This window comes from Lutzomyia longipalpis, chromosome 4 (assembly GCF_024334085.1).
Source record: "Lutzomyia longipalpis isolate SR_M1_2022 chromosome 4, ASM2433408v1".
Lineage (NCBI taxonomy): Eukaryota > Metazoa > Arthropoda > Insecta > Diptera > Psychodidae > Lutzomyia > Lutzomyia longipalpis.
Genome location: NC_074710.1, coordinates 5,561,790 through 5,664,371, shown reverse-complemented (window position 1 = coordinate 5,664,371; position 102,582 = coordinate 5,561,790). Strand labels below are relative to the sequence as shown.

The 102,582-nt window shown below is 33.9% G+C and overlaps 8 protein-coding genes across 15 annotated transcripts; 4 read left to right on the top strand and 4 right to left on the bottom strand.

The window, feature by feature from the left end:
• Positions 1-32,939: 32,939 nt before the first annotated feature.
• LOC129795879 (epoxide hydrolase 4-like) lies at positions 32,940-36,239 on the bottom strand. Of its 2 annotated transcripts, none has more exons than XM_055837401.1 (6): positions 35,796-36,239; positions 34,281-34,379; positions 33,879-34,202; positions 33,538-33,817; positions 33,306-33,458; positions 32,940-33,218 (listed from the first exon to the last, which is right to left on the bottom strand). In XM_055837401.1, exons 1-6 carry the CDS (start codon positions 36,048-36,050, stop codon positions 33,079-33,081), a joined length of 1,251 nt encoding a protein of 416 aa, XP_055693376.1. In that variant the 5' UTR covers positions 36,051-36,239; the 3' UTR covers positions 32,940-33,078. The 2 variants fall into 2 exon arrangements, with proteins under 2 accessions (XP_055693376.1, XP_055693377.1); XM_055837402.1 differs by having other exon boundaries at positions 35,405-36,208.
• LOC129795866 (pickpocket protein 28-like) lies at positions 36,185-45,388 on the top strand. Its single transcript, XM_055837382.1, has 6 exons — positions 36,185-36,496; positions 38,020-38,365; positions 38,431-38,672; positions 43,395-43,997; positions 44,139-44,504; positions 44,686-45,388. The coding sequence occupies exons 2-6, from the start codon at positions 38,111-38,113 to the stop codon at positions 44,945-44,947; spliced, it is 1,728 nt and encodes a 575-aa protein (XP_055693357.1). The 5' UTR covers positions 36,185-36,496; positions 38,020-38,110; the 3' UTR covers positions 44,948-45,388.
• Positions 45,389-46,143: 755 nt separating this feature from the next.
• LOC129794472 (cytochrome P450 6A1-like) lies at positions 46,144-47,350 on the bottom strand. Its single transcript, XM_055835224.1, has 2 exons — positions 46,510-47,350; positions 46,144-46,442 (listed from the first exon to the last, which is right to left on the bottom strand). Exons 1-2 carry the CDS (start codon positions 47,348-47,350, stop codon positions 46,144-46,146), a joined length of 1,140 nt encoding a protein of 379 aa, XP_055691199.1.
• Positions 47,351-48,127: 777 nt separating this feature from the next.
• Positions 48,128-48,580, top strand: LOC129795912 (uncharacterized). The gene has a single exon (XM_055837462.1). The coding sequence runs from the start codon at positions 48,159-48,161 to the stop codon at positions 48,471-48,473; it is 315 nt and encodes a 104-aa protein (XP_055693437.1). The 5' UTR covers positions 48,128-48,158; the 3' UTR covers positions 48,474-48,580.
• A 24-nt stretch (positions 48,581-48,604) lies between these two features.
• LOC129795863 (katanin p60 ATPase-containing subunit A1) lies at positions 48,605-59,574 on the top strand. Of its 2 annotated transcripts, none has more exons than XM_055837380.1 (6): positions 48,605-48,798; positions 54,201-54,490; positions 57,103-57,520; positions 57,774-57,945; positions 58,028-58,186; positions 58,257-59,574. In XM_055837380.1, the coding sequence occupies exons 1-6, from the start codon at positions 48,704-48,706 to the stop codon at positions 58,833-58,835; spliced, it is 1,713 nt and encodes a 570-aa protein (XP_055693355.1). In that variant the 5' UTR covers positions 48,605-48,703; the 3' UTR covers positions 58,836-59,574. The 2 variants fall into 2 exon arrangements, with proteins under 2 accessions (XP_055693355.1, XP_055693354.1); XM_055837379.1 differs by lacking the exon at positions 48,605-48,798 and adding an exon at positions 51,918-52,731.
• On the bottom strand, positions 49,036-51,881 carry LOC129795847 (cell surface glycoprotein 1-like). The gene has a single exon (XM_055837359.1). The coding sequence runs from the start codon at positions 51,879-51,881 to the stop codon at positions 49,182-49,184; it is 2,700 nt and encodes an 899-aa protein (XP_055693334.1). The 3' UTR covers positions 49,036-49,181.
• A 149-nt stretch (positions 59,575-59,723) lies between the features above and the next one.
• LOC129795908 (protein jagunal) lies at positions 59,724-61,972 on the bottom strand. Its single transcript, XM_055837457.1, has 3 exons — positions 61,735-61,972; positions 61,268-61,646; positions 59,724-61,049 (listed from the first exon to the last, which is right to left on the bottom strand). The coding sequence occupies exons 1-3, from the start codon at positions 61,821-61,823 to the stop codon at positions 60,918-60,920; spliced, it is 600 nt and encodes a 199-aa protein (XP_055693432.1). The 5' UTR covers positions 61,824-61,972; the 3' UTR covers positions 59,724-60,917.
• Positions 61,973-71,087: 9,115 nt separating this feature from the next.
• LOC129795883 (uncharacterized protein ZK1073.1) lies at positions 71,088-102,346 on the top strand. 6 transcript variants are annotated; one of them, XM_055837409.1, is made up of 9 exons: positions 71,093-71,736; positions 91,605-91,655; positions 93,800-93,863; positions 93,943-94,271; positions 96,090-96,161; positions 96,938-96,955; positions 97,414-97,526; positions 97,619-97,781; positions 99,797-102,346. In XM_055837409.1, exons 1-9 carry the CDS (start codon positions 71,674-71,676, stop codon positions 100,049-100,051), a joined length of 1,128 nt encoding a protein of 375 aa, XP_055693384.1. In that variant the 5' UTR covers positions 71,093-71,673; the 3' UTR covers positions 100,052-102,346. The 6 variants fall into 6 exon arrangements, with proteins under 6 accessions (XP_055693386.1, XP_055693384.1, XP_055693383.1 ...); XM_055837407.1 differs by having other exon boundaries at positions 71,098-71,763; XM_055837410.1 differs by lacking the exon at positions 71,093-71,736 and adding an exon at positions 82,213-82,694.
• The last annotated feature ends 236 nt before the right edge of the window (positions 102,347-102,582 follow it).

Sequence of the window (102,582 nt, the reverse complement as noted above, 5' to 3'; positions counted from 1 at the left end):
TTTTGTGAAGCGAAAGTAATAAGTTTCTAATAGAAAAAAATTAAAATAACACGAATGAGAGTGAAGAGAAATGAATCCCTCAGTCTTTTAATTAATTGTATGTTAATTAAATTAATATATATATATTGAAGAATGAAAATTAATGATGTAAGAGAAGTGGATATTGCTGAAATGAGCATAAGAGTAATAAAAAAAATGTATAAATAAAAAAGGAAATCACTGAAATTCACAACAACATCACCTTGTTTTATCTCATTGAAAGTATTCTTGCTTTCAATTAACATCAAAGAGGGGAGATTTCTGAAAAATTCATCTAGATTTACAGGTAATCTAGGAATACGACGGAAGTTATTAAATTGGCAAAAAGGGATGTTAATCCAAGATAAACGGAAACGTACAAGGCGATTCAGGATCTAGGTGATCTATGAGACTTTCTTCATATTTCCATATAATTTTTTTTAGACTGATTGCTTTAAATCTCAGAGATATTGATAAATAATTTAACAAAAATCTTCGGCTACAAAAGTCAAACGAATTATAAAAAAGAAACGTTTAACAAATTTAAAAATTTCTGGAAAAAAATCAAATAACTTTTATGGACAGGTCTGTTATTATTTAATTCATTTCCTTTTCTTGGAAATTCCCTAAGCTCAAGTGGAATGTAAATTTCCTGTGTATCACATTTCATTGTGGTTTTGTCCTCTCTAAAAATTTATGAGGAATTCTCCTTTTTTTTCCTTCAAACTTTCAGAGTTTCTCGTGAAGATGCGAAAAATGATCCTAGTCCTGTCTCAATGGCAAATTTCACGTGAAAAGATCTCGTGTTTATTTGTGAGATTTTGATCTCTTTCTTCAGACCCAACATTCAACTAATACCATCAGGTATTAGTTTCAGGAGAAATCAAAGTTTACTGAAAGGCTTTTCCAGGGACCTTAATGTCTAAATCCCATTTTGGTGACGATCAATGTCCTTTGAGTGAGATTTTATGCAGTTTTTCATGCAGATTAATTGTTGTGTGTGGGTTCTTTTCATAGGGATTTTGCCAGATCATTCCAAAAATCCCAATGACTGCACGAGGGAGGAGGATCTCACCTATTTCTTCTCCTCGGTGTGTCCTCATATTTAGTTTGAAAGCTTTATGGAGAAAAATGTGTTACATTTCAGGGTATTGAAGGTGATAATCTCGAACAGATTACTTCTGGCACCTTTTCATTGTCACATGACTCTTAATAGACTCCCTTTCGTGTCTTCTGCATCACATACAGCTCAACAAATAAATTCAACACTCACTATACCTGGATCTTTGGGTACTATGTGAGTTGGAATTTCATGGGGTAGCCCACAAAATCATCCCACATGAAGGCTCTGCATACAATTTTTTCGCAGGATTTCTTTCGGATCCTTGCCTTTCGCACGTGTGTCCCAAATGGACCTTCATCGGATGGGTTTTTTTCCTTTGCTCTTACCCACAGTGTTTTGGGCAAGAATTGCTTTCAATCTCCCTAATCTGCGAGGATTTTGGCAAAACTTAACTCCCCAGATTAGAGGAGAGATAATCATTATTGTTGTCTCAAAACATTCTCTTTCTTTTCCTTCCCCTCTTCGGGGTTTCTTTTTCAAACTCTGTATTTTTTTAAACAGTTTTGTTGTGTTTTGTGCATATGAAGAGATTTGTGGGTCATTTTGAGGTATTTTCTCCCATTTCCTTCAACAAAACAACACCCATAAGATATCCCCCGCGGCTAAAAAAGCCTCCTAATTGCCCATGGAAGACTATAGAGGAAATGTGTTTGGGTTTAATGGCTAAAGCTGAAAAGAGTTGAATTTCTGTTCTTTTCACTGTTAAAGATTTTTGCTTTGAATTTCCTCTTTTAGGTATATTAGGTATTTAAAGAAAGGCCTAAAGAACACGGTAATTAGGGAAAAGAGGCAAAGAAAAGTAGTAAGAAATACACGGTAATCCAATTGATGTGTTAATTTTAAATCCTCTGCCTTAGAATTGCATTGAAGGCATTTTTTAATGCATTAAATTTGGGTGTTTTCATGCAGTTTTTAGGATTTTCCATTTTCTGAATTTTTCCTTAAAAAAAAGTTTAAAAAAAAAGAAAGGAAAAATCTTAAATTCGTTAAACCAAATAGCTTATAACTACCCCTATATAACGTATATAACACTTAATCAAAATAAAATTTTCTTTATACATATCTCACGTATGTATGTTCGTACATACCTATATATAAATAAATTCTACACCTTCTCACTAACTTTTTCACGTGTCAGTTTGAAAGAGAAACTCTTAATTAGCGAATGAACTTCTCATCCCTCCTAGTTTGGGTGTTACTCTACAATTTTCCGTGTCTTTCATCCATTTGCGAACAATGTGACAGACACTTTTCCACTTTTCCACCTGAGACTTCATTTTAATCATTGCGCGAGGTGAATGCTGCACAGCATGAGGGACATTTTCCACCCACACAAAACATCCCTCATGGGGTGGACTAATCAACATTTGCCGCCATCAACCCCACACCTCGCCTAAATGTGCTGACCTCGCGACCCCCTGAAGCAATCATTATGAGATAATACCAAAGTAATTATATAGGTGCTCGCTCGACAATATCGCACCTATTGATCGAACTAAAAACAAGGTGGATGCCAGACGTGTGTGCAAAATTAACAAATTGCCTCCCAAAAGTCAACCCCCTTGTGTTCCGGAAGCTACCAAACAACATGGAAAAACTACCGTGTCACAGTTGGTTAATAATTCAAATATATACCAATGGGAAAATAGAGAGAAAGAAAAAAAATATTAGTGTCACTGAAGATTAATTATAATTTGTTTGCTCTTTTTATCATAATTTCCCATGTGATTGTGTTTTTGTATCATTAATTTTTCTATGTACATAGGTATTCCGTATTTATTCAGCATTTTTCCGATAATCTACAAAAAAGAACAAAAAAAAGGTTTCCTTGATTATTATTTAAATAAAAAAAATATGATGAGAATAATATTATGGATAGTTCATTATCTAAAGAATCACAGCTAAAAGAAAAAAGAAGAAGAAGAAACATATCTGCCTAATAGAGAAGAAAGACTTGAACATAGAGGTTTCTCACCTATCGTGAAGCCTTCGACTTGGCCAATTGATTCATCCGGTCTTTGGTGAGAATAAAGGAGTTGTCTGATATAGAGCATGATTGACACAATGTTGGTTTCTTCATACCCCCTTCATTCCGTCCAAGAGATATTTGAATCTCAATAAGAATGAGTCCAATAAAATAATTTTAAATAAATAAACAGATCAGGCGCACAATTCATTCTATTGTGGCGTTCTTTTCTCGTGTTGAAAAATTGTACATAGAAGAGGGTCGATTACTTCTGTGGTCAGAAACCTGCCAAACATGCCACTCATCGTCATCATTAGGAAAAAGAAAACTCCGTGAGATTTCTCGGTTGCATTGTTAAATGGCATTGCTGCTTTATTCTGTGTGTGTGGAGTTTCGTAGAATCACCCTGACCCTCTGAATTCCATGCCAAGTGTTAACGAATTTTCCACCAATTATTTTTCCATTGCACAAAAGACATTTTTCAACACCAACATGACTGTATGTAGCATAAAGAGTTGGTTTTATGCGCCTCTTTTTTTACGATTTCTCCAGACACAAACGGTTGATTTGCCAGGAGATTTACAGACGAAGGAGATACAGTGAGAAAAGGAAGAATTCCAAGGAAATGTATTTCCTTTTGGCGCCGGTAATTTTTCAGTTTAAAACACCTTAAAAAATAAACTCTCAGACACCTACAAAAGTCTTTCGTTGCAGAAATGACCAATTAATCAATAAATTGATTTATGTAGAGATTTTATGGTGCTGAGAGTAAACTGACAAAGTTTCAATTACATGATCCAAGGAAATTCCTGCGGTTTCAACATTACCTTTCGAAGTTTTTGCATCAACGCATTGAAAGTACATAAATCTGTTTAATTTATTTAGACTTTATTTTATGACCTCATGAGTTGATGGATTAATCAGGTAGGATTTCTAATATTTCGCCCGTATTAAAGATTTTTATTTCTTTTATAGAATATTTTCAAATCAATCGCGGATTATATGAGTTTAAAGAAAGCTAAGTGCTAAAGTAGACATATTTTGTATTACCAAAAGTTATTTTTTATTATTTCCACTAAAAGCATAAGAAAATCTTACAACTTCTTATGAACAAAATATTTAGGTTTCAATAGAAAAATTTTGATAGAATAAATCATACTGATAATATTTATATGTAACCTTATTTAAAACAACCCTATCAAACACCCAAATACATCCACATTGTAAATGTTTATGAGTAAAATCAACAAACTTTCGAGGGATGCTTCCATCTGCGAAATTTTCAAATGATAAACACATTAAATTAACACGCTGTGGTGTACCCTGTGGCTTGTAGATTTTCACCCTGCGAGTGATTTTATTTCCACGAAGGGATTACATTGAAGGGGTTGCATGAGAGCAAAGTTAATCCATGAATTAATTTATACGAAACTCTGAGAATTTTTTTCTGTAGTATCTAAACTAGTTTTTGCCAAGGAGACAAGCTCTTTTTTTAGAGACTTTGTGTTTGTCAAAATTTTCTATCTCTCCGAGAGAATCTCTGAGTGATGAGGGTGGTAGCAATGGGGATGGTAGTAAAGCCCCAACCCCTTTTTGAACCACAGAAACATGGTTGATTGCTCCGTTTAACGACGCGCGAGGGTGAATATATTTGCATTTATTCATTTTATTCTCATGCTAACCAATTTCCCCAGTATCCCATCCCTAAGCTGGGATCCAGGGGATGCGTAGGATGAGTGAGAGATCCCTCCGTGTACAATCAACAAACAGATGGAGCCAAAGTGATTATTGTTGTGTATTCACGTCGCCCGAGCATAATCTCTGATTGCCAAATATTGCTCAAGACGTGTTAAGAATTTCCATATATCCCTACTATTGACTCCTTCAGCACAATTTTCCCTCTTTTTCTTCCAAGAACTTTTTGAATATTTTTTGATTTATTTATTTTTTTTTGTGGGGAAATAAAAAGATCATGGATAGCATCAGTCCGCCATATAAGAAAGAGGCTCAACGGTAAAATTCAGGTAAGTGAAGACAATTCATAAATAAATCGTGATTATTGAAGTAACAATGAGTGTGGAATAACCATCACTCCGCCACGGAATCAACGTTGAAATTCTTCATGATATAGCGCCGTGGCACCTTCAGCATCATTCACCTCCACTCTCGCACTGGCAAATGATCCATTAGAGAAATTGTAGGATTTTTAAATTAATGCTATTTATTTTGTTCGTTTTTCATCCCATCCTTCCTCTGTTGTTGATTGAAATCAATCAGGTGTCTGGCATATTAATTTCTCAATCATCAACATGAAGACTCCAAAAAAAACTCTTTGGGGGTTTTCACGAGAATCATGAATTGTGCGTCTCACTCAATCCAGCTCATGGCAATGTGCTGATCTCATGATACTCGCCCTGTGCTATATACATCACTATATTGTACATATTTTCCACGCCATGAGGCAAAAGAATGGACGCGATGAGGAGGAAAGTTACACAATAAAACATTTCAATTAATTGTCCATCGCTGATTCCGATCGCAAGAATGCGAGAAGAGTGTAAAACACTGGGCATTCATCCAAGATATTGCCCAACGGGTTGGCCCCCTGCAAGAGGAGGAGGCGCGTGTCTCACTCCCCGCAGGATTATTGATACAAGCGTCTTGTTAATACATGAAATTCATCGATTAGAAAATTATTTCTTATACGTGTATTGGGATTCACGTCTCACTTTTGATGGCTTCATTTCCAACAACCATCTTGCATTTCTCGCAAGTCATGCGAGACGTTAAAAATCTACATAAACTCCCCCTCCCCCCCCCTGCACCTCGGTCCCAACCATGACAGACACCAAAATCACGCTCTTGACCATTCCCTCAAACCCCAAGCCTATATGCACCGATTTACTTTGTTTAAGATACTAGGCTAGGATTCTAAGCAAAATTAGTAATTTTCTTAAGGATTTTCCGAAAGAATTTTTCTTTGTAATTTGGGGTGAAAAGGATTAAATTTAAATAAAAAAAATTAAATAAAAAAAATCTTTCGTACATTTCCTAACGTTTTTCCGGGAAATTACCACATTTATCTTGAATATTTGAAGCCTAACTTGAGTTAGGTTCACATTGGTCATAAAGAAAGGAATTTTTTTTTGATCGATTACCTATACTTTATTTTCCATAAAATGTCGCTTTTCTCCATGGCCAGAAAATTTAAATAGAAAATTTAGTTAGAAAAATACTAAATTCCAGTTTCAAGTTAGAAATTTAAATTACCCAAATCAAGAGCTTAAAAGTTTTATGATGTAACAAGAAACTCGTCAAGAAACACTTGTCAGTCAAATACTTTGCAGCATATGCTTTGCGTAGGGTACGCTGAAGGTTTGGTTAGTAATACGCGGAGATGAGTAAAAATTTATTTATTTGAATCCCAAAAAACTTTTTGTTCAATAACTTTCAGTGACGTTAAATAAGTCAAAACCGTAAAAATATATTAATCAAATAATTAGCCTAACTCGAGTTAGGTTAATAATACATGGATATGGATCCTACAAGATAAAATTTTAAGGTAAATTAAGATCTTACTCCTCATTTGAATATTGTAACTAAATTTCAGCTTAAGTTAATTCTTAAATTCATTTTCTTCTGCAAAACCCCGTTTTGAATTTTCTCAGCAAGAGCACAAAGGCATTTTTTTTCTTTTGGTCGTGAAAAATATCAGTCTTCAAACTAATTTTACATACACGATATCAATATATGAAAAACGCCAAGTCACCGCCACCGAGACTCAATGAGGTACACTGTGGGGGCACACGGAGGTGATCAAGGGGGGTAACAAAGGGTTGGGAGAGGTAAAAGAGCTGAGAGAGAGGAGTAGCTGTGAGTGTTAAGAGAAAAAAAGAAGAAGACAAAAGTAAAAAGCATAGTGAGGCAAAAATGATTATAACTCTATAGAGCGATGATGGTAGGGTTTCAGATGGAGGCAAAAAGAGGAGTTTGGATCAACTTAAAGCTTCTGGTCTTTATTAATGTTGTAACATATTAATGCTATGTGGCTGGATGGATACGATATGGGATGGAGTGCTTGTCTAACTCAAAGATGATCTTCTCACTCCCATCCCCCAGAAGAAATTGCACATTTACCTTCATACATTTATAAGAGATTCGTTGCGCTGAACGTGATGTGTCTGTTTTTCTCTCTACATCCCGAAAAATGGAGCCCAATTTGGCGCCACAGAAGCTCCAATGAAGGACATTGAATAACCCCCTCACATCCTTTTGGACAATCGCATCTCAATCATGCTAAATCGTTTCGCTGGAACTTCCAATTCAAATGACGCCAAGTGGAGGAAAAATCTTCCAGAGTCATCGTCTCACCGCACAATTCCCATCTCACATGCCATGATTAATCTGGTGAGCGTTTCTTTTTTTCCCTGGGTGAGAGAGCAATTGCTGGGATGAAGAGCTGAAAAACTCCCTGTGTGTACATAGCCCCAGTGTGTTCAAAGCTTTGCCATGAGTGCAGAATTTCCGGTAATTTAATCTTCAATATTCATGTGAGTTGATTGTGCAAATTAAGTAATAAAAATTCGCACACCGGAAATTATTAAATATATATTTGAAGTTCCTTATAATAAATATTTAGTCCCATATCCCATGTTAATTGTCTTCCCTTTTGAATTCCTTCCTTTTTTGTTCACTCATTCAAAACTACGTATCCTATGTAATTAGTGAAAACATTCCACATCCAACAAACCACCCCCATGGGGGGTTTAAAGAATTAATTTAATAAACATAGCTCAATGAAGTGATTATTTTTTTGCGCACCCGCGTGGCACGTCAGGTCTTACCCCAGACCCAGAGATCGTCTTTTTGTGCAGTTTGAATTTCATGTGGCAGGATAATGAATGCTGAATGAGAAAGTAATACACGGATTGGATTACAAATACAGCTCAAATGGGCATTTTTGGCATTAAGGGATACGACGTGATGAAGGAATCCGATCATATTTCAGGCTCATTCACGAATTAGGTTGCTGAAGCTATTTATATTACCAAATAATTCACAACAATTTGTCCTCATCACTTTCATGAAGATAATACTGAGAAAAAAAAGAAGAAGAATTGAGAGCAAACCACAGAGAAATGATGCTAAAAACGTATATTTCCTTTTTGCTTAACACCTGCTGCGCGAAGGTTTGTTTAAGGGAATTTTTAGAGCCGCGAACAAATTGATTAAGGGGGAAGTGAAAATAAAATGTCAGACTCTTTAAAAAAAATAAATATATGAATTTAATTATGCGTTCAGAGGGGATCTCACCCTGCTCAAGTGTTAAATGCGTGAGTCCACAAAATTTCAAGAATATTCTGCGAAATTTATCCGTTAAACGTTACATTAGTGGAAGATATTTAAAATTTGAATTTTTGTGATTAGATTAAGTTAATAGAAAATTCATTCAAAAATTCAAAGAGTTAATAATGACTGCAATGCCTCCAATGCAAAATAAATTGAAAGATTTATATCTTCATATACCAACTCTTAATTTTCGTTAAGACATTCTTAATCATTTTAATTCAGAAAATCATCCCACAATCATTTAATATCCTTTAAGTTTGATCCCTTTACCTAATAAACTGTTTAAAAAAAACTCAAATTACTGATCCTTCCCTGATATCTCAAGCACGATATAAAGGACATAAGAAAATTTCCTAAGAAAAAAAGAATAGTGATGATCATCAAAGATCTCAATGTCTGTTGGTAAGGAAGTGAGAAGAATTCCATTAATTATCTCTTCAGAGCACTGACACTTCTATAAATAGTTACGATCGTCTTTTGAGGATACGTGGCAGGAAGTGATGAGGTGAGTTTCTGAAGGAGCCCACTGCACTTGACCAGATGTCTCAATTTAGCGCCTTAGAAGCCACAACCATTTCTCCCATCATCGCACAGTTCCTTGTGGCGGGGGCGCAGGTGAGTCCCGCGCTAGGGCAAGCCAGGTAATCATAGCGCTATTTGGGTGCGTCCCGCGGGATGATGTGCGAACAAAAGATATGTGAATCAATATCATATCACTAACCAATTCATCGACAGCGATAATAATAATCAATCAATCGACACAATGAGGCTCTCGTAACTGGCCAAGGGGAGACACACCCATCATTAACTTCACTCACAACAAGCGCACAATTTGTGCCCAAGCACTGAGAGATGATCGCGTACAAGAGATCTTCATATGGGAAATTTTCTTCTTAAACAAGACTCGCGCACAGATGATCTATCAAAATCATCAATTCACATGATTCTTCAAAAGTCTCGCATTTTTTCTGACCATCCACACACCAATACTCTGCTTGTGGCGGATGGACTGGGATCCTCGCACGATGACTGTGGAAGATTAGTTTTTAGTACAATTTTAACAATCATCGTGTCATTTGCTGACTTCTCATCTTTGACGCCAATATACCCATGTCGTGGCTTTTCAGTAAATACATATGTGGAAAATCCAGCGTGGATATTAAAATTTTAGCTTACTTCTTGCAGAATATACATAGAAATGATAGGTAATAACACTTGTTGTAAAGAGAACATCGATCATGATCAATTTTCACGGTGATTTTTGGGAATTTCAATCGCGATCGCCCCAAGAGATTGATCGCTTCAGAGGAGCAATAAAAACTTACGATATACTTAAAGCTAATAAAGAGGTTGATTGATCCCCAAATTGATCCAACTAGAGATGGAAACTTCATGGAAATTAGACAATACAGTTTTTTTATCTTAAATTGTTGTTATAAATTTTTGGGAAAATGAATTCTGTTTTGCATTTTTCTGTTGAGTAGGTATAATTAATAAAAGGAGAGAACATCTTAGAAAAATTAAGTTTTTCCACATTTTCCGAGGAAATTGGGAAATAATTCGCATATGAAAGTTAGAGAATATAATTCAAGGATCAATTTTGGACCAAAATCCGATTATTGAATTCATTAGTAAACGCGAAAGATCGCGATTTTCCACGCCCGTAAAATAATTTTTAGAACACATTTTCACGTTTTTCCATCTGTCTGATCTGTCTGAATTTTTTTTCGAATTATATTAGGTTCTTCTGCACTCTTTTAACAGAAGAAAAAATGAATTAAATCCTCTTTTTATATATATATTTTTTTGATAAATAGGGGAGACCGGGGTAAAAATAGTCATTTTGGAATTTTCAAATGCCAATTTCTCCCAAAATATAAATCGGAAAAATCGGAAAAAATTAGGGTGCAAAGCCCTACCAACCTATAATTTTTGACAGTAATTTGGAGGTTATCCGATCAGTACTTTAGGAGTTAAAAATGAAAATAGATTTTTGGCCCATTTCCCAAACTTTTGCGTATTGAGAAAAACGCGTTTTCAGAACATTTCCTTCAGCAGTTTTCCCATCTGATAATTTTTCTCACTAGCTGGATTAGTGCAAAAAATGTTGCCAAGGTGTATTCTTCAATAACTTTTAATGATTTTTCTCTACAATTTTTTGAATCAAAACATACCCCTTGGGGTAGATCTAGTCATCCCATGTAAATCATATGGGAGATCGAAATTTTTGGCATATTTTCTATTCATTTGTTGCAAAATGGCGTGTTTGAGAAAATCGCAAAATTCTCTGTTTTAGTGCGTATAAAAGTGAAATTCCTTGTCGCGAATCAAAAGGTGAGAAGTTTAGCTATCAACTACTATCAATCTCTCAGTTGGAAAATCATTGGAAATGTCGGAAAATTCGACCGACTTTATTTAGCCAACTGGTGACTATATTTACCCGCCGCGTTTAAAAATAGTCAGAAGCGGAAGGGTTCAGAAAAAGCTCGAAAGCTCATATTTCCCGTGGGGATAGAGAAAAGTGGTCTGAGACAAAGTTGTAGGCCAGGAAATTTCCTATAAGAATGACCTATCGAGGAAATTTTCTTGTCCTTGGGGAATCCTGCAGATAAGGATTTATGCAAATTGACTTTTTTTACCCCGGTCTCCCCTATAATGTTAAATAATATAAAAAGAATATTGCTAAATCGATGCAAATTCTCATCGCCATATAGAATAAAAATCTCTTGGAACAATGAATTTATTTTTCTCATCGTCTGGGAGCACCTTTCATCGACTTGTTGAGTATCTTTTGAGATGCTGGATGGCATGTTTGAGAAGAAAAAAAAAGTGAAGATTGGAATCCGTTTAACACGATTAATTTACAATAACTGAGAAATGGACTCTCGTTCATCGCGGACAAGGTGGTGGGAAGACGTGCGGAATGGTGGATGAGGCGAAAGATCTTCAACAGCATGATGTTTCTTTTAAAATGGGGATCGATGACTGCTCTTTTGTTTCGATGATCGATGATTTATGTACAATTTTGTGATCTCATACCCAAAAGTCTCATCACGGAACGCTCGCGGGAAGGACGCCGTGTTATTCATTGCTGATAAAATGAATTTATGTTTCACACACAAGATATCGCGTCTTCAATTGCTGACAAATTGGAAGAAGAAAGAGTTGGAGAAGTTACTTCTTTTTTTTTTCTTTTAAATTTATTTTTATTGTTATACTAATTCATCTTTCAGTGTTGACTTTTATTGTTGCACAGAGAACTTAATCATTTATTTTTGGAGGTGTCTTGAGCATTTGCAATGCGCACGCCTCATTTATTTTATGAGCCATGACATGACAATAATGCCCATGTTTTTCTTTTATCCTACATTTCCGTTTAAACCATCCCAAATGGTACACACCGGTGTACCGGAGAAACCCACAAAAATAATTTACGCATTAGCGGATCAATTATGTGTAACACCTTTTACGCATACTCCACACACTCTACTAAAGGTATTTTCCTCTCCACTGAGCAAGGAGTTTTAAAGCAAAAAAAATAGATACCTTCATTGAGGGCTTTTCCCAAATTCCCTATTTCCTACGCGATCTCTCACAAACTTTACTCTACGAATGGGATTTGAAATGTGATTAATTTGTCAAAATTGCATGAGCTTAAATGCAATTTGATCGACTTAAAAGACTCCACAAAATAAAAGAAAAAGCAAAGAAGAAGCAAAAAAAAAACGAAAGGAGTCAATAGTGGTAGCTTTTGCCAGATCATCTGCGGCTTTTTTGCAACAAAGATCCTCAATGTTGAGTGTTGTGCTCAAAAATGCAAAGAAAATCGATGATATCGCCATACATTAATTGAATCCAGCGCACAACACACCGACAAAAGAAGCTCGAGGATCACTTCAGGGAGATCCAGTAGTTGTATGTACTTCACTTTTTAGAAGAAATAAACTTGAAAGCCCTTCGATGAACTGCCCAAGAGTGCTGGGAAGATTTACACAGCATCTGAATTTATGAGTAGAGTTTTATTCATTGCGCAGCGCAATGAGCAAATTCCAGTCACTTCCGATCGTCGGGAAGAGATCTATGATCTATGTGATGGAGGAGGAGTTATATAGGAGAAACATTTTAAGGAACAATCAAAGACAAATAGAGCTGCAGATCTTCTGGAAGACACATTTTCAAGGGGGGTAATCAAAGATTTTTTTAAGTCCATAAAGTCCAAATTTGAGATTTTTATGTTAACGAATTTGATGATTTTGACGAATTTTTTTTTAGCAATTCTTAAGCTTGATTTTCTTCTTTAACGTTTGACGTTTATTAAAAAGATTAAAGTTTTTTTTAAACTGTATGGCTCCTTTTAAACATTTTATTATTTCTTTTAAACGTTTAACTGTCCTTTATAACATTTGACGTTTCTTTAAACCATTAATTGTTCTTCTACGTGCTTGACATTCATTTTATCGTTTGACATTTTCATTATAATGTTTGACGGTTCTTAGCATTTGACATTTCTTTTAAACGTTAAAATTCTTTTGATGATTATTGGTTTTTTAGCGTTTAACAGTTCTTTGCGTTTGACGTTTCTTTTTAAAGTTTATCGGTTTTTTTTTAGCGTTTGATATTTCTTTGCGTTTGGCGTTTTTTTTTTTTAAAGTTTGTCGGTTATTTTTAACGTTTTACATCTCTTTTTTTAACATTTAACGGTTCTTAGCGTTTGTCGTTTCTATTTTATGTTGAACTTTCTCAACGTTTGGTGGCACTATGATCTAGGCAGAGATCAGTTTGCCGATATCCCATCTCTATACATTTGTCATATACATCATCTTCTCAACGTTTAATGGATTCTTTCAGCGTTTGACAGTTCTTCTTTACGTTAGACGTTTTTTGTTTAGCATTTGAAATTTATTTTTAACGTATAACATTTATTTTGACATTTGACGACTTCTAACGCTTGAATTTTTAATATAACATTTTAAAATAAATTTAACTCTGAAAAATTTTGTCTTGGAATAATTTCTTTAAATTGAAAATATTGATTTTATGATTTCATGATATGAGAAATATGTACAAGGTATCAAGACTGTTAATCTGCATGGCCCCTCGAAATGAACCAGAATTCTTTTGATTTTTAACGCACATATAGCAGCACAAAATCATTCAAGCATCCACTCGTAAAATCACACGTCGCGGCCACTTTGAGAGTGTCAAGAAGAAGATGAAAAAGGGGTTGGTGGGTTTTGCTTCCATAAAATCCTGATAAATTACCCCCTTTGTCTTCAGAAGCAATCTCGCAGTCAGTGCTGGCACTTTCTAGGCAGCAGTTATCATAACTCACTGCAACACCATCCTTCTTGGTAAATGCTAAAGAATGTCACAAAGTTGCAGAATGAATGGCAAAAAGGATGATGCATCCATATGTAGGTGGAGGTGGGATTTTCTCCATTTCAAATTCAATCAAATCGAATTTCCCTTAGAAGGTTTTCTTTTTTCAATGGGAAAATGTCTATCCTGTGAGGACGCATGCAGAAATTCAATATTATCACATTATATTAAATCATATACATATATCTGGCTCAAGAGGTGCCTGACATGTCTTCAAGTGTACCGTGCATGAAGACAAATCAATCGATGGACACAGCAAAAGGAGAAAATTCTCAATCACATGGGGTGCAAATAATATGAAAACTGCTTCCTGTATCCTGGATATGGAGAGAGAAAGCGAGAAAAAAGAAGGGGAGGGTTATTGCAAATGGTGATGACATTCAATGTAAACTGTCCACTCGATTGAGTTTACTTCAACAGCTCAAGGATTTCCCTCCTAATTTCTCTCCCTATTCATCGTCTTTTTATTCAATTGCTTTCTCGTTTCTTTCCCTCACAATTTCCTCATTCCCATACCGCCACATTCATTGACCCTCGCATGTGAGGCAATCCCACACGATATTTTGATCTTTCGCGCCATCCTTCGAGGCATTTCGGGATGCTAAATCACTGTGCGAAGGTATGAAGAAAAAAAGGTGGCAGATATTTGAAGATGGTGAACTTCGGAAACGCCGTTGTGCAAATTGTATAAGGAAAATTATCCACCAAAGGGGTATTCATTTATTTTGTGGAGTACAAAAGAACATATATTCAATTTTAGTTGTTTTGTGACATTGTTTTTTCTTCTTAAATCATTCGCTTATTCTTTCTGATTCCACTAAACACAAGAAACCAGAAAAAATTGCCTTACTTAAAAAAAAAGTCTAGAAATACTTTCATGGAACATGAGAAACCATTAATACGATAAATCAGGAGAAAATTATACAGAACGACACACAGAAGCATATTTTCATGACAAAAACATTTTGTCTTCTTATAGATTGTTTCGTTACGCACAGAATTATTTTCGATATTTTCACGACCTTTTTGTTTCTTATGTTCCATGGAACTAATTTAAAAATGTTATATTTCGCAGTATTTTTGCAGGTTTCTTGTGTTCCATGGAACTATAGCTTAGAATTATTCTTGCTCATATAATGCTGTTTTAATTCATATTCTTTGGGTTTCGTGGAGTTTGTATTACAATTTTGGAACATTTTTTTTTTGTTTTATGAAACTCTCTATGTTTCAACACGCAGAGAATCGATTTTATTAGAAAAAAATATTTTTCCTGATCAAAAAGTAATGTTACTGATCAAATTGAAATATTCTTAATCTTAAGAAGCAATTTATAAAATGTACTGGTAAGCTGACCAAGCTTACGAGAGCTGTGTTTCTTTCAGTGTACCAATTTTGTGAGAGCAAACTAGAACGCGAATTAATTTAAATACGCGTAAAGTCGGGAAAAGTAGAAAAGTCATACCCTAAGAAATCTTTATAAGGCTATATCTCGAGAACGGATCCATAGATTTTCATAAATTTTTTTTGTTTGAAAGGTCTTGAAGTCAGCTATAACATATCGAAAAATGAAAAAAATTTATGTCGCCATTTTCGAAAAATTCGAGTTCGAAATTTTCGAAAACTTTGTTTTCGATTTTAGCGCCTCTTGCGGTCATTTCTCGAAGTTGCAATGTTCTAGACATTTGAAGGGTTTCGCGAAACCTTTCATTTGCGCTTGAGTTGATCAAGATCGGACTTGTAGAACCCGAGATATGACATGCTAACTTTGGAAGGCTATATCTCGAGAACGGATCCATAGATTTTCTTCATTTTTGGCATGAAGCTAGATAATATGGTCAGCTACAACATATCAAAAAATGAAAAAAAATTATGTCGCCGTTTTCGAGATATTCATCGAAAACTCATCGAAAATTTTGTTTTTGATTTTTGGCCCCCTAGCGGCCACTTTTGAAACTTCGGATGTTCTAGAGAGTTGTAGGGTTTGTTGAGATCTTTCATTTGAGCCCGGATTGATCAAAATCGGTCAAGCCGTTTTCGAGTTATGGTCGATTTTCGATGAAAAATTGTAGCGGCCATATTGACTAAACGGCTTGACCGATTTTCGAAAATGAGGCATCGTTGGAAAGCTCTTGATGGCCCCTACAACATATCAAAATTTCAGATTTTTAGCTATAATAGCGGCTGAGATATAGCGAAAACAAAATTTTGAGGTTATTCAAAATGGCGGACGCGGGGGTGGGGGGTAAAATTTGACGTCATAATCTGACGTCTTCCAGTCGATATTTAAACTTTGCCGTTTACCGCAAGTCTCTATCTATTACCGTTCTCTCGCAATTTAGCGTTGTACTACGGACGGACGGACGGCCGGACGGACGGCCGGAAAAAAAATTTTTTGGCGCATACGTTTTTTGGAATGTGGGGACCCTAATTCGTGCTCATACCAAGTTTGAGCCCGATCTGACGACTTTCGATTTTGCTCGGTACACAAAAGCTGTGTCTGAAAGAAACACAGCTAAAAAAGAATTTCAGTACCAAGTGAATTTAACAGGGACTTAAAAACTTCTGCTGATCACCCTTTTTTCTCGCAGTGTATTGGTAGATAATCCCTCTCACTGTGGCAGGTAAGTCGGGTGGATGATGCAGAATTTTAACATCTTGATGATGATCGCAGAAACAGCATTTAAGAAGTCAGTGAGTGCGTAAAAAGACACAAAAGCCCCATCCACGGCTTCTTCGTGCCTTCGCGAGCCAAGTCAATAAATCAAATGGGCGAAAGGGGCGTTGATTTTAGCTTGCAAATTATCTCAACATTTGCCACTATTAGGGCTTCAATATCTCAACTTTTTTTCCCTCCATTCTCAGCTCCAAATGAAAAATGCTCTCTGTGCCAAGCACATGAGAAGATCGAGTTGAGTTGAAGAAAGGTTATATTCCTACAATGAAGCTGACGCGAGTTTGGTTTTCCAGGCGCGCGGTGGTTTTATTTAGAGAGAGACACTCTGAGGGAGGCTCGAAGTATTTACGTAGTAATTTGGTGAGACCGCCCAAGGGTCTTCCTTTTGGACAGCTCCATGTGAGGAGAATTTAAGTATCTCTTACCCTTTAATTACAGTGAAAGGCGTTAATTCTGGGCTATAAAGTAACAAGAAATAATCTCGGCAATGCGAACATCGTGGATGATGAAAAAGTGTCGCGCTGAGGAGATTTAAAAAAAAATTATGACGAATAGGTCAAATTTTCTGAAGGGATGGTAAAGAGCGCATCGCAGAATTTCCTCTTTTTTTGTGACAACTTGGAGAAAAAAAAAGGATTCCTTTATCCCCATTTCCATTCACCCTCTCACCCCCTATTCGGGATGATGCTCTTAGGCGAGCATTTCTCTAGCAATAACATGAAAACTTTCCGCCGCACAGTGTCGCACTCATTTAGGGATTTCGCGAGGAAATCTTTTCTCGAAATGGATTAACTTAAAAGCAAAGTATTTACTTTAATGTTAATCCATCGCTCAAAAGTACTTCTCGCACTTTCGTCGCCCGGCAGAAGCGAGGATAATCCGCTCCTTTTCGTTGTGTGTGGCTTCCCAAATGTTTTGCTAACTGAGAACTTTTTGTGCACCCACAGAAAATTACAAACAGCTGCTCTCTCTATATATTGATTGAAATTTGCTATCTATGTAAAATGTAGCTTGAAAGGTCATTTTGCATATAAATTTCACGTTGGCTAAATATAGTACAACCTTGAACTATTTATTCTTTATTTAATTATGCTGCAACTAATTTTATTTTCCGTTTTTTATTAAATATTATTTTAGTTACTTTTTATTTTTTAGAAAATCAAATTGTTTTTTTTTACGTAAAAAACGTATTTTTCATGTGAGAGTAACATAAATTAAGTAAAATTTTTTTAGAGATGTTTACCTCCTTCATTACGTACCTCTAAAAACAACAACATTAGTTTAATATACAGGGAATTCTAAGATATCTCAACACTTAATTGAAAAAATTTATATTTATTCCGAAGTAAAAAATTTTGATAATTTCTACACAAAGAAAAGATTTTAACACAACATAATGCTTTAATCTCATACCACGAAGAAAACAAAGCGATCATTTAGCAAAAGCCTTTACCTTAGCAAAATTATTTTCCATTCGTGATTCATAGTAAAAAAAAGTTTTATTATTCTTTGTTAAATCTTTCTTAAATCGTGTGACCCGTGAACTAATTAAAATGAATTTTATTAACTTAAAGAATCATAAAAATTAAATGTTTAAAACTTCTAATTTATTTATATTTAGTAGGGAACTTTTTCTTTTTATATTCTTTTGCAAAGACGGAATTCGTGTTGTTACAACGATGCAGTTTAGTTGGAAAATTAGTTTTGTGGCATTAGCTGTTGTCTGCATACTTTTATCAGGTATAGATAAAAATACTTTTGTTCTTAAAATTAAATATTATTGTAGTATATTTCAATAATTTGTTATAGAATCCTCGGCGATGCCTTTTGCAGTAAGTTAAATTAAATTATTTTAAACAAAGAACAAAGGATATATTTTTTTTTAATTTTCATGAAATCTCTTTTAATACTTTATGAAATGTTTTATGATTTTATGAAAATATTTCATAAAATTAAAGCGACGATTTTTTTTAATGTAAAATGATTTTTTTTAATATTATGAGGCTCCACATTTTCTACCGCCACCTGGTTGGATTCCAGTTGACATATATGGTAAGACTGTCACGCCTAGTTTCGGAGATACCCATGGACCTGCCTTAGGTGTTCAAGTTGTTGGAATAGATATCTCAGTGCAACGTAAGTATTGATACGAAATTTTATACCAAGTTGGTATTTTTTTACTTTATACAACGACTAATTAACCTTTTTTTTCTACCAGTTTGCGGAGGAACTTTTGGTGGAGATGATGATCGTAAGAATTATAAAACTATTTAAAAAAAAAAAGCTTGTCAATTTATATTTAAATAGCAGGCATCTTGGAAAGTACCTACATATAGAATAATTATTTTTTATTGAAAATTCGTTGCCTTTAGCTCTTTAATTCTCTATAAATTTTTGAGATTGACTAACTTTCCTTAATTCAACTTTATTATTGTACTATTTTGACTGTTTATTAATTTATCTAAAACGATTTATATTTTTGAAAATCCAGATTGTGTAGAAGGAGACTGACCCACGTAGCAGAGGTTCATATACGTCGGATATTCCTTGATGGTGGTGGATTGTAAATAACTATACATTGCTTTTTGTAAAACGCTGCAAATATAACTTCTTTTTTTGCACTTTTCTATTATTTTTTTATTATTTCATGTTCAAGATTTCAATTAAAATCAATTAAAAAAATTATTTGGCAAAAAATTTACAAATATTTTTCATATTATTTTCCTAAAAAACTCAAAAAATTAGAAACCCACTTAAAATTATTAATACGTTTTTATAAAAATTAATAGCGTTGTTAAGCATTCTCTTACAAATTATTTTTAATCTTTGTAACTGTGAAAGGTGACCTGATGAAAGCCAGTCTTTTAATCCGAAATATCGGAAAAATATTCTAATTATTATACAACGAAAAAAATCATGAAATCTTCGCTTTTGTGAAACTTTCATTTAATTTTTACTTTACTGTTGAATGTTTAAAAGCAAATAAATTTTAATCCTTTCTCACCTTTCTATAAAAAATTCTCATTTTTCACATCAACATGACACCTGAAAGAGATTTGACTAAAAAAAATACGTGGTTTGATTGCAATCGAGCTGTATTACATATATATCCATTTGAAAACTAACCCCTTTCCCGAGAAGGGTGCTAATATATACATATGTAGTTAAGGGTGGGGGAAATGTATGGCAGTGCCATCTTGTGGCAAAATGTCGCACATTCCTCAAAGCTCTTTTAGTCGAGTCTCACCGTCTGATTTTGCTGCTAGAATGCATTCTCATGGGCCACACACCTCTTAGGGCTTCTTTGTAAGAGATGTGGGACTCTCTTAGCATTATGTAGCGAACATAGTGAACCGAGGGGACCTTTATTCACGGCAAATGCTCAACTCTGAATGATGTTTCAGTGCTACCGTTGAGGGAATTTAAGGCACCAGAGAAGCGTAGGGGGTGATGAAAATGTGAGTCTTGAGTGGCTTTGAAAGAAGAGGAGGGTCTCTCTTTATTTTATCCGTCAATTCGGGAATTTTGTGTGTACTTTATGTGAAACACATCTGGAGGCGGGATCAATGGCTTTTACATAATGGCTGCCATGTTGTAACATTGCGCAAGTCAATGGGAATGTATGAAGAACACCCTTCAGTATGAAACAACCCCTATTATATATAGGAACCACCAGACTCTTTGTTTGCTCCCCTACGCCATGAGAAGAATGAGAGAAAATCCTCATGATAAGGATATTGAAAAATTATACGACCAGTGAGACGTCTAAAAAGAAACGTTGAGTGTGTGAAGTACACAGCTAGAGATTTAATGTAATTTTAAAACCTTAAATGCATTGTGAGTGCTATGGAGGCCACCACAATGCTATTTTTGTATAAAATTCAATTCATACCTCCATGGAGAAATTGTGAGGGATGTAATAGAAAAACCACATATAAGAGAATTTGACACCATCCGATTGGGAAGAAAAGAATTTCAAAATACAAAATTATATTGCTCTATTTATCACCAATTTCTCCAACACCTTCTAGCAACGACGACGGTGTGGAGGTCTTGGTGAAACTATATCGTGTCAAAAATATCAATTCCAATTTGAAAAAGGTGAGAAATCCCCATGAAACTCGATACCTATATGTCTTTTTCATCCACTAAAGCTAGTGGAGGTTTAACACTCAGGCTTTGTGACAAAGACACACAAGATGAATGGGAAATTGTGGTGGATTTTGCGTCCGCAAGAACCTCAAGGTTTTCTTTTAACTTTCTTTGAAATGAATGAAGTTCGATCATGAGATTATAAATTAAAGTAAAAAATCGTAGGTATTAAAAATTTTAATTATTTGTTCTATTTCTAAATTCTATGCATGTTTTATTAACCAAAGGATTATTTGAGAGACGATGATGAAGACTAGGCCTTATATTTTACTTTCTCTTATAGTTTTTTCGCGACAATTTAAAGGCTTTTTTTCCTCTTTGCTCATTTTTAGATAGGTTTTAAAAATGGTAAGAGACATTTTTTGATATTTTTTTACGATTGTGGTCTGGTTCTTAGAACAAAATTTTTCCAAAAATTTGTTAAGCCTGATTTTGAAAGCAATGTTGGCCTTATGAACGTCATGAAAAATTAAATTTTAAAAACATAAAATAAAAGATTTCTCTCTAGAAAATCTCATGGAATTTATGTATATATCAAATGTACTGGTAAGCTGACCAAGCTTACGAGAGCTGTGTTTCTTTCAGTGTACCAATTTTGTGAGAGTAAACTAGAGCGCGAATTAATTTAAATACGCGCAAAGTCGGAAAATGTAGAAAAGTCATACCCTAAGAAATGTTTGGAAGGCTATATCTCGAGAACGGATCCATAGATTTTCATAAATTTTTTTTTGTTTGAAAGGTCTTGAAGTCAGCTATAACATATCGAAAAATGAAAAAAATTTATGTCGCCATTTTCGAAAAATTCGAGTTCGAAATTTTCGAAAACTTTGTTTTCGATTTTAGCGCCTCTTGCGGTCATTTCTCGAAGTTGCAATGTTCTAGACATTTGTAGGGTTTCACGAAACCTTTCATTTGCGCTTGAGTTGATCGAAATCGGACTTGTAGAACCCGAGATATTACATGCTAAATTTGGAAGGCTATATCTCGAGAACGGCGACATAGATTTTCTTCATTTTTGGCATGGAGCTAGATAATATAGTCAGCTATAACATATCAAAAAATGAAGCAAATCGATAATGGCGTTTTCGAGATATTCATCGAAAACTCATCGAAAATTTTGTTTTTGATTTTTGGCCCCCTAGCGGTCACTTTTGAAACTTCGGATGTTCTAGAGAGTTGTAGGGTTTGTTGAGAGCTTTCATTTGAGCCCAGGTTGATCAAAATCGGTCAAGCCGTTTTCGAGTTATGGTCGATTTTCGATGAAAAATTGTGGCGGCCATATTGACTAAACGGCTTGACCGATTTTCGAAAATGAGGTATCGTTGGAAAGGTATTGATGGCCTCTACAACATATAAAAATTTCAGACTTTTAGCTATTACAGGGGCTGAGATATAGCGAAAACAAAATTTTGAGGTTATTCAAAATGGCGGACGCAGGGGTGGGGGGTAAAATTTGACATCATAATCGGATGTCTTCCAGTCGATATTTAAACTTTGCCGTTTACCGCAAGTCTCTATCTATTACCGTTCTCTTGTAATTTAGCAAAAGGTTCCGGACGGCCGGCCGGCCGGCCGGCCGGCCGGAAAAAAAATTTTTTGGCGCATACGTTTTTTGGAATGTGGGGACCCTAATTCGTGCTTATCCCAAGTTTGAGCCCGATCTGACGACTTTCGATTTTGCTCGGTACACAAAAGCTGTGTCTGAAAGAAACACAGCTAAAACTGTTAAGAATTAAATTTAAATAAGTTCTATGTACCTATATGAAATGTTGACTTACATGAATTTTTTGTGAGTATTTTACAAATATATTTTTTTACACTTTTTTTAATTAAATATAGGTAGGTAAGGTAACTGCTTTTTCATTTAGAAATTTGATTGATTAATATTTTATCAGGACTTGAGAAGAAATATTTCATTATTGAAATTATTTTTAAATAAGTATTTTCTCTGTCATTTTACCCTTCTATAAAAGCATTAGAATTATTTATGTATTGACAAGGGATGAAAAATAATCCACTCCCTCACATTCCCCTCATCCTCCATTTCCAATTTCCATTTTTACAAAATTCATCATCTCTCAAAAATTATGTATATCTAACAATGAAGTTGAAGATTAAAATAATCAAAAAAAAAAGCTTTGAAGGATGTGGAGCTACGAGGAGACACATAGAAGAGATCCTTGGAAACAATTACTGTGAATGGTGAATTTGTAGCCCATTCGGGGAGATTTCATTCAAAGTTTGGTGTGAAAATTTGAAGGAGTGCACCACGAGAGGAGGATGAAATAAGACCATGGTTGGAGAGGATAATCCTCAAGCGACGACATGGAATTCATTTTAATTTCGTTGCACTTACCAGCAGCGACGGCTGGGGTGTGTGGAATGTGTCGAAGTGATCCTCAAAAATGCCCGTCAAATTGTCAAGTGATTCTTGAGTTCTCGCCATGAGTCACAATCCAAGGGTGCGAGAGGGTTTCTCGAGAGGAAGCCCAATTTGGCCAAAGAGGGGGTTGTATGTGTGTGTGTGTGTGTAAGAACATTTAGCAATGAGGATTGGCAGAATCTTGGGAACTTCACAAACTCAATTTTCTTCCGACGTTACAATAAAGAAAATTTCCATTGATGCGGAAGTTGAGGAGCGAACAAGGGGATCAAAGTGACTGACAAGACTGAGAGATAGAAAAATTCATTATAGAGGATGGAAAATTCGTTGAGAATATTATGTACAAGACCTTTCTATATCTACATGTTCCGCGTTCAAACATATGTACGTGTATTGTCTTTTGTTAAAAAAAAAAACTAAAATACATGCATAATTTTAAAAACAAAAATAACTGAAAATCTAAAGAAATGTTCTAACAAACTTTCCTTTTTTCTGTGGGATTTTATTCGTTAAAAATAGATAACTAAGAACTTTTAACTAAAAGTTTTACAAAAATACAAGAAGTTTTATGTATATTCTTGGCATTTCAAAGTTTTGAAAAAAAAACAAACCTTTTTTTAGAATTAGAAAAAAAAATTTTGATAAGTTCAAAAGTATTTTTATTCAATAAAATGGTAGGATATACAAAATTCTTTAAATGTTTCCTAAAAACGTATATGAGATTTCCTCGGATACTTTCTTCCCTGAGGTCAAATCAACCAAGAATTTCTCAGAAGAATTTTTCTTTATGAATAATTTTTTGTTGTTTTAATTAAAAGAAAATTTTATAATTCTTCGTCTACCTTTCCTAATAATTTTCTTCTGTTCTTTAAAAATCTTCAAATCTCAATTACAATATAAAATTTTAATGAGAACTCTCGAGAATGCAATAAAAAATCAGCTTTTCTTCATAAAGCTTTTCTTCTTTGGGGAAAATCATCTAAAGTTTAATATACAGAACTGGGCACAGTCATGATTGGAATGTAAAATCTTCTTTAATTTTTTTCCACATTTTTTTGGTTTTTCAATCAAATATTTACTCATCTTGTTTGAAAAAAAAATCTCTGAATAAATAACTCTTTCATTTATATGAATTTTAACTGTTTATTTATGCTTTAATTCACAGAAACCACATACTAAAATTATGTTAAAGTTATGTTTCTCAGCGTTGTTACCTTCCTTTTCGAACCATTTTATTTATTTATTGTTAATTAAAGCAGATATTTCTCAGTTTTTTACCTTTTACAATTAATATTGATTTCACTTTGAAGGAAAATAGAGAAAACTTTTCACAAAATGCTAAAAAGCTCTCTGTGAGACACAATTTCAAGTATCTACTGACATTGCTGCATTGTACGCTCAGTTGCATAAAAAGTTTGAGAGGGAGGTGTCTATGAGGGTGGTTAAAATATGAAGAGAATGATGAAGAAAAATCGCAATTTCCTGCTAAAAGGAAATGGGTTTGTGTAACATGAAATTGTGTCTGTGAAAAGTATAAAATTCATCATCGACGTATCATCCATTGTTCCAGCATTGGTGCCAAATTGAAAACAACCCCTCATTTTTGTAACCCAACCCACCCTGCATTGGATGGTTGAAATTCTAACGAGCATTTTTTGCCATAGAACCCTGAAAGCCATACTTTCATCGCACGGCGCGAAGGTGGAGAGAGCTATTGTGCGTCCGCAATGAAATGAATTTTCCCTCTCATATACACTGAATAAATATATACATGACAATGATGGTCGATTACATAAGTGACAAAATTCGAGGGTCTGTTGACGTGTCGGAGGGTTTTTTTTCTGAGTAAATTGGAGTGACAGCAGTGTTGGAAAAAAAGTCTATTGCAGAAGTCGATACTTGAATCCAATACCAGCTCGTTGGGGTATCAGCATGAATAAAACATTTTCCCTTTTTCGGCTGCTCGTATGTATATAGGAGGGGGGTCTCCCTGCTACAAAAATTCAATTAGACTCCCAAGAGGGTAGTTTTTGGGTGAATTTAGTTGAAAATTTCCTCAGAGAGGATTCGAGAGTTTCCATCCAAAATGCTACACCAAATCAATGTTAAAAATATGGCCGTTTTGCCATTGTACCGCACCTCGTAATGAATTTATACACGGCAATTACATAACAAAACTTTCGTACACTTCAATCCCACTTCTGAGGGCGTTTTTTTTCCACCTCACTCTATTCAGACAGTATAGAACCCCCTGGGAACCACGACAAAGGGGCGTACCCTCATTACGTGAAGTGAAATTAAAGTCCCTCTACTTTCAATTTAATTGCATTTTCACTTCACACTGAGCATTTATTCTTTCGTGTATTACTAATTAAATTCTCACATTTTGCACAAATAAAATTAATTAATGACAGTGTGTGCTATATATCTACATATGTCTTCTAAGTAAGTTTGTATACATAAATACCTAAGATATATATAAGATAAGGAATAAATTGACAAATCTACAGAGAAAATTGATTTATTTTCATTTAATTGGCAATAACGAATTTATTGGTTGGGTTGTCAATTAAAATCGGATAAAGAATTGGATGAAGACCAACAAACAATGGGTAATTAGTTTCCTTTCAATAAGGATATTAGAAAATAGTAAGAACGAATTAGTTTTAGATATAAAAGGCTTCCTAACGATAAAACGTTAGAATAATATTCTAACAATTATTCATATAAGCGACAAAAAATCCTTGAAGTTTTAAGAATTTCTTTTGTAATTTCATCGATTTCAAGGATTTCTTGGTGCCTTAATACGACCTAATAACAAGTAAATTAACTCCAAATTTTTATAAATTAACCCAGATATGTCCAAGAATTTTAGCTGTGTTTCTTTCAGACACAGCTTTTGTGTACCGAGCAAAATCGAAAGTCGTCAGATCGGGCTCAAACTTGGGATGAGCACGAATTAGGGTCCCCACATTCCAAAAAACGTATGCGCCAAAAAAAAATTTTTTCCGGCCGGCCGTCCGGCCGTCCGTCCGGAGTTCAGAGCTAAATTGCAAGAGAACGGTGATAGATAGAGACTTGCGGTAAACGGCAAAGTTTAAATATCGACCGGAAGACATCCGATTATGATGTCAAATCCACCCCCCCACCCCCCCACCCCCCCGTCCGCCATTTTGAATAACCTCAAAATTTTCTTTTCGCTATATCTCAGCCGCTATTATAGCTAGAGGTCTGAAATTTTGATATGTTGTAGGGTCCATCAAGAGCTTTCCAACGATACCTCATTTTCGAAAATCGGTCAAGCCGTTTAGTCAATATGGCCGCCACAATTTTTCATCGAAAATCGACCATAACTCGAAAACGGCTTGACCGATTTTGATCAACCCGGGGTCAAATGAAAGATCTCAACAAACCCTACAACTCTCTAGAACATCCGAAGTTTCAAAAGTGACCGCTAGGGGGCCAAAAATCAAAAACAAAATTTTCGATGAGTTTTCGATGAATATCTCGAAAACGACGACATAAATTTTTTTGATTTTTTGATATGTTGTAGCTGACCATATTATCTAGCTCCATGCCAAAAATGAAGAAAATCTATGGATCCGTTCTCGAGATATAGCCTTCTAAAGTTGGCATGTCATATCTCGGGTTCTACAAGTCCGATTTTGATCAACTTAAGCGCAAATGAAAGGTTTCGAGAAACCCTACAAATGTCTAGAACATTGCAACTTCGAGAAATGACCGCAAGAGGCGCTAAAGTCAAAAACAAAGTTTTCGAAAATTTCGAACTCGAATTTTTCGAAAATGGCGACATAAATTTTTTTCATTTTTCGATATGTTATAGCTGACTTCAAGACCTTTCAAACAAAAAAAAATTTATGAAAATCTATGGATCCGTTCTCGAGATATGGCCTTCCAAACATTTCTTAGGGTATGACTTTTCAACTTTTCCCGACTTTGCGCGTATTTAAATTAATTCGCGTTCTAGTTTGCTCTCACAAAATTGGTACACTGAAAGAAACACAGCTCCCGTAAGCTTGGTCAGCTTACCAGTACATTTTTTTTAAATTTTAACAAAGCCAATTCTCAAACAAAATTTAAGAAATTTCACACAGAAATCTCCAAAACTTTTTCTTTAACAGATTCTAATCGATTTTTGTGAAAATAAAATTTTTAAGGCTATTTTTATGCTCTCAAAATCAACATAGAAAATGTTCCAAATGTAATGTACTTTACTTATACATAATATTGTAAAATATATTTTCTAAATGAGCTTTGAATGCCTTAAACTTGTTAAATAAAAACCTCTAAAAGGCTTAAGACGTTTAATGTAATATTTTTTTGATTTAAATTTTCAAAGAAATCAATTTGAATTTGCCGCACTGAATGTCTTTGAATGCCTTGAAAAATATTTTCAATTGGCAATTGAAATAAATAAATAAAATATATAATAAAAGAAAATGAATAAAAATAAATTTCTTGTTCTAACAAAGTTCTTGCAACATATCCAATTAGTGGTGACTTTTGAGACCAATTTGGGTTGGAAAGGTTGGCTCTCAGTCAATGTCTTATTCATCATTCAGTGTATAACTTCGGGTAGCTTGATCACATCAAGAAAGTATAGTAATCTTCATCTCCTCTAAAACACATATCAATTCCGTCAATCAATAAACAAACCCAATAGGTGTCTATTTAGTTGAGATGCCCTCCACTCTCTCTCTTGCTGCCTCCGTGCTGTGTACTCTGTGTGAGATGGAGTATCCATTGATGGGGCACAAAATAGCTTCTTCGGTGGAGTAAGCAGTTGTGGCAATAATAGCAATAATTACTTTTGGGTGATTGAGGAAGAGGAGAAGACAGATAAAAACGCCTCTCAGACAAATAATAAATACCTACCATTGATGCTGGAATGAATTGTGCGTTGTAGATCCACCTGAGAGAGGGTCAGAGAAAAAGGTCTCAGCAGCGGATGCAGATTTGGCAACATCCTCCTCTTGGGTCATCTTCTTCTTACTCCATGAATTAAACTTTATTGTAAAAGCCATCGACGGAGGAAGTTTCTCAAATGCGGAGGAGATGTGATGGCCACAGGAAGGTCCCACTGCGGTGGTGTGTGCGATGGGAAGGCAAAATTGTTGAAATGACCAACCGAGAAAATTGCCTCTCAACACCCATCTAGAAAGTGTTTCAAATAAATACCACACATATGTATGAAAACTTAAAGTCCCCACAGTTGAAAGAACTCCTCGGGTGTGCAGTGAAGAGAAGTTGTTGAGTCATTTTGCCTAACGAACAGTGGAGTTACCTTTTAATATCTATAATAAATTCTTTTCATGGGTTTCAACATAAATATATTATTATTGCTATAATTATATACTTTATTTGTTTGTTGCTGCTGCCTATGGGTCTCATTTCGACATCAGATCTATCCCTCCCCCCTTCATCTATAGGAGCCACCGAATAGACTCCCTCTCAACAATGCCCAACAGTGGACTTTGGGAGGATGATGGTCACACGAGATCACAATCGGATTTAAAATTCATCTTCCACTTGATGATGACAATTGGGAATTTCTTCGACTACCCAATGGCCTGTGGGACACACCTAATTCAGATTTTTTTCTCTTTTTCATCTCATTTTTTATTTCAAATGCAAGTGGACACCAATTTAAGTTTCTTTCTTAAAGATTTCAAAGAATTTTTTGTCGCAAATGGTGGATTCTTCTTTATAGAAAAGGCTCTGAAGAATGAGCTGCTAGATATTCGGAATTAATCATATAAAAAATTAATCACTAGAGGCACAGGAAATAGTAATTTAAGGATAAATTCTGAATAAATCGTAGATTAAAGAAAAAAATAGATAGACGGACAATTACTTATGAAAAGCATATAATATTCTATTAAAACAATTCCTAGGCTTTCGATTAGAAGACTTATAAGCATTCTAGAAAGAAAACTTTGGAAAAATGAAGATGTTTAGAAAAAAAAAACCTTAATTGGAAAAAAAAATCTTGAAAATCATAATAATAACAAAGGAATAAAATTGAATAGAAAATGCTGAAAATCATAAAATCAAAGGACTTTAACAGAATGAAAGGAGTTCATTCATCCTTTTATTGGAAAATCTATAATCCTAGGAAATAAGCGAGACATAAAATCTCAAAAATAATTTATTGAACTTACAACCCCAGACACCCCTATTAATTCCTTGTTTTAACACGGAGATAATTTTTTTAGCTGTGATTCTTTCTTCAAAGAAGCACAGCTTCTGTGTACACTCTAAAATTCAAAGTCGTCAGATCGGGCTCAAACTTGGGATAAGCACGAATTAGGGTCCCTACATTCCAAAAAACGGTGGCGCCAAAAATCTGTCCGGCCGTCCGGCCGTCCGTCCGGCCGGAATATAACACAATATTGCAAGAGAACGGTAATAGATAGAGACTTGCGGTCAACGGCAAAGTTCATATATCGACTGGAAGACATCCGATTATGAGATCAAATCCACCCCCCCCCCACCCCGCCGTCCGCCATTTTGAATAACCCCCAAATTTTGTTTTCGCTATATCTCAGTCCGTATTATAGCTAGAGGTCTGAAATTTTGGTATGTTGTAGGGGCCATCAAGACCTTTCCAACGATACCTCATTTTCGAAAATCGGCCAAGCCGTTTAGCCAATATGGCCGACGCAATTTTTCATCGAAAATCGGCTATAACTCGAGAACGGCTTGACCGATTTTGATCAACCCGGGCTCAAATGAAAGATATTAACGAGCCCTGCAACTGCTCGAAACATTGCAAGTTCAAAAAATGACCGCAAGTGGCGCTAAAATCGAAAACAAAATTTTCGATGAGTTTTCGATGAATATCTCGGGCACCGCTTTATAGATTTGCTTCATATTTTGATATGTTATAGTTGGCTATAATATCTTTCATCATGCCAAAAATGAAGAAAATCTATGTAGCCGTTCCGTAGATATCGCCTTTTAAACTTAACATGTCATATCTTGAGTTGCATAAAACCAACGCCCCGCGAAGCGGGGCGATTTATATATACACATATAAAAGTAAAATAAAATATATATAAATGCATAGATATATACATTATATATACATATAAAAATGCAAAGATAAATATATATATAAACTGCAAAGATAAAAATTAAATAGCATGGATGGAACAGTGTAAAGCGAAAGAACGGTAAGTAAAACTTACAGGCTGTGATTCTTTCTTTGTCAGTGAAATCTGAAATTGACGGAAAATTGAGGATGGGCAAATTTTGAGGAAGGTTTTCTTGCGTACCGAATCACAGCCAACGCCCACGATTAAGGCATTTCACATAATTTCTGCGCGTTGGCTGTGATTCGGTGCGCGAGAAAACCTTCCTCAAAATTTGCCCATCCTCAATTTTCCGTCAATTTCAGATTTCACTGACAAAGAAAGAATCACAGCCTGTAAGTTTTACTTACCGTTTTTTGTAAAGTAAAGACAAACGGAAAAGTCGTTCTTCATCTCCGGGAATTGTAAAGTAAATTAAATTTTGTAATAAAATTATTGGTATAACGAAATAAAAACTTGGTGGAAATTGATGGAAAGCCATCATCCCCCACATAAATACTTTTAAAGTCCTCAAAATGGAAATGATAACTGCATGAGAGGTGGAATAATTTTCATGGAGAAAAGCGTCCTTTCAGTGTATCTGGCGGTGCAGAGAGGGGGTACACACTGGGTGTCCCTTTTGTTGCCATCGCTATATAAATGCGGATTTGGATGTAAGTGGAATTTCAACGAGGAATTATTTTGGGAAAATGTATTGAGATTCCCTTCAGTGCGACACACCCCCTCATACCACCCTGAAAATGTGAACCAATTGATAATTTCCTCACACAGAGCTCTCGCATGACACATCCCGACCATTTTCATCATTTCACCCCTCACCCTCCTCTGCACAATTTCCCCTCTTCGTGGATTCTTTACCCTCATCATGGTTTCATTTTGTGATTTGCATTATGTTCACCCCTTATGGTTCGCAAAGGGACGCGCCCCGACGCTTACATAATGCACGGCAACGCCCTTCGCATCGTTACGTTAACATTACGCCATCTCCTCATCTCTCTTGTACTTTTCTATGCCCTTTTTTCCTGCCTTTCACCCCTCGGCTGTAGCACCCTTTTCAACCATTCTGAATTTTTCTTTCCGTTCACAAGAAGGAATGTTTCTTTTGTTAATATACTTTCGCTTTGATGAATTGAAAACTTCTTCGTAAGGAAGTGAATCATGCTCTTCATTTGCCAATTAAAAAAATTTCCCAACAAAGTTTTCACACTTTTCCAGGAACTTTTCATTGTGGCTTTCATACATAACTATATATAACAAATATTTCAAAAGTACTATAAAGAATGCAGAATGTCAACTGAACTAGATAAAGCTGGTTGGCATTAATTTATTTATTTATTTATTTCTAATCGTGGAAAAATGCTAGAAAATGTCGCGTTTTTTTTAAATCCGTCCCCTTAATTTTTCTTGTGAATTTAGGATCGCATAAGTTTATTTCCTTGCCAAAAAATATTCTAAATAATTTGGAAAATAATTCATCTTTTATGCGTAAAACCAATTAATTCTTTAATAATTAGATTCTATTTTTTAAAAATATGCGAAAATTGAAAAATTAAAAAAAAACAAATATAGAGTTAAAAAAACATTTTAAATATAAAATCCATTTTTATTAAAAAAAACAAAAGTCAAATAAAAAAGATTCTGAACATTATATAACAAAAATTCTAACATAGATTTTTTCACAATACAATTTTATATTTACCGATTCTTAAGATTTTTAACCGATTTTTAACCCATTTAAATAAAACTTTAATGAGCTCTTAACCATTGAAAATTTTTGTATCCACTCGGAATTTTAAGGTCATGTAATTGTTGGGAAATCTTGAAGTTTAGTTCTTTTCAAGATTCCTTTATAATTCAATAAATATTTATTTTATTTGAATGAAATCATTTTCTATACCTTTTTTTGTCTCATAAAATATTAGAAGTTTTCCTTTAAGAAAATAATTAGTTTTTTTATCAATTATGTGAAAATCCAATGATTTTTCAAATAAAAACTTTTAAATTTGAAATGCATAAATACGTTAGAAGAAGAAATTAATTAATTTATTATTTCTGGATAATTTAATTGAGCAATGAAACTTTTCTTTTAACTAATAATAAAATATTAAAAAAATTTCTAGAAATATTTAATAGTAATGAATGAGAAAATATAGTTTCCTTTAACTTGCATAATAACGTGCAAAATTTGCTACATCCGTCGGAAAGTTCGTGGTCTGGTTGCAATGAGCGGCAATGCGGATGAATCTCCTCCCCAAAAAGGCGAACATTTTGTGCCCAAAAGAGAAGTTTCTCTCTAGAGCTGGAGTTTCTGAATTGCGTCTGATATTATGCTGGCTGCAGTATCTTGCACTTATCATCAAAATTCTATTCATCAAATCTCCCAAAATTGTTACGAGTTGAAAATATTATTCTCAAGCATGAAATGTGCTCAATGAAAATATCTCTTATCTCACGTACTCATGTCACTCCAATATTGCATCCGTTCGCCCAATGAATGGATGTCCTTTGTACTCTTGGGAAACCCCAACATCATAATATATGTATGTATATGTGGATTTCCATGCACATTATATAGCATATAGAGGAGAATTTTGAGATCACGTTGTACCCCGAAAATGAGTCCAACTTTCTGCTCTGAACACAAAGAGGAAATGCCGAATTTCGAGACACAAAAGTGGAAATAATTTTAGCACAAAATCATTTTCTCATTCACAAGAAATTACGTTATTTTCTCAGAAAAAAATATTCTTATTTAAATAATGTTTTTCAAACTCAGAGAATCATTTTAAAAATATATATATTTTTTAACATTAAAAAAAGAGAATTTTGCATTACCACGACTAATATCAAATGAATCGCGAAAAGACATAACAACAGTGAGGATTTCCCTGGAAGAGACAACAGCTATATAGATGGAACTTAGAAAGCTTCAGTGGTTCTCATTTGAACTGTGTTGTGAATTTTGTTTACACTATTGGATACAGCTCCCAACATAAGGCCCATCAAACCCTTATTATTGACCTTTTCAATCTTTTCCATCGTTTGACTGGCACGAGAACCTGAGTGTTGAAGAAAAATTCAAAGATTTTGCATAAAAATAATGACTCTGAGGACGGATAATTCTAGAAAATTAAATTCTTACTTACCCACAAGGAATTTGAGGATTATTCGATTAAATTCATGAGGAATCTCCTGATGGGGCCAATGGGCGGCTCCCTCGATGATTTTCACCACGAAATTCTCGCAGAAATCCGTACTTTTGATCAAGGATTCCAACCTAAAGAGCGGGTCAGAGTTCCCTGCAGGCAAAAGCAAGGAATTAATATGCTAGAATAATCAGAAAGGACCGCAAGGGAGCTTTTCAACAAGGATACAAACCTGTGACAATGAGGCATGGACACACAATGAGGGATGATCCCTCTCTGATACGATAGAAGGGGAGGTTTCGGTAGTAATTTAGGGGTCCATTCCAATCTTCGTGGCGACTAAAAATATATCGATAAGCATCCAGGATGTGTCCCTTTTCATTCGATGACCCATTAAGTGGTTGAAGATTGTTGTACTTTGACTTGGCTCGCGTATTGTCCACGTGAGTGAAATTTCTTTCCAAAAAATTCGAATCAGGCCTCACGTGCTCCACTTCTGGCAGATATGGAAGCTGTTTCAGGCAGAGAATAAAATTTTAAAAAAAATTGAAGAAACAAATTAAAGAAACTTACCTGAATAAACTTAATCCAGGCACTATTGATGGGTACTTTGGAGCTTTCGAGGTTGGACCAGATGAGATTGGGATGTGGCGCCGAGACGCAGATGAGACGATTGATGACAAGTGGATTGGTGTGTGCGAGAATCCATCCCAGAATGCCACCCAAATCATGCCCCATCAGCGTCACGGAGTTCACATTGAGACTATGGATAAAGTCCACGAGCTCCCGGCAGACCCTCTCCAGCCCATACTCACGACGCCACATTGGCTTATCTGAATCATTGAAACCCTTAAGATCCAGTGCAATGACACGGAAGAAGCGAGAAAGTTCCTTAATCTATTGATTTGAAATAAGATTTTTTTTATATTTTAAATCTTTGAAATGTTTGAGGGGAATTTATGTTTAAATTTTCACCTGATCACGCCAACCGATCCAACAATCCGGGAAGCCATGAAGCAGGAGGATCACAGGATCAGTGAGATTTCCTGCTTCAACAAAGTGAAACTTTGTTCTCTAAAACAAAATGAAAATTTTTAATTTTATTCATTAAATTTTACAAGATTGGTTCATTTGTGAAATGAATGAACATTAAAAAGCGACGTTTTGATTTACTTTTTACAAATTTACGAAGTTAATTACAACTTACTAAAAAGATATTGCGCAATTAATTTGATATAACTTGATATATTCATGCTACACTTGATTAATTCAACTGACTACATACAAAGTTAAATTAATTAATTGAACACCTTGATTGAAAATTAATTTATGGATAGATAGATAGATTGTTTATTTCACTCGAAACTGTGCATACATACATATGACAAATTTGTTTGCTAATTTACTAATTTACTAATTTACTCATAAAGGAGTTTAACCGTTTTTGTAGTGTGAGTGTGGTTGAATTTTAATTCTAAAAGAATTGAAAGGACTCTATTCACGCACAGAGCAAAAAAGAAAATGGAAAATTTTCACTAAATAAACAATATTGAAAAAAATCGTTGAATGACTTTAAAAAATCAGATCTTAATTAATTAATTAATTAATACTTTTTAACTCTTCCGAAACCCCTTAACTCTTCATTAAATGGGGCGGGCTTTTGTATTTTTTAATAAAACATCTTTCCTAAAGTTTCTTAGCCATTCTGAACATATTTTAATTAAAACAGAATAATTTTCATATTGATGATTTTTTATAGAATAATAGCTTTATTTTCTTGTCTTTTATTGTTTTAACCTTTTAAATAATTTCGGGGACATAAAATTGAATAAACTCCTTTTACTTAGATCCATTATCTTCAATCTCAATTTTTTTGATTTATCAAAAGACTTTCTTACTAACGTTTGAAAAGTGCGAGAAATATTTTTTAATTCAGAAATTAATAATAAAAAAATAATAATTAATAAGAAAAAATAATTAAATAAATTAATCGTTAATTGCAAAATCTTTTTCTCTATTCTCTAATTTTTTTTAGTAACTGAAATCATCTGAAACTTTTACGAATGAACATTTATTTTTTTTTAATTGCAAAAACCAACATTTCTTCCGGTACACCTCGAATCAAATTTTTCCCGCCTTGCACATGACTCCATTTAAATCTCCTACACATTATCCGTTATGTATACATATTCTTTTATCATCTCAATAATTTCAATGTTCAATAAAATATATATTTCACAGCTTCTTCCAAAAAAAGCACCATCTCTTCCGATAAGCTCTGAGGCAGTTCAATGATTTCGTCTGGACTTGTGGTCCATTAGCCTGCACTATCACCCGCACAACCCGCGCACACGTTCCGCGAAAGAAGGTCAATAGGTGAAAATACTTTGTTTTTTCATAATGCAATTTCTCTCTTTCTCTCTCTCTCTCTCTCTCTCTCTCTCGGAGAGAGGATCACGCAACATTCTTATCAGCCGCACGACGACTCACATTGAGCTTCACGTATGAATGGCGTCCAAAGTTGCTGTCCACGAGGTACGATGGTGGTTTATCGGGTACGGAGTGATTGCGTGCCGCTGTTGTGGATGACCTTGGATTCACGAGGGTCCACAGGTAGTGAATGAACCATTTTATCGTGACCCACACACCGAGAAAGATCCCACTGATGTAGCACACGACGATATCCCATTTGGAAATCACTTCGAGCACTTTGTAGTTGGATTCATCAATCTGATTGAATCGCATTTTCACAACACTTAATTAAACAATAATTGTGTATATGGAACAGGAAAATCACTTTGAGAAAGTTCGGAAAATCTACATTAACATTTTCTGATACATAACTTTCTAATGCACAAGGAATTGCACATTTGTGGCTCAGTTTCGTTCGGTAGTCGCACGATTACTGACTGTTTTGGGGTAAAAATGTCTAGTGGAGTGTGGAAAGAGGGGAAAAACTGTGAGCTTCGAGAATGATAGGAGGAATTACTGATAACGGGCGAGCGCCAGTGATTTTTTCATCACAGAAAAAGTTATTTGAAAAAAAAATGATTGGTGACGAGACACAGACCACGATGCACTTACAAAGGTCATGGCGCATAATCTCGTGCTGTGATGATGTTTTTTTTTTTCGGGTGAGGAAAATCGGGAACTTTGTGAGGAAATCACGCAGAGTAACGCAAGACATTTGTGTGAGTAAATAAGTTGCGCAATGATTCAGATTGATTCGTTGATTCATAAATTTTGGGTTATCTTGTGGATTTTAATTTGAAATACCAAAGATTAGGGGAAGGTGGGGCAAGAAAAAGTCAAATCAGATTCCTAAAAAAATCAAAATATATATTTTCACTGATATTAATTTATATGATATTTTTTTCCTTTTTCCAAGACCCTCATGTGACTAGTTTGTCCCATTCTCCTCTACAAATTTCCAAAATTGTTTTGAATTTTCTTCAATCTAACTAAGGAAAGAAAAACCTTTTATTTTGTTCGCTTTTCAATTCTACTTAATAGCAGAGTATTTTGTGAATATACTGCGAATGGTGCGCATAGGGAAAACCGGGGAAAGGTGAATGGTTCTTGAGGAATAATCATTGCAACCTTCATGCATTTCTTCCAGAATACTTCGATGAAGTACGATATTTTGAGCTTTTTCTAAACCCTTAAGTGACTTTTTTAACCCCGGTCTCCCCTAGCACTAATAAACTAAAATGTTCTAGAAAAATAAATTTATTCATTTTGTAGTTTTTCAAAATATTCATCAAAAGTTATACATAATAGAGAATGAAAATTTGATTAAGTAATTGAAAAAAAAAACATTTAAAAATGGAAGAAAAGATTAAAACGAAAAGACGTAAGTAAAATAACCCTGGTCTCCCCTAATTAAAGCAGTTTAGTAACGATTTTCTGAGATAAACGCAAACCATTTATTTTCTCACACTGTTTCTCATTTTAATTTATTATCAAAAGATTAATATTTCTCTCTATCTATCTAAAGACTTTCAGTTCGCTGTCTCAGGTGATTATTATTTACATCAAACATTTGAATTAAATCATAAATAAAAAGAGATTTACATTAACCCTTTTGGGTTCTTATAAAAAAAATGTGAGCATGGGCTGATAGAATAGTTATCAGTAAATAAAAATTTTCATTGAATTTTCCTGCATAAGATTATATTAAAATAGAGTAATATTAAAAGTTTTTATTCACATTAAAATTGAATAAATTTAAGTTTTATGAATTTGATTCAATTGAAGCAAGGGGTTAAATGCAAAAATTATCAAAATTAATTGATTTTCTCCCTGATTTTTCCATCCTTCATCAACTAACTAATTAATTAATTAAAAAGAAAAACAATACCCATTAAAATTGAACCTGAAATCTTTTCTTGATTTGTTAAAGTAAAAGATTCCAACTAAGAAAAAACGTGAGTATTTTTCTTAATTCATCAAACACTTTAACACCTCACCTTGAATTACTTTCCTGCGCATCCTAATTAAATAAAATGCAGGTGTGTTTTACAAATAATCAACATTCCATATTCAAGGATAATTTCACGAGGTGTGCCATCCAGAGCTTCTCAATTCCTCTCTATGTCCTCTTTTATCAGTCGTGTCACAATACGCTACATATGTCCCTTTTCGCGTGTTTTTTTTTGTTGAGAATCACTTAAAAGTTAATTCCCAAGTGAGTGATACATTTTTCCCATTCTAGGTTCTATAAAAAATAACCCAAAGGCTGGCGTGATGGAAATATTTTAGTTTTAACCGGACTTCCTTTGGGAGTGGAAGTGAAAGTTGAGAAAATGCAGAGAAAATCAATTGCAACGGTTGATGAGGGTGCAACGAAGGAGCCTCATTTGTTCCTCAATGTTACCCCAAATTGTGATGTTGATGCTGTGAGTGAGTCTCCAACGGAAAAGGAATTAGGACAGCGGATAAAACATGGAAACTGTCGCACGGCTCTTTGGGGATTTTTCTCCGATTACTGCTACAACAGCACAATCCACGGGGTGAAGTACCTCGGTGAGAGACGAAGGCCATGGATTGAGAGAGTTTGGGTAAAAAAAAATATTTAAAGTGAATTTTTTGGTGAAAATAAATTAATTCTGTGGAATTTTTGCAGTGGGGGATTGCCTTTGGATTTTCAATCTTCCTTTGCGCCAGCTTCATTTGGTCATCGTGGAAGAGATGGCAACAAAGCCCGGTAATTGTTACATTTGCCGACAAATCCACTCCAATTTGGCAGATTCCATTCCCAGCTGTTACCATTTGCCCAGAGACCAAGGTGACGATTGAATTTCTCAATTTTACCAAATCCTACAATCTTTACACTGAGGGTGGAAATGATAATCTCACAGAAGATGAGTAAGTTGAAATTAAATAATTTTTTACTTTTTCTTCATGGAAAGAATCCCCTAACTTTTCCTGATTTTCCAGTCGTTGAAAGCTTTGGGATGATTGGAAAATTTAGGAAAATTAAATAATTAATTTAAGGGATGAAAATAATTAAGGAAACTCAAACAAATGGCTTATCCAAATTGCTTAATTGCTCTCCAAAGTCTGTAATTAAATTCTTCTGGACTGAAGATAAGAAGCTTCATTGATTCCTCATTAAATATCTGCAATGGTGCAGCGGGTGAAGCTAAGGATTCATGAATAGGAACGTTAAAGCTTTCATATCTCCTAAAAAAAAGGAATTTAGTTTAATTAGAAAATTAAATTACAAAACATGTAATGTTTAGCATCAAAATCAACTCTCTAATTTTATCAAGAAATTCTCATTTAGAAGTCAGAAAGATCTTTTTCTTGAGCACGTTATGATTTCTAAGATATTCTTTTGTTTAACTGAATTTCTTCAAGAAATAATTTTTGTATCCGGTAGGGGAGACCGGGGCTAATAAAGTCACTTAAGGGTTTGGAAAAAGCCTAAAATATCATATTTCCTAGCTAGATAGAACAAAATGATCTGAGAAAGAGTTGTAGGGCAGTAAATTTCCTAAAGAAATGAGCTAAACATTTCGCTTTATCCATTTGGGAAATATGATATTTTGAGCTTTTTTTTAAACCCTTAAGTGACCTTTTTAACCCCGGTCTCCCCTACACATAGTAAAATAATATCTTTGCTATCTACACATAGTATTACAAAGAAGGGCGAAAGTGCCCAAATCGTTTCGGCCCTTCCTCATTTGAGGGGAAGGTAGATGGCGCATGAGGTCTTTTTAAGGAAATTTGGGGGTAAGCGAAATGCAAGGAGGACCTTCCTCCCATTCACAAGATCATTTGCTTTCGAGCGCTCATGGTGATCACTTGAAGGGTCGCATGAGCTGAGCGTTTTTTCTATATGGACTTTTTTCTATATGGACTTTTTTCTGTATGAACTTTTTTTTGTACCTACGATGAGTGGGTTGCAGAAGAGGTGCACAAAAAAGGGCTGAAGGAAGAAAAATGTACACGGAGTTGAGTTCAGATCTTGCAACATTTTTGGTTGTACATGAGTGGGAATGAACAGAAATATATTTTCTTTCCCTTTTGCACAATGAGATCTTCCAAAGTCTTGAAGAGCACAAATTTTGTCTTTTCGAGCAAAATTCTGCCTCAAACACGCTGGCTCATTCAACACGAGCTGATATTGTTACTAATGAATTCAAAATTTGCAATAGAAAACTTTTATTTATATAAAAAAATTTTAAAGGTTTTTTTCAATCACTTTTTGGGTCAACTTTAAATCAAAAATTTTCTTCTAAAGGTTAGTAAATTAATAATTTTGAAAACTTTGTAGAAAAAAAATTAAATTAAAAAATTGAATTGATTAAAAAAATAAATATTTTGGCGCTACATCCCATATAGGAACAGGGCCGGCCGCCCTATACGATGTTGTTGTTCTCCTTGCGGAGAAGTAGTGGGCGGCCTTGCTAGATACTACCACGTGTGGGCCATTTTACGGATAGGAGTGTATCAATCTCCTGATCCAACCGGTCAACGTGATCTAATTGCACGTTGGCGGATGGGGCGCGTTGCCGGGTTCTGTATTCGAACCGGCGACCTTTGGATGCGCACTCAAGCGCTCTATCCACTGCACCCCAGGCCCACTGATTAAAAAAAAACATAATCGATATTTGGCTAGACCAGAATAATATAAAAATTCAATTGGTCAGTTTAAAGAAGAAAGTGAACACAACTTTTATACTTTTCAGCGATGTTTCGGCATATTTTTTTTTGCTCGGAATTTAGGATTCATAATTGAGATATTTGAAGTAAAACATCGACTGCATCATTATGTTGAAAAGATTGTGAGATCATTTTTAAGAATAAAAAGAAATTTTTGACGCCTCAAAAAGTTCTTTTAGAGTGTTAAGAAAGAATTAGGTATTCTTTAATATTTTTATTTTAACGCCTTTTCAATATTTCTTCACTAGCTGGGTAGTGCAGAATACGAAACGCATGAGTGTTTTTAACTAACTTAAAAGGGATTTCTTTGTATAATTATTTTAACCTGGACATGTCACTTGTGGCGAATTCAGTCAGTAATGTAAATAGTATGGAGTCGCTTAGTTCCAATTTATCTCGACTCACTTCGCGCAAGTTTTTGATAAAAATTAATTGTGGCGGAACATATTAATGAATAGAGATTCTAAAGAATTCCTAAAATATTGGTAAAAATTAGCTAAAAATCGGGCTACTTGAAGGAAGTTTGGAGAGAAATGAATACGGCCACTCGAAACCGCCTGATATAGGGAGCCTCTGTGCCAAATTTCATCACGATCGGACAAACGGTGTAGATTTGTATAGCTGTACAGACAGGACGATTACCAACAAACAGACCTTTCTTTATTATATAGATAGGTACGAGGTAAATTGTCGCTTCGCTCCAATTTACCTCGCCCCGCTTCGCGGGGATTTCTTGCGCTTCGCGAAAATTTTAGAGAGAAAATAAATTGTGATGATTTAAAGGTAGATTAGGGCCACTTATCAATCAATTTACAAAAAATGCATGACTTTTGTATGGGGGCTACCTGAAGGGAGGCTTTAGGGGAAAAATGGATACGGCCACTCAAAACCGCCTGGTATAAGGAGCCTCTGTACCAAATTTCATCACGATCGGTCAAACGGTGTAGATTTGTATAGCCAACACGACTGATTACCAACAAACAGACCTTTCTTTATTATATAGATTTTCTAGCCTTCCATTCGAAAAATCTCATGGTTAATAAATTTGTATAATTCTCTATTTTAGTGGTTAGAACACCACGGATTTGTAACGGATTAACAGACGAGAGGTTAGATTAGAGACTGCAATTAATATCTTAGGTGAAAAATCATTTCAAATATCGGAAAATATCATCAACTTAATTTACCCCACCGGTGACTATATTTATCCGTCGACTTTCACTAAAAGCAGAAGTGGAAAGATAGGAAAAGCTCAAAAACTCATATTGCCTCAAATGGCCTAAAAAATTGTAGGACAGAAAATATCGTATAAGATTGACCTATCGACGAAAATATCTTGCTTTCGGTAATCCTTCAGAGAAACTTTTATGCACATTGACTTAATTAACCCTAGCCCCAGTCGTCAAATCGTATGCCACATTCTTTCCTAATTATTTATCATATAAAGTTTTCTGTCCCATGATCAATACGATTTCACACTTATAAATCTTAAAGATGGGATAAATATTATGCCGAAACATCGCTGAAAAGTATAAAAGTTGTGTTCACTTCCTTCTTTAAACTGACCAATTGAATTTTTATATTATTCTGGTCTAGCCAAATATCGATTATGTTTTTTTAATCAATTCAATTTTTTAATTTAATTTTTTTTCTACAAAGTTTTCAAAATTATTAATTTACTAACCTTTAGAAGAAAATTTTCGATTTAAAGTTGACCCAAAAAGTGATTGAAAAAAACCTTTAAAATTTTTTTATATAAATAAAAGTTTTCTATTGCAAATTTTGAATTCATTAGTAACAATATCAGCTCGTGTTGAATGAGCCAGCGTGTTTGAGGCAGAATTTTGCTCGAAAAGACAAAATTTGTGCTCTTCAAGACTTTGGAAGATCTCATTGTGCAAAAGGGAAAGAAAATATATTTCTGTTCATTCCCACTCATGTACAACCAAAAATGTTGCAAGATCTGAACTCAACTCCGTGTACATTTTTCTTCCTTCAGCCCTTTTTTGTGCACCTCTTCTGCAACCCACTCATCGTAGGTACAAAAAAAAGTTCATACAGAAAAAAGTCCATATAGAAAAAAGTCCATATAGAAAAAAGTCCATATAGAAAAAACGCTCAGCTCATGCGACCCTTCAAGTGATCACCATGAGCGCTCGAAAGCAAATGATCTTGTGAATGGGAGGAAAGTCCTCCTTGCATTTCACTTACCCCCGAATTTGCACCAGTCCGCGCGCCATCTACGTTCCCCTCAAAAGAGGAAGGTACGGAACTCTTGGATTTTTTCATCCCTTCAGAGATTGTATTACTATATAAAATTATTATACAATGATAATATCTATATAACGAGGTAAATTGTTGCTTCGCTCAAATCTACACATAAAGGCGCAGAGGCTCCTTATATCAGGAGCTTTGACTACTTTTTTTGAAATTGGCGCACTGAATGTAGTTCCAAAAGCCACCACTGCTATTTTTGGTACATTTTGTTCTTCTTCAAGCAAGAGAGATGAGCTATATTGTAAACGCAGCACAAAATGTCATGCATCGGAGCTTTTTGCTTATTCGTGAAGCAAATAAGACAGTCAAAGCTCCAGGCAAAGTCACCGTTATAAATTCAAAAATTTACTAAAATTCAATTTCCTGATTTATTAAAAGATTTTATAATAAGATGTTTAGTGAGAAGATTAAAATTTTAAGTAATTTCATTAATGATTCTCACATCAGAAAATTATTTTGTATATTTTTTATCAATATAAATCTCATTGAAAGCGCTGAAATTTTTTTTAATCAAATTATTCATTTCATTTTTTCTTCTTAAATAAATTTTCCTTATAAAATTTTCAAAAACCCAAAAAAAACTAATTATTAAAATTAAAATATCTTACAATTAGAAGGTAATACCAATTACTTTCTTTTCAGACAGAATATTCTGAAGACGGTTTATCAAACATGCGACTTCAACCTCCTCGAACCAACAACATTCAGTTCGGACGACCAAGTCTTTGCTAACAATAGTTTTGCCGAAACACTAAAACAAATAACGCCGCATGATTTATTCTTCTTCTGTCGTCACAATAACTCAACATCATGCCGTCATTTTGCTCCTATTCTCACAGACGAAGGCATCTGTTTCACCTTTAACATGCTAAATGGTTCGGAAATTTATCGGGAATCAGCTCTGCATACCGGATACGATTACCCAAAGCATGAGAATGAAGCTAAATTTTGGTCTTTGGAAGATGGATATGAAAGCGATGCTCCAATGCACACATACCCACATCGAGCTCTAGGGGATGGCGTCCGGAGTGGACTCTACACGTGGCTTTATCTCTCAAAGGCAGACTACGACTACCTCTGCAGAGGATCTATGCAGGGCTTTAAAGTCCTTCTTCATTCTCCAGATGAAGTCCCTCAAGTTGCTAAGCATTACTTTAGACTTGCTATGAATCAGGAGATAACTGTCTCCGTAAAACCAAGTATGTTTACTACGTCAGATGGTCTGAGGGAATATGATCCGATCAGGTAAGGTTTGCTGAGGAGTAGGTTTGGTTTGCTAACTAGCAGGTTAAACCTGCTTATTCTCAAGTTAAGCCTGTTAAGTCTAGCAGTAAGACCTCCAAATAAGCAGGATCTCTCATTTCTTTTATATGCTTCTAAATTCAGAAGACAGTGCTTCTTCAATCACGAACGGGAATTGAAGTTCTTTAAGATCTACACCCAAAGGAATTGCGAACTAGAATGTGTGTCCGTTTTTACGAAGGAGAAATGCAGTTGTGTTAAATTCTCCATGCCACGTGAGGCAGATACTCCAATCTGTGGAGCTGCTAAGGTAGCCTGCTACATGGAAGCTGAATATGAATTGCTTCAAATGGAAATTGCAAAGGATTTGAATAAAAGCAGCAAAGCCTCAAGATGCAACTGCCTACCTGCTTGTACGTCAATTGTATATGAAGCTGAAACATCCCCAACGGAATTGAAGTGGAAGAAACTCCTGAATGCCCATAATATTCCAGAAGAGTACTTTTCAGAGTAAGTTTTCTCAAGTTTTGTTTTGGTGTAGGTAAGTCAAGGCTTCAGTTCTGAGTTTCTGAAGATTTTATTAAAGTCTGAACTGACCTTCATCAAACCATAACGATCCGGCTTAAGCTTCAGGAATGAACTTAGGCGACAAAAGAAGAAAGAGCTATAAAGAAAATTCTTATTCTTGTAGATTCCAATCAGTTACTCTATCGATCTTCTTCAAAGACACACAGTTCATCACATCGAAGCGATCAGAATTGTACGGCTTGACAAATTTCATTGCAAACTGCGGTGGAATTTTAGGGCTCTTTATGGGAGTTTCTTGGCTAAGTATTATTGAGATAATTTACTTCTGCAGCATTCGCTTGTTCTGCAATCTTCGGATGCGAAGAAGAAGCAAAAATCTGAGAACAAATCTCGTTATTCAAAAGCCGCCTAAAGCTGTTGTTTAATATTTATTTCTATTGATGCCTGTTGAGCTATTATTTTTCTTTGTTAGAAACAAGCTTTTAAGCTAATATAAACAAGATTATTTTTTTTACATGGTCCAATCTCAACTATTATTTTTTTTATTTTTAATGATCTCATACAAAAAATAAATCAACGAGTAAACACTAAGCATGGTAGATTCTAAGCCAAAAAAATTGTTTGCGAATTTGCTCTAATTACTGTTCTTATAAAATTTTTCTTACATAAAAAAAATGATTAAGATAGTAAATTTTTCTTTTAATGCACTTCTTTATAATTCCATTTACGTCTTTGTAAAATTTGTTCTTCTTACTGCTTTTTCATTCAAATTTTTTGATAATAAACGAAAGTAAGTTAACTATGTTTTATTATTGAATGAAATACTATAAATTTTTTTGTTTAATAAACTCCACATAAAAATGAAATAGTACGTCAGCTATTTGTTTGTTTACTTTGTTTCCTTCCTGTCCATTTTTTTCTGTCCTTCATTTTTAGCTTTTAATGTTTTTACATAACTTTTGCTCTTTAAGATCCTTAAGAATTTTTCCAAAATCATATTTAAAAATAGGTAGTAAGTGAAAAGTCTTTAAAGTTTTTTCATTTCTACCCAACATCCTTTTTCGGGATTCGGATAGATTTCGGCATCATGATGAATACCCAGAACGGGGATAAAAATTTGTGTTCCTTTCTCCAAAGTTAAATCCATATTAGGGACTTTGTAGTTATCGCTCAAGCTACGAACTAAAGTGCCTCCAGGTGGATGCTTTCGTAGAGTTTCTGTTTAGATTATTTTAGGTATGAGAAATTTTACTCAAGTATCGGGAAAATCACTACTAAGTCCGGCTTAAACTTTCAAAGCTAGGCCTGACTTTTTAAAGCTAGGCTTATGTTAGTTCTTAAAAGTTAGGCCTAAGTTCTGTAAGCTCGGTCTAAGTTTTTTAAGCTAGGCCTAACTTTTTATAGGTTATTCTTTTCTTAAATATTGAAAGCTAGGTTAAGGTTTTAAGTCGCGGCCTTATTTTAATCGTCTACTAGCATCAAAATTGGTAAAAATTAAAAAAAAATTAAAATTTCGATCTAGCCTTACTTAAATTAAAATCCTTAAAAGTCTGACCTTTTAAAATTGTTCGTGGCCCAAAAAAGGACTTTAGGCTAACTATAGAAACAGACTAAGTCGGACTTAGTAGTGAATTTCACTAATTGTTCTTGGCTTACCATTTACAACTTTATCCAAATACTTCATATCCATCAATGCATTGTACGACAACATATTCTCATGCTGCTCAAGCACAGACCTTATTTCGTTCCTCAGATTTTCTTGTATTATGGCATTGTGGGCCAATTCTAGAATACAGAACTCCAAAGTAGTTGCTGAAGAATGGTATCCTGCTATGATGAAAAGGAAGGCATTTGCTACAATTTCATTATTTGTTAATTTCCCTGAATCCTTTGCATTTCCAGAATCTCCATCGAGGTTTCCTTAAAAAAAAACATTTTTTTTTGAAAAATTTGTTAAAAGTAAAAGTAAAAAAAACTATTGTATCACCTTTATTCCTCAGCTGCATTAGCATACTGAGGAAATCATCTCTTTGTACGTTATTTCTATCTCTGTATGACATTGTTTCCTCCACTATTCTCGTGTAGTATTGAGATGTTTGATCCTTTGTCACCTTAAGACGCAGGAAAATGGATAATTTCTTAAATGACGTCATAAAAACTTTCTTGAGAGTTCTTGCAATAAAAGTATCCGATGCAGCTTGGCTCATGATGAAGAATTCATTATTTGAATCTTTCAGTGTATTGCAATCAAGTCCAAAAGCAGAACTTGCAATTATATCCATCATAAAACGCGACATATAGCCACTAAGATTAATTTCTTCCCTTTTACAGAGCTCCTCATTGAGACACTGCACAAATCTGTCGGAAATATCTTTTATAATTGGAAGGATTAACTTCATTTTTCCATTTGTAAAGGACGGAGAGAGTTTTGTGCGCAATGCTCTCCACTGAGAACCCTCAATTGTCAGTAAATTAGCTGTTAGTGGGTCATCGCGTTCATTAACGTAGAAACCACGATCGTGAAAGTAGTGAAAATCCTTCACGAGGATGGTTTTTATGAAATTCAAATCCAGAGCTACTGCAACAGGTGTGGTCATAAAAAAAGTTCCACCAACAGGCTTTCCTTCACCTTTGAGTTCAACGTAAAATCTTTTAATCATTTCGAAAAAGTGCTCCGTTTTTCCGAGGCTTGAGATACTTCCTTTGGGGAAATGGGGCTCTATGAAGGGCACTCCGCGATCCTGCCAATATCCATAAATTCGCCTCACATAGAGGACTCCAAGGGAAATTATTGCGGCAAGAAAATAGATAAAACCTGTCGTAATCATTGCTTAAATATTTTGTCTGGGAAGTATCACAACACTTTTCAAAAGAGAAAAATCGTTCTTATTTCAGCAAAATTCACAATGAGACTGATTCTTGATATGTGAAACTGATGCTGTATAAATCTGACTACATATAGAAATGTTTTATCCTTGAACTACACAAGTGTGATTATATAAGTAGAATTTTTTAGCTCACGTAATACTGGCTCTGATAAAAAAACAATAACGACATTTTCTTATGCTCAAAGAAAATTATGAAAAAAGCTTTGTTTTTCCTTTTAGTATGTATTTTAACGAGTCATGAGCTTTAATGACGCCAAATAAAATAAATTAATAAATAAACATTTATTAAAGAATTTTCCTTTTTTTCTCCAAAATTTCATGAGAAAGATTTTCCATAAATCAAACGATATATCGATGATTTGTGATAAGCTGTAAGCTCATGGTAGCGTAACTAGATCACGCGAAAAGATAACCCAATTGATTAACTCAATGAGAGAGAGGGTTTGTTAATTATTTTAAAGTGCACATCTGGTGCTTTTATTTGCACGGAAATTCGCAATCATTTTCAACCTAAACTCCTACTGTTTCATTAACCCTTTCACGCGTGGAAAATGCTCACAGAGTTCCCATGAAAGCATCTGTTTTAATTTAATTACCAACCAAATTAAAAGGTGTGTTGGTAATAAAATTTCCCCTCAAATAGAGATAACATACTCTCTATTAGAAGATGGTATAAAAGCTGGCGAGAATTTAATGTTTTCAGCATAAATTTCCCGACAATTTCCACGTGAAGATAAATTTGAATAAAATGTGTAGTGAAAAACATTTAATTGTTGGATTACTTCTGACCACATTTCTGGCATTTGGATGCCAAGGCTACCCTCAGGGAAAGCCCGAAAGTGAAATTTCATGGCCGAATTTTTGGATGCAGGTGCATCGTTTGAAGAACTACTACAACTTCCTGGTGCAAATGGAAGAGAATCCTCAGCAACGAATCCAACGCAGTACAATTTGTGCTAACATTTGGGACGATGGATGTATCAATGGGCAGGTTGTGGGTGCAGGGAGTGACAGTGGCTTCCTCGAAAGTGGCGGAACACCCGGAAAGAGATTCATCTCCTGATCCCACATCCACTTCACGTGCCACATGACCCATCTGTTAGAACTGTGTAAATGAAAAAAAAAAAATAAATAATTTCCCCTTAGCAGCATAAAACACAGCATCCCTCATTGCGCATGTTTTCGCACCAAAAAGGACATCTCCGGAATTTTCCCAACACTATCTGTCAAAAATTTCTCTCGTGAAAACTTGTCTCATAAAGTAGGAAAATTTAATTTTTTATCATTCTAAAAATGTTTAGTGCCAAAATTAGGGAGGAAGAGACCTACAGGCGTGTGACAAAAATTAACATGGACTCTGTGACTTGCTTTCATGGGCTCAAGTTCAGGTAAGGAAGTAGAAACACAAATAAAAATGAAAGTCCCTCCTCCAAGTCTAGACCAAGATGCATCCTTGAGCATTTTAGAAGAATATTAAAGAAAACCGCAAGATATTCATTCATTAGAAGCATTTAGGATTATCAATACAAGTAAAACAATGAAATATGATTTATTAAATGTACCAAAGAGCATAAAAATATTTCTCAAGACAGTTTTAAGAGACACATCCCTAACGAGAAAACTTGTGATGGTAAAGAATTTTTATTTTAACCTTTGACAAAACATATGTACATTAATTTTATAAACCACGCACATATCCCATTTGAAAATAAATGTGTCAATAAATAATTTAAAAAAAGTTGGTTTTCCATGAATGTGGTTTACCAAATAATTACTGATTTGGATAAGCTTCAGGAATTGCAGGCTCTTCTGGTTCAGGTTGTGGTGCAGGAGGATCTTCTGGTTCAGGTTGTGGTGCAGGAGGATCTTCTGGTTCAGGTTGTGGAGCTGGAGGATCTTCTACTTCAGGTTGTGGTGCAGGAGGATCTTCTGGTTCAGGTTGTGGTGCAGGAGGATCTTCTGGTTCCGTTTGAGGAGCTGGAGTATCTTCTACTTCAGGTTGTGGTGCAGGAGGATCTTCTGGTTCAGGTTGTGGAGATGGAGGATCTTCTGGTTCAGGTTGTGGAGATGGAGGATCTTCTACTTCAGATTGTGGTGCAAGAGGATCTTCTGGTTCAGGTTGTGGTGCAGGAGGATCTTCTGGTTCAGGTTGTGGAGATGGAGGATCTTCTGGTTCAGGTTGTGGTGCAGGAGGATCTTCTGGTTGTGGAGATGGAGGATCTTCTGGTTCAGGCTGTGGTGCAGGTGCATCTTCTGGTTGTGGAGATGGAGAACCTACAGGATCAGGTTGTGGAGATGGAGGATCTTCTGGTTCAGGCTGTGGTGCAGGTGCATCTTCTGGTTGTGGAGATGGAGAACCTTCAGGATCAGGTTGTGGAGATGGAGGATCTTCTGGTTCAGGTTGTGGAGATGGGGGATCTTCTGGTTCAGTTTGTGGAGATGGAGGATCTTCTGGTTCAGGTTGTGGAGATGGAGGATCTTCTGGTTCAGGTTGTGGAGATGGAGGATCTTCTGGTTCAGGTTGTGGTGAAGGAGGATCTTCTGGTTGTGGAGATGGAGGATCTTTTGGTTCAGGTTGTGGTGCCGGAGGATCTTCTGGTTGTGGAGGTGGAGGATCTTCTGGTTCAGGTTGTGGAGATGGAGGATCTTCTGGTTCAGGTTGTGGTGCAGGAGGATCTTCTGGTTCCGTTTGAGGAGCTGGAGTATCTTCTACTTCAGGTTGTGGTGCAGGAGGATCTTCTGGTTCAGGTTGTGGAGATGGAGGATCTTCTGGTTCAGGTTGTGGAGATGGAGGATCTTCTACTTCAGATTGTGGTGCAAGAGGATCTTCTGGTTCAGGTTGTGGTGCAGGAGGATCTTCTGGTTCAGGTTGTGGAGATGGAGGATCTTCTGGTTCAGGTTGTGGTGCAGGAGGATCTTCTGGTTGTGGAGATGGAGGATCTTCTGGTTCAGGCTGTGGTGCAGGTGCATCTTCTGGTTGTGGAGATGGAGAACCTTCAGGATCAGGTTGTGGAGATGGAGGATCTTCTGGTTCAGGCTGTGGTGCAGGTGCATCTTCTGGTTGTGGAGATGGAGAACCTTCAGGATCAGGTTGTGGAGATGGAGGATCTTCTGGTTCAGGTTGTGGAGATGGAGGATCTTCTGGTTCAGGTTGTGGAGATGGAGGATCTTCTGGTTCAGGTTGTGGTGCAGGAGTATCTTCTGGTTGTGGTGCAGGTGCATCTTCTGGTTGTGGAGATGGAGAACCTTCAGGATCAGGTTGTGGAGATGGAGGATCTTCTGGTTCAGGTTGTGGAGATGGAGGATCTTCTGGTTCAGGTTGTGGAGATGGAGGATCTTCTGGTTCAGGTTGTGGTGCAGGAGTATCTTCTGGTTGTGGTGCAGGAGGATCTTCTGGTTGTGGAGGTGGAGGACCTTCTGGTTCAGTTTGTGGAGATGGACGATCTTCTGGTTCAGGTTGTGGAGATGGAGGATCTTCTGGTTCAGGTTGTGGAGATGGAGGATCTTCTGGTTCAGGTTGTGGTGCAGGAGTATCTTCTGGTTGTGGTGCAGGAGGATCTTCTGGTTGTGGAGGTGGAGGACCTTCTGGTTCAGTTTGTGGAGATGGAGGATCTTCTGGTTCAGGTTGTGGTGCAGGAGGATCTTCTGGTTCCGTTTGAGGAGCTGGAGGATCTTCTACTTCAGGTTGTGGTGAAGGAGGATCTTCTGGTTGTGGAGATGGAGGATCTTTTGGTTCAGGTTGTGGTGCCGGAGGATCTTCTGGTTGTGGAGGTGGAGGATCTTCTGGTTCAGGTTGTGGAGATGGAGGATCTTCTGGTTCAGGTTGTGGTGCAGAAGTATCTTCTGGTTGTGGTGCAGGAGGATCTTCTGGTTGTGGAGATGGAGGACCTTCAGGATCAGGTTGTGGAAATGGAGGATCTTCGGGTTCAGGTTGTGGTGCAGGAGGATCTTCTGGTTCCGGTTGAGGATCTGGAGGATCTTTTACTTCAGGTTGTGGTGAAGGAGGATCTTCTGGTTGTGGAGATGGAGGATTTTCTGGTTCAGGTTGTGGAGATGGAGGATCTTCTGGTTCAGGTTGTGGAGTTGGAGGATCTTCTGGTTCAGGTTGTGGTGCAGGAGGATCTTCTGGTTCAGGTTGTGGTGCAGGAGGATCTTCTGGCTGTGGAGCTGGAGGATCTTCTGGATTACCAGCTGCACTGTTTCCATTGTTACCATTGTTGCCATTATTTCCGTTGTTTCCATTATTATTTCCTTTACCTTTCTGTGGCTTCTGCTCTTCTACTTGAACACGTGTATCATTTTCTTCTTCTACTGCGTCACCATCAACCTGAGAATGCACCGGATGCGGCTTATTATTTGGATGATCTGGTTTTCCAATTTCCTTTCCAGACGAGTGATGCTCATACAGACTTCTTGACTCTCCACAAATGGCGAGAGTTCCAAGAAAAGCAATGAAAATTGCTACTCTCATTGAACTTGACGACTTTATGCAAGTTCTACTGATAGGATCAGTTTGATGATTCTTGATACTATGCATTGATCTTTTATACCTCTTGCGATGTTCTAAATAAAATTTTATTTTCTCAAATTCGCAATGTCTCTTGACCCTCTTCTGCAACAAAAAGTCAAACTCAAAGTCCATGAAGTGAAGACGATGTGAATATTATATTTGAACATTTGGTGTCTTCTTTGCAGCGCCAAATCTTGGCCCAATTTTTTCTTCATTGACATTCAAATTAGATCGCAGTGAAATTATTTTCATATATTGAGGGGCGGTGTGGGAAAGGCATTTTTCCACACAATGAACATTTAAATATCATATGGGGGTGGAGGTGCTTTGGGCAGCTTTTTTTTTTGGTCAATTTACGCGCCGAGACTCGCCGTACGCCCTCACGCTACCCTCCTTTATTTCGGTTCCAATCGATTTTCCTTTTTTACGGCGACTCTCCTCAACGTTGGAAGCCACCAGGTGTGTGTGTGAGAGAGAGAAAGGAAAAAAAGGTGCCCATAGGTGACCGGCAAATGCCTTAAGGAAGTTCAGTTGTGGTCAAGAAGTCGCTCGTGAAAGACCTAAAAAACAGGAAGAAATTTTGGAAGTTGAGAGATTTCATGTGATTGGCAATAAAGTGCTTGAATAAAGTGCAAAGAATTTTCTGAGATTAAATTTATCTCTAAATGAGTGGCGTGATGATGAGGAATGTGTCTAATTCAAATCCCTCCTTGGATAGGTCAGATGTTCATGTGGAATATGAAGTATCCGTGCCGATTGTTCAATCTTTCCGGCATACGCCGTATCATTCACTCTGGAATCTCCATCAGTGGTAAAATCATAAAAAAAAAGATTTTTCTTTTTTCTTTCATAAATTCCCCAATGATTATTTCCACGCATCCCCCTACTCGTAGCTCAAGGATTTCGCGATAAACATCTTATCCCTGCTATTATATAGCGTTTTATAAGAGACTCAAACCTCTGTTGTATGTTGCCTTCGTCCATGCCGTGAGGGTAATGTCCGGTGGTGGAAAAACAATCGATTCGACGCGAAAAACGTCCCTCCTCGAGCAGGAAATCCCCTTCGGACTTGCCTGGACGTCCCCCCATCTCAAATCACGCGCCTTCTCGCTTTTGCACTGTGGTTTTGCTCATTTTGCCTACTTTCAGGACATTCTTTGGGCGCCAAAACACCCAAGGGGGTACGCATTGCCACAATTTTTACCCATCTCTCATTTAATATTTCTGTGAATTGAGACCATTACCTTGCATAATTCATAGGGTGTGAGAAAGTTGAATAACACTTCATGGCGGAAGTGTAATAAATAGAGCTCACAAGGGCTCATTAGATTTTTTCAGATAGTTTATTGAAAATATAAAATGAACCTCTGTCAAATATTTAAGATCGGTTTTTGCTATGACATTTTTTTAAAATAATAATACCTTTTTTTTTAATTAAAAAATTGCATTTCATACTGCCCCGAATAGCGCAAAAGAAAATACTATTTTAATATATTAATTTAAACTCTAATCAAATATTTAGAACAAGTTCATTTTATACTTGAAAGAAATCGTTCTGAAAAAAAAATGAGGTCCATATGTTCAGGAAAAATTGTAACGTGCCCTTGTTAGAAGAATTAAATGGTTGAGCTGAAGAACAAATAGATCAAAAAATATTTTTCTGGTGAAAATAATTACAAATTGAGAAAATAAAAAACTTAAACTCAAAAATACCTATTCTTAATACTTTGCAGAATATTTAAAATAATTAGAATATTTTTATTTGGAGAATATTGATGAATATTCCAATTTCACGAATATTTAAAATTATTTGTAATTTTCTGTTGAATACTCTGCTCAAAGCCTTAATTTTTACCTCATATGATTATTCCTGGGCTCTTCCGCATCTAAATTTAATCGAGATTTTTAATCACAGTGAAAAAATTTTAAAATAAAAAGATTTTAAAAATATTTAATTATTCTCTTTGTAAGCTTTGTAAAAATATTTTGAACACAATAAGATTTTTTTAATCAAGGGAAATTCTTCGTTTAATTTTAGAGCTTATTTTCTCATAGTAAACTCCATGAGAGCTCTTTATGGAAAGTCCACTACATTCTCTCGCACGGGGGTTGTGGGCAAAAAAAGAGTAAAATGGAAATCCAGGAGAGTATAAAAGGGAGTTTATGATCATAAATTCCTTATGGTGTGGTGGCAAAAATCGTTAAATTAACATATAGTAAGAAAATTCGTGTCACGACTTACACAATAATATTTCTCTGTTTTACTTTTTTCTCTTCAAGTCAACCTGCCCCACCACCACAGCCCCAGATACCTCACTTAGCCCCAACTAGCCAGGCACCGTCGAGCTTCCACCAAATGGCCCGAATGATGGATTCTCTTATTTTGGACAATTTTGGCCCATTCGCCTTCACCAAGATCACCGCGACGCATCGCCCAACCCCTGCTTCACGTGGCAGTGGCGATGGTGGCCTGAAGAAGACCCCAATCACAGCATCAGCCTCAAATCTTCCCCACAACTCCTCATCGTACAGCAAGATTAACTACAATGGCGGGAAAGTGGCGAGTCAGGGTGAGTTCACACGGGGTTGAAGTACTTTACAAAATACTCCCTCAGCGAGAGTTTAGAGAGAAAATGAAAGAGCTTTGCTTGAATTGAGGTCAGGAAAAACCACCCTCAACCACCTCCCGACACATGTGACCACATGATGGAAAATATTCCAATTTTTGGGGCAACACTTTACCTCCCCCATCCCCCTTACAAACTAGTGGCGATTTAATGGTTTTGTCGCGACTCGCGTGACTCAAACCACCCCGCGTGGTTGAATTATTTCATAAGTTTGTGCTCCTAATGCCGGAAGGGGGTGGCTGCGGGTGGACGCACTCATATGTGGGGACTGAGAATACAAAACACAGTGCGAGTCGACCACCGAAAAAATACCTCAGACGCGTCTAAATCCAGAAAGTAGAGCAATTGATTGTCTAATGCTATTGACTCGTGAATTGACGAAATTTTTCATCTAGACCCCCACCCACACCCATTCCACCCACACTTATACGGGAATTTACTACAATTGCCAAAGTGCCTAAGGAATGTAGTGAAATTTTCGAATATTTATGGAAATCTTTCAGAGTAAATTCATCAAAAGATTTAATTTATTAATTTGGGACAATAATTTGAATACCATTTGGGATTATTTTGAGAAATATTGAGAACATTTGAGTAAATATTAATTTAATCCCAAATAAGAGTCATAAGTTATTCATTTAATTTGCATGGACTAGATTTTAGTATTGATGTCACATTCATTAGGGGAAAATATAATTTCTGATATTAAAAAAAAATTTACCTTTTTTTTCAACAGATTTTATGAAAAATAAAGAAAATAAGAGGAAAACTTTGAATGTTTTTCTTGCACAAATAAAATACTTACTGTTAAAAAACTTTAAATTGAAAAAAGAAATATTAAAGAAACTTCAAAAATATTTTTAAAAATTAGAAAAGCATTAAACATGTAGGAAAAACAAAAGTTTAAAAAATTAAGAAACAATTCAGAGTCAGTTCTTTGAGTAAAATAGTTAAGCTAAGCTTGCATGGTCTAGATTCTTCAAGCTAAGTCTACATTTTTAAAGCTAGGCTTGAGTTTTTTAAAGGCTATTTCTGATTTTTTTTTAAGCTAAGCATAAGGTCTTTAATGTTAAGTTTAAATTCTTAATATTAGACCTTACACTTTTAGGATATGTTTAAGTTTTGCAGATTAAGCTTAAGTATTTTGAGGCGGCTTTATTTTAATTATTTTTGGGTATCAAAATTATTAAAATTATTTTTTTTAATTCCCATCTATCTCAATTTTGCTTGAATTTGAGCTAATTATAAAACCTTAAAAAATGCATTGAAAAAACTTAGACTTTGTCTAACAAATTAAAGCATGGCCTGACTTTAGATATGATCAAAACATAACTCAGTAGGTAGTGAATTTCACCTTATTAGTTGAAATTAAGAAAACTTGCTTTATACTTTAACCTCTAGGCCGCCAAGCGGGGTCGTTGAACGACCCCAGCCCTATATTTCGTGCTATAACTTAATAAATATAAAAGATACCATTCCCATCTTTTGGAAATAAGTTCTTTGGTTATCTGAGGAGGTTGTGTAAAAATTTCAGCTCAATCCGTCCACCACAAGAAAAGTTATTAAGGAAAATGTAGAAGAAGGGAATTCAAAAATTGGTGTAACGGCCATGCTGCGGAAAATTTCTTAGAATGAAGTTAGTCACATCATAAATCATATGGTTGAAGGGGGATGAAGGGTTGTGTTTACTTTCTCACTTTACCTTCTTAGTGTCAGAATTATCGCGAATAAGTAACATAAACAACATAAAACATAATTAGAAGCATATAAATGTGCAAAACAATAAAGAATATTCGAGAAATATTGCCATTTATCACGGTGCGGGGAGTGAGGGGAATGTGGGGAAGTAGTGAAAAAAATAGCAGTTGCAGTCAACTTCGTGGCAAATTTCTCACGAAGAAAGTGTGAAAAATGAGTGAAAAATGTTTTTCCCTAATATCTTCTTCTGCGTGTTTCCGGGTGGCGAATTTGTGATGCAAGGGGCAAGAGGACTATATAAGGAGTCTAAAGGTAGTGACCCGACAGTTCCCGGTTTTATAGTTTATGAGAAAATCGACTTCCTTCTTGGGGTCGTTCAACGACCCCACCTTGGCGCTCTAAGGAAGCTCCAAGGTCTTGGCGGCCAGCAGGTTAAGTTTAAAAAGAAACTTTTTGAAAATTCCTTTAATAGTGCAAATTATTTTTTAGAAATTCTAGAAGAGAAAATGTATTTTTCAATTTTTTGAACACAGCAAAAATTAATGAAATTCCTTCCTGAAAAAAATCTTTTCCTTTTTATTTTCTGGTAAAAATTCACTGAAAAATATTCTCCTCTTAAGGCCTAATTTCCCCTTTGGCCACCTTTACAACACACCCCCCACTTATCCCCATTCGATTGATTGAAGTGTTCAGAGTACAACTCCAAGTTCAATGAGTCACCCTCCATGCTGTGAGGGAGCTTCCGCATGGGGTGAATGACTGCGGAAAGGAAAAGTTGTATTTGGGGAAATACCATGATACTCCATTTTTCATGTCTACTTCCGTATTTTTCTTTTCTCGTTATCTATTGCGTGCAGAAAATGCCCGTCAGCACGTGGCGGAAGTGCATCCTATGCTCAGGACAAATTCCTCAACACTCTCACCGCCCAATCCTACAGATTCTCGATGGATTTCATCCCTTCGACGCAGAGATCCTGAACTTCAACCCACACTGCCTTCAATAAATCACAATTTGGGTCATCATCCGACGTACCATCCACCGGAAAAGCGTGGCAGGAGTAGCAAGATGTCGTCGTCGATTAGGAAAAGTCGTTCAGTTGAGCGAATGCGCGCAAGAAAGCTCAAGGCAGCCAAGGAGAAGCCGAAAAAGTCAAGTTCGGAGGAAGCTTGCGCCTCAGATGATCAGGAAGTAACATCAATTGAGGATAATCCCCATTCAACGCACTCAAATTCACCAAAAAGCGCCACAAAGAACAAACACTTCAATGCTCATGGGTATGGAAAATTAAGAAGATTATTTATTTATTACCTAATCGAGGTTTTCCTGTTTTTTTTCCCAAACAGAAATGAATAAACTCCTTTAGAATCTTATTTTTGTTGGGAAATTTTTCCTCTTTACTAATTTTTCTCAGATTATTTATATTTTATCAGGAAAATTAATTTTGAGGGCTTTTCATGAAGCTTTCAATGAATTTTTGAACCAATTGATTAAATAAATGAAAAAATCTTCAAAAATAATTCTTTTCAGGTATGAAAACCACTTGGTGGATACTTTAGAAAAGGATATCCTGCAGCGTAACCCGAATGTTCAGTGGAGCGACGTAGCAGGACTCAATGAGGCAAAGACAATCCTCCAGGAGGCTGTTGTTCTTCCTGTTCTCATGCCTGACTTTTTCAAAGGGATTCGTCGCCCATGGAGGGTGAGTTTTTACCTCAATTTTCCCTTTTTCTTTGATAAATTTTTTTTATATCTTCTTTTCAATTTATTGAAAATTTTTGCAGGGAATCCTGATGGTAGGACCTCCTGGTACAGGGAAGACCATGCTGGCTAAAGCTGTGGCCACGGAATGTGGGACAACATTTTTCAATGTCTCCTCCAGCACACTAACATCCAAATATCGTGGAGAGAGTGAGAAGATGGTCAGGCTGTTGTTTGAAATGGTAAAAGAGTGTCTTTCAGGATGAATCTCTGTGCTTCCTTCTGAAGGATTTTTTTCTTCTTTTTGCTTAGGCCCGTTTTCATGCACCCAGTACGATTTTTATCGATGAAATTGATTCTCTCTGCGCTGCTCGTGGGAATGATTCGGAGCATGAGGCAAGTCGTAGATTCAAAGCAGAACTCCTCATTCAAATGGATGGACTCAATGCCACAAGCAATGATGAGAAGATCATCATGGTGTTGGCTGCAACAAATCATCCCTGGGACATTGATGAGGCCTTCCGGCGGCGTTTTGAGAAGCGCATCTACATTGGGCTACCCAATGAGGAGACCCGCTGTGCCCTGCTGAAGCTCTGCCTCAAAGGGGTCAATGTTTCCGATAGTCTGGACACAAATGCAATCTCTGACCAGCTGAAAGGCTACACGGGCTCTGATATCAGCAACATTTGTCGCGATGCCGCCATGATGACCATCCGGCGGAAGATTACGGGATGCTCTCCGAGTCAAATTCGCCAGATAAGGCGCGAAGAAGTGGATGTCCCCATCACCACGCAGGATTTCCGCGATGCAATGTCCAGGACACGGAAATCCGTTTCAATGGGAGATGTTGCGCACTTTGAGAAGTGGATGGATGAATTTGGGTCGTGCTAAATGCAACAATCACCCCCTCAGAGGCGGAAATTAAATTAATTTAATTTATTCTACTGAATGAAGAATTTTCTTCTCTTTTGGAGGTAAAGATTGAGTTGGGTGGGAGTCCTTTATTTAAGCTTTCTTTGGGCAATGGAAGGAAGAAATTCAAGGGGTCATTATCTGGGAAAAATCTGTGCGAATGAGGAATTCTTTTACACAGTTTTTCTTTCAAAAAATTAATTTTTTTGTGATTTAAAAAAAAATAAGTAAAGGGGTTGCTTCTAACTAAAATCTTTTTTTAACATTATCTTATAACAAGAAAGTTGTAAGATTTTGAAAGATCATTTTTTTATCATCGTTCTGTTGTGTTATAAAATTATAACAAAAGTTTAACTATTCCAAAAATCTTCTAGAAGAGTTTTTAAAAAGTTCTGGAAAATTATTTTTATGAAAATCTTGCAATTTTTTTTAAAAAAATATTAAAATTTTCGAATTGTGGAAGAAATGAAAAGATTTCTAACAGAAACAACCCCTAAATTCCCCGCCCAATATTAACCGAGTGTTCTCTATACTCCCTTTTTGAATTAATAATCTTGTGAGTAAATAAATGTAATGAAATTATTAATTAAAAAAAACAAACAAAATACTTTAGGCACAAAGAAAAAGGATTTAGTTCCTCATCAATATTGCTTTTAAGATTTTTATGTCACATAATTTTAACCCATAAAATAAATTCCTTTTTGGAACATTTATTCCTCTTTTCGACTTTGATTAATAATCCTCTTCTGTGGTGGAGGGAAATTACTTTTTCTCATGTTCTTCAACCACTTTCTGCTGATGAAAACACATCGATAAGACCCACCAAGGAGGGAGAAAGCCATGGATGTTAAGTACATTGAAAAGAAATTTTATTTCTACATTTTTCTCCATTTTTATTAAACGCAAAACAATCCCTAGATACAAGAAAAATTGCTCCACTAGACAAATATTTTCAATCTAAATTGTCCACATCCTTGAGACTTTTACAATCAGTTTACAGTTTATTATTATAACACCATTAATTTTTATTTCCATTTACCAAATAAAAGAGTTTGTATATAGATCTTGGATTTATCAAAGAAAGCACCAAATTCTCAGTTTTTTTAATATTTCAAAATGTTATGTTTTTGCAAAAATCTATTCCAATATCCATTCCTTTAATTTTTCAGGCACTAATTCCTTTTGCAAAAACATCTTGGTTGATTTTTTTTAATGTCAATAAAATTCGATTTTAAGTATTTTTTCTTTAAGGGGATATTTGGGGTTTTTTGTGTCATTTTTTTTTACATAGATTGTGATACACAGAGAATTTTTTTTTTCTAATGACTTAGGCAGAAAAATTGATGAGAAAATGTTTTTTATGCAAATTATTTTGTTGGAGAAACCCTTTCTTGAAAATTTCTTTGAGTATTTTAGCTTAATTTATTTTAAAGGAGTTTATTCATTTAGATGTATGTAATGACTTCATTGACATATTTATATGAATAAAGAAAAAAACTTCAAGAGAATTTAAGAACTTTCTCAATATTCATTTCACCTCAGTTAGTTTCTTTTAAAATGTACAAAGCATATGCTTCATTGCTTCTTTTTTCATATTTATGTCTTGAAAACATCGATAAAAGATGAATGTTTTATGCAACAAAAATTAAATAAATTCCAGTCTGGACTAATCCTTTAGTAACAAATAAAGTCTGTTAACTTTTCTTGAATATTTTTTAAACTTCTTAAAATTTTCACTCATAAGTCATTTCACGAGAAAAAGTGAATAATCTCCTTCATTTTATTTCTCTTTCATTATCTCAACGAAAAATCCTTTGTTAATAATTTCCCTCTCAAAATAATTAATCAGTAATCTCATCAACTTCTCTTCAGCCTCTATGAATATCCCAAAAAGATCGACATGATTACTTTCTTCGACAACATCTATAACATTGAACACGAAATATTTTCAATTGAACAATTCCTAATGAAGATGACTTTCTTCAAGACATTATTTTGTCATTTATGCTTTTCAAAAAAATCTCGACTGAGAGGAACGTGGTTGCCACTGTGAGGAGGATTTTATTGTACTTTCCGGGCAGCACTTCGTGATTGCCAGGCCTTTATTAGATTCCATGCAAAATAGATGGAGAAGCCGTGAATTTGCATGCCAACGAGAATGAAGGCGTACCACAGGAGTCCATAAGGAAGTCCCTAAAAATATTCAGAAGGATTTTCCTTTTTTTTTTAATTTGAAAGATTGTTTTAGAGTAAAAAATAAATAAATAAAAAGATGTTTGAATGGGATTTGAACTCGCGTCATTTGATAATGAAGACCGAGACTTGAGGCTCAGGGCTATTAAGTTCCTAATTTTTAAGATTGGACGTTGAAAGCAAAAAAAAAGGATATGTACTAAGAAGGATTTTCTCACCTGCCAGAAGAAAATGTCCGTATCTTCAATATCAACATCTCCATCACTGTCGAATGTTAGGTAGTCAACGACATCACTCATGTAGTACGCAAGGCCATAGATGAAGGGCAAAATTCCGAAGACAGTAAGGGCAATTATGTACTTTTGCATATCCCTAATGCGATTCCCCTTTGCAGCGGACAACCCAATGAAGGATGTAACAATCGACAGGCACCAAATGTATTCCCACCACAGCGGATCCGGCACCTGGAGTTCCTCAATTTCAAGAATAAAAATGTCCAGACGATCCAGAATATCTGAACACAATTTCGCCAGCATGGCAAAAAAGAGGAGGTAGTGGAAGAAGATGCAGTACTTGAGACGTGACTTGTTGATTGCACTGCAAAAAGCAACAGAGGTGGACATCATTGTGTGCACGCAACATGACCAATGGGGGATGCAGATGAGAAAATCTGGGCAATTTCTACCTGATTTGGTAAATGGCAGAGACACGCTGTCGATGCTGAAAATCCGCTCCGTCTGTACCGGTGACCATTGGTCCACCGCGTGATGCCATTGTTGCCGGAGATGTGGCCGCACTCTGTTCCCCCAAAGAAATCTCACACAATACTGGAGGAGAGCATTTGCAATGAAAATTTCCACATCACACACCGCTCTGCATCTCCTCACACAACCGATGACACATCATTGACGGCGCACATCATCGCGATGACAGTCATTTTCTTTTACGCTGACACCAAAAGCGCGCGCTTTTCAACTATATCTTATTTCATAGTTGAAAAGCTTCAGAATCATATTAAAATTTCGCACAACAATTTTTTTTAACATAAACACATGGAATAAATGTCAAAAGTTAAAAAAAAAGAATTATTTAACGTTAGGAAAATAAGAAGTTTGCAAAGAAAAATCAAACGTTTGAAAATATATACGTCGTTAGAATTAACGTCAAACGTCAGAAAAGAAACTCAAGTCGTTAGAATTGCTTAAATTGACAGAATCTAATAATAATTCCATAATACAGAAAAACATCCTCTCAAATAAATTACTGACTACGCCTTTGTGCCTCATACAATACCAACATATTCTTCTTGTAAATTTCGGTGATAAAACCTTTTTCGTTTCTCTATAAGATCTAAAAGAACAAAAATGATCAGTTTCCTTTTATGATCTTCTTTTCAATCAGAAAAAATGAAAAGTTCATTCAATTGAATGGTAAAATTACTTATGACAAAAGCAAACATATTTTCAAATATAAATGAGCTTAACCCCTTCGCTTCCATTAGGTCATAGGCTGACCCAAACGTAAAATATTTTATTTTTTCGAATATAAATAAATTTAATTATTTTTCCAAGTTGAAAATACATTAAATGTAGTAAAAGAGGCCAACGAAGATGTTCTAAATGAGAAATGTCTTCCGAGTACTTAAATCAAATAAAAATCGTGATAAAAAGAACGCATATTTCAATGTTTCACGCGGACGCGAAAGGGTTAAACTTGAACGGTTAAAAAGAATTATATTTAATCCTCATCTCAAGAATCTTTGTGTCCTCTTGAATCTTTGGTAAAAGGAGAAATATTGCATTAAAAATCTGATGGAAGCAAGGTTATCCGCCATTTTGCTTTTGAGATTTCTTTTGTGAGAAATGGCGATTTCTTGTTTTAATATTTTACTATTTTAATAAAAATTCGGTATTAAAAATAAATTCATTTTATGGTTAACTCGTTTATTATTTAAATAAAAATAAAAATAAAACATAATTTCCAAAGCTTTCGACTCCCTTTCTAAATCACCTAAATGAGTAGCTGCAGAAGAAGTCTTGTCAAGTTTTAATTTTTCTTTTTGAAGAGTTTTTGATGTTTTTCAGGCCCCAAAAAAAATTTTTTGGTGTAAATTTGGAGCCAATCCAAGCTCTTATCATGATAAGATTCCCTATTAGAGGAATTCTGTAATAAAAACCACAAATGTTCTTAACTTGAGACACCCGATAGTAGAGCCTCTTTCAGTACTGAATGAAAATTTTCCCTCGCTCTCCGCTATGTAATATAGAAAAAAGTAAAGCCTCACAGCATTGAAATGTGTAAAAACATGCATTTTTTCGAGAGAAAAATAAACATTATGAGTGCTTTGGGAAAACTTCTTGTGTGCCTCATCGCATGGGGTGGTGGGTGGAAAATGTCGATGGGAAAAAATCGCAAAGCTACACCCTCAATGTAAAATCAGCTCTCATGCCTCTCTTAGGGATGTAGAAGGGCGCATTTTGTGCATTATTGATGGGCAAAGGAAAATTGAAAGATACATGGCAGCGTTGAATGTTTTGGGTCAATGCACTTGAAAACTCCCCCAAGGATAGCATCAAAACATTGCGCACAATCGGAAAATTGTACATCTCTCACAATTTTCACGATGAGATTGAGAAAATATTCCAAAAGGGTATTGAAGAATAAGAAACTATTCAGCAAAAAGTGGGAAAATAAAATTCTGCATCATTGCCATCACTGTGGAAAATTCTTGTCATGTTCCTTCGTTACATCAATTATATATATTTTTGCAGAAACATACGATGGTTGACGTACAGTGGGGGAGGGTAGTTTTTTGTAGGAATTTCGTTTTCGCTATTTGACATGATAAGATAAACATTGGAACTTTTTATTTATTTATTTCTTTAAAAGAATTCAAGAACATGCTATATGTATTGCATTTTTATACATAATTTTTGCTGAATAAAACAAAAGAAAATGAAAGATTTGAGAATCTCATAAATGAAATAATTTATATACAAACAATTTGTATGTTTATTTGATGCAGAGAGATGAATAGAAACGACAGCCACCAGTCAGAGATCTATCTTATCGATTGAAGTACTACTGTGTGTTTATATTTTTGTCATAGTTCTATGTGAATCTCTCATTTATACATTTTCTTCCATCTCCCAAAATATCCACAAGAGAAAAGTCATGGCACGAGAATGCCGATGGGGACACTAAAAAGCCATTCCCCCAAATTGAAACCGAAATTTTATAGCACCTACCTCGTGCACAGTATATATAGACAGTATATGTAATATTATGTATGTATGTAATATTATAAATTGATTCTTATTCCTTTAGGATATTTATTTTTCATTCAACCTTGCTCAATGTTAAAAAGTTTTAAATTTTGAAATTAAAAAAATATTCAAATCTTATAGAGAAAATAATGTTTTAGGGAGCTCTTGGGGTACACGCAGTAAATGTCTGCACAAGAAGAGTATGTGAGGGACAAAATTATGCTCTTTACACTAATTCACATACCTACCTTATTTTAAAGATATTTATAATAGAATGCAAAGAATTAACTTAAAGCCACATTTTTTCTCTTTTCAAAATTACTAAATTTATCATTTATTTAAAGTTCCATTTTCACGCGAATTGTAAAAATTTTAACGTTTGAATCAATTTTCATGACTTTACCATTTCTGTTTAAAATAGGATAATGTGGCTTTCATAATTTATCATAATTTTCAAAATCGATCACCCGATGAAAATTGAGACACATGTTGAAGGTATTTGCAAAATAATATGATGTACTTATGGGAACTAACTTCTGCTAGGCGTGAAAAGCAATACCTCATTATACATTAATACAAAATTTCCTTTATGAAAATCCTTTGGAATTTGAAAGTATGGGAAAAGGTTCGTAATTTTCCTCATTAAATTATTTAAACGAATAACAATATTTTCCAAACAGGTTAAAAGTTAACAGTAGCTGCGTTTCATATATACACAGCTCTTGTATCCTACCGAAATTGATATTCGTTAGATTTTGAACTCGATCTTGATATGAGCACATATTTCCTATACAAAACATTTCCTTCTTCCTCTTTGCCTTATGGTGGTTAATTATTTGTTGTTCCACTTCGTATTTACACCAAGTATTGTAATCGTCGGAAAACCTGAATATCTCAGATTGGGCTCAGACTTGGTATGAGCGATCGGCCTACCGGTCGGTAACCCAAACTTTGCCTTATAGCTCGAGAACGGTAAGAGATAGAGACTTCCGGTTTTAAAATTTCAGTATGATGTAGGTAGAGCTTAATTTTCGTTGATAGCTCACACTTGAAAATCGGTCAAACCGTTTAGCAATCATAGCTGCCTAAAGCAAAAACTGTTTTTGTTTTCAAAAATTCATCATTATTGGGAAAAGGATGAATGTAATTTTCAAAAAGGAATTTAATTTGTGAAGTCGATCACCCGACAAAAAAAGCCACAAAGTGGATGCAACCGCAAAATAAGTGATATTATATGCTAATGGGAACTAACTTTCGCTTATCCATTTATAAATGTCCTTTGTGAAAATAGCTTTTGATACTTCTATGGGAAAATCTTTGTAATTTTCCTTATTTAATTATTTAGTCAAATAACAATATTCACCACAGGTGAAAAGTCAATATTATTGATATAGTTTTAGCTGTGCTTCTTTTAGACACAGCTGTTGTATCCGATGAGTTTCTCTTCGCCTTGAAATGGTAAATTCTGTAAGTTTAACATTTTTTAGCTACACTCCATGTTTTGACAATCTCAAAATATACAATAAGTTTTATAATTTTCCTTATATTCTTCTTACGTCAAGTTCAAAATATCTGTTTTAAACCTCTCGAAATCTATGTAATTAATCTAATGAAATCTAACCCTCTAGCGAGCAGATTGAACCAATAAATATTTGTTTATGGGTTCTTGGAGCTCAAATAAGACATTTTTGGTAAAAAAAATCTCAACTCAAAAACTTTCGTAAATGATCCTAACTACCAAAACGTAAAATGGATTATCCTGTATATTTGTATGTGTGAAAACATTCGATACTTTACATATTATAAAAAGAATTTGTTGATGCATTTTATTTGCAGTGTACCTTTGGTGTTGTTTGGTTGCTCAAGTTTGTCTTGTTCGAAGGTTAAAAAAAAAGAAGAAATATTTCTAAAATGGATTTTAAAAAGTTCTTAGAAGTTTTCAAGCTTTGCATTACGTCAGCAACATTGAGACCTATCCGTGATTATCCTAAATATAACATTATCTTCATTATTTTCTGTTTCGTTTCATTTATATTCTTAGTTCTTGCATTCGCGAGCTTGGACAAAAATGTTGAAAATTACGAAACTAACTTAATGAGACTCATTATTACTGCACTTACAATCACGGGAATTTTGCAAGTGATGCTTAAATGTTTCGGTATAAGTCCTTTCCATGAGGAAATTGTAGGTCTCAAGGATTGGATACACAATTTGCACATCAAGAAAGATGAAAATGAAATTCTTCAGGCTGTTTTGGAGGAAAATATAGCAATGGCTCTAAAGTATTCTGTGTTATTCATTAAGTAAGTTTACTTTTAAAGAATTTTTTGAGAACCAAAATTAAAAATATTTTTTTTCCATTTTCAGAACTTACGCCTTGATGTTTTTCATTTGTGCCGTTGGATATGCAATTAATTTAATATTAGCTGATTATACATTTATTTACATTCCCTACATTGATCAAGGATCCAACAATTTTCTCTTATACAAAATCATTCCCTCAATTTTCATCTGGTTGATTACAGTGTGGACTACAACAGGTGACTGTGCCATTGTCTTTATTGGCATTTACATCATCTTCTTCATGAAAACTCTAAATGATATAATTAAGTTATTTGGGGAAATGATAAATAATAACAAAGACTCCAACTTTTTAAAATGTCTCGTTAAACAACATGTCGAAATGATAAATATCTTAGGAACATTCAATGATAGCGTCAAGTTAGTCTCACTGATCCAACTTGCCTTCAGTACGCTCCTTTTTCTCACCATAATCTTCACCATTCAACTGTACGCCGATAGTGTGCTAATGTTTGTTTTTCTGGGCTCTCTCTTATGCCAGCTTGGTCTTTTGTGTATCTTCGGTGAATTAATTCGTTTTCAGTCTGAAGAAGTCTTTAACAATCTTTACATGTTAAACTGGTACAAATTAAGCCTTAAAAATCAGAAAGTTATTTTAATCATGATGGCCAACTCTTGCCAACCTATTGGGCTCAAAGCAGCTGGTATATACGACATCTGTATTATGTCGCTAGTTCAGGTAAACATGTCTATCTTAACTGATTATAAGGGTATGAGTTAAATAACTTCAAGAATTTATTATTTTTTCTTTGCAGATTGTGAAGCTTTCAGTCTCTTATGCAGCAATTATTATGACTTTCACTCAAAAATAAAATAGAAAAAATAGAAAAAAAATAGAATAGTGTGGAATAGAATCGAATAGAATGGAATAGAATGGAATATAATAGAATAAATAAAATACATTTTATTTTATATGCAAGAAATCACATAGATCTATAGGTAGTTAATTTTGTATTATGTGTATTATTTTAATTTTATTGAACTTGTTGCATGAATTTTTATCTTAGAAAATAATTTTATTAAATAATGAATATCCTTATATTTATATCACAGTGTTATATTTTTAATAGGCAGTTATTTTACACTATCACAAGGTAATAAAATAAAATTTTAGTATAATTACACTATATGTATGTACATGAAATTAGAAAAATAAATGTTAGGCACTTGATTAAGCACCAAAAATTTCTTTATTTTTTATTGCTGTCCACCATTTTAAAACACCGTCAGCAACCTATTTTATGGTTTACTGGTCAAAATTTTTATATGTTGCAAAAAAAATTGTCAATATAATTCAATAACGACTGTATTTGTTTTAAGCAAATACCAAAGAGACTTTAGAAGTACAGAACTCCTTCAGGAAGCGTCAGCAGGGGACCCACGTCTTAATCCAGCCGAATTAAAACAACTATTTCCGGAGTTTTCGACGCAGTTTGCGCGTCTTTCTCAGCGTCAATAACGCGTATATCTCGCTCAGCGGAATATTGGAGAGCTTTTCAGATTTTTCCTCTACTTTTTCACAATTTTTCTCAAATTTCAGCATTTACAACTTTTTACTAGACTCTTTTTCTCTGATAAAGTTGTGGGAGTGATTGAAGAAAATCCTACAAATTATTAGAACATTTCAGATTCTAATGAATTAAATAACAAAAGCCTAACTTTAAGGGGAACTATATCTGCAAATCCACATCATCGAATTTATTGAAATTTTGGTGTGTGTTAGATAAAGTTATGCCGCCATTTAGGAAATACTGTAGCAATTTTAAAACTTCTCGTATTTGTAAAATTATTAAGGATTTTCTTTGCTTCTACTTGGCTGATTTTATTCAAATCAGACTCAAATTTAAGCCTTTTACAAAACTCTACAACTTTCTAAAATATCAGAAACTAGTCAACCCGAGCCCCCAATCACGTGTGAGCAAAATCCATTTCAACGGGGCTATCACACTTAAGCTCCAAGTGCTTGAGCATCATAACCTCTATGTGAGTACGAGAAAGACAACAATACTGTTTTTTCTCGTTTTGTCACATGTAAAATCTTAAGCATCAAGCGCTTAGAGCTTAGGTGTGATAACTCCCTAAGCTATAAAAGGGGGGCGTATATTAGTAGGGGGGATAAATAATACGGTACCTCGAAAAATTTTTAAAATAAAAAAATTCCGTTATCTGACCCTTCAGCAGTAGAAAATGGGAAAAAATCAATTTTTCTGTGAGGACGCTATAAAGGGGGGAGGGGGCGGAATCCCATATAGCGCTTGTAACTCGTCTTGACCCCCTCTACCCCCATACCAAATTTCATCAAGATCGGCCCAGCGGTTTATGAGGAGTTCATGTGCCACAAACAGACAAACTTTTCAGCTTTATAGGTACAAGCCTTTAAAATTCCTAAAAGCCCAAATAATTTTTAGTTTTATCGCAACGTACTTCTCATAGAACCATCAATTAGGATTGTAATCCCACATACAATATGTCATCACTTAATTGTCCTCTTCGCTGTGAATTTCGAAATATTTTCATTTTTTTTTTTTGTAAAATTTTATTCAAGAAAAATCTGCTATTTTTAGCACTGGCCATAATCTCTCCGCATTTATACATAAATATATTTTCTTTCTCTACTCAATACATAAACTCGGTAATACATAAGCTAGCTCGCCTGAATGACCGAGAGAACATTATGTTGTTTGAGATTAATCCCAAAATGCTGATTACAAATTTGTCATAATATCACATACTGTAATAACGATGCGCACAGAGAGACCCGAGAGAACATTAAATAAGTTAATCACAATTCAACACGTTCTTTGTGTAAATAAATAAAAATAATGTCGCGTTTGCATTACATGAAATGAATATATGTATACGCGATGAGCTTGCATTTGTATTGGAATTCTATATTTATTTTCAAAAAGCACACCACGTGTCATCCAACACCCAGAATCCCCAGACTTTGTGACAATCTTTCATTGCGAAATAAACAAAAAAATATACATTAAGAACAAGAATGCAAAAAATGCTTCAATATTCTATTCTGGATAATTTTTATGTAAGTAGTGAACTTTTTCACATTATGCGAATTTTTTACATAAAAGTATGTACATTAATGCTCTATCGATTACTTGTTTTAATTCGTAATTTTAAACAGGAAATTAAAAGGAAATTTCTATGAAACCATTGAAGCATATGCGCATTTGCTTCTTGCATAAAATAAAATAATATTAGGGGTCTTTAGACGTTTTTCAGCAATTCTTTCAAGACTTTCTCTAATTTATTCTAGTGGAAATTCAATTTTGCTTTTCTTTTGTATTTTAGATTTAATTCTTTTAATAAAATTTTGTGTAAACTTTCTGTTTTCCAAACTTATCAGGAGGATAATTAAAAATGAATAAACTCCTTTTCTTTTTTTTATGATTTATCTATTCAACGTATTTCCCACAATTTTTATTGAATAAAATTGAACAAACAATGTACTTTTATAAGCATAAAAAGCATAGAAACATTAAGAATTAGAAACTTGAACATTGAGGACGATTATGATTTAAATCTTTTCTTTTCTTTTAACGTAAAAGTTATAAGATTGTGACAGTTTTCATTTTTAAATCGTTCTAATAGTCTTGTTTTAACAGAAATCTTTTAGATAATTCTTTGGAGATTTCTTTCAGAAAATTAACTAATAAGAATAAAGAAGAACAAGACTAACAATATTAAAATATTTTTCACAGAATATCCAAATTTTTTTAAAAAGATTTTTGACAGAATCAGTCCTATTTTCTTTAACCGTTAAATAATAAAATTCTTTTAAGAGAAATTTATATTCTCAGTCGTTTTATTAACTTTATTTCAAACATAATTGCTTGCAAAAACACAGTTAAATTATGAACATAATACAATAAAAAGGATGTGAGATCAGAGCGGGAAAATTGCTCTCAGAATATCAGAAAAAATGCTATAGTCGAGACACGACTTTTAATACAAATTGATTAATCGATTTAATTGAAATGATTGCATAAATGAACATGAAGTTTTTTTTTTACAAAATACGTCTTATCTTCAATTTTATTCTTCATTCTCTTCGTGAACTTTTGATAGTACAAATGTAAACATTTTCAGTATGTTTAACTGGTTTCTATTTAGACAAACTCTGCTCCATTTCTTTTTTTTTTTTATTTGAAAAAATAATCATTCAAATTATGAAAAATTTTCCATTGATGGTTAACAAAAAAAGCGTGGCAAAAAATAATAATGTGAAAAATATTGAGACAAGATTGTTTAAGAATAATTCTCATTTAACATAAACAACCACATCTTAGGGAGTGCACACACGCACACGTGCGTTTTGGGTTACTCGTGCATGTATTGGGGCAGATATATTTTATTTTTCTGTGCACGAAAGGCCTCTTCTTGAGCGTATTTTAGTCGCATTCATGATTTTATATAGATTAGTTCGTTACTGAACAAGAGCACTCGCGCCAGAACGCTTCTTTTGCTGCGTTTTTTTTTCATTCAAACTTTATTCTTAACGACGCTCTATGTAATAAAAAAAATCAACGTTTTTTGTCCTTTTCTTAAAAGTAATTTTACAAAAAGAAAATATTCATTTAGAAATCATAAAAAGCTGTGAAAATTTCTTTAAAAAAAAAAAAGAAGAAAAGTGTTTGAGTGCTTTCTTGGTATAATAGTTTGCCTTCTTGACATCGTCTCATATTGCAGAATCTCAATTCTCAAGATTTGCAATTATATTTCTCGAGAGGCTCGAGAAGAGTGACCAAAAGAGTGTTGTGCGTGTGCTGCCAAAAAAGTGAACCAACTGCAGAGTGAAAATCAACTTATATAACGCACACTTGAGGAAAATTAATCTGCCGTGTGGGGAATTTTTGGACAGTGTGGTATAAGTGTTTCTTGGGCAGCCAGTGAAAGGGGTCACTGAAGACCAAAGAAGAAAAAAGAAACCAGACCCACGGGCAGAAAGGAGATTAATTTTTGAAAGAAGAAGAAAAATTATGTCAACGGCCGAACAAAGAAGGCAGTCTTTTGCAAGACGAGCCGAGAGTTTAGTGGAGCGGGTGAGAATTTTAAACACTATCTTTGAGGTAACTCTCGTGGCCACAGGATGATTCCAAGACAAAAAGAAAATAAGTGGAGGATGCCTGGAGACACAGAGTTTTATGCAACTTCTGTGGAAATTCTGCAGAAGATCTTTATTGTTATCGTTGAAACTTAATTTAAGTGAATTTGGCTATGGAATGAACTCTGACTGTTAAAGGCATTCTTCGAAGAAAAGAAAAAATAATAAATTTTATTTTCTTCAACATCATCTCTCCCATTTTATATATAATTTTTCTTTCTCTCTCTACACCCAGAAAAAAATATAAATTCGAATGCCATTTAACATTGCGATCATTTTCCATAGCCATTTCATTAAATTTTTCTTTTACCACACTTTCGAACTCCCCTTCCCTACCTCCCTCAAATATATATTATATACAACTCACAAAAAAACTGAAAATTACCAAGTTTGAATTTTAGGGTGCGAATATAATCCCAAACTCTTGGAATTCTTTATTGACTTTCCCCTGAAAATTGCCTGAAACTGAAGCATCACTACCCTGCTGGTACATAAGCATTAGGGCTCAACCGAAATTGAAAGTTGTCATGCGATTAAGGGTTGATTTATTTTACACGTTCTATACGTTTTTGGGGTTGATTTTTTCTACACTAAAAGATCCAAAAGATAAAATTCTTATTAAACATAGAAAATTAGATGGAATTGGGGTAATATTAGCCTCAGTATGGAAGTTTATTTCAATGAAAATTCCTAGAATAAATATCAAAATAAACGAATATTCCGATATTAAAGAAATTATTCGGAATATAAAAAATTATTGTATGAATTATTCGAAAATATCCGTTGCAATTAATATCAATTGTTCAAAACAGATGTTGGGCTATTTAGAATGACAACAAAACTGTGAAAATTTTTGTACGCAAGTCAAACATCTTGATTAGAACAAGAGATTCAGGAGATTGAACTTTGTACAAACGACGCCAATCACGCCAATGTAAAAACTTCTGTTTACATAACCTCATTTTAACTTTTATGATTTAAAAAATAAAACTTATAAAATCACTGCCTGTACGAAATTAAGAAAAACATAATAAGTTTGAAAAGAACAAGGAAAATGGAAATAATTCTATTTAAAAATTGTAACAAGAAAAAACGTAAAATGGTGGAAATGAAAAAAATCAAATGAATACCTATATGAAAAAATTCGTAATGTTTCAAAAGATTTAAAGAGACAAAAAATAAAACAGTGACGTCATTGTTTCGATTTTTGTGCCAATCTTTGCCGATTTTTTTTCAATTAATTTTAGTGTGAAGAATAGGATGTTTTTTTGGTAAATTCTTTTTTATCTTTACAAGGTTCTGTATCCCAATTGTTCCATAAGAATTTTTTCAGATATCAATGACTAAACTCCTTTCAGGAATTTTAATAAAAATTTTCATTAAAATTCTTGAAATGAATTATAAATCAAGAGAATAAGTTTCAGCAAAAAATTTCTTTTAAAACAAAATGGAACAGAAAATCTTCAGAATTTAATTTGTTTTATTTCTTTTTGGGTAAAGAAATATACTTTCTATTGAATTCATCTTATCATACATTGTGAGTATTCCAAATGTAAGTTCTCCGAAGGTCAATATGTGAGGCGATAGTGTTTAATTCTCTCTTGAAGTTAGTGCTTGTTGAGGAAACACTCGAGAAAACAAACTTGTTCACAAAATTACTCTATATATCAAAGAAGAATTCTTGCAACGATATTGCTCAAGCTTGATTTTTTTTCTATTTATAAAGGAAACGTGCTAAAACTCTGTGAACTTTTGGGAAAACTTTTAATGTACTACATTCAACTTATCTTAGTTCTTTTGTTCCATTTGTTAAAAGTTTATCACAAGAATTTTGATCTATATTTTTTTTTTTCAAATTGTCCCATTTTTTTTAAAAATGCTTCTTCGTGTTTTTTAATGCAATATCTCCAAGTGAAAGAGGAAATGATAAAGTCCACTGTGAAGTTGAAGTGATAAAAAATGGGACAATGCAGTCCGCGAAGTTTATATTTAGCACGAAATGGAGTAATTTATTAATTGAGATTCGCATTTGGCTATTTTTAGCGTGAGATTATAAACGCAGTGTTCTGCTTAAAACCCTTTCCCCTCCTGTTCTGCTGTGTTTAAAATTTAGTGCACGCAATTGATCTCAATTGAGTCATGCACCAGCGATATTATCCATTTGGTCATTTTCTTGACAGCACACAACATTATGCAATGCCAGCCCAAAATTATCTTTATGATATTGATGTTTTCTTGTTGTAAAACTTTTGGGATTATTTAGCGATTTGGTGGTGTTTTGACTTAAGATATCTCTGGCCACAGTTGAGGAGTTATTTTTAGCTCATATAAAAAGAAAACATCGACAGAGTCACAAGCTTATATCTTATTTTGTTTTCCTTTTGCCACAATGTTTTATACACGACTTTTCTACATGGGGATATTTTTCGACACGCAATGGGATCAAATTTTCATAAAACTACGGTGATTTATACAGAGAATGATAAATTTTATTCTATCTCTTTAAATGGTTTTGAGTTTATCAATTTTTTATGTAATTTTCTACACCAAAATATTGGAGTATTTTACGACGTAATTTATCGACACTTGTCTCAAGCACACAAAACACCTGTCGATGCTAAATTTTATCAAGAATATTTAAGTTTTAAATCCAATATGTTATGCATGTAAACTATGTATAGTTTTTCAAAGCTTTTAATCCGAAAAAGCATTAAAAAAACATGGATGATAGCAAGAGAACTTGGAACAAATACGCATTGAATCAATATTTTAACATTGCAAATTAGCATGCAATTTAATTACAATGTTTATGCTGTTTGTCAGACGATACGAGAGCTGGCTTGTAACAGCAGCATGTATGTGCTGTGCAATTAAATGTTAATTATTTGGAATAAATTCTCCATCGAAGGGAGAGACGTGATGCAATTTAAAACTGCGTTTTGCATTTCAGTATAAAGCTCTGATGGGAGCTCAACTAACCCAGAACTATTTTATTTTGAAGTGTGTTGGTGGATGAGGCAGAAATAGCATGGCCAAATGACCCAGACATCGTGGGTAGGATTGCATCAAGATGTGTCGAGAAATATTTTAAAGTTTTTCAAAGAAAATTCTACAATTTTTTTCTCAAGTTAAATACCAAAAATTTCATCATATTCTGTAAAGTAAAAGGAAGAGAATTATAAATTGAAAAGAATCATCTTAATGCAACAAATTTTTACTTTGTAATGAATTGAGAGACCTTCAAGAACTTGAAAAGTTGAAATGTGCAACAAAATATGTCACTAATTTGTCTATTTTTAGCATAAGTGCTCGTCTTTGGGCATTTTTCTCATTTTCTTATACTCAATCAGGAAATTTCATGAAATCCTCTTGAAAATGTTGCGCGTTATCACAACCACAAGTCCTCATGTGGAGTGATTTAGTTATGCAATGAAATTTATCAAGTGCTTTTATGTCATTTATGTAGCATTGAAGTCAGTGCCAGAAAAGTGCTTAAGTTTTGAGGAAATTCTTCAAAAGCTAATAATATTATGTCAACATAAAAATTAAATGTAAACATAGAAGAAAATCAAATAAAAGTTTCTTAATGCTGCTTCTTGAGAACCTAAATCAAATTCTTTAGAATTCAATTATTTTAGTTGTTATTTGAGTTCTACAGTTGTCCTTATATTGTATTCTGAGAATAAAATAATTGTTCTAATGGGAAATATCATAGGATCCTTTCTCATATGTTCTAGCTAATCTCGAGATTTTCTCAACAATGGTCTAAAATCTATAACATGAAAGACTCGAAATATAACCTTTAATAATCTCATCTTCTTCCAGGGGCATAGAGAACGTGCTTAGATATCTTAACACCCAGAAAATGGGGTTAAAAATTTTCTTTAATTGTTAAAAGAAAATGGATGAAGATTTAAACTAGAGAAGAAACGAAAACCGATGAAAATTGAACTAAAAACGTTGAAAAATAATCGTCAAATATGTATAAAAAGAAATGTTAAACGTTAGAAAATATATATCAATTCGAGTGTTAGAAAAAGTGTCAAACATTGCAAATAAATAACGCCAAAAGTTAGAAAAGAAATGTCAAAGTTAAAAGAAAATGTAAAACGTTAGAAAATAAACGTCAAGTGTTAGTATAGAAACGTCAAAGCTATGAGAAACCGTAAAACGTTGGAAAATAAATGTCAAGAGTTAGAAAAATGTCAAAGTTAAGAGAAAACGTAAAACGTTAGAAAATAAACGTCTAGGGTTAGAAAAAACTGTGAACTCATAAATGAGACATTAAACGCTAGGAAGGAAACGTCAAACGTTAAATTTATTTCCTTTAAGTTTGATTCCTTCCAATTTCTCCCCTCAAACTGTAAGATTAAAACCCCCTAAAGGGTCAACTTACCCTTGTTTTTAATTCATATTAAATGAGAACATAATTTTTTTTTCTCTGTCAACATTATTCTTCTTAATATATTACCTTCTAGAGAGCACTCTATGTCACTAAAAATTCAATAGATGTGAGTAAAAATTGCAAAATCATGTTGTAGATTTTTCATTGTCATTATTTACAATGAGGGAAATCAATAGATTCCATTATAGTATCATTTTCTTCCACTTTTGCGATTGTCCAATAAAATTGTCTTTCATCTGCTGAGTCAGCATGTTACACGGCACGCATCTTCTGACCTTCTTCCTTGGCAGCAACATAAAGCTTTTCCCTTCCACTGAAATGTGAATTTTGTCGTAAAATACAGCCCATCGAGCATTATACTGCTGGAAGGATAAAACTATTTTGTGTTGTCGATAAAATTTTAACTCATTTTGGAGGATACTTCTAGTGTGTGGGAGACTAGGGAGACTAAGCAGGAGATTGTAGGTCATGTATCCCACACCAGAAGGAGTAAATAAATCTATTTTTATCAGAAGAAGAAGCCTTTTAGCTGTGATTTTGGACATGTAAGCTTCCCTAATATAATTTTCCTGAAATGCCACAACACACCTTCAGGGTGTTTGTTGAACTTTGAGAAATTATCTATTAAATTCAATTGTGACGCATAATGTTGTATATAGCAATACATTGGTGGTACTGATGGTATTGAAAATAGACTTGTCTCGAACACTTGTCGTTCCATCATTTGCACATTTTCATTTAGCATTAATTTTCCACGTAATTAAAAGCAATTGAAAGACGCATTTCAATTAGCTCTTATGAGAACATCTTCCCATTTCACATCAAGAACAAATTCATTTACTTTTAATCATCGCCTACAGATGAACTTTCATTGAGATATCGGAGGAGAACTTTTCCATATAAAGTCTCAGGAAATTTTCACTTCTCTTTTTTTTAGCAGGAAAAAACGGAAGCATATTAAGAGCAATTTTTCACAGGATATTATTCCATTCTTACGATAATATCTCTGCTACGGAGAAACTTTAATAAAAGTTACTTCTACAGAACACCCCCTCAAGAGAGAGATTTATATGAATTGCGCCTTATTTTCTTTTTGCAAAGTGCGCAGTTTTTTTTTTGGTACATGAGTTCACATATGGAATTTTAATTCATGCATGGAAAAACTTTCTGTGTTGATATCCAGCACTGCCGGAAATTAGGCTATCTGTAGCAAAATTTCCTTGAATGATGACTTATTACATCCAGTAGAAAATTAAATTTAAAAGAATTTATCCAAAATAATTTTATTTTTCCAATTATTTCTTTAAAAACATTTTTTTTTTCAAAGAATGAAGAGGTTTATTCGTTACTATATGAAAAAAAAACGTTTATTTGATGTAATCAATAATCAAGACATAAAAGAAATTGTTTTGAAAAATTAAACAGTACAAGGATTCTCCAAGGAGACTTCCCACTTTCCACTGGAATTATCTGATATAGAAAAATAGGAAAAATTTGCACAAAGATGTAAACAATGATGTCACAATTGTACATTAGTTAATTATTAATTGTTTCATTAGTGATTTTGACAAGATTTAAATGTGATTTATGTACTAAAAGATGACGTCATTGCTTGCATTTTCTAACCAAATTTTTGTTTACTTATCCTAGAATATGAAATAAAAAGTGTTTTGGCCAAATTCTTATTTATTTTTTCATTCTTTCCAAGATTATTAGACATCTGCTCCGAGTATTTCCTCAAATGAGAAGATTTCCCAGGTAAAAAAAAATGGATAAACTCCTTTTTTTTATAGTTTTCCATTCAACAATCCCTTCAAGCTTAACTCTCAAAAAAAATTGGAAAAACTTCAAACTTTTATTCTTGACTTAATTAGCAGAACTCTTTTGAATTAATTAACATACCAGCTGTGAAGCATAATATTCATTTATGTATTGCATGTAAAATAAAGAACCAACATAATGTTCTTTAGAGCAATAAAAGTTCCTTAAGTTTTTCAGTCTTATATCACCGCATTTTACCTCTGGGTTGTACCATGTTTTATATACAAATATGCACACAGAATATATTTAAGGGTGAAGGAAAATGAGGATGGAAGCTCCCGGAGTGAGATGGTACGCGCGCAACCTTTGACTTTTGACCCTTGGAAGATATTGCAATTTCTCCCCAAACCCCATGGCTATTATCTTTCAGTACAAAACGTCCAAAAAGACGTCATAGGGAGTTGATGAAAATCTATTAAGATCCCAGCTTTTAAAACCAAACTTTTTTCTTCTCTCCCGTCAACTTTTACGTGGAGCTTTTTCTGCAGGAGTTTTTTTTCTCTCTTCTCATGCCTATGATAAAGAATGAATGGATGTTTGAGTTTTGAAAAATAATCCAATATCCATCATCCACAAATATTTTCCATTAAAACGGATAATATATCCTTCAACGAAAAATATATAGAGAGAAGAATTTATCTTCCGGAATTTAAGCTTCACGATTTATTTATTTACTTGTGCGTAAAATTTGATGGAGTTCCACGTAATTTGTCATCGAATGTTTTAGAAGATTTTGCACGTGCTTTCAGCAAGAGTGGAGATTTATTAAGGGTATTAGCTGGAAAATTGACAGCAAATTTCACAAAATTTATTTCCTCTTTAATCTTTAATTGCCACTAAAAAGGGGTACAAATTGTAGTCATCCAAGACATAAAGCTATGAAATTTAATTTAAATTGTAACGTGGAAATTTTTCTACGGAAAATCTTGCTATGAAAAGGAGTTTATTCGTTTCTATCTGTTTTAAATAAATTGATTTTATTCCAATTTAAGAGGTTTCTTCAATTTTCAAGCCAAGATCGTTTGTTAATTTAATTTATTTTATTAATTCTTTCACTCAAAGAGGTTTTGGGATACATTTCCGTTTTTACGTTTACACGATTAAAAAGAAAATCTGAATGGTTTTGATATCGATTTATATGAAAATTCCAATTTAAAAAAAAATCACAATTTATGCTACAGCCACCACAATGTTGCCTTTATCCAATTCCCATAGCACAGAGGATATGATACACCCCCACCCCCGCCCCTCATTTCATATCGGGTGACCCGTGGGGATGAGTGGTGAGAAGAGCAATTGGACACACATAACATCCCTCTAGGGTTTGGCCAAATGGGCCTGGTATCTTTGTACTTGTCCCTGAGAGTGAAATGCGATCATGTTCCATTTGGGGGAGGGTGGAGAACCCTCCCTCCCCCACAAAGTGGGCGGAAATGAAGAATGAATTGCTCGTCACCCTGTGGGGAGTTGAATTGCGTTCTTTCTCCGTTTGTTTTGGTTCCTCTGGCGCGCGCTTTTCCTTATCAACATGCCCATGCTCATACCATTATATAGCACATAATCACTCGGGGAGACTTTTACGTCACAGTGAAAATGTACGAAAAACCCCACTTGCTGGAGGAAAATCGATATGAAACTATGTGGTTTAGCAGGAGAATATATAGGGGTGGATATAGGGAGAGAGAGAGCGTGTAAGAGAGCGAGTTTATATTTTCTCCCCATTTTGATCCCCTCAGTCGTATTATTCTCATACTTGTGGAACACACCCCCAAATTGACTCTCCAACATACCAAAAACCATGAGGAAAAAAATACGTGGTATGGGATATCTCGTAATTGAAATTATCAACAAAGGAGAAAATTTTCTATGAAGAGAGAAAATTGCCAAGAAGTCCCATTCTGGACAACGTTATATTCGGTTGAAGCTGAATTGAAACTCGAAAAAAATACAAAAGCTTGATTTAGATATTGAGAGCCTTGTTCGATTTAAAGGATTTAAGGGATATGTCGCAGTTGAATTTAGCAAAAACTACGCTTTAGATTTTATCAAAACTCTCTTGCGTCTTTGATTTTCAATTTTCACTCAGAGTGCGGGAGACGAGCGCAGTTTTTTCAAATAGGTAATTTTATAACAATGTAAAAGATATGAGGTGGTAGAGAGGGCATATCTTGGCATTTTATCTATAAACAGCTAAGAGAACATTTTAACACTCTTTCATAGAAGAATAAAATATTCTATGACTTTATTTTTACTTCCTTCTGTTCTATCTTGAACAGTTTGAATATAAAATGTTTAATTTTTCTAACCTTAAGGTCTTAATGTTCTTAAATGTGTCTTCTTATCATTATGAATAATTTTAATACAACTTTTTCAAGTAATTTTTGAGGAATTAATGCGATATAAAAGTTGAAATTAGACGTTAGGAAATCAGCCACAGAAGTTAAAATATTGAAACTTTAAAATTAAGAAACGTCAAACGTTTGGAGAGAAATGTCAACCGTTTGGGGAGAATTGTCAACCGTTTGATAAAACGCCAGGCATTCTAGTTTGAAAATAAATTTCAAAGTTTGGAATTGAAACGTAAGAAGACGTTGGATCTTAAAACAAACGTTAAATATTTGAAAAAGACCACAAAATGAGAAAAAAAAATTAAACGTTAGAAAATAAGCGTTAAACATCAAAACGAACACCAAACGTTTGAAAAAAATAGCATTTTGACATTAAAACAAGTGTCAAATGAAAAAAAAACGTCAATCATTCGAAGAAAAATGTCAAATGTAAAGAAAAAGTTTCAAAAATAAGTAGGTACATGAAAAAAAACATTAAAAAAATTAAATACGAAACGTTTGAAAAACAGCGTTAAAACATAAACGTCATATGTTAATTGATAAATCTTCATTAACCGACTTCTACGTTTTATTCATACCATTCATACCTTTAGGACGTCTTTAAATTTATTTAATTTACTCCTAATTAATTTTTTATTAACTACATAGTTGATATTTTATTTAATAATAAAAATCACTGTTGCGGATAATAATTACATTAAAAACTCTTCCTAACGCTATGTGCCCTGGATTATTTTCTTCTTCAACATCTTGCACTTCGTTTATCAATTCTGTAATTAAATGATTACCAAGTGCAGCACTTACTGAATTAAATTCCAAAGATTCTCCCAAGATATAAATTCTGACGTGAATTTATCTGTAAACGTAGATGAGAGAACAAAAATGGATTCAATTAAGGTAATTGAGATGTATTGTCGGTAATGCCAGAAGTGAAATTCCCAAAATGGGAAAAAAAGTAAAAAAGAAAGAAGAATAAGAAAACTTTCCTGTCGTAATTGGTAAATTGTCTCATGAGTGGGATTCGAGTGGATTGAAAAGTGAGGGATTATTTTGTGTTTGTGTGTTTTTTTCCTGTAAACCTCCAATGGAAAATCTCCCGGCTTACATATGTGATGTAGGTCAAAGGAAAAAGCACCACACATGGGCGGGAAAATTTGTAGGGCTTCAGTGAGTTTTCTTTCCCCGCATTACATGGAGAAAAGTTCAAAAACCTCTCACAGCATGGCGAGAGCGCGAGAAAGGTAAAATTTTATTCTTCTCCCGGTATGAATTGAAAATCGATTTTCAATTTATCTAATTGTAAATGTAGGGAGGGATGATGCATTATTTAGTGGAGGGTGCGGTGGTGTCTCTTTCAATGTATATTTAGGAAGATCCAGTCCTCTGTTCTTTTGCATGTCACACCCAGAAATAAATTATTTTGTATATTTGTAGGTGGTAAAAATTGTCAGGGCGTGGAGTTCTATTCACCCCTATTATACTTCATAGTTTTCTTTTTTTAGCTTCAATATCGACACATTGTGGAGGAATTTATTCACCATAGTTGGAAGTAAATATTTACAAAATCAACTCTCCATAGGTGTTATGTACATACATTTTGTGAATAAATAGAGGAAAAGCTTGGGAAAATATGGTACGAGCAATGATGCTGGAGTTGAGTGTGCATGATTTTTAGCAACACCCTGTGTTAATTTCCCAGAGAGCCATTGCAAAAATGAGTGCAAAAATAGAGGGAGGGAAAATGAGAGAATTTTGCGAGAGAATGAGTAAGAGAAATCATACAAAAGTGATGGAGAAATTGGCTAAAGACATACCAAGGGGCTTCTGATGTTTTCAGTTGGCTGAGATCAGCCGTGTGAGCATCTCCGTGGTCCATTGTTGTGACGAAAAAGTTATCACTATACATAAAATTTACACCACCTCCCACAAAGGAATCAGATATCTTGAAAGAAAAAAATTCTCCGGTGTGGAAAATTCCATTAAATTGTCTCCGGAAAAATAAGGAAAATATAAAAGTTGTGTATTTAAGGAAAATTCTCCCGTGGTGGTTAAAAAAATATATCGTCAAGTTTATTTTTTCCTGTTGTAAAGAAAAGTGAAAAAAAGCTTCGTAATTGAGTTGTGACACTCAAAGTTTTTCTTTTTTTCAAAGAATAAAACACAACAAAGGGTTGATATTTCATTGAAGAGTGTTTGAGTGGTGAATTGGTTAGGTGTTGAGAAACTTGTGTCCATTTTCAACGAGTAAAAGGAGTCACGGATAGGCAAATAGAGATGACGGAGAACAAAGATAAGAATCCTGATGGAAGTTCCCGTACACGGGTATGTCAATATATAGCATGAAGTGGCATCAATGGAGCAAAAAGAAAACTCAAGTCGAGTGGTTATCGAGCTCAAATCAACCATTTACATCTTTTTTCTTTTTTTCACAACACTGCGGAAAATCCTTTTCTTATCGACTTTCGCATTTTCTTCACAAAACTCTTTTATTTGTGTTTCTTTTTTGATTTCTTTTTGTCTTTTGTACAAAAATCGGGGAAATTCTTTGTATTTTCCAAGAATTAAGGAAAATTCTATTGAAAATAAATTTTATGCTTGGAGGAAGTCGATTTCTATGAAGAAAAATAAACAGTTTAAGAAATCTGTTGTAATTTCTTTAAGAAGCCAAAGAAAAATTTAATGAAATGTTGAATATATCTTTAAGAAAAAAGTGAAATTTTATTGTAGAATTAATTGTTTAAAAAAAATCATCAAATTCTCAATTCAAACCCACGACTTTTCACAACGAACGTAAAAGCTTTCACCAACTACGTACCATCAATGTATGAAGAGAAAAATAAAAGAAAATGACGGTATTATTCAAAAGGAAGAGTATTAAAGGAACTTACAGGGAGACATTCCCATTCTATTCTTTCGCACATACCTGTGTCACTTCAGACCACAATCCCACCCATCAAAGACAAAAAAAAAGGATACCGCACAGAGAAAAGAAATTACAGCTCACACCCAAGATCTTCTCTCGTAATTTTTTTTTGTTCCTTGTATTGTTCTCTTTGGCCAAAATAGTGGGTGTGGGTATTATCCATGAGGAATGTAAACATAGTCGCGCGTGTGTAGCACCGCAGAGTGTTACGTAACATCCGCTTTGTCCTTTTTCTTCACATCCGTTTCCATACCACCCACGCACCTCAAAATCCCCAAGAATCCAATCCCCTACCCTCTCGCATATAGGGGAGCGCCCAGTCAGAAATATGTTGGAATTTCTCAGGAAAATGGCATACCCCATCTCCACGAATTTTTTTTCTTCATGATTTTCTACGACGGAGTCTCTGTACCGTGATTAATTGATTTCTCACGTTATTCGCCCCACCAAGGGGTCCGTACCATATGGTTGAAGATTTTTTTTGTTGTTATTCGCAAATTTCTTCTATAACAAATCCCTCAACGATGAATGATAAAAACCCACAAATAAAAAGAAAATTGTTTCTGATGAAAATTCAATTGATTGAATTGAGTTCGGATGCGGGAAGAGTTCTTAAAATGGAAAATAAATAGCCAATGTACAGCTGTTACCATCGAAAATGTACCTCAACCATTTCTTGAATGTGGTGAAAAGGACGAAATAATCTTGAATTATTTGATGGTGGAGAAGACAATCTTCATCCCGAGTTTAATTAGTTTGCCGTAGTGCTGCTAGAGAGTAATTTTGTTAAATGTTTTATTAAATAATTTATTATGTTTGAGAGAGGGAATAGGAATTGCAATCATGCTTCTTCTTTTCAATTCTGCACATCACTTCTTTGACTTTTAACCCATTTTCTTGTTCGATTCTATATTTTTAATCAATTTATTGGATGTTTTAGAAGAATTTATTTGAATTGATTTAAAAACTAATTGAAAATAAGTAAATTATTAAAATGTGTACACAGAAAATAAAAGTTCGTAGCATTGTTCGTCAAATTTCGTGAAAGGTTCGTAACTCCAATGCTTTTATATGGGAAAATTCACCTCCATGTTCGTAAAATGGGGTCTCACTCCCAGGGAGGTTAACCCCATTTTACGAACATGGAGGTAAATTTTCCTATGTAAAAGCATTGGAGTTACGAACATTTCACGAAATTTGACGAACAATGCTACGAACTTTTATTTTCTGTGTATTGATTGACCGTAATGAGCTGAATACACTAAAACTATTTTTTTGGGTATTCCTTAGAGCTCAAATATGGGTTAATGATTTATATTGTGGACGAACAAACCCACAAAATGACGCAAATGAGCTAAATCTCCACAATCAAATATCTTATTTGAACTTAATTTAATTTCTCTTTTTTGAAATTAAATATTTTAATTAGTAGAATGAAATTGAATCTGAATCTGGGTCATGTTGCTCTGACATTTTTGTCATTAATTCGGATTAAATTTTCAAACTGAAAATCTCTTATCACGTATCAGCATGACAGACATTTAGTACAGAGAAACTGTGAATTTCCACGATGAAATTTGAATAATGTGAAACTTTCCATAAAGAGACTTAAGCAATTTATAAGCAAAAAGGAGTGTATGAATTGTGGAAAGTTCACAAAGATTGAGTTAATCAGATCATAATGCTGGATTTCATACAAAATCCTTTCTCTTAAACTTGAGCAAAATGTTTACTTTAAAGTAGAAAAGTTTTAAAGGGTTACAAAAGTAATAGCAGAATTTATTGAAGTAAAGATCTCACAGCTCTTTCTGATAGAATAGATTTTCTGACGAATTGAAGCTTTTACTTTGGAGCACCTTATTTTCATAAGCACATCCTTTCAATCATCTTCACAGCTCCAATCTCTCTGTGAAATTCCTTTTTGCTCATCTCCAGCTCTTTCAGCTATATTGTCTTCCAACACAATATATAGAATGAAGTTGTAGAACAATTTAACATCTTCAGCAAACTATGCTATTAAAGTAGACCCCTCTTTAAACTTCTATCGAAGCTATCTTGAAGTACAATGCAGCCCTCGAATTGAGCTTTGAACGATGGAGCTTTAAATTTCAACGAGAATGCGATCATTTTCCTTCAATTACATATTTTATGTTATAATTTAATATATTCTTGCAAAAATTTGTGAAATTCTTTTCGCGAAATATTTCGTAAACTAGTATCACGCGGTTCTCATGTTTCGTGCTAATAACATGGTGGGAATTCTTCTGCAAATGTTTGGTGCGGGTGCTATAGAATTGAGAATGTTGGATTTATGAATTAACACCCCAGGTATTTCTCAAGGATATTTTGTCTGATTTACAATGTTATGGATGTTTGTTGAATAAATAGAGACGTTCTGCGTAAAATACAAGATAAATAAAACAATGTGGACCATATTGGGTGGGTGCGTGAAACTTTTTGGATTATACCTGCGCCCCAGAGGGTTGGATTAAGAGTTGGGTGCAACATTAAATTTTCGTGGGAAAGTTTTAAATATCTGCAGATGACTAGGTATTTAATTTATTGCGCCAAATTTATGCAAATTTATGGAAATATCAGAAAAAGTTTGTTAATTTTTTAAAAGAATTTCAAGAAATTCTCACAAACACTTTGCTTAGAAGAAGAATTTTAAAATGATTGGATATTTTTTGAAGGATATTAGGCATTCCTCTTACTACATTATTTTTCTTTAATGACCTAAGAAATTTTCCTCAAGTTTATGATTTGAGATTCTATATAAAGAGCATATAAAATACATCAACTTCGCAGCGAGACTAATGTCTCTGATATTTTATTAAAAAGAAAATGTAGCAGATTTGGACTCAAAATGTTGTCCTGCATCCTCACTCCTCTAAGCTTTCGTTCATTCTATTCATTTATGATGTGCCCCACTTGGGGTGGAGACGAGAGGGATCAACTTTAATGACATCATTAATATTTAAACAGCAGATAATGGCAACATTTGGCTTTGTTTCTCGCAAGAGACGGTGGTTTTTGGCAGGAAATTGAGGAAGAGTGAGAAATCCAATTTACATGCCATCCATTCCCATAAACCCGCTCGCCTATGTTGAATGAGGCTCATATATTCCGTGGAAAACCACGAGGATTTTAAGTTATATTTCTTTGAGAAAATATGTGAAAGATTTCATTGAATAGGAACTACTATGGAATTAATTAATTTGAGTAGATTATATTACAAACTTACCTAAAAAAGATTTTTTTAAAACATTATGAGTTATGCTAATACGATTTAATAAATCGACATTAAGGTGGTTTCAGTCAGATTAACACACCCACGAATGAAGCTAAAAAAAATGCGCTAAAATTACATATTTACCTTTATGATTGGAACATTTATTTTCTGTTTTATATTTTTTGGCACCTTTTGTTATTTAAATAAAAAATAATGATTTTTTGTTCTCCCCAGATGCTTAAAAATAGAAAGAACTCCCAATTGCTCACATAATTGTGTTTTTTCGCACGTAACAATAGAAGAAATTGACTTTGGGGCTGATTTATTCTTTCTGTTTATGAAAAGCATCATATGAAATTAGATTTTATGTGGTTTCAAATCAATTTATTTAACTGAATTTTTTTTCAGCATCATACCCCTTGAGCTTTTACCCAATATATCTGAAACGCAAATACGCAAAAATGTGAATTTTTCTCTTCAGGCGTTTTATATGTACGTTGTGTAGATACATATGTATATATGCTCATCAAACCATCCCTACATAGAGAGAGAGTGAAGAGGGTTCATGCAGCTCCAGAATTGGGAAAAAAGAAATATTCTCAACACTTGTTCATCTGAATACAAATTAAGTGATCTCATTTTATGATTACGCATAAAATGAGAATAAATATGACCGAAATTGGGGGAAATTTGGATAAACTTCTTGGTAATTTTTTTCACTCCGTACAGCTGGGTGTACTTGTTCTAAAATTATCCTTTTTACCTTTTTTTCAAAGCTTTTTCAAAGCTTTTCCGCAGCAGGCGAAATGAAAGGTTTTTGTTGAATTTTATTTGTTTAATTAAATATGTGTAAAAGCTTTTTTTTTAATTCAAAGCTGCCTATTCCAAGTTATTCCTGAGGAATTTAATTGAAATTAAAGCCCTCATGAAGCATACAATACTCAAGCAAAAGTTCTAAAAGAAATCCTCAAAATGGAGTTCTGTTAAAATTATGTTGTAGGTATATAATTTTATATGTATAAATACGTACCTGCCTATATATAAAATTTAAATTAATTGTTCAACAGGTCTTCCATGTTTTCCATACTTTTTCTTCGACCACCTCCACTTTTCTTTAGAACTCACAAAAAGATACCATACAAATAGAAAAGAAAAAGCTTACAGCATGAAGAAAAACTTCATATACATATACAGATTCGATATATAGATTCGCTGTATACATATAGTGATGAAAAAAAACATAAGAGAGGTTCTTGGCAGTATCAACAGTCTGATGTAAAAGTATTTTCACTTTGGAAAAATACATTGGGTGTGTGTGAAAAGCATGGAAAATATATAATATTAAGTAGGTAGGATGTAGAAAGTCTTCCAGTACTCCAACTTCATTCAAAAGAAGAATTTCTTCACTCGCATGTTTGCCTTCTTCAATCACTTTATCTAACGAGACACCCCCTCAATGTTTCAGACAAGTAAAATGACGACATAAAATAAAATAAAATTTTATAATATGCAAAAATAAGAGAGAATAGCAAAAGAAAATTCAAACTTACTAAGAATTTTCACATAAATCGAATTTACTTGCAAATTGATAAGACTCCTGTACATATGAGTTCTCTATGTGGAAATGGGTGGATGTGAAAATTTTCCACATACTATCAGGAAAAGTTAGTTGAATTTACAATTGCATTTTGCCTCCCATTCACACAGTAGAACATCCTTCATTTACTGAAACAATACTCAAGTACCTATACATAACACCCAGGAGTCATTAAAGTTTTCATAAAGTTTCCTCAACTTATGCATAAGCTTTGAACTTTGAGCTTTCGCATTCAAACATCGTCTTTTATTGATCTTTTGTGAATTCCTATGAAATCTCTCTGCATAACACGGGGGTTTTAATGTTTTTCTTGGATAAGAAAATGTTATAAAGTTGATACGAATAAGATAAAACGGGTGACTTATTTCCAGAAATCTATTCTAAATATTCTTTTCGGAGCTTTTATAGCAAAGAATATGTTCCGGAAATAACGAGTGGACCGCGATTTTCAAAAAAATTATCAGTTTTGAAAAGGTGAGAAATCCTACCTTTCTAAAACTAATAAATTTTTGAATATCAGTTGACCCCAGCCGGAGTTATATCCACTTAAAATTCGCCTTAAAAATGCCCCATTTTTGCTTTCCCGGAAATTTTTGAGGGTAGTGTATATAGCTTGAAATTGTTATATACTTAGAACCCTTAGAATAATATGTAATCTGTTGTGATTGTAGAAACAAAGAAGAGACCTCTTTTATTCATAGAATTAAAAATCGAGATTTAAATGAACTATAATGAATTAAATTTCAAATTTTCACTTAAACACCAACTGTGAGAATTATTATCAACCATTCTGCATGCCTTCCTTTTATTTGTGCTCCCAAAACATAATAAAATATCTCCAAAATAGACATTAATGAGATGAGCGAATCCCCCGAAAAGTTTGATGGGGATGTGCTGCTATTGTCGTGCAAAAAAGGGGGTAAAGTTCACGGGAATGGGATGGAATTGTTGATGAAAATTCAGTGAGTTAAATTTATTAATATAGATGGGAAAGTGGGGAAAGTGTGTTTTATGGGGCAACAGAAGTTGCAGAAAATCCCAAATTCTCCTTTCCGAACCAAATGTTAAATAAATAACTGACCCTTTTTTATCATCCATACACATAAAAACATAAAAGCAGAGTCTATACCCTTATGTAAGTCGTAATTCCTTGGCTTTTATTATCCGTTTTTCGCATTGTATATAGACATAAAATGTGTGCGTTTCAAGTGTCTGAAGGTGTAAGAATGATTGTTTATTGTCTTTCTTCTTCGACATAAGATAATGAAATAAATTTGTAAGTTAGACGGAGTTGGATTTTACTACCAGTACGTCGATTAATTACATTATTTCACTGCGAAATGTGCGAAAGACTCAATATTATTCCTGTTAAGGTGTTTCATGGAATGGTTTGTTAAAGCTCAGCACCGCCAGTGGATTTCGATTTTATTTCTTAACTTCTTCAGGGGCTCTATATAGGGATTGATTTCATGCATCAGCAACTTTAATCCTTGACGTAAATCCTTATTAGGATATTACACTGAATCCTAAGATTTCTACCATTTTGCGCATAACAATATTTTTCTGTACCAAATAGCCTCTTCTTTTACGTGATTGAAGGGTGAAATTTCTTTGTATATGAAACGACTTTCCCTTTGAGCCTTTTTTCTTGCGCAAATGAGGCATCCGTGGCAAATTATTCGTCCTTTTTGTCGTTCTTTCCGGCGCGCTAAGAAATAGAGATGAATGACATAATTGCGGTTACAAGTATCCATGATTGGCAAAAAAGAGGAAAATTAGAGTCACGACGAGTCGAGGAAGAATTTTCCGGGGGGAGGGGGGGTGGTTTCTTACACAACACAGCCCTTTTTTTCTTCGTTGCTCGTATTTATTAACACACCGTCTGAGCCTTATTGATTTGTACGTAATCCCCTTTTGTGGGTGGGATATATTTATTTAGTGTGTATTCATCAATTAATTGATTAGCTATCATGATACTTTGTCACATATTTATGCTGTTTTGTGTTACAACAATCAATCGATGATTGTATACTATAGAGATAAACAATTTCCATGCACATCAATCCTCGCCGTTAATTTATTTTGACATTCCCCACAATTTATTTTGCAATGAATTTAATGAAAAAAAAAGCTTCTCACCAGACCAGTGAAGTCTGCCTCTAACTAGTTTAGAGAGAACATTATTTTCATTTTAAATTAAACCTCTTAAATTTAACGGCTCCATACAGATAATTCTTCTTGACAACATCAATGAGTTATTGCATTTTATCATTGAGTTTAATGTAAAAATAGTTTCCTCATAGCTTCCTCACTAGATGGCGGAAGAGACTGCTACAGAAAATTCATAGAAATTAACCCCCTCTAGTGGGAAAAATAAATCTTTGTCTATGAAACGTGAATGGATAACATATATTTGAAATAAACTTCCTTCTAATTCCTATAAGCTTTCTATCATGTTCCTTACTTGTCAAAAAGTTTCAAAACACACTCAATTATCCTCTTGAGTTGAGATCCATTTTATTACATATACGGCATTTTAATGATGTTTGAAACTTTCTCTCACAAAATCTTATATGAAATATGACATTTTATTAAATTTCTCATCATGAAATTCCTCTTCTCATGTGGAAATGGGGAAATTTTGTGGTCCAATTTTATTTAACAAATAACATTGGACTCGTTTTTCTTTTTGCACAAAAACGAGTACATAATTACAAAACTTCATTTGAGAATTTTTTCAAACAATTCAAATGAATTGATTTAAATTTTTAATAAATGTTGAAATTAATTTTATTAAATAAAATGAAATTATATAAATAACTTTAAGTGAAAAAATACTGTATTTTTTTTTAAATATCCAAGACACATGTACTTACCTTAATTTACAATCATCCGTAATAATATCGATTCAGTAGACATTCTTTTCGACAAATTTTAAAATTTTTATTTAAGTCTTGATTTTTATAAATATCCAAAATTAAAACTTCGAATCACTTAGTTGTCAAAATGAAATGTGTTTTGGCTAGTATTTTCTTTAATTTTTTTTATTTTAAAAAATTTATAAAAATCATAAAAATTAATTTAAAAAAACTTAAAACTCTTATAGTTTTTTTTATAATAGATTTAAGATTATTTTTTAAAGATTACGTTTAAAATTTATTAAGATATTAACAGATATTAAGATATTAAGATTGAAGATATTAAGATATTTATTAACATATCATAATTTTCATTTCAATCACCCACAATTTTTACCAAAACATTTTTTAACAATTTCTCTATAAATAAAGAACTATTAAGTGTTAATTCTTGATAGTTATAATTCATTTCTCAACTAAAAAACTGCTTTATCGCCACCTACAAAATCAACAAGGAAACATTCTTTTCTTATCAATCGTTACTAATGCATTTCATTGCAACGATTAAATTATTTAAAAGAAATAATTGCATTTAAATAAATTCTTTTTTCCTTTTTTCCAGAGATATGTCGTCAATACAGACCGAAGTGGGGAAGTTCATGTCACAGTGCAGGTAATACATTTATGATCGAGCGCAGAAAAAGCAGCAAAATAAATTATTATACTTTAGTTGAATTTTTCGGAGCGTGAATGAGAGAAATTGTGTGAGAATGGAGGACAAACAACATCACAATATTTCCGCTTGTCTGTCCGTTTTTATCACAATGTCAGACACATAATAAATAATGGATATGCTACATATGGAAGAATATATTTCCAGCTGAAATTGATTCAATTTTCCCATAAGAATTTTTCTACAATATGCAAAAAAGTAACATGATTTCATTATGAATAATTTCTTTATACCCTCTTGGCTATTTTGGTGTAAACCAACATAAAAAAAACATAATCATCAATTTTTCATAGGAAATGCTTGAGATTTATTTATTTGGAGCTTTTTCTACACCAAGCTCTGTGGATTTGGTATTCAATGTTCATTTATCAGGACGCCATTCACAGTGTTTGCTCTTTTTTTTTGCTCTTGAGGAATTACCATAGACGTGCTTTAAACGAAATGATGAATGAAAGGGAATTTCAAGAGAAATTCTACAGAATTAACGCAGAAAGAAATTTATTTCTTCTTCTGCAATGCTTTGTTCGGTCATCCTTTTCAAATGATCTTAAATTAATAAATAAAATTATTTTTTTTATTTAAAGCTTTAATGCAATTGTAAACAAATCGTAAAGAAGTCTGAAGTGATGAAAATTTCTCCGAAAATATCATGAAATTTTCAAACCATATGTGGTTTATATCTCATTCACGGCACATATGAAACACAATTTTTCATTACACCAAGAAATAGTGCGAACACTTTTGGTGGAGTGTTTGATGGTGAAGAATTGCCAGATGAGAGGAGGCATACCCACCATGAGAGAGGAGTCAATTGAGCCCCTAATGGCCTATCCATTTCCACGCACTCAACATTTCCCCCATTTCCCCCCATTTGATGCCACAGACACTCACACACACACATGCCATCCTAATGATTTTTCGTGTCCTGAAGAATATTCTTCATTTGCTCACCCTTGGAAGCACTCCCCCTTCAATTTCCTTCTCAATTCTCCCCAAACCCCTTTCCAATTTACACGCCAAATTCATAAATTCACACTATAGGCCTCTTCGTGTGGCAAAAGCACGTCCATGAGCGTTTATTGGAGTGATGTAATAATCATTTTTCACCGGTATGACAGAGAAATTCATAAAAATGTATATATGAAGAACTTTGGGTTAAATATGAAAGGTCAAGGGGTTAACTTCTCAGGCATTACTCCCTATAAAATTCCTTGTTTCTAATTTTTGACAAGAACTAAAATGAATAATCTCCTTTTCAATAATAAATTAAATTCTTCTCTCAAGAGCAGTTGATTTTAGTAATTCTTTCGGTATAAAAGCATAGTATATCTTATTAATTCGTAGAAATCATTTATTATGTTGCTTAGCACATCAATTAATTAAACATATTTAATTCAATTTATCTAAATTTTCCATTTATTAAATTCTTAAACGATTTTTTTTGCAAATTTTTTTTACCGAAACTGTAAAAAAAAAGCAATAAAAATGTCATTTAGAAAAAAAAACAAATTAATATTAAAACTTCCAAGAAAGTATAATGAAATTAAAGAGAATTTTGAAACAAAGCAATATAATTTTCTATGAAAGGAGTCAAAGTAAATATGTAATTTCCATTCTTGCAGGAGATTCAATTAATTTGCCAAAAGTTTCATATGAACATTTCAAACACACGCACAGAGCTTTCTTAGCTTAGGCTTTCACAAAGAAAATGAGTAAAGAGTGGGATATGCGATAGGGAAGGGATGAGGATGGAATGAATGTTGTGAAAAAGGATCACAAAGAGAATTGCATAATTCATTAGGGTATACACACCCCTTGTTTTTTTGGGGTTGCTCCCCCAGGGGCAGATTTATGTTGTGTGGAAAATAGTTTGTTGAAACACTAAAGAGAAAATGTCCATCATTTTAATTGTTGTGGTTGCCTTCAACACCTTTCCAGGTACATTGTTAGATAAAAATTGCACAAGAAACCACAAGAGACGTGACATGAACTCTGACCTAATGTCATGAATTTAATTATGATGTTGGCAATTTTTTTGCAATCTCATATTTTTTTTCTTTTTACATTCTAATCTCCTTTAACAGGGTGATCTGACACAGCAGGAAAAGCGAGCTGTTTTTATGACGGTGCATGATTTGGGATGTAATCGTGAGTATTTTATCGTACAAAATTTTCTCAAAAAAAAAAACTAAATTTCGAAGGATTAAAATATCCTTTCGGCCTGTAGACACATCATTCCAGGACTTTGTCAACAGTCCCTGCATGACAGAGATCAAGGAACGCTCATGCTTCATTCACATCGATGCTCCGGGTCATGGGGATAATGCTGATCCACTTCCTGATAATTTCCCCTTCCCCTCATTGCAAACTCTGGGTGAGGACTTGGTCACTGTACTTGACTTCCTGCACGTGAAATATGTGATTGGTCTGGGTGAAGGTGCTGGAGCAAATGTGATGGCTCGATTTGGACTAGCACACCCCTCACGGTGTCTCGGTCTCATACTCATCAATTGCACCGGAAGTGCAGCATCAGTATTGGAAACATTTAAGAACAAGGTATGTACATAAGCATCCAATCGAAAGAGTACAGGATATTGTATTAACATCCCATCCGGCTGTCCCTGATGCTTCTTCGTTCATTGGAGATATTTTGATGAAGGAAAAATCCATAAAGGTTGATTCATATGAAAAACGGTTTTTAGGGTAGTTTTTCAAATATTTTATAGTTGAATTTGATGTACAGAATACATGTAATATAAAGAGAGTTCTACCATGAAAACCATGAAAATTAACATGGACAATTATTAGATATATCCGAGGAAAAATACTGAATTTATCCAGAAATTCCTAGGATATTTCCTACGAAGTTTTTATAAGAACTTATACTTAAAGAAATTTTATTTTTTGAATCAAGAACATTTCCCCTTTTTGCTTCCATTATTGGAAAAAAAACAACTTCCTATGGAAATCCCTATTACCATCGTATGACATGTCATAAAAAATCCAAAGAAACTCCACAAAATTATCCTTAATATTTTTTTTTTCAATAAAAAGGATTCTCTTCAATCGATCCGATGGGATAAGTACATAAACTCACGTTTCCCAAACCCCCAAAGTACAATGTTGAACAACCAACGATGAATAGCGCATTTATTGGGTTTCGCATCTTCCGGTCGTTGTTTATCCCACCCACTACACCTCCCAATAACCAAAACCCTTTCTCACTAAACTGCTCCCATTTCACATTGTACTATGTATATGTATAGTATAGTCCTTGCGAGATAATTGACTTGTTCTCAAGCCTTTTCATAATAATGGATACAATGGTGTATTAAAATTAATATACCTACATTGTATTAACACCCTATACAGCGATTAATGGAGAAATTGACTAATTTGCCAAACATTCAAGTACAAGAGTAAATATTTGATTTTATTGTATGTCGCGTGAAGAAACGAATTTATCCTATTTCTGCCATATCCTTCCATGTTGACGAATTTAATTTACAGAAAACACTGAAATTTTCGTATGCGGAAAGAAATTGAGAAAGATGGAACTCCTTGTGCTTGAGAAGCACTCAACCATCGTAAAATAAATCCATCTAGCCATGTGCTAAAGGGGCTGGAAGTTTTCTAATTACTTTGCGCGCCGTCTTTTTCGATGAAATTCACAAGAATAAACTCAATTTTGCTACGCATTTTTGGGGCGTATAAAAGGGAAAATTGAGGAAATAGTGTCAATATCAATACCATTTTGTTCTCAAAGGGATTTATAGAATGAAGAAATATTTAATAAATAATATATAACGAATCTGTAAAAGAATAAGACTTCTTTATCGAAAATTTTTGGGTTGAAAATAAAATTCAGTATTTTTTCCTCGGAATGTCATACGACATATACACATAATATTGAATTTTATATTACTCACGTATTTATTTTACTGAAAATTTTCCTTAAATACTGTTTTGTGATTTAAATATAAAGATTTGATATTCATTTTCCTATTTAATTTATTTTACTTTGTCCCGGACTATCACGTGACATTGAGTAACATTTAATATTGCTGAAATTTTCCTACTTTTAGACTAACATTTAATAAGACCTTTAAAAATTCAGTATAAAGATAAAAAATACAGCATATTGTGAGATTTTATCAAACAGACAGATATTCCCATCCCTTGATTCACGAGATTCATTCACTGCTGGAATTTACGACACAAAATCCTTTATTTATAGGCACTCAAACGTATAAAATGAATGTGAAATCCAATAATTGGGCTAATTTGATGGAAATCTCTTCACTTTATTATACCAACATCATTACTAAAAATGTCTTTCCCTCTCTTTTTTCCCACCACAAAAATCCACGGCAGTTTATCACTTGGAAGGCTGATGAAGTTGCCAAATCTGCTGAAGCTTTCTTGGTTTACCACAAATTCGGCCATGTAAGTATCAAGTCAATTCTATATCGATAATACCACACTGAAATTCTTCACTCAAGCGACAAAAGGATACGCTCCAGGAGGCAAGCTTGTTGGGGGATTAATTTGCAGCTGATGGGGAAAGAAGAATTTTGAAACAGAAGCACAGAAAGCTTTTGATGGGCTTACGGAAAATCTCACTTTCACGCTATAACTATATATTATCCCTAAGTCAATGGGAAGAAATATTAGAGCACCATTGGAAAAACTTTCTATCTCACAAACATTGCTTTTCATTGGTTTTATTTTCTTAAAATATCCAGCGAATGATTTTTTTTTAAAGTCTACCCAAATGGATTTGTTCAAATTTACAGATTTTCGTGGAGTTTTGTGACTTCAATTTTTTCTTAAATGTTTATGTAGAATTTGTAGAGAAAAAAAATCGTCTGAGATACAATGGGATTAACTTTTAATCATAGTTTTATCCTAAAACTCTCAGAATGTCACAAGACATGTCATGAAACGTTCTGTGACTTGCAAATTCATCTCATGAGAAACATTAAAAAAAACATTTCGCAGGATATTTTATTTAATTTTTTTTTCTTAAATTCCTTCAAAAATATTATGCAAAAGAAAAATTCACTTTCTCACAAAATTTCTTATCACAAAAAAAAATGTAAAAAGGTCACGCAGCAATATTTTTCTTTCTTGTACATTTTCTTACTTAAAAAAAAACAAATTTTCTTTAATGTGAGATGTGATAATGAAATTTCGTTTCATGCGTCTTCTGCGTACTGCAGTTGCAAAATTTACATGAGGTACTTTTGCATTAAAAATAACTGCTTTGTTTTTTAGTTTTGTCTTTTTTTCTACCAAATAAGTAATTTTTTATTTTAAAAAAAAACTTAACATAACACAAATACGCATTTTTATCTCTTCTTCCTTATTAATTACCGTCCCACAAAAAAGACCATTAATGCAGTTTGCAATATTTGAAATGCTATTTATAAAAAAAAGACTGAAAATAAATTTTATTAACAAAATGATTATGTAAAAATTAAGCATTGGTCAATAGAAAATTTTTTAATCTTCATAAATTCCTTCTTTATATTGTAATTTTAGTGCATTTAGTCGAGAGATTTTTCTTAGAGACTTTCTAGCTTTCCACAGGATTTTTTTCCTTTTGCAAATATTTGATTTTTCTAATGCATTTTTCCTCTTCATGTTTCTCTTCGTGCTCAATGGATGTAAAAAAAAATCAACCAAAAACTTGCAGCAATTGGTCGGTGATAATCCCGACAAGGATAAAATCATTGCGGACTTTCAGAGTCGCCTACGTGGGAAGTTGAACAATAAAAACTTGGGACAATATGTGAAGGCTTTCATGAGGTAAAGTTGATTTCATTTTTTACTTATAGTTTAAAGCTGCATTTGATGCGCAAAGTGTCCTCATCTTAACACACATAACGTTCTCTCTCTAGTCGCAAGGACTTGTCATTGAAGTCCTGCAAAGTGGACATTCTCCTCATAACTGGCATGTTGAGCCCCTACGCAACTGTAGTTGAGAAATTGTTCAGAGATCTCGACAAAGAGAAGGTGACCATGTTAAAAATTGAACGTGCCGGGGATGTCTTGGCAGATGCTGTAAGTTATTTTCCATTATATGTAAATTCCACAAATTCTCTTCGTCTAACTATCCATTATGTATTTGAAAAGGAATTGAAGTCAAAACTATTTAATATTAGAACATTGACAAGAGGTGTAACAATAAGAGGATTATTTCTAATGAAATATGTTCTATTATGAATCAATCTATTATGCTACAAGAAAGAAAAAGAAGTTTCTATTGCATATTTTTCGTTCAAGGATTTTAATTTAACATACATACTTTTTTATTATGTCCTTTATTATGTCATAAGATGTGTTATGACATTTTATAGATCATGATCTCTTACTGTCCACATAATTCCAAATATTTCGCTAAATAATTCTCAATATTCTGGACTACTAGATGGCTTAGAACGCTTAGAACGTTTATTTTTTTATGTTTTCTTTACGTTATAAAGAATGTATCGTGATTTTCCTATGACCCAGCTGGCAAGTATTGGAGAATTTTTAAAAGCCTTTTTTTACCAAGAGTAACAAAAAATATTTTAATGGAGCATATTTAATAGAAAAGACAAGAATACAAAAGATGAGAAATAGGGAAAATCAGAGAGAATTTCGTAACTAACACCACGTATAAAATCCTTTACAAATTCCAAGAAAAACTAGCGTAACACGCGAAACCAGAATACAAAAGATGAGAAACATGAAAAACCAGGGAAAATTTCACAATTTCAATCCCTCAACACTATGTGGAATATCCTAAACTATTGATTTCGAGAAAAATTCCGCACTACGTATAAAATTTTTAGCAGGTTTTGAGAAACACGCGAAACCAGAATAAAATTAAGAACATTGTAAAATTTTGAACTATGGGGTAGATTCTGATAAAAATATTTTCTTTTCTTTTCTTCCAATTCGTCAGTTATAAGATTTTTGGTATTCTGGGAAAAATCTTAAAAGATTTTGACATTTTGCTTTCACTTTTAATCGTATTTTTGAAGGAAAATTACTTTTCCGGGGCTCTTCAGAGATCTTTCTGGCTATTTTCCTGAGCAACAAATTCTTTGTTTTTCTTTTCTAGAACGACAATAGAACGATTTAAAAACATATATCTGTCAAAATATTACAGCAACTTTTCAGATGTTAGGAAAGAAAAGAAAAGATTTTATCAGAATCTACCCCTATGTTTACAGAACCTGAGAAAAATTCTAAACAACGTGGAACCCTCGGTGAAACCTATGAAAATAATTCCATGAAACATGAGAAATCAGAATAAAATTTCACAAATCATAAATATTCTTGAAGTTTCCTAGAACTCAAGAAACCAGAACACATAGAAGAAACTTGTTTTCTTTTTACAATTATGTACAACGTGTACAAGAATAAACTTAAGTATTTCATAGACAAGCCAGGTAAACTTTTTCTACCGCATTTATTACTTCCAACACATTGCGTGAAAATTAATTTCCAAGTATTATACCTGTCGTTAAGGTATTAATTAAGCCTAAATGCCCCTTCCTGTTATAATTAACTGAAGAAAAGAGCCGAATGTTTCCCAAATTAATTAACAAAAGAAGAAATATATTTTTTCCACTAATTGCCACACGAGCAACATTTCTCGATTCTTGGAAATAAATCTCCAAAAATCCTCATTTTCGCGTTTAAAAGATTTAATTCTTGCAATATAAAAAAAATTCTTAATGTTTAATCCTATTTTGTGATAAGCACCAAAGTGGTACGAAAAGCTCTCTTTAGCGTGGGATTTGGTATGGAAGAAAATTCCACATAATATATCCTCATAATTGCGAAATCATTTGAGAAAATTCCCTCAGTATGGCTCATCAATTAGGGCACCACAATTACACTGCGTGGCGTGGTTGTGGGTGTTCAACAAGTAATCCAAGCGGAATAAATATCCTTATGTGCGGTGTGTCTTCCATCAACATCCCGAGGGTACAATAAATGAAAGGAGGCAGGAAGACATGGGCCTAATTAAATTGAATATTTATCCTGTTTTTGTGACCTACTCATAAAAGTTCTCCTTTTCGCAGCCCGCCAAAGTGGCTCAGTCGATTCTACTCTTCTGCAAGGGCCAGGGACAACTAACGTCTGTTGTGATGCCGGGCGTTGATCGCTCACGCGCCTACTCTACGAGCTCAGGGGGTTCAAATGATGGTGCCAACACCCCCGTGGGAGCACTCTCGCGGCGACTATCACGCGGTATGTCCATGGAGGAGTACGACAAACCAAATATCCGAAGGCTAAGTGTTACCGTCAACGATCAGTTGCCACCAATTAAGAAGTAAAGCAAAAAATTGCGGGCATTGAATCCAACCGAGAGAGAGAGGGAAGATATAAATTTCAAAATACAAATTTGCAATGCCAAATTTTAAATTAAATTGTGAAAATTTTATCATATTTAAATTGAAAATGAAAAGAGTTTTGCATATAGATATATGCAGTGAGGAGGATAATTTATTTGCTGGAACATTGCTGTTGAATAAAAATCTTTTAAATATTTCCTAAATTATTTTGAAAAGAATATTTCAAAACTGTTTTTATTAATTTCATGAAAGGAAAAAAAAAACAAATAAATTAATTCTTTAAAAAAAAAAGAAATATTTTTAAAAGCAAATTTTTACAAGAACTTTACCAAAGAGTAAAAGAAAAAAATCTCAATTGAAAATGTAATTCCAAGGTTTCAATAATACATCACAAACACTTAGGTCATCACGTGACGTTTTACATGAATTTGAGGGCGCTGTAGTCAGTGTGTGGAAGTGCCGAAAGCTACTTTTTGAGATGCAATATTATTAAGGAATTCAAAGACATTAAAAGAAAATCATAAGATCGTTAAATAAACACAAAAAGATCGCAAATAAAAAGCTGTGTCTGAAAGAATTACAGCTAAAAACATTTTTTAATACTTAAAGAAAACAAAATGGCTGACTAAATGGGTCTACAGCGACGCCATTTTGCATTATCTACTTCTCTTTTGAATTATCGAAGAAAATCCCGTAAAAATTTGTTTTAAATTAAATCTAAAACAATTTATGATTTTTTTCTTGTTCTAACAGCTCATAAACTATCCTTCTCACTGTCTTGCACTCATAGAGTTTACAAGGAGCTAAAATAGAATCATTTACTGTGAGAATGCACTATCACTTCTCATATAGTAATCAAATAATTATTATAAAATAAAAGAAACCATTAAAAGCGTTTAATAAGAATTTTTGTGGTGAATTTTCACCGAAAATTTTTATTTCTATCTCACTCAGAAACTGCTGTTTGATGAATTTTTATTTTTTCTACCGATAACTTTTTAATTAAATGGTGCACAAAATGAATTTAATGGTAAAAATGAAACTCCATTTTAAAACACACGCTACATAAAAAAATGAATAAAAATGCATATTATCGTAAATTGATTATAGGTAAATATTAATCAGCAATAAATTTATAGAGCAAAATGAAGAAAATATCTCATCGTAAATGCCAATTAATGGACCTACATACAATCCCTAATAAAGGAAGTGACAAAGTTGATTATAAAGTAAATATTACACAAGAAAAAAAATTAAGATTAAGAAAATATGACATTTTACCAAAAAAAAAAGAAAAGAAGAAAATACACGAAAGAAATATCATTAGATTTGTGCTTCTAATTATAAAACTGCTCTGTAAAATGTGCTAAAATTAAAGAATAAACTAACAAAACAAAAAATTGTGAAATGCTCTTTGGCTTAGTGAGAAATATATTTAAAAGGAAAATTTTTAATTTTTATTGCGAGTAACGGAGAAAAGAAGTCTATTTAGCAAAGAAAAAGAAATAATTTTTCGATGAAAAAAAGAACTGTAGTTGTATATCTTGGATGCTATTGGCATTTTCTTGACAATTTTTATATTAGAGAAAGATTAAAATTTAGATAAATATTTGAAGTAAACTATATATTACTACCATTAAAAAAGGTCATGATATTGAGGCCAAAGTTTAGAGAAAATTGAAAAGAATAACATTTTGAGACATTTTTGCGCAGCTTCTCTTCGCTTTTTATTTTTATTAAACAACATTTATAAAAAAAAAGACCAAAAAACCACCAGAAGAAAAATGCGTACAATCCTCCCAAATAAAAACATCGATATCCTTTAAATTTTTAAAAAAGAATTCTTGAAGAAACTAACAAATTTTTTTTAAATAAATTACATTAGAAAATATCCACCTCCAATGATACATATTGATGTTCTTTACAATAACAACAATTTAAGTAAAAAAAATGTACCTCTGAGAATAACTTGAAGAATAATTTTGTTACTGTTTTTCCCTATAGAATATCTATTTTCAAACGTTTTTCAATCAAACCCCTTCCACATCTACTGAAAAAAAAAACAAATCCATCAAAAAGCTAATATTCTTATTGGAATTTTATATAATCACCAAAAAGATAAACAAACAAAAATTACGTAGAGAGACAATTAATGTATAGTGAGAAAGTATTTAAAGAAAAAATGAAATATTAAGAAAAATATTGTAGACAAAAATTATAAATTAATTCAAACGTTAAAATTATGAAAAATAAATGAGAAAAAAATGATAAGCATCAGTTGCGTGTATTTTTTTATTCTGAAAGAATAAATCCCACAATGAAACCCAAAAGACAACCTCTCCTTGCATCTTTATCAGCATATCTTAATCCCACAGATCCTTGCCAAGAAAAACCAATAAAAGGGATTTTTTTCTTCCTGAAGTAAAATGTCTTTTTGTGTAGGTACCTTCTCTGAATGATTTATCCTCAACAAAAAGGTAAAAAATCTCCTGTGAGATTGTAAGAAAAGCGAG

Excerpts from the sequence above, each read along its gene's own strand:
- LOC129795879 (XM_055837401.1), bottom strand. The coding sequence starts at position 36,050 with ATGCGATTCAATCAGATTGATGAATCCAACTACAAAGTGCTCGAAGTG. Across the intron at positions 34,203-34,280 it reads GGATCGGTTGGCGTGATCAG|ATTAAGGAACTTTCTCGCTT; the intron begins GTGAAAATTTAA and ends TCAAATCAATAG. Across the intron at positions 33,818-33,878 it reads CCTGGATTAAGTTTATTCAG|CTTCCATATCTGCCAGAAGT; the intron begins GTAAGTTTCTTT and ends TGCCTGAAACAG.
- LOC129795908 (XM_055837457.1), bottom strand. The coding sequence starts at position 61,823 with ATGGCATCACGCGGTGGACCAATGGTCACCGGTACAGACGGAGCGGAT. Across the intron at positions 61,647-61,734 it reads TCTGCCATTTACCAAATCAG|TGCAATCAACAAGTCACGTC; the intron begins GTAGAAATTGCC and ends TGCTTTTTGCAG. Across the intron at positions 61,050-61,267 it reads CGGACATTTTCTTCTGGCAG|GGACTTCCTTATGGACTCCT; the intron begins GTGAGAAAATCC and ends GAATATTTTTAG.
- LOC129795912 (XM_055837462.1), top strand. The coding sequence starts at position 48,159 with ATGTGTAGTGAAAAACATTTAATTGTTGGATTACTTCTGACCACATTT.
- LOC129795847 (XM_055837359.1), bottom strand. The coding sequence starts at position 51,881 with ATGAGAGTAGCAATTTTCATTGCTTTTCTTGGAACTCTCGCCATTTGT.
- LOC129795883 (XM_055837407.1), top strand. The coding sequence starts at position 71,674 with ATGTCAACGGCCGAACAAAGAAGGCAGTCTTTTGCAAGACGAGCCGAG. Across the intron at positions 71,764-91,604 it reads TTTTAAACACTATCTTTGAG|AGATATGTCGTCAATACAGA; the intron begins GTAACTCTCGTG and ends CCTTTTTTCCAG. Across the intron at positions 94,272-96,089 it reads TGGAAACATTTAAGAACAAG|TTTATCACTTGGAAGGCTGA; the intron begins GTATGTACATAA and ends AATCCACGGCAG.
- LOC129795863 (XM_055837379.1), top strand. The coding sequence starts at position 52,586 with ATGAGTGGCGTGATGATGAGGAATGTGTCTAATTCAAATCCCTCCTTG. Across the intron at positions 52,732-54,200 it reads CTCTGGAATCTCCATCAGTG|TCAACCTGCCCCACCACCAC; the intron begins GTAAAATCATAA and ends TTTCTCTTCAAG. Across the intron at positions 57,521-57,773 it reads AAACACTTCAATGCTCATGG|GTATGAAAACCACTTGGTGG; the intron begins GTATGGAAAATT and ends AATTCTTTTCAG.
- LOC129794472 (XM_055835224.1), bottom strand. The coding sequence starts at position 47,350 with ATGATTACGACAGGTTTTATCTATTTTCTTGCCGCAATAATTTCCCTT. Across the intron at positions 46,443-46,509 it reads AATGCAGCTGAGGAATAAAG|GAAACCTCGATGGAGATTCT; the intron begins GTGATACAATAG and ends TTTTTTTTTAAG.
- LOC129795866 (XM_055837382.1), top strand. The coding sequence starts at position 38,111 with ATGCAGAGAAAATCAATTGCAACGGTTGATGAGGGTGCAACGAAGGAG. Across the intron at positions 38,673-43,394 it reads GATAATCTCACAGAAGATGA|ACAGAATATTCTGAAGACGG; the intron begins GTAAGTTGAAAT and ends CTTTCTTTTCAG. Across the intron at positions 44,505-44,685 it reads CCAGAAGAGTACTTTTCAGA|ATTCCAATCAGTTACTCTAT; the intron begins GTAAGTTTTCTC and ends TTATTCTTGTAG.